The 120,326-nt window shown below is 39.5% G+C and overlaps 1 protein-coding gene across 1 annotated transcript; it reads right to left on the bottom strand.

The window, feature by feature from the left end:
• Positions 1-15,657: 15,657 nt before the first annotated feature.
• Positions 15,658-75,120, bottom strand: TMC1 (transmembrane channel like 1). The gene is made up of 20 exons (XM_074569757.1): positions 75,081-75,120; positions 68,326-68,391; positions 67,825-68,197; positions 62,833-62,973; positions 51,088-51,178; positions 49,745-49,826; positions 45,915-46,021; positions 44,690-44,788; positions 40,317-40,459; positions 35,861-36,005; positions 33,603-33,797; positions 30,350-30,529; positions 29,961-30,113; positions 28,423-28,551; positions 24,539-24,606; positions 21,574-21,813; positions 18,832-18,957; positions 17,093-17,171; positions 16,865-16,994; positions 15,658-15,923 (listed from the first exon to the last, which is right to left on the bottom strand). Exons 1-20 carry the CDS (start codon positions 75,118-75,120, stop codon positions 15,658-15,660), a joined length of 2,853 nt encoding a protein of 950 aa, XP_074425858.1.
• Between the last annotated feature and the right edge of the window lie 45,206 nt (positions 75,121-120,326).

Genomic DNA, 120,326 nt, shown 5'->3' with positions numbered 1-120,326 from the left:
AATAAAGCTCTGTATTACACATAGGAACGTGCAGGACTGAGGAGCACACCGTGTGGTGACAGCAGGAGTGAAACTGGCAAAATTTGAGCAAGGTTAGAGATTTATTGCCTTTGGAAGAGAAGAATGTCTGACAGGAAAACAAGTGAACCAAGTGAGAACAAACACCACTGTCCACAGTTAGCTATATTCAAGAACCAAGAAAGATTTTGTATGTGTGAAGGAAGAAATGTGTCGTGTGAACATTGTATTTGGACTATAAATATATCCCATGCACAGATACAGCAACACATATTTTAGAACTCTTATTATGGACAAACAGCATATATTGCTAAGAACAGTGCCTATTAGAAAGATTACTCTTATATAAAGAATCTTTGACCCTCCTTATCCACTGTGTTGATGGCAATCTTTAAAAGACAGGAGATTCTGTGGTCTTCTCCATCTCCAGAAATCCTCAAGGAAAAGAATCTATGCAAGTTATGTCCTACAAGCCCTCATCACCAATCAATGGAGCACTTATTTTCAGCACAATCCATGGGCCATCATACAGCACATTGGTCAAGTTCAAATTAGAGGGAAAAATGCCAACGCATATATTTGGGTGATGTATGAACACAAGAAAATCATAATCTGTCTACAGACATTTATCTGGATGAGGAGCATGATGCATATATATTCAGTAAACACTCAGTGCAAATTACTCATTCAAAATTAATGTACTAATTAGTATTCAATATTCTTAACCTATCATTTTCTCCTAGTGGGGAATTTCGGTCTTCTATTTCTTCTATGTGTACTAAGTCAAATTTCTATAAAATAAAATAAATGTAAGTATTTAATTTTGAATGTCCTGAGCAATAAAGGGATTCTGTTTGTTGAATATGGGAGGCCGTGGGCACAGGTTAACTAAAGCTAGCAGAAGGAACCTGAAACCAGCTCCACATATCCACCTGTCATGAGGGAGATTCAGTCTGAAGGAGGAATGAGATCCAAGCACTCACCATTAATGCTGTTGTGGCTGTAGGAGTCTAAAGGCAAAACAACATGATTAGAAAGAGGTGAAATCTCATACGTGACCAAGTTAAACAGCAGAACAACAAGGAAGCTCTTGGGTACAAAGTGCTTTCTCCATAGCACGTGCTGGCTGCCTGTTCTCAGGCTTGAGGGGGAACAATCACAGAAACGTAGAATGGTTTAGGTTGGAAGGTACCTTAAAAATCATCCTAGTTCCAACCCCCCTGCCATGGGCAGGGACACCTCCCACTAGACCAGGCTGCTCAAAGCCCCATCCAGCCTGGCCTTGAACACTTCCAGGGATGGGGCCTCAACAACTTCTCTGGGCAACCTGTTCCAGTGCCTCACCACCCTCAGAGTGAAAACTTTCTTCTTGATATGTAATCCAAATCTACCCTCTTCCAGTTTGAAGGCATTACCTCTCATCCTATCATTACATGTCCTTGTAAATAGTCCCTCTCCAGCTTTCTTGCAGGCCCCCTTGAGATACTAGAAGGTTGCTGTAAAGTCTCCCCAGAGCCTTCTCTTCTCCAGGCTGAACAACCCCAACTCTCTCAGCCTGTCCTCATAGCACAGGTGCTCCAGCCCTCGGATCATCTTCATGGTCCTCCACTGCACCTGCCACGTCCTTTTTGTGCTGAGGACTCTAGAGCTGGACGCAGTACTCCAGGTGGGGTCTCATGAGAGCAGAGTAGAGGGGCAGAATCACCTCCCTCGACCTGCTGGCCACGCTTCTTTTTATGCAGCCCAGGATACAGTTGGCTTTCTGAGCTGCTTCAGCCAAAGTAACTCTAAGGAGGTAGAGGAGGGGAGTGCTTCCAGCTCACATACTCAGATTTCATCTCAGCAAAAAAAATCCTGTATAGCTTTTTTTGTTAGTCTCCCCTTATGACATCTAATGTGCAATGGGAAAAGCAGTAAGGTTTCTACTACTTCTTACTTTTCCCTGCCTCCGTGAATGTGTAGGCTGAACTTCCACTGGCTTATCACTGCTAGAAATAGGGCTACTTAAGTAGGTGTCTTTATGGACACTAGAAGACACGTTTTAAACTTTATTTAGCCAAATGATTATTTTTTAATGAGATGTATTTGTTGCACATGTTTACTGCCTATTTTCTTTATTCTTATTTCTTTCTGTAAATATTTTGCTTATAAAAAACTACATTTAAATACTGATCCTGTGCAATTGATATACAAATATGAGCTTATATGTAAGTCATTGTATTATGGACAAGATGTATTGTGGACAATACGCATTATTACAAGAACAGAACATGGCAGGATTTTATTTCATAAAAGGAGACTATGAAAAATAAAAATTTTGACATATTGGACATATAGGAAGAAAAATGCTTATGCCTTCTCCTTCACACCAAACATACCTGTCGAGATCAAGGTCATAGCAGTTTCACCGTCTCCTTCCACGCCTACTACCCTAGCACAGAAGCAGCTGCCTGGTAGGAGAGTGGAGTTAGTCAGTTTGACTCAGATTTTTGTGTGGTTTTATGTTACTATTGCAGCTGGAAAGAAGAGATTCACAGCTCGTTAGGAGCTCCTTCGTGTCATATGAAGAATAGTATGGGAGAAGCTAGCTGTGTATTGAAGTGATCGGTTCCTAACAGACTGAAACTTTCCATAACCACCAAATCTAGCATAAAGTGAAATCATTTTTGACTTTAAATCAAGCATTTAGCACTGTCCATGCTGGCACTGACTTGTCAACAACAGAGACCAGCGTGAACACTCCATAGCCTATACAAAAATTTCAGTTTCAACCATGAAGAGACTTCTTAAACTGAAGATTTCTAGGGATGTCAGCTGTCACTAGCATTAGTTTTGACAGCTCCAGATATTCATGTTATTCAGGTAAACATCTCCTGTGAGCATTGCTATGCTCTGAATAGAAGAACCAGTTATTCACCGTGGTCTCATGCTTTACTGCCTCAGGGCTGCTTGCATGATGTTACTGCTTCAACTTCCAAAAGCCTGTTTTATCTGAAAGATGCATTTTAGTTCTTTAATTTTTAAACAAACCAAATGGACATCTTTAAAACTAATATTTCTCTTGAATGCTGAATAAAATAAATTATTTTGAAGGTGAGACTTTAATAATGGTATTCAACCAGGGCAATGTATAACAAATGCGAGGACAGAAAAAAGAGCACACCAGTTGACAGAATCCAGAAACAAGTTAAATATTTAAAACTAAAATTCGTATTGTATAAATAAGACATTACACGATTAAACAGAAAATATCTGTTTACTTTTTAGTCATTGTGGTGTCTGTGAGAAAACTTGCTTCTGTAAAGTACTGATGCGCAAGTCTGAGAGAGTGGCAGTGTATGCTTACACATGCACTACAACCACCTAGCTAAATCCATAATGCCAAGGTCAAATCTTGTTCATAGTAATCAAATGAAGGCAGAGGGACTCCAGTGAATAAAGTGGACAAGATTTTATCTCCCCAAACCTTTATGCGCTTAAAAAGTAAAGCTCGAAAAAACAATCAGTAAATTAAGAATCTTTACTGAGAAGGGAGAAGACATATATACCCACAGAAGAGATATGCTAGCAGAAAAGTCAATAGGGATTTGATGTAGAAAAGCACACTGTACCTTTTATAGAGACAGAAAGAAAATGTCTCATATTACATAATAGACTGGAAGATTCAGGCAATTAGGATATTTTAGCATTTCTAAGAATGAACTTTTGTTTACAACATTTGAAAGTGATAATAAATTAAACATTCCACCCCATGGCATTTTTTGGTCATCTTCTGAAAATTCCAGCTCCTAAGCCTTATAGCTCTTCCTTATGTATTTCCTTAAGTAATACGTATCCCAGAAGGCCAGAGATCAGCACATATATGAAGAATTGAGAATTGAGAAAAAAAACTACATACAACAAACTCGACACAATGGGCAGACTCAGAGAATTCATAGTCAAGATTAGACTCAAAAGAAATGCAAGTACACAAGGCAGAAAAAAACACAATGTGACCCTCAGACATCAATAATATTTATAGCGAAACTCTGTAGTTAGCACAGGAGAAGAATGTAGCCTATGTAGCCAGGTTAGAACAATTAATTTCTACAAATTAATTTATGTTTCAGCTTTTTATATTTTCTCCTTTCTTGTCAATACTTAAGAAATAGCTGTGTAAAAGAGTGGAGTCATCCACAGATAACCTGTTAATGGGTATGTTGCCATTCAGCTCAATCTTTGATGTAGTTATTAATGTGGATCTCAAAAAGGCTTTGAACAATGGCTTATCTGTGAAATCTGATTCTACTCTATGACAGTTTTGACAGATGGGTCTTGTTTTCTCTTCACAGTAAATACATTTTTCCTTTGCCATAATGCAATACAAACACTTCCTCAATAAAAAAAAATATATCTATATATGAAGAAAAATCATCTGTCAAAAGAATACCTGCAGAAGGATTTATATAAAGGAAATGTTCCTAGCCTCAAGGAGGTGATGGCACAAGATTACTTTAACTCGCCTCGTCTGTCAGTGAAATAAGAAACACGTGAATGAACAATGATGTAGTTACTGCAGAACAAGGAAGGATCCTATTTTAACCTAGGACTGAAATATTCTTTATTTCATTATATGCCTGGGCAAAGAAATCACACTTTTTATGCCACAATCCCATATAAATTATGTGTAGAGCTACAGTACAATTGAGCTGAATAATAATAAAAAAAAGTTAATCTTTTAATTGATTAAAAAAAAAAAAGCCTCCTAGAACACACCTGTGAACTCCTAGGAGACTGAAAAAATAGCATAAAAGTTACCCTGCTTGGGGCTGCAGTCTAGCTGTAAGGCCCCCTGCTGTACATGAACATTTCCAGGAGGTGCCCTGAGCTCTCAGTATCCGCTTGGCAGATGAAGAACATTGAAATTAGGTCTGCAAAATCTCGTATGATAAGCACTGAGCTAACAATTTCAAAATAGTCAAGAGTAATGGGGCAATGAAACATAGCACGGACTAGGGGACAGCTTCCTACATTTGCAGGAAATAGCCCCTGTAATCACTAGGCTCTGGAGTTACTCTGGCTCAGCCTCTGGCACAAGGATGCTTTGTTGCAAGTGGATCAGTAGAAAAGGAGAAAGTGCCATCTCCAGAGCAGACTGCTGTATCGGCATTTTCTGGAGAGACAAAAGACACTGGGAAAAGTTTGGTACCAGAGATTTCAAACTGGAGTCCTGCACAACAAAATCCATTAACTAGCAGGATCCCAGGACAGAAAAAGGGGAGCACTGGCCTGACTGTTCACACAGTGTTAGTGTTAGCCATGCTCTGCAACACTTACATGCTTGAAGCTTCTAGGGTTTAAGCCTGGATCCGAGTTTGTTACGCTCAGTGTAATTTAGGCATATACTAGGTGACCTGGCTTTTGGCACTTGTAACAATCAAGTCTCAATCAGGTCTATGCATGCCCTAGTAGACATTTGGGTACCAGGGTAATTTTGCTAATGGAAAGATGTTTTCACAGAAATTTCAGATAAGTTCAAGCAAGGAAGCAAAAAAGGGAAAATTTTTATTCTGTGATTCTGAATACGCACAACGGAAGTGGAAGCTAAATGCCTAGATTGTGCATTCTGCTACTGCTCCTTACTTTGTACTTCTCAGACAGATGCAGCTGACATGGGAAAAGTATCCACTAATTCCTTGATCATCCAGCAGAAAGGTCTTAAATGAGCCACCTTGGATGGCCATGAATTTGTTTCTAGACTAACCCTAGAAAGAGAATACAAGCTAAAAGAGCAGTTTCAAGCAGCAAGCTCTCCTGCAGCCTTGCTGGGATATAACCAAAGTCCACCACATGTGCAGAGACGGTGCCATCATTTGAAATGTAGCATGAGTGATTCTGTTATTTATCCTTGGCACATCATAAAACACCACAGAAAAATAACCCTACATAAGTAGTAAAATATTGCTAGAAATGCATACAGTGAAGAAAATTATCCTCATGATGCTGGGTTTTGTATTCATACTTTCATGAAGTTAGCTTTCCTTGTTTCTTTATGAGAGATTCCTGTACTATTTTAGTTTGCCTGTGACTCTTAGGAGGCAGAAAGAACTTACTCCCCATTGCAGAGTGGTAGCTGGAGTTAAGGTGATACTTGTCCTTTCTAGTGCAACACCCGAGGTTGTCTAGGGTGAGTGCTGTTTGTTGCTGTACATTTATTTGTTGTAGTTAACACTACGCTGTTGTTGAACTGCGAAGTGGAGACTGGATATATCACTGCTGTGCATACAACCTAGCTGCCTCTCTGCCTTACAGTGCATTGGAAATAAGATCCTTTGTTGACCTTCATTCCTGTTTTGTGTTAGGGAAGCAAAAAGTGTAGTCTATGGCAATCTTGATCTTGTTCATCCATGATGTGTAAAAGAAGGGATAGGTACCTGTAACTTCCTGCAATAGACATTGCAGCTTTCAGCTTTTGAAATTGCACAGCCTATTAAATTTTTTGTCTCTGTTCCTTTTCGATAGCAACAGCACAGAAAAGCTTGCTTTGCACTACTGGCATTAGTCCAAACATTGCATCAGCAAACTTCTGGAATTCCTATGAATTCCCAGATGATCTGAAACTCTACTAGCAGTCTTAGTTCTGTCAGATTTTATGGGATCAAATAGTAAGAGTTTATCCTTTCCTAAGGCAATTGTCACATGAATGTAGGGCAATATCTTATGTTGTTGTGACCTCTGCTGGAGAAAAGACCAAGGAACACGTAATATTCTTTTTCTTTTTTTTTTTTTTTTTGGAGGGGGCAAGTGGAAAGGAAGGAAAAAAGGGCACTTTTTACTTCCCTGTAAGCTTTAAAACCATTTATTATTATATAGTCAGGTAATAGATTAATTCATATTTGATGGCACATATCAGTGTGAAACTAATGGTTAAGTACTCACACACCTAGATGTTCACTTTAGTAGTAGCACTCAAAGATCCTGATCAGATTTGCGGCAGATCTGCAGTGGGAGCCTCACAAACAGATGAAAAGGCTAAGCTACCCCAAAGAGTTTACATATAGCTTAGACATGATGTAGTCAGTAAGTTCGACAAAGAAAAATATCTGAAAAGGAAGTGGCTAGGCAGATGAAGGCAATATTTTTTTTTTTCGTAAGTTAACTTAAACTCAGCAGTTATTAAAGTGATTATACAAGGCATCCTTTTCCAATCAGCGAACTATTTACTAAATTCACACTTAAATGCTGGATTATGACATCTATAGATATATGTTCTAGTGATAGAGTGAATAGGGTAGGAGCTAAACTACAAGCGAGGTTCATAGTTAGCAAGAAGGAAAGGCAAAGAGCAGGATTTCAGGAAGGGGTTGAAGGTTGAGACAAAGACGAGGAATTCAGGGACAAAATTTCATTAAGTTCAGATACTGACAAGAAAAATGTGACTGGTCTTTCATCAGTTAAAACTGATGAATTACTGAGATAAACTATCCCCTAGTTCAAACACTCTGGAATATAAAAACACACAAGGGATTTTACCAACCTAATTTAGTCTTAGGGGTACCTTCTAATAAAGAAACAGGCTAAAGGTGGGATTCAAAGAGTTAACGAGTGCCTTTCAGAAAACATAAAAGTCACGTCAGAGATACCATATAATCTTTACAAGTAAATCTATGCAGCCTGAGTTTGCTCAGATAAAGGCCTAAATAACTGTGTGTAACCCGTGACTTTTAATTCTGCAAAATTACAGCATGCAAGCGAGTACAGAAAGTATAAGGCAGCAAGGTAAACTCCTACGTTAAGTGTGCAAATATAATGTTAGCCTCTGACTCAATTAAATTCTGCTTTGAACTGTAAAGTGAAACAGTAGAAAAAGAGCAAGAACAAGAGCACTGGGGCTTCTCTCTGCTGTTCATCAAAACGGGAATGAAACGTTCGATTGTCCCATGTGGGAATGACTTAGAGAAGATCTCAGGCAAAGAAACCACTGCCTAGATGTGGGGGAAAAAAAGAAAAAAGTAATTGGAATTGTCAGGGATTCTTCATTAAAATGCAGTCCAAAAGAAACTTCCTTTGTTGATTAAATCATACACATTGCATACAGAAAAAGGAAATAAAAAAAAAAAGAGAGACCTACAAGAAATTATGTAAACAAGACACTGAGCCCTGAGAGCTGATCCCATGTGTAAAAGAAGGAGCACTTCTGACGTCAGAAACAAGTCTGTCTGGGAGGGCTGCCCTTCCAACACCATTGGTTAAACACAGGACACCTCCCCTCTTGCCTCAGCTGCAGGGTGACCACCCCAGCCCAGTGCCACTAGTGCAGTATGCATTGCCTAAAACACAGGGATCGCCAGTCTCGTGACAGAGAGCAGATGGGTACGCAGCATGAAGAGAAGGGAAACATGAATGTGCTTTCCCTGTCCCAGGGATGGGGCTGACTTGTGGCATAAGGGAGTAGCAGCTACAGGGCTGGGAGGGGCTGGGAGGGGCTGGGAACCCTCTCTCCATGCTGCAAGTAGATGGTGTCCCAATCTCAGAAAAAACATATCCTGCTTCTGCTGGGTCAGGGCGGTCCCCATAGTGCATGGACGGACAACCTCATCACTCGGGCGGTGGGACTACAACCAGGGCTGTTGCTAAAGCTGCAACAAGGCAATGCTGCACAGAGAAGGGAAAGGAAGTTACTTCCCTGGCCTTGCTAGTATCTGTCTGCTCTTTGTTATGCCTGCTGCGTTCTTCCACTAAATTGTTGTTAAAAGCCCGGCGGAACGTGAAACCAAACCGGTGACCAAGCAAAGGTTAGAGGCAGCTCTGTACTGACAGTGATTTCACTGAAAAAAATCTGCCAGGTGACAGTCCAGCAATAAACAAAAGAAAGTTTCTTGTGGCGTAGTGTGTTTTAATTTAACTCATCATTCTTCCACAGATTACTGCACAAAGCAGGAGAGAGAGGGCTTTCCTATCTTGACACTAAGTTTGCTGAATCAGATCAGGCTCCCTCTCTGATTTAAGGCAATATTTAGAAGAAGGGGGCCCCACAAGGTGATGACCAGGATTCCCAGCGCCATCAGCACGCTGAAGTGGAAGGTATGCCTGGGGTAGGGAGCAACTGCCTTTAGAACCTGCCTTAATCACAGGTGATTTGGAAAACCCCTAGGAGATAATAGGGGAGCAGGAGAGGAAATCTGATATTAACATGTATTGTGCTTTGTGTTCTTTATTATAGCTCATGTGCTATTTTCTAAGCTGTCACAGAACCTAGAATACAGACTGTTTATAGGTAGGTAGATAGATAAATAGGTAGATAGATTTATTCTTAGTCTCGCCTGGTGATGAAAGTAACTTCATATTATACAGGCAATCAGTTTCTCTGAGAAATGCTGTTTATAGTAATTTGTCACGATGCCCTGAAGTATCTTGCTTCCAATCCGTGTTATGCCACTTTCCTTTTTGTGTGGAAATGACAGAATATTAGCTTTCCACTGTGCAGCAAAGTTCATTTGTGGAGAGGAAATGCCAAGTGCCAAGGAGCTTGTTTTAGCAGACAAAATTAATGAAACCACAGTTTATGATCTAAGAACACCCATCTGCACGACACTAATCCAGCACATGAGAGCAGCAGTGCCACAGACAGAGCCACCAGTCTGCTTTTGCATGCTAGGTGGGACTGAGGCTGATCTTGACATAAAGAAAATGGTTATTTTAAAAAAAAAAAAAAAAATCCTTCCATATTTTAATCTGGTTGCGGCTGGAACATAAACCGATTTATGGTCCACCGGCATTATTGCTATGTGTGGTCGTCAGAGATACTTGAAGGTGCCAGACTGGTGCTATACACTGGGGACAAGAATATGCCTTTAGAATGGCTTTTCAAGGCTTTCAGCCTTAGTTGTTTACAAGCAATAACAAGGTTTACAAGGTGTTTGGAAAAATGTCCTCAATGTTTTAAATATTATTCCTTTAAACAAATGAATTTATCTTGCAAGTTTTCTAAAACTGTGCTTTATGCACAGTTATTAAATTAAATAACCAATATTTTCCAAAATGTATATAACTGTGACATTAACTGCACAGAGTACAATATACAAACACACAAAACGTCTTCCAACAAAAACTCAAAGAGAAAAAAAGTATCGAATAAAGTGTGCAATAATCTTTTTTCCAAAATTATTTTGCTGTTAGCAAACCTCAGCAGATGTGGTTCACAGCTTTCTATGACTATGCACCGCAGCTGAAATGTTATGTCTCAAAGTAAAGAAAAGAATTCTGATGTGGAATACAAGCTTCTTTCTTTAGATCTTCATGCCAAGCAGAATAAAAGAATCAGACCCCTGAACCGCAGGTCAGTATATTCAGGTGTTCCCAAGACATGAAGGGAGGTAAAATATATTCCTACTTTGAATTATTATTAAGGCCAAACACCTTTCATCCCTTTACACTAAACTAAAATCTTCTAATAGTGGTGGCTGCATGTGGTGCAGTACCAACATGGAGAGCCAGCTTCCTGCTTGCGGTACTGAGTGAAAGAAGCTAAACTAAAAGGGGACAGGAAAAAGGCGGGCAAGGCTGTGACTCGTTTCCTTTGCTGAGACCAAGGGAGAACAGCTGGCTGGGACCAAGAAGTAGCAGACCTCATTCAGAGCCCTTGCTGCTTTTCAAGGCAGTTACTGCAGCAGCCAAAGCCCTGCAGTTTCACACAGTCCAGTTTCACCCGGGGAAATATTTCAGTGAGCATCTGACAAGCAACCATGCTGGCATTTGAGTCTCACAAACCATTCCCACGGCATCCTAGTGATTCCAACCTGGTCTCCTTTCCCTTGCGCTCAGCCTTCGCATCACTGCGTGAATCAGCCGTGTGAGACAGAGCTCATCCGCAAGCAGCTGCGGCCCAAGGACCCAGATCTCCCACCCCAGTGCTGCAGGGCAGCGTCGCTGAGCTGTCAGAGGAAGCTCTCTGAGTCTCCTCTGCGCTATGCCCCTCTGGAAAAAGCCTGATGCTGAAATCACCTCCATGCTGTCTTGAGCCAGAAGGCTGAGCCACAGCTGGGCTACCAGGGAGCTGCGCCCTTCTGCCTCACCGTTTCCTCTGACACAACCCCCTGGAAACATCTTTATTTGCACCCAGCAGGCAGAGCAATAAAAACTGAAAAAGTTTCTCCCAGTGGTAGCTGAGGCACCAAAGGGGAGTAGCAGTGCCTCCAGGGGCTACCACAGCCCTCCCCCCGGAGGAGAACTGCAGCCTTTCCCTCCCACTTACAGGGTAGGCAGTGGGTGCTTATGTGCTTTGCGTCTCCAAACTATGCTATAGTTAGGTCCCACATCCGCAATGCGAAAGACCTTAATGGTGAACGCTGCTTTCCAATTTCTGGGTGATAACTAGGCTCATGAATGCATTAGAGACGCTAGCTGATCAGAAATAGATGGAGAAAACAGAGAACTCACAGAAAAGTGTGTGTTCAATTATGATTCTGACTTTAATAACTTGGAAGCACAGCTACCACTGAGCATGCTTATAAACAGATAGGTAACATGAATTATACAGCGCAATCACACACAGGCATTTTTATAGTACAGTCTTTACAAACAGCAGGTAAAGCAGAGTTTGCCACATCCATACAGATTTTTCTGTCATGACCCCCAGGACGTTCTTTAGTTCAGGAAAATACAGTTCTTCACAGCTTGTTTATAACCACTGAGCATAGGTGCTCCTCAGATAATAATGACCTTTTCTACAGGAGGAAGGGGAATATTGTTTGTGTCACCATATCATTATAATTGATTAATTATTTTTTGTCCATTCAATGTTTTTAAGGAATTAATACAGATTGGTTATACGACATGGGCGGCATAAAGCTCATTGTGAACTCTAACAGCCTCATTTCTCAACAGAGGACAAACAGAGCAGATGTTACCTGCTTTTAAAGTTTATCTCTAGCCATAATGAGTTTAACAGACTGATTTTCCACAGAGAATGGGAAAGTGAAGCAAAAGATTCAGAACAGATAAAAACTGCATTTAATTTTCCAGTGAGCATTTTGTGGGGGTTTTTTTAATCAACGTAGGGTAATAAAATGATTCCTTGGATTTAAACTTCTATCAGCTTTACAACACCTCTAAATTTGTGGATATTATTGTTGCAGGTATCAGACTTGTTATTTTCAGGTCCCAGCTACCACAAATCTAGTGTTGAAAAGAATATGTTATAAAAAGTTACGTCTTTCACTTGCTGTGAATTCAGTCAAGTCTGGACTTTATTTTCATCCTTTTGCTTCCTGCTCATCTGAGAGCATTGCACAGTCCCAGGATAGGACTTTGTCATTGAGTAAAAATATTTAATTCAACAGCAGAAAAAAAAAAAAGACAAATAGGAGGAGGGAGATTTATGCAATAACCATAATTTTACAGTAATTATAATTTTCACAGATCGGTGAGAAATTAAACCTTTGGCAGGGACTTCAAAATATTTTGAAGATCCCTCTGTACCAGAACACAAATATAGTGAAATGCACCTTTATTATGCATAAAATTATATGAAATGCTCAGCCAAATGCTAGGAAGACAGCACGTAAATTGTGCATAGGACAATGTAGGACATGCTAAGATGTGCTGAGCTCTTATTTTCACTAAAAGTAATTACATAATAGAGCTCTGAGGTATCAGTAGCACAATTTGCAAGTCTAACATAGAAAAAAGAAAATGGTATATGTGTCACGAATGAATACAAAATATATTCTGTTTCTATAAGCAAGATTATTCACCATGATTTGAGCCTTTTTTACCTGTTCAGCACAGTACAAAACTCAACAGTACCTGTGTGGTTAAGTGGATGAAGGTTGCTTGAGGTGCTTTTTCAAAAAAAGCAGAGACAACGAATTTTAACTCAAAATATAGAAGAGAGAGAGAAAGGTTTTACAGAAAGGAAATGTGACTTGAAATCTGACCATGCAAAATTATTGTAACCATTTCAAAATTACTTTTTCCAAGTAAGCAGCATGTCTTCTTAAAGGTGGATGTAATATAGAACATGTGAAGGTATAACTTGTCTGCTAAGTCAATGTTATGTTATGAATGAGATGGCAAGCTAGGAAGCATTGAAAACACAGCTTCGTGAAACACATTGATGAAAGACCTTTACTTAGAAGTACCAAAGAATAAGAATAAATATTTAATTTTCAGCCACAGCAGTCTGATGCTGATCACAGGGCATGAGCAACATCTACTTAGTTACTGTTATTCATGTTGGCTATTACCTGTTCCTCCCTGCACCATACAGGTGCACTCTGAGAACACATTTATTGTTGAAAGTCAATACAGCATACGGAGCTAACAGAAAGTTCCTCAGAATAATTTCAGCTGGTGGATTCCTTCCTGTGTCTCTCTCCCATTCATGATGTAAAGTAATCCCACAGAATTAAATACTAAGCTTGCTAACAATGAAAAAGCCCTTAATACACACAGAAAAAAAATCACTCCTAAAGGAACAAGAAATCCTTATTAAGATCTGTGTATGTAGCATAAACATCCCTCTACATTTCAGGGAACAAGACTCCATCAAAACCAGTTTAAAACTCCAATTTATTCCAACACCCTTTGAAAATCTCAGACGGATCACGAAGCATCTTTAAAATCAGTTTCTTCGCTTCTATATACAATCTTCCTTTTTCTAAGGAATATCTAGTGTTTTCTTATTACGAAATGTTAACAAACAGTGAGATGAAACCTCTATGCAAATCAGTGTCTCATGACAGATCAATCCCAACTTGTAGGAAAAAGTTTGTCTTAAAAGAAAGCATGAAAGCCCTAGAGCACTGTGGCCCATGCTGAACTTCAATATGATTCCTGACAATCTTAAAGCTTCTGGTCTAAAAACACAAGTAGTTTAAAAATTAATGACATTAGAAAAAGATCTCAAAATTAAAAGACAGTTTGAATTACTGTACTTTTCCCACATGCCTGAAGTCCATAGATTAGAAATCTTATCTGAGAAAGATGAAACAACTTACATTGCACTCAGCTGTACTTTCTCTAATTTAAAATACTAGTCTTACTGAACCCCAGATGCAGACACATCTTGGGATCCAGTCTTAACTCATTTGTCCTCTCCCTTAGTAACAGTGCATTTCCAGTCTTTTCCTAGAAAAAGACTGTAGTTATTGCAGTACACTTATCTCTTGATTGGGTTATCAGCGCTTAGCGTTTACACGCAGAACAGCCATGCTGGTGCTCACTAAAGGTCTGATTGATGTAACATCTTACCTCCAGCTGATAGCAGATGCTTATGGAAGCAGTACAACAGTCAAGTCAAGTAAAAAGTGAACTTTCCCTTGGTTTTTCCTCCCAAGTTCTGGCAATTGATTTAAAGAGTGCTTGAGCTGGAAATTGCATCTGGATCATTGTGCTTTATGAGGATACATAGCCTATACTGGGTTGTTTTGTAAGCCTTTTTCAGTAAGTTCCACAATTTAATTACATGAATGTTGTTTTGTGATGCCACAGACTTGTTTTATACTGAGATATGGTAAAAGATTTTCTCCTGTACAGAAAGGGCCTGTATTGTATAGAAGGCCCCCAATGGAATTCCATTTATTTTTTAGAAGACAGTAAGTTGACTAATTTTGTCGTTATTAATCTTGTGAGTATTAAAATAATTATCAAAGCCCAAATTCTGGACAAGGAAATAAAATCAGAACATAAAAATAAGGCTGTCTCATTGGATTAAGTAACAACAGCTTGTCCATGGGCTTGCGTCTGTCCTGTGTTTCCACAAGACCTATCAGACTAAGGACCTGCTCAACCCCCTATAGAGTTCAATATACAATTATACAATGATAAATCCACAGAGCAGATTATACAGCACATATTCTTATGCAATAATAAGTATCTCTGTGCCATAATGCAACCCTGGTGAGTATTTGGGAGAAATGATTACATAACTGTCTTACCTCTATTCCTCAAATATGTTTTTCTGCACAGGAGATATTTCTTCACCACTATAATTTTTTAGAATTATTTTTAGTCTTTCAAAATGTGACAAAAATATTATTATCTAAAAATGGTACTGTAGTAGCAGATAAATGTTCCTCATAGCAGCAGACAGGATACTGCTTTTCTTTTACCTTTTTAATACTTTCCCAAAGACGTTAGAGGTAATAATCCAGCTTTTGAAAAGGTACGCATTTTCTCATGTACAAACTGAAATCTTTGGGTACGCAAATCTAACCTGCAGAAAACAAACTATATGCAGTGTTTAAATACAACTGATTCTCATACACTCTGTATGAAGTTATGTTTTCGGTGAACTGTACTTCTGAGAAAAAGGAAAAGATGTTAGGGACATGCTTTCAGGCTTCTAAGAAAATAACTGAATACAAAATATTTTTCATTCTTCTAATAAATATCTTGCGATAAATATCGCTAAGTTTAGTAGCCTATTGACACAGATAATGCATTTTTGTAATGCCTTCAAGTACAAGAAGACATATGCAATGTTTTCTTCTGAAGCCTCCCATCCTGCAAAAACTGAAGGGCGTGGGTAACTTCTATGCACATGAAGATTTACAACGAACACAGTGGGATTCTGCACTTGCAGGAGCGTGTTTGGGGTCAGGACCACTCTTCTGTCCCTCAGCATTCTTCATCGTATCTCAATGTGCTTGAGGCTCCTTATCTGTAGTTGGGAGGGCCCCTGGGCATTCCTGGCTGCGCCCCTGGGAAGTGTGGATTTCCAGACAGATAGCCCGGCATTCCATAGCCCCTGGGCCCTGGTGGCCTCGTCACAGCTATGGATGGGGGAGGAAGGCTTCCTCCTCTACCCCGCGGGGGATAGTGGCCATTTGGGGCAGGACCTGGATGTTGGAGTGCCTGAGAGGAGCTGGCTTCTTGTGGCTGGCCTGTCTTCTTCCCTTCATTGCCATCCTGCCCTTTCTTGTCTGAAAAGTGTTTGGAGAACAGAATTAAAAAATGAACATGCAAACCAGAAATTCCCTGAGAAAAATATCCTGCAGCTGCCTGTCCACTCCAGGGTGTGGTGGAAAGTCTGGGGCCTCCCCTGCCGACAGCCTGAAATCTGTGATAATGCACCTTCACCATCTTTGCACTGTATTTTCCCTCCAGTCTTGTCGGCAAGGCGCCAGTGGAACAAAGTGGAGGCTTTTCCCAAGTAACTAGATGCACTTAAATATCATCCATAAATGACAATGAAGGAAGTAATTTCAAACTTAGGAGGGCAGATTTTGAGGCTGCAGACATGCCTTGCACATGGTTCTTCCAAAGGCCGTCATCTCTAACTTCGGTTTCTCTGCTAGGCTTGAACCTAGCTGTGGGCTGTGTGGCATGTATGCCTGATGGGGAAAGTCTAGCAGTGTCCAGGGGAAAGGAAACAGCCTGCGCAATGCTTCAGGACAGACTGAAACCTGCCTGACCAAGCTAGGCTTTCTGGTAAGGATTACTACCGTTCTGTGTTCTCACTATACCTTCTCCCAGCGAACCTGACAAAAGCTGTCCTGAGCAGTCCTCAGTCAATGAAATATGATAGGAGGGTGCAAGACTTGGACCTGACTGGTTTGTGATAGGTGTCTGTTCATTGATGTTCATACCAGGCTTCAAGTGAGTTTTTTTTTGCAGGGCTGGGGTCTTGCGAGTCATTATAGCACTATTTACTTTGGTGTTGCCTGGTATGGAATAACATTACAGTATTTCTTACACAAACCAAAGAAAGACAAATGGATTGGAGATTACGCTGATACTTGTGAATCAGTATTGTGAATATTTTTCATGAGATTATGGCGAAAGAAGTAGTCAAGGCAGTGAGGAAGACTACGGTCTGGCATACATGAATTCCTCATCTTGAGGAGTTCAAAACAGTGCTTACCTTGGTTTGGAGTGGATTCCTCTTGCTTGCCTTCTTTTTGCTTTGGCTGTGGTGGTTCTGTCTCAAATGGATTTTCCTCATTTGATTTTTGTGCCTTTTGTTTATTTCTTCTTTTATTTTCTTCTGCTTGCTAATAATGGGGGGAGAGAGAGAGGGCATCTTTCAGTGACCTGAGTGGCTTCTTTAGTATTTAATAAAACCAAAAATCAATAATTCGCTATCTCTTACACTCTGTAGCTTCTTTTTAAGTTCCAAGTTAGCTTCCTTGTAGGATTTGGATGTAGCGTTGAGATAATAAATACTGAGGCTAAATTTAAAGAAAAATAATAGTCCTTGTTAGGTAATGATTAAAATATAAAGACTCTTACAACATTCCTATAGCAACAACTGCAGTTTTGCTAATATAAAATCTGTATCTTTTCCTCATTTATTGTGCCTAATCAGTAGTTGTGTTTTGACAAATAACAACATGCTTCCTTACAGTATAAAGAAGGTACTGTTATTTCAGGGAAAATAGCGGCTGAAATAAATTATTCTGTCCATTAATACTCCACATTGAATCTTGTAGTGGTTAAGGAAGACATTCCATAAAGCTATGCCTCGCTATGAAGTGTGTTCTAAAGAATAACTTATATAAGTTAATTTGTATGACATATCTTAAAAATTAGAAAATCATGTTTTTTTCAAAGCTTTTGAACTAATACAAAAGGCAAACTCAAGCAGTGCCACAAAAACAGCCAAAAGCATAGGTTTTCTTTTTTTTTTTAAACTATGACCTCCTTCTTCTACTAAACAAAAACATAACTGCATAATACCATTTCATTTTTCAGTGTATTGTGGAAATTGAGTGATAACTAAGAAATTAGTATTTTTCACCATCCCAATTTAATTAGAGAAATTCCGATATGAAGTCTGTTATTGATATAAGCAGTAAATAATTAATCTGTATATGCTGTTTTCTCTGCTTTGCCTGATTCTGTCTTGTATTTTCATTTTATTTATTTATTTATTTATTTATTATTTATAATATATTTCCTTGCACCATTCTGAGAAAACAATATAGCTCAAAAAAATTCAGCAGGAGTTGACCAGGTATTTCGGCGGACAGTCTGGATTCTTTGTTTTTCTATCCAGGGATTAAAATGGAATATGATGTTAAGTGAATCTTGGCAAAATTTAATCTCAGAATTTCATTTTGTTCATGTAAAATCCTTCACAATTACTATTGCATTATGTAATCTTCTCTGTATTTATTGGCAGTGCTACAGTGCAGGGTTAAATCCCAGCTCATCTCTACTTAGAATTAACTTTTAGTTCAGCAGTATGCTAAATAATCCGATATATGTATACAGCAGTTTAAAATGCCTTTATAAAGAAGGATTCAATACAGTCTCTGAGAAAAACTATTCTACAGTCATTATTCTTTACCAGGTACTGACTTACAAAAATTCTCTACTAGCCCTATTGCATAAAGTGTATGGTACACACTCCTGTACCAAGAGCATAGAGTACATTGCTTATCAAGGACAGGCCAGAGGCGCTGATCTGACTCGCTGAAAGATACTGAGAAATAACTCTGCTTCATTGTGCTCATGTTTCTATTGAACTTGCTAAGGATTTGTGATGTGCTGTTCTGCCTGTTGGACAAGCTGATCAAAATCACAGCACTTCGTATCCCTTATAGACTTCTGTGTTTTAATTGCTTTGCCATTATCATGGCAACAACAACATTTTTGAAAAGCAATAACAAAAGCAAAAAGAAAGCCATTGAACAAAACAGAGATATTATCCTTTGTGCGAAGGCACATTAATTATGATCAAATAAAAGGCTCATAATTCTTCAGGTCCCTCACCATAGGGCAATCATCACTGTGTTTAATTAGATACTCAGGCAGTGAAGATTCAGAGTGAAGGAAACTTAACAGACCTTAGATTAAGCAAGTTTTGAGTTAATATTCCATACATACACCATCAGCAATATAAAAGGTAGGATGAGTCCAGGGTTAGAGGCATAACCAAATACCTTCCCAAACCAAGAAGGGAAGTCATGCTCCAGAGTTTCTGATATGACTTCAAACATTCTAGTCTTCCCACTATTAAACAGAAAAGTTGACAATATATTACATGCAAATATTATGGCAACATCAGTGCAGTAGTATGAATATATAGCTTAATCACATCAAATCAAACCTGGGAAAATGACAATAAACTACATGTTAACATTATTTAAAACCTGACACTCTGAAAGGAATATTATTTAAAATACTATATATGTTTTTTAAGGGGCAAAATAAACCCCAATATTTTTATTGTACGGTAATAGATTTTGCCTGCAGTTACCACCAAGACTACTTCTCAAAGAATCAGCGTACCAAGTTGTGAACTCCATGCCACTAACCAAAGAGTGAAATGCAATTTGTGCTCTATAAAGTCCTGGTGAAAAATTCAAATCCCACTTTTATATGTTTGATAAAATGGTCTGCTTGCAATCGGTTCCTGTTCACTAGTCTTCAGCCTAATTCTCCTCTGTCTTTGCTGTGTACCAGTGCTATAGAAGTCAGTGTCTGTGTTTTAGGAGTTTTTTGTTTTTGTTACAGCAATCTAATAATCTTCATGCACGTGTTCCATGGGCAGCTTATCTAGAAAGTGTTTTTTCCCTAGATCACTAAGTTTATTCTTGCAGAAGCATTTTAATAGATATTCTAAAAGTCCCTTCCTGCTTATTTTGCTTTTGTCTGTGCCTCACAATGTAGTGTTTGAATTTTTTTTATCTGAACAAAACCAGCAAAATTGGTCTTTATGTGTATTGAAACTAATTTCTAGCTTTAGCTGGTTAAAGGAATTGCCACCAAATTGCCACCTGATATTCCAGTCATATGGGTCTCCTGTCACCCTTTTTCAGTTCTTGTAAAGCATTTCTAACTAACAGGTCTGTTTCTTAACTCATTGCTCTCAACCTTTACCCTCTTCCCAGTAATGTAAAAAGGTTGTGGATAGAATTCTTCTTCAGGCCAGCTCTTTCTCTCCACTTCCCCCACTCATCCATGATAAATGAGAAATTCCGCTCTGTGCTCTTATCTTTTCCCAGCATGTACAATGCTTCTTCTGTTGCAACTTTGCTAATTCTGTTATGGCTTTCCTGCTCCTGGCAACTCTCTGTTGAGTTGTATATGTTGCTTTTAATGATGGATTAAAAAAACCAAACTAAACCAAAGCTAAATAAATAAATAAATAAAACAACCAAAGAATCAGAAGTTTCATAATAGATGAGACACTGAGTTACTAACAGGAAAATATTTTCTTTTTTTTAATATAGAGATGCACTATCAGTATTTATCCACTGGCTGCTCAATAGTAGATTACCCATACCCAGGTTTTATGAATGTTAATTAGTTTCAAGTCCTCTCCCATTAAAATTTACATTGAAGGTTTCACTTTTTTTACAAAGAACAAAATATCTCTGTATTCGATAGAAAAATTTGCAGGCACTATTATCTTTCTCACTTTGAACAGTAATCTTACCATTTTCTGTAATATCCAATTCAATAACTGCAGCTACTCAGATCTGACTCCAGATGTCTCCCTCTGTACTTTCTTTGCTATGGCAAATGAGAAATCTTACTTTGCATGACTTGCTTTGTTACCATTACTTCTGAAAATTCAAGCAATTGTCTGTCTCATCAGAATTTTTGGCATGTCATGCAATTCTCCCTCTCGGGTGACTGTGACTATTGCAGGTGGCTGGGAACAATCTCCCATATATTTTGCCTTTGACCAAAGTTAACTGTGGCAAGACTTCTGCTCCTTTACAAAGTGCACTGGGGATTATGCAGATATCATTTTACTCACAACAGTAATGTATTATTCAAACCTGTCATTGCAATCAGGGTGTCTCTTTTACTATTCTCCTGCTCTTGCTTTGCTAATGCTTTGTTCAAAACCAAAGACTAAAGTATTTTAAAAATTTTCATTTCATATATTGATTGCAGTTGTGTACTCATTACAGTTGTATGTCATGCTATCTGGCAAGTAAAGATGATGAAAATGGTCCTGAACTCCTCAGGTAGTGTGTACAGAAGGAGAAAGGGTGGCAACACCTAAGTTAGCTTGAATGCAAGGCACATGTTTGCACAGGCAAGGCAGGCCTAAGTTTTCAGAGGGAATTAATGAACGTGGAGGTCTTGAAGGTTTCAGAAAGAGATTCAGCTTCACAGTGGCAATACAGATGCATGAAACACTGTGTCAGTTTAGGAGAATCACAGCAGTCAAAGACTGTACCACCACGTGTTTGGCACACAACCATACATTCTGATCTGCCTCTTCTACAAGGCATATGTAGATATTTCCTGAAAGCCATCACTCTCAAGACAGCAGACCAGAGATGCCTAACAGGTCACGGCTGTACTCCTTAAGAATAATTTCTGGCTTAATTCCAGCAGTAATGACATTTTTTTTACATTACAACTAACTAAAAGAAAAGGATTTCTCTTCTACACTTCACGTAAAACTTTCTAAAGAATTACTCAGTTTTCTAGTATTCCAATTTCAGGAATTGTCCACAATGAGAAATATGACACAACTAAACACTCAGCCTATCAGGTGCTAACGCGTATTATAGAAGCTCTTTTTCATTACTGGATCATTCACTGTGATGTGATGAGACGGTTCATTACATTAATAACAAAAGATGGATGTAAAATGCAAAACACCTGAAAGGACCACAGTCAAAAGATGGTGGGATGGAAACAATGGTGTACACAGCAGGCAGTGTGGAGAGAAAGAGGATGAAAAGCAGCATGGCCATGTAGAAGTTATTGGATCTGGAAGCCTTGAAGACCCTCTCTTGGGGGACATTGCAACACATCACTGCCCAGCACTGCAGGTACATAGAAGTGTGGAGGCGGAATACATTGATTGCTGGGAGACAAGGAGCATAAAAAGATCCCATCCTAGAAAAGAAGCAAAGAAAAAATAACCACTTCATTGTCATCCTAGATGTGCCACCTATCCCCTATGTCAATGTTCTTTGCAGCCATATACACTGTGCACTGAGAAATCAGGTTCATAAAACCATCTCTGTATTCATTTTTGTTGTCTTGTCTCTTTAGTCTTGCTTTAAGAAGATCTGGATGCACACTACACAAATCTTATGACAGATTCTATTACATTAATATCTCTCCTTCCTCTTTTCATTACTCTTCAATGAAAATATAAGGGGTTTGCTAGTCTATAGTTGAAGGGAGAGAGCGCTTCATGGCCCTGTTCCTTACCGTCATGGAAATCAGTTGCAAAATACTCCTCTGTTTCAACGTGTTCAAGATCTGGGTAACTTACAGACTTTATCGTAGTATTTCAGTATAACACCTATTTTAAATGACAGAAAAACTCTTGCCAAAACTTATTAATATGGAGAAGACTTGCAAATTATTTGCATCCCACCTGCTTTGTGAAAACACAGAGAAAAAGAAGAGAGTTTTCCTAACTGCATGGGCTCTCTCTCATACACAAAAATAGGTGCACACATACATGCCTCTTCTATCCTTCCTAGCTCTGTGATAGCACCAGCTCACAGAGCTGAAACTCTTTTTTCACTCTGCTTCAGGTGAGCACAACCACATGCAGTAGAATTTGAAAAGCTCAGATAGAACAGAAAGAAATTTATCCTATGTATGTATTAAACATGGTTTTGGCAGTGTATGTTTATTATAATTTAGTCAACTTTTTTTACTTTTCTAATGTATTCGGTTCAGTTTAAATAGTCAGAAAACACTTTGAAAAACACTACAGCTCTAATGCTTTACTTGGCCCTGCAAATATCAATTATCATGTAAATGTGGTCACAACTCTGTGATAAGCAATAAGCAGAAGGATGCTGTATCTGAACAGCATCACAAAAATACAGGTCACAGTTTCTGTGCCAGAATGTGTATATTGGGACATGGCAGGTTTACAAGGCACAGAGTCTGTACATGCAATGAAGTAGAAAAGTGATAGGCACGTATAGAAGTTTTGTTAGAGAATAATCAGGAATTGACTCCCTCACCCAGTCCTCAATGTCTCTCAGGTAGAGAATGATTTCCAACCTACCTTCCAAAGTGTTAATTACAGCAGTAGAAAGTATTAATGCCACCAATTGTGTATAAAATTGCAAGCAGAGTTTATGTTGCAGCCTTATAATTTTGACAAACAGCAGCCTTAGAAATGTTTCCTATCAGAAATTAGGCAGATAGCAACATACTGATTGCAAACGTAAGTTGCTTTTCTAAGTTGCGGGACACAATATAGGTGTCTCACATGCCAGCAGCAAGGTTGGGCTCCCTCCAGCCGTACTGTTATGGCATGCCATCACTACAAGGCGGTGCTGTGCTCATATCCAGCAATATACCCTCCTTCTGAGTGAGCCCACAGTGCTGCTGTCGGGGCCCTCGGTGCATCACCCCAACAGGGTTTGGTTGTAGGGGCTGCAAGATATTTGCAGCCTCTTTTGTTGTCGTATTTCTGCAGCATTTATTTGACATGCACACAATGCACAACCTTTGGGCTTTACAGAAGTGAGGGCTTTCACGAAGAAAAAAGACTGATCATCAAAGTCATATTAAAGGTAAAAAATTAGGCCTTAGCAAGAATTAACTTTGAGAATTTAACAGTGCTTATGGAGGACAGTTCCTGAGGAATCATAGAATCATAGAATGGTTTGGGTTGGAAGGGATCTTAAAGATCATATTGTTCCAACCCCCCTGCCATGGAGCAGGGACACCTCCCACTAGACCAGGTTGCTCAAAGCCCCATCCAGCCTGGTCTTGAACACTTCTCTGGGCAACCTGTTCCAGTGCCTCACCACCCTCATAGTGAAAAATTTCTTACTAATATCTAACCTAAATTTCCCCTCTTTCAGTTTAAAACCGTTACCACTCGTCCCATCATTACACTTCCCGATACAGACTCCCTTCCCATTTTTCCTGTAGGCCCCCTTCAGGTACTAGAAGGCCGCTATAAGGTCTCCCTGGAGCCTTCTCTTCTCCAGGCTGAACAACACCAACTCTCTCACCCTGTCTTCTTAAGAGATGTGCTCCAGTCCTCTGATCATCTTCCTGGCCCTCCTCCGTCAGGAAGGCTGGGCATCTTGCATGAGGACTCTACACGCCGGTATACTTTACCACCCATGTAAAGTCCAAAAAGGGGATGAACCATAGACCTCTTCTCCTCTAGAGCTAAGGAATAATACTGAAGCAGTAGCATTTTAGGCACTTTCACATGCCTGCACACATAAGTGTACATACATTTGGTTTAAGTCCTTTTTTCACAGGACTTAAAAAAGTGGTAAGGTATTTTGAAAAGATGAAATTCAAAGCAGAACAGTACACACCAGGTGCTTGCTCTAGCAAGCAGTCAGTCAGAAAAAAAAACCCAAAAGATATGATTCATCTACACAGCTTTTTGCTGGTTGATCTCACCAGGTCATTGCAGCATCCTGATGTGTCTGGTTCCATAATCTTAGCCCGGAACTAGTTTTGAAGCGGTGCCACTAATAGCAGTGTACCAGAGTTTGGTATATATTGCATTATGCTTCCGCGAACTAAAGCCATGGGACAGGATCAGCATTTCAGCATAATCTTTCACAGATACAGCTGAATCCTCCAATCCTGCAGATGCAACATGCTTTGCCACACCTACCAGATCATGCCTTGGTTAAAGATCAGTCCCAGCACATTTCCACTTATATCGAACTCAGAATATGATGGCTGAAAGAAATAATACAGATGCTTTCATTAGGCTTGCACAAAGGGTTTTAAGATGATTTATAGTAGATTAAAACTGTCACTTCCAACAGCAGCAGCATACTGGTATTGTGTTGTAAGGCCTCTTGTTACAACTTATCAGTGAATCATGAAACAAATTAATATGACTCAAGGCCAAGAGGCAGACTTTAATACAGCTTGTGATATTTTACTGGAAATGTTTTTGAGATTTGTTCAGAGGAAGGAGAATTAAAAATAGTTCTGGATATTGGGTAAATTTTAAAACAATAATTCATAAATTTTCCATTGGAGTGGCTAGTGGTGGTCATCTAATGTGTCCTCCAATATAGCACCAGCCATGAAGCTGCTGTGATTTAATTCCTGTGTGAACTATAACTCTATCTTTCGTATTTTAACAGTTACACTGTTGAAGAATTCTTTTTAAGCATTGATAGATGTTGCCAATCCTTGTCTTCCCTGCTTAATGTGAATATCATATTTCTAATTTGAGTGTGTTTGATTCAGCCATAGATTCTCATTATCACTTTGTCTGCTGAAGAAATTTTTTTTTCTCCAGTAGAGACACATAAATCCTGTAAAAAAAAAAAATTCTTTAGTCATATTTCTAAACTATTCATCTGACTCTTTCATTGTTTTTCCAAATCTTTAATCATTTCCACATCTCTTCTTTAACCCTATTTATTAGTCTGTAATTAATGAATGCTCATCTGCAAACATTGAATACACTGCATTTCAGCAGTGATTGGAATACGCACATGCATATTAGTTTGTCTGCATATGCACTAGAAAAAAACTTTCTGGTAAGAAATTGTGGCTGTGAACTTTTGGCTTACACCTAAATGTCTCATTCAAGCATATTATTCATAAGATTTTGCACTGTCACATTTCGTTTAATCAGCTTTCTCATAAAAAAAAATTGCTACACCATAGCTGGTGACTTGCACAATTCACCATCGTGGGTGGATAAAAAGATCAGGTGTTAATTACACAGATGACTGATAGACAGAGGAAGGGGCATGAGATATCAAGACTATTATGCTATTAAAATCACCAATTAAAGTCAAAATTTTTAATTGTACTGTATTATATTGTTGGAATATTTGGAGTCCCTGCACTCTTTCCGTGTATTTTTTCTGTATACATATGCATATATACGTGTATGTTTACAGCAAACTGCTATATTTATGTTGCGTGTATTTGTGAATCTGCTTCCATATGAGGAAAGATTAAATAGACTAGTACTGTTCAACGTGGAGAGCCGTTGACCAAGGAGAGCTGTATAGAGGGATAGAATATCGTAAGTTACACAGAGAGATGAATAGAATCATACAAGACCAAATAACGTGTGACTGTTCTTCATAACATAAGGGCTAGCATTAACAAATAAAATAATTTTAAATTTAATTTTTAAACAAACAAAAGGAAGTGTTTTTTCACACAACATGCAAGTTAGTTTCTGGAATTCTTTGCCAAAGGACATTTTGGTTGTCAAAAATATTTAGGATCTAAAAAAAGTCTAAAAATTAATGGATGACAGGTACACCGTGGCCACTAACCACAAAGACACAGGAATAGCTACTTCGTAGGAAATATTTTAAGCTCAGATATTACCAGAAATTCAATGATTTTCACTTTGCACTTCTACTGATGGATGTTGTTTCAGGCAGTTTACTGGATGTGAGGACCATAATGGAGTAGACCATTATAGCCATTCTTACCTACTGCCAAATAAAAATTTCAATAATAAATTGGCTTCCACATCCCTACCAGCAGATGTGTTGTTGACACTTTGAGAACAATACTATATCATGGAAATAAGATGTCTCCTCATTGCTGGATAAACAAGTCACAGCTTTCATTAACACCATTGAAGCCCTTGTGTGGCGGCTGTGACGTTCATTCTCACTGCTGATTTCGTGTCTTTATGTTCTTTACATTGTATATGCATGAATAGCCAGAAAAACGGGTGCAATCTGTGCAGCACTTTAGTTCAGACCCTTAATTAAAGCTCTTTCTTTTATAGGCTTTGTTGTATTGATTGAATTACTGTATTATATTCTATTACCATCCTGAATGGTAACAAAAACAAAGAGCAAAAATTAAGTCTGAACTGTAAATGGACCAATGTATGCATCTTCACTTGACAACTGGCACTCCCAGTTCAAGCCAAGCTGTCCTACTGTTCACTGTGTGGCTTTCCACACTGGGAGACTGCAGGCATCCCACAAAAAATATATCTAGTAGGCTTATCCACCTGTTCTGGATAGCCGGTGTCATCTCAAATAACACTAGGCTCCTGGGGTTGGGCAGGTCATGCAACAAAAAGTCCCTGCATAAAAGCAGCTGATTCAGAGTAAATAGCAAGACAGAAGAGGCTTCAGGAAGCCCAAATGGAAGCCAGATCATCCTAGCTAAAGAGTCTGTCCAACAGTCTTCAGAATGGCTTTCAGGCTTGTGTTCATTCAGTCTCTTTCATTGATCATGGATATCCTGATAGGAAAAGGTCTGGACTATCACTTCAACATCTTTGGAAAATATGATGTCTGAGCTATTTCCTGTCAGATGTGGGACTGACTACAATGATTCATGTGTTCCCCACATCCAGCCTTTGCTATTGTGATAGCTGTGGAACATCTGAAAATATGAGGAAGCTCCAGATGCAATTTAAGTATATGAAAATACATGGTTCCACAAGTAGTGCTGGCTCTCCACCCATGATGTATTCAAATTCCTGCATTTGATATTGATATTGCAAGGGTTATAACTTGTTTGTTCACAGCCTGGCTGGCTGATAGTCTTTGTCTCCAGCCCTACGCCACTCCTGTTTGAGACATGCTGTAGAATTAACAGGAAGAAACCTGGTCCTTGTAATAAAGTACAGAATTTCATAGGAACCAGACAACAGCAATGAGATTGTTAAGCCAGAGAAATCTTTCTTCTATAGAAAACACAAAAACCTTTTCTTCATCTGGAAAATTACCATTTCCCAAGAGGCCGCTTTTAGTAAAACAAGAAATTTGTACACGTTTGAAGGTAAAATTTTGAGGAAAGGAGGACAAGAGGATGCCAGAACAGCTATGATGGCTGTCCATGCAGATGCACCCAAGATAGCTTTAAATGACTTAGCATTTTTCCATACGTCTCAGTAAGTACAAAAGAAGCTTCAAGAGCTTCACAGTCTTTGCCAGTGAAACAGCAACATCAGAATTTACAGTGTAGGTATCTGAGTTAGCTAATTTACCCTCTCTCAGATCTATGTAAAATAGTAAAATCCCAACTCCCAAGTGAAGAGTTCTACACCCACCTGTGTTGTGGGACTTGCTAACTTCATTTCAGCTAAATTAATTCTACCAAAAATATATATTATAAGATTTCTAGAATAAGTTCTTTCATATTTTTCTCCACAAACACTGGATGTCTCAGTATGTTAGAAGACCCTATCTGAAATCCCATGGAAATCCAGGGAGATTGTGTGCTGTGGAACAGGGAATGGGTCTTCAAATTAGAAATGTGTGAAAAATGTGTACCCAGTTTTCTTACACAATCAAATGAAAAGGAAAAAAAAAAAAAAAACAAAACCAAACATTTCCTAAAGTTACAAACGTCTAAAGAATAAGACAAATATCAAGGCATAAGCAAATTCTGAGGAAAAATAACACAATGCTGTTCAGGGATCCTTAAGGTGATGATTCTAGCCAACTGTTAACTGTGTAGGATAGAAAGCAAAATGTAATTTACTACAAAAATGTGAAGTGATAATCTGACAAAGACATTTAAAATAACAAACCAGATACTTACAAATCCATACTCCAAGTCCCAGCACCAGCAGTAATTGAAAAACCTAACAAAGACAGCTCTCAAGAAATCACCAATTAGAATCGTGATGTAAGTTGTCATTGTGTCAGAGACTGTTAGCCGCACAAATTCCTGTTAGAGCAAAATTTTCTCTTAAGAATATATTTAAGCAAAAAACAATACAATGAAATACTGGACTAGAACCCTAGTTGTTGTTGCCCTGCTTCAACATGGAAAAGGCTCTGCTCCTCCTCTGCATTCACTGATTCTGAAAAATGCAAGGAGAGAAACTGCCCCTCGTTTGCTGGAGGTATTCTTTGTTCTAATTTGTGCGCGTATTATTAGATGACACTTCCAGGATATGATTTGACTTCCAGACAAGAGAAATCTGAGCTGGTACCTTAAACTCTTTTGTTCCTTTTGACTTTGGGAACATTAAAAAAAAAAAAAGAAGTTGAATGGCTTGTTTTCTCAAGGAGCACCAACTCCCAGTGAATATGGAGAGGAAAGAAGAAAATCCTAATGGAAATCCTCATTCCTCTACTTTTGTTTTCATAAGTCCCACTAAACCTTACTGTAACAGGCCTTTCCCCAATATCCCAAAAGCCTATTACTCTCCCTGAGTTCAAATTGAGGAGAAAATTAGCGCAGTGATGAGCTCTTGGTGTTCTTACGTTCAGTGAAAAGAACAGAGGTGATGTTTTTCCTGCCTGTCTGCTCCCTGCTGGTGATTTATTCGGTCAGGAGTGGAGATAACCAGATGGTGAGATTGTCAGAGTGACGGAGCAACAGCAAAAGTTGTGATTCAGTGGTGAATTCATTCTCATGCACAGAACAATAGCAATGAGATAGGATCAAATAGAGGAAAGGGGGGCATTAAAATTTTTTTGGAAATTACATTTTATATTAATAGGTCAATAAGAATAAATTTTCACCTGAATCAAATAAGATGACTGAGCAGATTTAGCATTAAACCACTATTGTTCTTTTGCGTTATGTTACTTAGCTAAAGATAGAGATACCTTCTCAAAAGCACACTGCTGAAAGAGCTATCTTACAGGTAATTCCTTATTGAGCTGCACATTTTTTTTATCTTTTCTATAGGTCTGTTGTAGTCAGAAACTGATTTTACCTGATCAAAATTCTAATCAGAATTACCACATTTGTTAGGGGTTGTGAGAAATCCAGCTTTTCCAAGTTTCTAAACAGGTGTTGCAAGACAAAGATGGGATGATGAAGAGGAAGGTAAATTAGAAGAATAGTGAAAAGGAGCCTGGGGGGGAATGGGTGGGTGGGCTGGGGTGGAATAAATGCTTTCAGTGCTGTCAACTACTGGAAGAAAGAATTCCCTATTAGACAGGGTCCAAGAAACTCAAATAATTTTTTCTCAAATTTTTAGCTCTGAAAAAAGGCCCACATCTGCTTTTCCTCACATTTTCACACCTTAATGCCACTTAGTAGAAATAAAGAGGGTTTAGGTATGATATCCTGCAACAGACTATGATCTATTTTCAAGTATGAGCTCAAAACAGTTACATTACCTGTCCTACCATTGTTTCCCAGCATGGCCCTCTGGGGACATCTGCAGGATCCACCTGTATTGGAGGAGCAGTGGAATTTTCTGGAATAGTACCATTGTACAGACTGGCTTCCCATATTGTCATGTTATACTTGACTATCTTTTCTTCTTCCAACTAAATAAAGAAATAAATAGAGGGGGAGGAGGGGGAGGAAACAACACGAGCTTATTACCAACTACCAACTCTCAACCTTTTCTACTCCGAGACTCCCATTACCAGCTTAGGCATGGATGTGATTTACAGTACAGAAAGGAAAGAACATCTTTCACTGACATGTCTGTGACTGGACGGAAATCCTCATCCTGGCCCACATGCATGTTAAAAATGATGAAGGGAAGTAAATAGCTTGCCTTGAGATTGATTTCATCCATTAGGGCGATAATGAAAGTGTAGAGATTGCCAAGAAAAAGAGCAAAGATTCGTCCCAGCTGCCATCTTAGAGCTATTCGAGGGTGGTAGTTTTCCAGAGAACTAATTACATCAAATAAAGTTGGACAGAACATTCCTAAAAGTGACATAACCATGTTCACCTGAGAGGGGGAAAAAGGAAAAAAAAAAAGATATTTACATTGAAATCTCAGAAGCAAGTTCTTTTATTATTATTAATTTGGGGGGAGGGTGTATTTACATTACTACCTTTTATTGGGTTTTTGATTTAATGAAAACCAAAATCCACTCTGACAGTCACAAGATGTTTTCACAAAAGAAGAAAGGGCTGAAAAGTCAGTTGTAATCTAGTGCCCATGGACATATGAGAAATTATCTGATTATTATCTGAATTATCTGAATTATCTGATTATCTGAATTTCTGATTATCTGAATTTCTGATTATCTGAAATTTAGATTTAATTTCTGATTATCTGAAATTATCTGATCTCACTCAAAGTTAATTATAGATGTCACAGAATCACAGAATTACAGAATGTATCAAGTTGGAAGGGTCCCATAAGGATCATTGAGTCTAACTCCCTGCTACTCACAGGACTACCTAAAACTAAACCATATGACTAAGAACATCGTCCAGATCCTCCTTGAACTCTGACAGGCTTGGTGCTGTGACCACTTCCCTGGAAAGCCTGTTTCAGTGACCAACCACCCACTCAGTGAAGAACCTTTCCTAACGTCCAATCTGAACTTCCTCTGGTGCAGCTTCATTCCATTTCTTCATGTCCTATTGCTGGTCGCTAGAGAGAGATCAGCACCTCCCCCTTCTGCTGCCCCCCTTGAGGAAGCTGTAGACTGTGATGAGGTCACTCCTCAGCCTTCTCACAAATCAAGTGATTGCTGAAAATTATTTTAAGCCTGCTTGAACTTTTTGGTTCTAATTCACCGTGTCAGCTAAAAATGAAAATAATTGAAAAAGTTTAAGAGTGCAGTTATTCAATTTCAATTTAAAATAAATTTCATTACAAAAAGTGTGTCTTTAAGGGAATAAAAACAACAAACAAGAAACAAAAAACATTGTCTTAATCTAAGTCACAAAGACTGTTGGAAAACACAAAAATGTTTATTTGAGATGAGTCATATTAAAACAATTAAGCAAAAATAATTTATTTAGTCACAAAAAGCATAATTGTTCCCAGAACTCTAATCTACTGATTGCTCTGAAACTAGCATTTCTCAGCCATGCTGGAATCTGTTTTGCTAGAAGTATTATAAAATTTAATACAATTTAAATTCCTGCTGCCAAGAGAATGAGAGCTGCTCATGCATCTCAGAAATAATATGGCAGCAGAAAGGTGCTATGTCAATGAATAAATTCACTCACTTACAAATATATACATTCCCACTCTTAAAAAGTTTCATCCATGAGACTGGTGTTCTTAATGAAAAGAAATAAATGTCTCTCCCTTTGCTTTTTTTCTATTCTTGGTTTTTAATGAGTTCTAGATCTAATTACTGGATTTTTGCATTTGTAAGCAATCAGTAGTGCATTCTGCGTATGGCTTGTAGCACCCTGTAAGAAGCATGTGGGATTTTTTTAATTATTGCAGGAATTCACTGATGTTTCCTATATATTTAGATAGCATTATCTATAACTGATATTACTTTGTTAAAAAGAAAATACCAACTAAAAACTTGTATCTACCATCTGTTACAGCACTTGGATTTATAACTGTTATTATATTAACAGCTATATTGGGTTTCATACATTCATGCTTTGAATAAATGTTCTCTTATGAGAATTGTGGTACTTCTTTTGGTACTTCTAGAAAATAAGAAAAAAATTTAAATGGCTGTTACATAAAAGCCAAATATATTTATGTAATTAAATATTAATATCCAATCAAGGGCAATATTTTGTAGCCTTCAAACAAGTTCTTTATTCGTCAATAGGAAAAATTCTTTAGCCAAATAATGGCAATGTTGACTTACCTACTCTCCTTTAGAGATACACCTACTCCAGATCTTAGTTCTGAGATACAGAGTCTTCCTAGCAGTATTTTTTTTAAAGCAAAAGTAAAACAATGAATGTAAACATGCATATGTTTAACTACTTTCCAGTTTGCAGCATAAGCTAATATAACAGCTTTTGGTAGTGCAGTCCTTGTTATTACAAATCTGTTACCGCTCCTTTCAACTGAGAGAAAGTTGAATTCCTTCTGAACTGTCTTCATCTGCTAGTCTGTTGTCACACTTACAGCTCATGTTGCTTGAAGCCAAGCAGTTTTGTACACGACCTTTCTTTCCCATCAGATCCAAATCTAATAACTTTTATCAAGTAACTTAACCCAATATCAACAGCCCCCTTTCTTGGGATTCCAGAGGTGGATTGCTGGAGTTTTTTATGTTACTTTCTTGGTCAGGTTTTGGTGTTGGAAATTAGGAATTGACTTTCCTCATTCCATCGTCACCCATTCCAGCAGCTTTGTGAGGCTGGCATTTTTTTGCCCTACCTTAAATCAGATATCTACTTTGCACTCTAGATGAGCTCTAGGTAACAAACAGCTAGTTTTATGACATCCACAACAGTGTGTTTGCTAAGAAAGTAAGGCCTGTCCAGGTTTTCATATAGCAACACTGACTTCAAGTGCTTACTGTACACTGGTATAGCAAAAAATAACGACTTTCACTATACACCTCTATGAGGCAGGGCTGCATCTGCTCTAGAAGAAAGCAGGTAAAGCACAAAAATCATGTTGGACTCTTGGAACGGGCAGCTGCAACTGGAAGGCATGAGTTTCATCCTGTTGCTACACTGTGGAGTTGTATCCAACTGAAGCCCCAAATAACTTTGGATATGCCTACACTCCAGTCACTTTGCTTGGGCCAGTCTCAGGAGGAACGCAAGAGGAGAGTAGGTTCCTTGAAGAGATCTTGTCCATAGAGTCCATAGAGTGGCTGGAAAACAATGTTGATAGCACAGAGGAGTAAAGGTAAAGGCCTCAAATAAAAACTAAATACAAAGGGGCATTTGAAAGAACCAACCAAGGAATAATCATTTTAATTAAGCAGGAAGCAGAGAGACAAGAACAATTCTTTTGTTAGATATTTACCACCCGCACTCGGAGTATTTAAATTCTCAGGAAAATAAAAGGCAACATGCAGAGTAGAGGAACACAGTTTCAAACCACATCTATTTTAAAATGTGCTAGCACGAACTTCATTTCTTTCCCACCACCCGTAGTTCTCCAGACCTTCCAGGGCAAATTTCTGGGATCTTCTGACAACAAAAAAGATGAGGTAGCCACTCCCAGCAAGCGTGCATAAGGCTAAGAAGTTAGCAAGAACCCTCAGGAATCGAGTCAAGTGAATATTTTCCTCTTTTCGGCTCTCCTGCTCCTCCACGATAGCTTCCTGCACTTGTTAGAAAGAAAGGAATATTATGAGTTCTTTAATGGTCAAGATCCCACGTTGCTTCCCCAGCTGTTAGAAATCAGTTAAATAAATTACAAAAATGTGAATGCACACCTGGACATCATGCACACCGTTTGAGAAGAGCTTATATTGTCTCATAAAATCTGTTTTGGACCCTGGCAGACCCTGGGGTTTTAGTTCTGCAGTGTTCACTTTGCTTCCATTGAGTGTGTCCCCACTGGGTCTTGTTACACCTGCTCTGGTGTGCCAAAAAGAAACGAGCATGTCCTCTCAGCTTGCAAGGTGCTATGAGGCTGAGCGACCCAGCAAAATAAATGTGTGACTAGTTGCCAGAAAAGGAACTGTCACACTTTAAAAATGTGCATTTGTGAGAAAAGAGCAAAAGGTTTTATTCCGCAAGTCAGCAATTCAGAAGGAATGAAAAGACAGCTAGTATTTAGGAATCTCAAAAACAAACAGTGCACAGTTTCAGAGCTCAGAATAAATTGTTTGCCCCACATTTACCCTTGGCTAGGTCTGATAAATGTTAAGACTCCGGTGTAACTCTAATCTCCAGCTCCTGCGTTTGGCAGAAGAAAGAGCTTTTGCGCTGAAGTGTCCTCATGAAAAGAGATTTTGATTAGAGCTTGTCACTTTGGTATAGAGATCAGTTGCCCAGAGGGGAAGCTGAACTCCTGCATTGTAATAATTACTCTGCATGGCTCTGCTTTTTCTTACATCTTGTGTTTATTACATAACGAAAGGAGATTGCAGCAGCTCTTGACCAAAACTCCCATGACCTCACCCACGCCAAGACTTCACCCATTTTCTCTGAGGTTCCTTGCTTATTTGCAAAGAGCGCAGTAAAGCTTCATAATTTTATTTCTCAAAAGCTTCATAAGTTTATTTCTCTGTCTCCACTGATGTGTATTCTTCTCCAAATAGCTTTCAGCAACTGCCCTTAGTGTGCGGGCAGGGAAAGCTCACACATTTTCAGTGCTTTCAGTCGTTATTTCTTCAATATTTGTTTTCCTGGGACCTTTTCTTTCAACTGACTTTGAGCGCAGTTATCTTTTGTGCCTGCAGTTGGTAGGGTGGGTGGGTTGAGGTGGTATATTGGCAATATCACCCATGCAGAGAGGAATCCCTGAGTGTGATTGGACTGTGCAGCTAATGCTTGGTCCTCCATCTCCCATCCTGTATGTTGTCAGTGTGACTGCAAGCCTAGCGTCTTGTTCATAACCTGGCAACGCCTTGCTGATGTATTCCCTGTACATTATTTAATTGAAAATTAAATTTTCCTTTACATGCTGCACTGGTGTGTCCCAGTGACCCCAGTGTACAAACACATTCTTTAGCATTCAACAGACAGAATATGTCCCCTTCACTGTTTTCACAGCGGTGCATTTTACATCCTGTAGATTCCTCACACAGTGACTCTTGAAATCAACATACCCTATACACTGAAAAGAGGCCTAAGAACACCTTGTATTGCCTTGCAAACTGAGCTATATTTCATAATTAATTTGAAAATAAAACCTTTACATTATACAAGGAAAGTAACCTTTTTTTCTTACTGAAAAGCAAGCATAGACTCAAAATTCTGAGGCCAGTTCTTCTGACATGATTAATCTCCCTTAACAGATGATCCTATTGCTTTATCGTATGATATCTTTTCAGTGTAGCAAGAGAAGATGATAACGTGACGCTGGCAAAATGTCACCAGCATTTTAAAAAAAAGTTTTTCAGACAAGCACCATAGAAACAAAAAATGACAAAAAGAAAAAGATTATTTTTATAGTAGAATCATTTTTCTAAAACTGGTACTGCAGTCTCAGAGAACACAAAAGTTGCCATTAATGCTTTTTTTTCCACAATCAAAAGGAAAAAATCAGGATGGTAAAACACAAAGACCCAGACTCAGAAGGGCAGTATAGAGCTGCCCAATTCTAGTTTAAGCTTCTAGGCCCCAAGTACAGCTAATACTTGACCTTAGTTCCATGTGATTCACATCAGTGCGAAGAACAAATCAAGTTACCTCTCTTTAGTGAGCTCTATTTTACCTTAAAGCTTGTTGTGATGGAGGCAAACTTATTATCCGCTGTCTCAGGATTGCCAATCAGGTAGTCCCAGCTTGTAAACATCTTCCAGCTGAAATTAAAACTAGTGTCATCCCCACCACCTTCTTCATTTGCATTCCTTGCCATTCTACAAAAGCAAGAAAGACAGAGGAAGACCTTGTTAGAAGTAGTTCTGCTATGTGAGCATGATTTTTAAATTGCTCCTAAATTTAAATTCTAACATTGTTCTGAAAAAAGCTATATTATTGCAGTTAATCATGTTATACTAAATCTGGAAAGTTCAGTTTGAGAACTGAGAGAGTTGGATGGAGATTTTGATATATAAATTTATGAGCTCATAACACACATTTTGATGAGAAAGAATGAGTTTATTTCATTAACAACTCAGAGAAACTCCGCTGGATAAGAAACTCAATAGGAAAACAATATCAAGAAAATCTCTCAAATAGAAAGCTGAAGAGCATTCTGAACTGCAATAGATTTGATTAGAGACTTCATAAAGAGAAAAAAAGGAATTCTAAAATAACAACCCAGAACAAAACCTGGTTATACCATACAAAAGAGAGACAGAGAGACCACTTGGCCAAACTGGACATCCATAAGCCCATGGGCCCTGACAAGATGCACCCACGAGTGCTGAGAGAGATCACAGATGTTATTGCTAGACCACTCTCCATCATCTTTGAAAGGTCATGGAGAACAGGAGAGGTGCCTGAGGACTGGAGGAAGGCCAATATCACTCCAGTCTTCAAAAAGGGCAGGAAGGAGGACCCAGGGAACTACAGACCGGTTAGTCTCACCTCCATCCCTGGGAAGGTAATGAAGCGACTCGTTCTGGATGTCATATCCAAGCATGTTCAAGAGCAGAAGGTTATTGGAAGTGGTCAACATGGATTTACCAAGGGTAAATAATGCTTGACCAATCTCATAGCCTTCTGTGGTGTTACAGGTTGGCTAGATGACAGCAGAGCAGCAGATGTCATCTACCTTGACTTCAGCAAGGCTTTTGACACTGTCTCTCATAACATCCTCCTTAGGAAACTGAGGAAGTGTGGACTAGACGAGGGGACAGTGAGGTGGATTGAGAGCTGGCTGTGTGACAGGACTCAGAGGGTTGTGATTAATGGAGCAGGGTTGAGTTGGAGGCCTGTAACCAGACCCCCAGGGGTCAATACTTGGACCAGTATTGTTTAACGTATTCATCAATGACCTGGATGAGGGGACAGAGTGTATGTTCAGCAAGTTCACTGATGATACCAAACTGGGAGGGGTGGCTGACACCCCAGAGGGCCGTGCTGCCATCCAGCGTGACACGGACATGCTGGAGAGCTGGGCAGAGAAGAACCTAATGAGGTTCAACAAGGACAAGTGTAGGGTCCTGCACCTGGGGAGGAAGAATGTCAGGCACCAGTATAGGTTAGAGATGGACCTGCTGGAAAGCAGCTCTGAAGAAAAAGATCTGGGGGTCTTGGTAGACAGTAAATTATCCATCAGCCAGCAATGTGCCCTTGTTGCCAAGAAGGCCAACAGAATTCTGGGCTGCACAGGGAAGAGTGTGGCCAGTAGGTCAAGGGAGGTCATTCTCCCCCTCTACTCTGCACTGGTGAGGCCACAACTGGAATATTGTGTCCACTTTTGGGCTCCCCAGTTCAAGAGGGACAGGGAACTACTGGAGAGAGACCAGCGAAGGGCAACTAAGATGATTGAGGGATTGGAGCACCTCCCTTACGAGGAAAGGCTGAGAGAGCTGTCACTCTTTAGCCTGGAGAAGAGAAGGCTGAGGGGAGACCTTATTAATGTTTACAAGTATCTAAAGGGTGGGATTAAGGAGGATGGAGCCAGACTCTTTTCAGTGGTTCCCAGCGACAGGACAAGAGGCAATGGGCACAAGCTGGAACATAGGAAGTTCTGATCAAATATGAGAAAAAAATTCTTTACAGTGAGGGTGCCAGAGCACTGGAGCAGGCTGACCAGGAAGGTTGTAGAGTCTCCTTCTTTGGAGACTTTCAAGACCTGTCTGGATGCAGTCCTGAGTAATGTGCTCTAGGCAATCCTGCTTTTGCAGGGGAGTTGGACTAGATGATCTCTAGAGGTCCCTTCCAAGTCTGAAAAATTCCGTGATTCCACGAAAAGTATCCCTAATACAGCTTTCTATTTTTCCTTTCATCTTTGATGCCCTTATAAACAAGATTTATAACAGTATCCACAAACATCATATTATTTCTTCGGTGATTTGACTTAATCTTCACTACTAACTTCTCTATTTCAAAGTGTTGTCATTCATGTAATAATAGTGGTCTTGTTTATCCCTAAGATTATCCCTTAATTCAAACCATTAAGCACAAGGATGGAGTATATTAGTAGGGTACAAACCATTTAGCCTTCAATATTGTATTGATTTCTTGGTCAGGAAAAGCTATTTTAAAGCTCAGTAATGCAGCAGAGTTATGTTATTAATGTCAATACAGTCTACAAACCACATTTTTAACAGTCCAGTAAAACACATACTCTCAAATCTAGAAGAGAATAGTAAGTAAATAATACAGAAAATCCTTCTGAGCTGTCATAAACCAATAATAGGGTTGGGTTTTTGTTTTACTGGTCATCTACAGAAGGGACAGAGATCATGAAAGGTTCTTGGTAGGGTCTGTCTCGCTGCTTGTTTCTAGACTAAGATAATTCCTCTCAAGAGTTCCTAATGAAATAGTGAACAGTCTTCTGGTTGGGATATCATTTCTTGGAGATCAGAAATGTTTCCGTTTTATGTTATGCACTGGAAGAGCTGCAGAGAGAAGCCCTAAATCTAATTTTTTCCCCTAAATAGAATAATAGTAGTTACAATCCTCACTACCGCTTTCACCTAGACATTCCCTTTCCCAGATCTCAGTCAATAGCAGAAAAATGGTAGCACCTCCCATTACACTGCTTTTAGTTACTGTGCCCACTGTATTGTATTCTGAAGAAACAGCAAAAAGCAGAAGACTGCAAGAAGTGCTGATAACATTACTTAAATAGTGATCAGCATTAGTGTCAAGTGACCAGATGGGAAGTTAGCATGTACAATGTATTTTTTTCTTCAAAGATATTTGTTTGTTTAGGAAATGGGATCTCCTGCTAGAAGGAATTTTTTTATGCTCTGGGTGACAATCATTGAAATACAGTTGTCTGACACTACGATTTTCCTAATCTTCCTAGCTACATTATCAAAAAATATTTTAAAATATCTTTTAGAGCTAAACCAATTATTTTTTTATCATAGTAGTTTCTTCCTCCTCCAAAAATATGTATATATAACTGAAGAAATGTTTTTCTTTTCTTCTGAAATGCTTCTTGCCCAATGCAGGAAACCATGTAATATTTGAAAAGCAGAACATGAATTAATCTAGTGCTTATGCAAGAGAAAAATACTGGCTTCAGCACAGAACAGTGGAAATAGATTAATTGCAGTTTTCTCTATATTCACAAGTGTCCTTGAATCTTGACCTGCAATGCTCTGATTTTTTTCACCCTTGGGATCTTCTGAAGCCACCACTGTAGCTAACTGTGTTATTGCGGTAGCTAATCACCTTGCTTGAATTAAGAATATTAAACATTATATTAATTAACAGCCTACTCTTTAGAAACTATCAGAATTATCAGAGTTTATTCTAATAGTGAAGTTGGCTATAAACAATAATTTTATTTCATTTAAATTTTTATCCTAAGACAAAATTCAAGTCCAGAATTTGAGAATCAAAAGGCTACTGTATCACCAGTTATACTGCCTAAGCCCTGTTTCACTTACAGCTGTGCTTCCTACCATTTTAACATCATGATATTAACATTATATTAAGGATAGTTTTAACACTGCTGGATATTATTTTGTGTTCCACAGGACATTAAACCCTTACTATGGCATTAGCATTAATTTTTCTACACCACTGTGCAAATATGACTTAACTACTGTAGTCTTGCTGAGAATCATTTACTACTGACTGTGAGTTACAAACAGAATTATTTGCCATATGTTTCTTTCTTTCTTGTCTTCTTCCTTCTTAAAAGAATTTAACTCACATAAGGTATGATTAAAGGTAGAACAATTGAATTTTTTGGATATCAACTGACATTCTACTAGACAGTATTATGAAAAGATGGGCTGGCAGCTCTTTTCCTTACTTTATATGTTCATTTTTCACTTTGAAATTGCAAGAGGGAAGTGTAATTTTGTTTCAGTAAAGATTTTTCCCACTTCCACAATACTGCAACACAGCTGCTAGTGCAGAACAATAGAGAAACAAGTACAGGCTGAAGAAATCTTAAATGACTTTGACCTTGCACTTGATCTTGCACTGTTCTGCCTCTACAATTATCATATTTTTTAAAAGATAGTCTCGGTGGTCAACAGTCAAGTTATGTGTCTTTTTGAATGTATTTTATTCAAGAACCAAGGAGAACTTACGTTCGAATGACAATCATAAAGCTGTAGCCAATAGTCCCAACTCCAACAAGGAAATACGAAAGCGGCATCCTGAATTTGAGCCATCCAATTGTCCTCTGGTTATTGTAATAACCATAAAAGAGTACAGAATACTGTGCAAAGCCCTGAAAAGTCAGCAAAAATTGTAATGTCATATCTGTTATATATGCACATAGTCAGAAGTCATACCAATAGCAAAGTACTGAAACATTCATTTCAATGCATACAAAACAGTTATAAGCATCACTATAAGAAATTTCACAGGATGAAAATCTCTCCTTTCATTTAGAAAGACAGAATATTCCATGTCAACTTTCAAGTCTTTTATCTTTAAAACTCTTCATGGACACTCCATCTACGATGTAATGACTCAAAACTTTTTGGTTTGCATACTTCTTGTTGTAAAGACAAAAACATTTTGGTTTACAAAATTTGGCTTAAAAATTACTTGCAGACAAAATACAAGATTTTGAACTTAATTTTTACATTTCTAGAATTTACTTGTATGTCCTATTTGATATAAAATTCTTATATGCCTTCTCTGTCTAGCAATGCTGTCTGCTGTTCATCGGGTGATCATTCAATATATATTAACCAATAGTTAGCTGTATTTTATAGATGATTATTCAGTATGCAGGGGTTTTAACACGTAGGCTCCAAAGCTGTAAAAAGTGCAATGTAAGTGTACATTCTTTCTCAGCATTCAAAGTGTACCTCCTTTTCTAAAAATCTCCGTGAGGATTACACTCTCTTCTACGGGTCAGATTGCTGATTTCTCAAAATAATTTACCAGTACATGATAACTGTAAGCAATCGCTGGTATCTAAAATGATCCAAATAGCCAAAGCTTCCTGATAATCCTCAGGTTAGAGCAAGAACTTGCCTCCTAGAAGACGACTGTATCCAGAGCCTTTACAAGGACAGCTCAGCACATACACAGCAGCAGCAAAGCTCCAGCTGGATGTAATGATTGAGTATTTGACCATGTAATTGGTGGATAAGCCTTACATTATTTTGACACTTACACAGTAAGCTGAGGGTTTTGTGAATTAAAAAAGCCATTTGCTTCCCTTCTGATTTTCAGTTGCTCATTTAACTTAAATAACATGTTTCGCTTTTATGTTATTGCAAAACAAGCATTTAATTTATGGTAGCTCTTAATATATATGAAATGAGTCACAGTGCTATCTGGAAAACATAGTTTGCAATTATAAGATGAGAATGAAATATTAATATATGGTAAATAGAAATATAATTCAAAATGCCCTGATTTGGTAATCAACATATCTAATTTTTCTTCATATCAAACTAGCTTTGAGAGATGTACCTGCACGTAACAGATAAATAGTATGTTCCTTGATAAGGGAAATAATGTTATAGAACACATTTATTACTAATTACTAGTAAAACGTCCACACTAGACAGGACACATTCAAATTCAATAGTATGCCTGTGCATCTTTTTGCTCATTAAAACATCCTATAATTCCATTTTAGCCCAGATTTCAATACAACCTAATGTGGCTTGGAGAGCCTTTTGGATCCCTCAGAGTATTAAAATGCTTTTTAAGCCACTGTGTTTTGCAAAGTCAGAGATAATTCCTGCACTGCATGCCATTCAGTATCTTGTTTCCTGGGCTTTGCCTACTGCATTTCACCATGGGACTTGGAATATCTTTAGCTGTGTAAAGGTAGGCATGCGTGGAAGATCTCTTTCACTCCTTTCTGAGCCTAACATAAAGCAGAGGTGAGATAAGAATATTGATCAAATGATTTATTGAAATGAGCCTTGAGAGTCTATTTTTTTAAGGTTTGGATTATTAGCTGAAATGTAAAATATACAATGTTAAAACTGAATTCCAAGTAAAATATATCAAAATCAAGAACTGTTTCTCTTTGCCATGTCAGTAAAATGAGTACAATTTCAAGTGCAAAAAAAAGCAAAAGGTATGTTAAGCTCATCTTTTCTTTACTATCTTAAAGATTGGTGGGGCTTGGGGTTTTTTTTAGGTGCTGATGCGCGTTCATTTCTTTGTAACTTTCTTTGTAGCATACAAGTACTGCTAGAAGATGAAAGGTACTATTTCCTTTGCTGTTTAATTAAAGATGTCACTGTCTTTGGCGAGTATTTGTTGATCTGACATGCCTCAAGAAAATTCCTTTTGCCTCTCATTATTTCAGGAGATCCGCCTCTTTCCCTGCCCTATTCTGTGTTTATTACCTTTGCATTTGCTCCTTGTGTTAACTGCTACTCTGTTATTTACTATATTTTCTTCTTCAGAGCTGTCAGATCCTGTTTCTGTCAGACATTATAAACTTTCTCACTCTTTCCACCATCTGTCTGCATCCATCTTTTCTCAAATACTTTTCTTTTAAAAACTTTGTTCCCATTTGCTGAATAAAGCTCTTCTAGTCTCTATTCTCTTTACAAAATCTCCAAGTTACTATGATTCCTTTTTCTCCAGTATCTCCCTGATGTTTTCTCATTTTATAATGTCGTCATTATTATTTAACTTCCCAGCCACATGTCTAGATATGTTCTTCCCATCGCTCAAATATACGACTGCTGATGAACCAGATGCAATGCGATTTTATGCAGCAATCATGGCAAAATGTTACAAGTGGCTTTTAGAAAGTTCTTTCTATCCTTTTCTATCCTAAGAGGGTCCACCACTTTATGTGGCAAAATAAAACAGAAGTAATCTGTTCACTTTACATGCCTTTATAGTCAAAAGACAGACAAACACTGTAATTTCTACCTGCTAGTATATTATTTTCTATAAATTCAGTTTTCTACAGTTAATAACTCTGAAAGATTTGTTTGTAAATGAGAAAATGGCTATATCCAGTTAAGATTTTTCTGAAGTTCTGTTATCTTACAACCTGATTCTGCCTTTACTGATAGCTGAAGATTGAAAATAGAGCCAAGGAAGCTAAATGAAAGCCCAAAATCTGGCATCATCTGAGTCTCCACATGAAGGTATTGAGCCACAAACCAAGGGATCCTGTCTGAGATATGCGTGTCACAAGATTAGGGATCTCTCCACACCTCAACCATACTAAAAAATGACAATATTAATGAGAAGCATAGGCACCATACCCTTTTTATGTTTTTCCAGGAGATATCAGAGCTGATCTCCTGTTGGAAAGGGGACAAGTATGAAAAATCTGCCTGTGCCCCTCCCAGGATTACCTGTGTAAACCTCCACGGCCTCCACAGTCCTCCCCACCAGCACGTGTGGAATGGGACCTCACATGGACAAAACCTACATGGAGAGGCCACTTTTATATGAGTCCTTGTGTAGACAGCTGGAGAGACTGAGCTGTAAACTGGAGGAACCTGTGCCTGAGTTCATTTTTCCAAGAAATGGGTCTGCTTCCAACATCATACTCATGCTTACTGTTGCTAAAGCAACTCAAGTGTTAAAAGATATGTATATGCATAACTCTTTAAAAGTCTTGGTACTTCTTACAGAAGGGAAAGACTGCAGCAGATTGAGGGAGAAATCACACTTAGTTAATGGATGGTGCGTCCATTAGTCTGAAGGAAAACCTTATCTAGGTGTTTGCACCCTTTCACAGGTGAAGAGTACCTTTTGATGACATTAACTGTATGCCATAGAGAAACCTGACAACATTCTAAGCAACATGTTGTAATACCAAATTTATCATCAGCTGACTTTATGCAAAGTTGTATCATCTTTATATAAAGAGGCCAGCTATAGATACATGCCATGTGCAAAATTAGATAAAACTGTTGTTTTCAGGAAGAGAAAGTGGTATGACATACTTAGGAATATACTGACTCTTGTCAGTAGAGGAGGAATAGCTCCTCAGGCTAGACTAGGCATCACATCAACAGTAAAGAACTAAGACATGCTTCTCAATTCAGCTAATCTGCATATTCTGTAAAACTAAGAAAAAGTAAAAATAGCATTCTTTGGTTTAGAAAAACCTACAGAGCATATTATTGGAATTTCTTTTTTCTAATTCACACTCCATCCTCAAATTCGGAAGCTTAATCATATGAAAACAGAGGACCAAATTCACTCATAAGAAATGGAAATTCAGTACCCAGGGATGCGAAACCAGCTTTGAGACTTTTTCCCGTGTGTCTTTGTATTGCTGCATACACCGAAATGTGTGTGCGGACGTTGAGATTCATTATATGTTTTGTCTGAAGGAAACAGTTATATTCAGAACTCATGAGAAAAAACCCCACATGTAAATTAATTCTAATGCCATTTTCTCCTGAAATATTTCATATTATATCTCTGAATATTAAATAATGAAGGAAAAGCCCATAATAATCAGAGAGTCATGTGAATTTACAGTATTGCAAGTTTATGCACTTACACTAAAATCCCATAGAGTAGCAAAGTTCATAGCACTTGCTTCTTCAGCTCTTGGGACAGTTTTTCTAGGCAAAGAGCCATATGGCTTACCCATCAAAGCCTGGAATTAAAAAAATGAGAGCAATTTACATTTTAAAGCAAAATACCAACAAAGGGAATGAACACTGATCTGTCATTTCTTAGGAAGACTTGTTTTATGCTCCTAAACTCCTTAGTGAGGATGACCTACTTCTCCAATTCCTTTCATTGCTCCTCACACTAGTGATTGAAACTATGTTTAAAGTTAAAGTATTAATGGTGTTTTCTAAATTTAAAGGGACGTTCCAATAGTATCAATGGATTGTCAAGTTGTGCCTCTTACGTTCAAATGCATCACAGAAGTCCAGATTCCTCTGATGAATGGTGTTTGTCTCACAGACAAGACCAGAAGATTCCTTTTTCTTGCATTATGGATTTTGTTGTTTTTCTAACTGAAATGTATGGTAAGATGCTAGGGATTCAGTTTTTGGATTCTGATAGTCCCACTCTCGCTGGCGAGATGCTTGCTGAACCACAGTATATGTCCTCACAGAGTCCTTTCCAGGGTCCTTTACCCTCAAAACTGTTGGGCATTTTTTCTGTTTTGGCTTCAGTGGAAGATGGATCATGATATTGAAATGTTTTACTAGGAAACTGTTTGAAATTCCCAACTCTTTCTCATCTGCTGGAGAGGAGACGAGACGAGAGGAGAGAATGTCAAACAGTGAAAGCAGGGAGATGGTACAATAGTTTTAATTCCATATAAGTCCATTTTTAGGAAGAACTTCTGGTGGCTCAAAGGAACTAGAAAAATATTACATTTTCCATAATTGATTTCTGCCTGAATTATATTTGCTCTGAGCTGCACTATTAAGAGTGGTGCGGCACACAGCACAAAACATGAGAGGTCTCTCTTGTGACTCTACAGCCCTGTTGGGCCTTATCAGCACGTGAGTTTTAAGGCAACTGAAAAGCATCCATAGTGCCTTAGAGTCAAGATACTGCACTTGGCTGTTTCTTAGTCCCAGTTCCTCTCCTTAGCTCCCCACAGCAAAAAAAAAAAAAAAAAAAAAAAAAGAACACCTTAATAATTTTAAATGGAGCACAAAGAGTTTACAAATTTATTTAAAGATCCATTCTTATGAAATCTTACTGCAAAGACAGAAAATCACATAACAGTTCTCAATGATAATTTAAAATATTCCCACCTCAGGCACCATTACAAGTCCAAAGGTCAGTCCAAAGAGAATCATGTTTATCCCATACATCCAGCGCAAAAATATGAAATAAGATGCCACTGATGAGCCAAAGTGACCTGTAAAAACATGAGACGTGAAAAAAAGGGCAGATAAGTTAGTTCTCATGTTATTTTACCTTAAGATAAAGTTGTTCAAAATTTAAAAATCAAGGGAGGTTTTTCATTTTCTTTATTACTGTAATTCTAATAACTTTTTTTTTCCAGATTGCACACTAGCATTCACTGACCTGACAGAGAAAACAGAAGCAAAAAATATAATACAGAGTATTTAAGGTCATGTAAAAGCTGTGATATTTACTAATATTAAATCCTCTAGCAGCAGGATTGATTCAAAGCAAATCACACTTTTTTTCTTTTAATTTTTGTCTGATGTGGGTTATAAGCATTCTTGACATGTTAAACCAGCACCAGCCCAGTTTTAACAGGAAGCAGCACAGAATTAGCCAGTGGGGATAGTCTTTCCAAGGGCACAAAGTACTTGCAAGTGCTGCTATTGGATTGCTTACCAGAGCTGTTCACCAGGGAAGACCAAAAAGATCTGCAAGTGTTTGTACCCTTTCTTTCCCTTACTTTCCTGTTTATGTGTTCCACCTGCACCCAGGTGTGGAGGCAGTTCCACCACCAGGTGGACAGATGAAGCCTGGGGTCCACCTGCTCTGGACCCCCGACCAGACCTGTGCAAAGAAGAGGCTGTAGGAGAAGGAGTGACCGCTAAGTGCCTGATTTGACTGACACTCTGCAAGTCAGGCCAAACAGAAATAACGCTTCATATTCAACCCCAGCTTGCTGCAGCACCACTCTGCTGAGTATAGGACAGCTGGCAGTTGGGTTCATCCATCTGTCAGATTTAGCAAAATACCAGATTACAGTTCCATTACCAGTGCTTCACAGGAAAAAAAGTGACCTTTCAACAGGTTTGTTTCACACATAGTCTAGTTAAGGACCCTTTTACACGCTGATGACAAACAATGATCGCAAACAAAGAGGAGTTTACATTGATACTTCCACACCATTTCACAAGCCTTGTAACAGATCCTTCCATTCTGTAAAATGAGGTTAACATGACTGGTATAATTTGGGGCATATATAGGCACATTTTGCTATAACAACACAATCAGTAGAAAAATTACCACAAAAGAAACACTAGTTTAAAAATCCTAAAATGCATAGTGACAGGTAAAGCAGTTGTACAGGCCGAACTCTGTGGTGGTGAACTGAGCCAATGCATTTTACATCATTAGATTTCCAAGAGTGATCCTAACAGCCTACTTCATCTGTGATAATCTGATGTCATTTGCTGCTTGTTTCACTGTACTGTCTCCTCCAAAAATGAGCTGCTATGTAGACAATGCTCCTTCTGATTTCCTCTGTGCAAGCATATTTTGCCACACGAGACTGCAGCCCATAGGAACTAAAATGACTAAGGACTTGCCACAAACAATACTGTCCAACAATAGTATCTTTTTAACTATTGATCCTGGTGTCCAAGTCTAGTGTTTAACCATTTTCTTCAACCACTCCCCAGTGTTTTGGATGGACTGAAGAATCCAGTGGTTACATGCAAGGTGTTGCAGATGTCAACAAGATTTTCTAAAGGGTTCAGTGTGCTGCATTTAACAAGTCTTATGTAAAGTCTTAAGCAACCAAAGATATTTTTTCTGCCAAATTCTTTATAAGCAGTATCAGGCACATCCAGTTCCTTGTCTGACGTCATGTGTTTAAGTCAGTAGTGTTACTGTCATTTTACAAGGGGCTGAACTGAGCCCCAAAAGACAAAGCCATTGGTGCTAGAAGTCAAAGGGGACTCAGGTCCTTGCTCAGTTTAGAGCCATGTAGAAACATGCCTCCCTCCCCTTGCAGAGTTGCTTCTGCTGTTTCTTTAACACAACTGTACGTCTGAAGACAGCAATTGTTAAGAGCATTTCATTCCGTGGATTTCATGACAGTTTGTTTAATGCCAAGAGATAGAGGAGAACTCTTACCCTTTTACTAAATTTGATACAATGTGACCAGTGTAGTACATGTCCTGCATACATATAAATTCAGAAGACAACTAAGTTTTTAGAAAAAAGTTGAAGTGGCAGTTTTTTGGTCTCAGTGACTCAGTGTATCTTAATCTCTACTCTTCCCTTATACAAAAAATAGCTTTTTTCCGTTTCAGTTTCCCTCACTTTTCCTTTTTTAATATCTAAACCCCCCTTTTTTCCTGGAATGTGGCAGCTTTATCAGTGTCATCACTAAGAGGACCTTGATGTTAGTACTACAAATTTGCTGATATGGGGTACACACTGAGAGCTACTGCTTGGATTAACCAGAATCAAATAAATTGTGACTTAAAATTCTTTTCCTCAGCAATATTTCAGAGCTGTTCCCTTGAAATCAAGATTTATTCTATGCTATAGAGTTTTGGACCAAACTGTGGTTTAACTCTACTTCTTAAATTACTAATATTCAGATAGAGGATTGTTTGTGCACGTAAAAGCAATTGCAGCTTGCCTTAGCAATACACTGAACAAAAATTAATAGAAAAAGAGAAACTTCACAGTATTACCCCCTGAGGTTATGAAAAGGTACTATCCCAATGTGATTTTTGGGCCTTCCAGGTGACAGCAAAAATGTAACTCATTTCAAAAGAAAAAATACATAGATATAAAAAGCAGGACTGGAAAAATGACCCTGTTCTATTTTTGCATTCTGATTTTACAAGGAAAGAAATGTGTCTATTGAAGCTATTACTAGTGGAACAGCTTGTACGAGCACTAGTCCTTTACAGAAATTTGCAGAAACATTGCTCTCACAAGTCCTCAAGATGTCTATCATGTGTCCAGACCAGCAAGAGACCACATGCATCTTGCTGCTGAGTTTGATTTTAACTACACATATGCAGCAACTTCTTTCTAAACCCCACCACAAATGAGTAGATAATCTGTTCAGCAGTCTGTAGACTGTATGTTTAAGGACTTTACATAAATTCTCCTCAAGGGCTATTTTGCTGTCCAAAACTCCACAGAATTCACAATTTTTCCATTTTTCATTTTTCTGTTCTGCTGCTGTTCTGGTTATTGCCTTTTGATGCAACCCACAGCTTCTTCCAAAGGCAACTTCTCTAAAATCAGTTTTGATTGCACTTTCATCTGCATTGCATCAGTGGCAGAGCCTTACTCGGGTACCCATGCAGTTAAGCTAAATTTCCTTCAAAGAGAGGGGTGCAGTTTAAATTCATCGCTGGAACTAAAGCACAAAACTGACTTGTTCTAAAAACCTACTTTCAGACATACCCATAGGACTAACTACATTGTGTTGCTTATGCCTAATATACAGGGATATCTAGGACCACTATTGTTTTTTCTATATTGTATTATATGGTTGAATATGAGAGAAATAACACCAAAATACCTCTTACGTAAGGCTCCAGATGATGAAAAAACATCACAGAAATAATTATAGTATAAATAAAGACAAAATAAAATGAAGGAAGGCAATAGCTAAATGCCAGCTCCACTTTTTCAGGATTAACTTCAACACTGGCTCCTAAACTGTTACCTGTAGATTAAGGATTTTTATCTGTAAGGTGACTAACACTCTCACAAGGAAATTTTCAACTAGCTATACTATCAAACTCAATAAATATTAATGAAAAATAAATACTCATTGATTTTATACTAAACATTGAATAGAGACATGTATTTCTAAAGTATCAAAAAAGCAATTTACCATTTTGGTACACATCAGGGATATAATACTAGATACTATACTTCATTACCTTCCATAAATACTTACTTTCAATCTCCTTAATTTTCATTTCCCAGGGTATGCAGGCTGTCTTAAAATTCTCAAAATCCCTTTGAAATTTCATCCATTTCTGAAAAGGGTCACAGACAGAAAAAAACACCATCATCTTAGTGCTCCGATGCTCAGTTTCCCCTTGAGGTACTGTAACCCCTTAATCACCCACAGTATCCTTTGGCAGAGACCACTGCAACAGAAGCACTAGCTTATGAAGAACCATCTCATTTTGCTTGTTCTGAATGTCTCCTACTGGCTTTGTGCGAAGTCCCTATTTCTTCCACAAGAAGAATGATTAAATAATCCCTTCCTTTCATGCCATTCATCTTTTTAGAATTGTTTCTGAGAATCTAATTTGTTATTTTCTTTGCTATACAAAATTCAGATCTGGAGCTCAAGCTGTGTCATTTAATTGCAATTACTTTACCCAGCAGTTTTTCTACTGCATAAAAATAACTTCTGTAATTGAGCTTCCTGTGACCAGCTGAGTTTGAAATCCTAATAATCTTTTGTGAGTATTAATGCTTATGAGGTGTGACTACACAACTGCTCACAGAAAATCCAGTCTAACTTAGGGTAAATCTCGCCACAGCAAGTAGTCCTGTGAAATATCCTTAGCATCATTCTGCACTGGCATTTTAGTTTGGGGCAAGTGTGCTTTTGAAGTAAAACTCCCAAACCGTCCCCATTTACCACACTTAGATTTGCATTGTAAAGGAATATCAGCATAAAACTAAGTCCAAAAATGTACTTGAGGAGTGTACTTGAGCAGTATGCTAATCCACATCCACAGGTACTGGGTATTTAGTCCTTGGGACCACACAGGATTTAGCCCAGAGAAAGACCTGCCAGAACACATACTGTGTGGACCCTGGGTCCTCAGCAACCACTGTTCAGCCTTTTGGTCACAATCCTACAGAGCCATCCTGCTTCCTAGGATATATGTGGCCCTAGAGCCTTGGCTTACTGGAGATGCCTACAGTATTTTTTGCTGTGGGGCAAAAAGACACTTTTTGATCCTTCACAGAGGGCTGTCTCAAAGGAAGGACTGAGCTTTTAACTCAGTCCACAGAAAAGCCTAATCTACACCAAGAGAAAATAACTTTCACAAGATATTAAACTCTGGCAAACTCGTAAAGATTTTTGCCTTGATGACAACCCTCAAACAAACTGTGAGCTTGCATTAAAAATCTTTTCATGCAAAAGCAGTGGAAATAAAAGTGTTAAAATGCAAAGAAAGACAAGGAATTCTATTTTGGAAGATGGATACGTATGACAACAATCTTCAAAAAGCTCCCCATTTACATTACATGAAATTAGTGAAATAATACATTTACCTTGGTCATCATCACTTTGTATGCATAGAATTTTTTTCCTTTTCCTTTTCCAAGAGCACCTTCAAACTTCTCCACAAAAAGCTGGGCTTCCCTGGAAAAGAGAGATGTAGATGATGCTACGGTAAACATTATATTGTCTCTACCTTAGCAATGTAATTTTTTATGTGTTCTAACTCCTCATAGAGTTTTGTATAATCTTGTTCCCTTAGTAATGTTTAGAAAGAAAAGCTCTGAGATTTTGTATTTCACAGAAGACTAGTCATATGTACTGCAAACAGAACAGGCAACTTCAGTCATCTGTTCTAATCCAAATGCATTTGGAGCTCTGCAACCTGCCTGCATCTAGTTGATGTCATCAAATATTTTCAGTCACAGTGACTTTCTTTTGCAGTTCAGCTGCTGCCCATTTGTGCCACTTACAAACTGTTATTTCTTCTGGTTCTACCTAATAAAAATTTTTGTCCAGATACCTAAGGGAATTTTTATTATTTTTTTTTTTTAGAGAGATATGTCTACTCTAGAGCCTTGGTTCCCCTCTGTCTACCCTTCTCAAGACTAGATTTAATTCAACTCTTTGGAATTTCTGCATGTATCTGTAACCATTCTCAGAAACATTTCTAACCGTACCATTCTCGGAAACATTTCTTAGAAGTATAGCTTCAGCGGTCCCCAAAACACTAAAATTTTGCTTACAAACATATGGAAGTTAAACAACAACCTGGTGATACAAATATGAAAGAAAGATTTTTAAATTTCTTTAAAAAGGCATAATGAACATGGATTAAAAGAATAAATAGATGAGATCAAAAGCATATTAATATTTCTTCCATTTCATCTCATTTTCATTTATAACTATGACTTTCATGTGTGTCTCTATTAAGAAAATGTACCCTAAAGGCTAAATGTCCTGATCTAAACCACTGGAAAATAGAGTAAGAATTCCTAGCTGTCAGTGTATGCACAAGACTGTATAACTATTTTATCATCACACTAGAGGACTGCAAAGCATAGTATATTCTATTAGGTATTACACTAAGCACTTGGGAAAAGGTAGACTTTTGGGAAAATGTTAATTGTGATACATGTCTCTCCAGAAGGACTACAGGTAAGTTCACTGAGTGAAATTAATTATCATGCTTATATCTTTCACTCACATATTTTATGTAAGCAAGCAAAAAGGTTGTGTTAAACTGCAAAATCTGATGATAGCATTGGCAGAATGGTGGTGTAGCTGTGATAAAGGAGAATTAATATTATGTGAGAAGGCGGCTATTAGCTGTATCATAATTTATCTTAACTCATGGTTAAAAATCTCAATATCTTTAAAAATACTGTGCATTTGTAGTAACTGCAAATCCTTAGTTTTACTATCATTTGAAGACCTTTCAAAACCTTTCCCACTAGACACCCACCACACCAGCCTCTTTAGCTCGCAGTACCAAGGCTGTGAACAACGTTTTGTTTCTACACTTCCCAAAAGGGCGCAAAGTTGAGCTACTGAGTTTAGCTTTCACTCTTTGAGAGCTTTCCTTCTTCAGGAGCTCTCTGAGGGCACCTTCCGAGAGCTGACACCTAAACCCAGCTGGTGAAGGATCAGGACCAGTGCTAGTTCACCTGACAGCCCAAGAGTTCAGCATGCCTTTTTTCCTACCATCTGAGATCCTGTTTTCTCCTTCAAAGATGCGGGTTGCCAGAAGCAAAAAGCTACACACAATGACATGAATCTCAATCCAATCCCTATTCTCCCCCTGCCCCAGCCCCAGCACAAGGCATGCACAGGTTCAGATTAAAAAAAGATAAAATACCGAGCCACCACCCCAGCCATACATCCCACCTATTCACCACTTCAAAGTACTCCTTGGGGATCAAGTCAGTGTCTTTATAAGGCTCCAGATCCCTTATTTTCAATTCAGCTCTTCTGGATCACATTTATATTCTGGATTTTGGAGTCTGATCTTTCTGTACTTTAATTAACTTTGACACTGATTGGGCCTTCTTTATTTTCCAAGCCACTTTGACTCTTTCAAAGATTTTCTAGCTCAGCACTTACATCTCATTCTTTCATTTTGATTTTCAAAAAATTCTACTCTTGAATTTTGTACTCTCAAATAAGTCAGAGAAAACAGAATCTTTCACCTTCAGGAAAGTAGTATCTGAGAGTACCTTTTAAATCCATGCCCTCAGGATTTAGAATCTCATTGCACTGTCAGGAGATATAAGGCAGTCTTAACAGCAGATGGCAGCTTCCTCATAAACTCAGCAGTCAGTGCTGGAGCAGTACCATAAAAGCAGCCAGAATCAATAAACTGGACATGTACCAATCTCACAACTCAGGATATCATATTCTGGACTTAAGAGAAAAACTTTCTACAGCCACTTCCATCCCCAGGTACTTCATGCAATGGAGCGTGCTCATGAAAAATTACCGAAATTAAAACCTACAGAGCTGTAGAAAACCTGTGTTTTCAGTCACTAATTACGTGCAGTTATGTTGCAGAATATGAAGACTTCAAATATTAAGTTGGTTTTTTTACAGTGAAGCAGTAAGTTAGAAATTTAAGGGGATAATATGAAAACAACCATTAACACATAAAAAGTCCTACATAAAAGATATGAACATATTTTGCATCTGTAGCTGAACACAAAAGTTCTCCACAACGTGTTCTGCTATAAAATTAAACTAAGTCAAAACAATAAGGAATTTTCCACAATGAAAGTCATAAAAAGGTTTATTTTAAACTCTTAATCCAACCCTTCTGTTCACTTGTTTGAAATGTCTTTTTACTAGGTTTTCTACAAAAAAAAATAGTATTTTCTATCCCTGTATGCTTCCTGGTCTCTCCATCAAGCAATCTTTCAAGTTAGTGTTAGCAGTATTTGTGCTTTTTTCCAGGACAAACCAAAACATTGCTTTTTGAAGGTGGTGATCGGCATCTCCAGGTTCAATGCTGCTGACCCTTCTGAATGCTTCCCTGGGTGTTACTTTGCCAGTGGCTGAGGTTTCATTTCTTCCTGCACCCCTTCTTCCCCACACATGTCAACTAAGTCACACATGCAAGACCAGTTGGATTCATGCATGCACGATATCTGTGAAGCTACTTTAGTGTTTCATGAAAGAAATATGAAGCAACCCCTTTCATTTTTTATATATTGCTTTCCTGTACTTAAAAATTTGTTATATAAATCTTGGAAAAAATCAACTAACTCCAATTGGTAAGCTTAGAGTATTATTTTAGTTTTCCATTTACACTGTATTTGCATTGTAGTCTAGTTACGATACACTGACTTTTGGAATTAAGAGGACTTTGGGCATTAATGCATCTTTCAGACTAACTATGACAAGAACATATATCAAATATGCATTAAAAACTGTGGCTATTAATATTTCCCTTTCTTGTGAAGTAATAGCCAAAATTGGCCCATAGTTAATACTCATCGCATAGTTAATAGAAAAGTAGCAAAAGCTATATGGTCCAAAGCTATGGTCCACTAGAGTTGTGGTGAATGGAGTTAAATCCAGTTGGCGGCTGGTCACAAGTGGTCTTCCCCAGGGCTCGATACTGGGGCCAGTTCTCTTTAATATCTTTATCAATGGTCTAGACGAGGGGATCGAGTGCACCATCAGTAAATTTTCAGATGACACCAAGTTAGGTGGGAGTGTTGACCTCCTTGAGGGTAGAAGGGCATTGCAGAGGGATCTGGACAGGCTGGGGGGGTTGGTGGGCCAAGGCCAATGGTACAAGGTTCAACAAGGCCAAGTTTCCTGGTCCTGCACTTCGGTCACAACAACCCCATGCAGCTCTACAGGCCTGGGGAAGAGTGGCTGGAAAGCTGCCCAATGGAAAGGGACACGGTGGTGTTGGTCAACTGCCAGCTGAATGCGAGCCAACAGTGTGTTCAGATGGCCAAGAAGGCCAATAGTGTCCTGGCTTGTATCAGAAACAGTGTGGCCAGCAGGACCAGGAAAGCGATTGTACCTCTGTACTCAGCACTGGTGAGGCCGCACCTCAAATACAGTGTTCAGTTTTGGTCCCCTAACTACAAGAAAGACAATGAGGTCCTGGAGTAGGTCCAAAGAAGGGCAATGAAGCTGGTAAAGGGTCTAGAGAACAAGTCTTATAAGAAGTGGCTGAGGGAACTGGGGTTGTTTAGCCTGAAGAAAAGGAGGCTGAGGGGAGACCTTATAATTTTCTACAACTACCTGAAAGAAGGTTATAACAAGGTGGGTGTCTGTCTCTTCTCCCAAGTAAGAAGTGAGAGGATGAGAGGAAACAGCATCAAGTTGCACTAGGAGAGATTTAGACTGGATATTAGGAAAAATTTCTTCACTGAAAGGGTTGTCAAGCATTGGAACAGGCTGCCCAGTGAAGTGGTTGACTCACCTGGAGTCAGCTCCCTGGAGGTATTTAAAAGAGGTGTAGATGTAGCGCTAGAGACACGGTTTAATGGTGGACTTGGCAGTGTTAGGTTAACTTGTAGACTCAATGATCTTAAGGGTCTTTTCCAACCTAAGTGATTCTATTATTCAATGATTCTATGATTATTATGCAGTTGAAAGAAATGAAATATCCTTTTTTTAAAAAAAAAAGAAAGAAATTATTTTGTGAAAGAAAAGAGTGAGATTCTTCTTTCATTTTTGGAATAAAAGAAATCAAGTTACCTTTGATGTTCTACAAGCATCTCTTACCTTTTGGTGTGTGGTGAATTTTACCAATCACATTCTAAATAGCATTTTCATAGTGCTCACTTAGAGACTCTAAGTATTCCAAGGGAACGCCACTACATGCAAATATACAAAGGAATTATTAAGTGCCTCACAGCAGCCTATCTGCTGCATCCATGAATATAAATGCAAATCTCAACAACGACTTGATCCTATGAAAAATTCCCACCAGAGTTTTAATGAAATATCTGAAAAGCAAATTCAGTGCAGAAACAGAGCTTGAAAGAGGGCCTCTGGGTAATGAGGGAGAACTGTGTGCAGTTATGTATACAGAAACTCTAACTACCAGACAATGCTGGGGCCATCAAACAGAACTTATTTTCCTTCTCCCCCTCACCTTTTCTTCCCTTAGCAGCTCTGCAGCAGATTAGTCCTGTTGACCTCTGTGATTTGTAGTTTAAGGAGACCTTTCCCTGACTTCTACTTAAGCTTCCTGGATTTCAAAGTTCAGCAGTGACTTGGTAGCAGTCAGTCAAAGAACAGGCTTGCAATGTCCTTTCCATGTCTGTGACAAATGATCTTTTTTATTAAACATAATCCAGTATGTTACTTAATTCATCTTTCTACCTTGATGTCTACACTCTCTCACTGACAGATCTCTGCCCGTACCGCCTGCAGACTTTCTCCTTTCCTCCATTTCTTTTGTGCTAATTATAAAATGTGAGGACAGAAAGAAGATCAAGCAATAAAAAGTATTCATAAACCCATAAAACTCTTTTAGAAACCACAACAAGAACCAAAACCACATATATATGTATACACATCTACTTGGAAGTAATGCAACTTCATTAACATGAGGACGTGTCAAAAACAACGCAGAGCGACAAAACTGAGCTTTGTAATCACTGGTATCATGTGTTATAGGTAAATTACCTATATCACAAGATACGCCAAAGTGTGCCCCGTTAGCTAACTGTGAATTTAAAGAAGCTTCAGAGAAACCTTATTAATTGAATTACAGACACAAGGAACTAATAAATGTTGCATGGGCCTGGGCATTATTGTCCCAGAGAAGACCAAGTTAATTATTAATACTAGGTGTGGAGTTACAGCTTCCAAAGTGGTAGGTGTACGGTACTTTGGGCACTTCAGTGTTACAGAGAGAGGATGAATTACAGCTCTCAGAGGCTGCTGCTAATGAAGAGGATTCAAGTGGATTGCTCACATTTTTCAGTAACAGTTCAGGAAGGTTTCAGTCTCCAAGATGTAAAAACTCATTAAAAAGAAATGTCACATCAATATTGATCACCCAGGACTTCTCCAAGTCTTAAAAAGATTGGCTAAAAACTGACCACAAAACAACTGTTGTCAGGCACAGCTCACTTGAAAAGTAGTTCGGCAGTAATAATGAGCAAATTATAGTGTTATTTAATACCCTGCCGGCCTCCAGGACATCCAGGCTGGCCTCCAGGACTGCCAGTATATTCACAGTAAGAGAGATGAAATACTGATTCATTGGAGTACAAAGAGCACATCCAGAGATGAGGTATTTCCACCATCCCACATGTGCACCTTATGTATCTTTGGGTTTTGTATACTTATAAAATATTCTGGTTCCAATTCATCTGTCTTAATGGGCAATCTAAGTCCTGTAATAAAATAAATGATGCAAAAAAAATACTGAAAAATCATCACATTATATTCTATTCCTGGCAGATGAAGCGGGGACAGCTCTGCTCTGCTCTGTTTTGCTTAGAAAAACCAAGAAGTTCTCACGGCTCTCTTTGTGGTGCATATTTAATTGGAAGTCTTTTAGAAAGCCTGAGCTTGACATTTGACTGCCTTTTTCTTTATATTTTCATTTCACTCGTTTTGATAGTTTCCTAACTGGTTTGTTGTACAGCTTTAAAGTGAGACTATTATTGGCACATTTCTGGATTCTTGTGCTCGATTCTCTGATTATACATACTATAATAGACTTTGTTGGTGGATACAAACGACATAGTTGTTAATAGTCTTTACTATTTTATAACACAGAACTACTATACCAGAGCCAAACACAGTAGCACAGCTTTTAAACCTTCCCCTTCCCCTCATATCTGTGCAAAACCCAGACAGGAGAATGCACAGACAGGGATGTAGTGCCCAAAATCAGACTCTCAGAGGTAAATTGGGATAGCTTTCCCTTGAGTTTTTCCAATTTGCAACATCTGAAGCTGCGGTCTGTGAGTTTTATTTTTTTGTAGCTTTTTCTAATCCAAAAATATCTTCAATAGTTTACCACCCTCTCTAAATCTCAGTCTTGTAAATAATGATTGATGGTCATTATCATCTGATGGGTCTTCAGGTAATTTTGTGTTGGCCTGAGTAGGCAGTGTCAAAGGAAATGTGCACAAATTACCATCTCCCACAGAAAAAGCCCAACAACACTAATCACAAAACATGTAAACCAGCGGCAGAAATACGAAAATAACAAGAAAACTCTTCTGAAGCAGAATATATTGAAAATAAGAAAAAGTCTGGACTCCAGCCACACTCACAGTCTCAGCAGCACAGAGCACTATGTCCCCAGCCCACAGCCTAACGTGTCCATTGATTAGGGCCTGGGAGAGTGGTGATGGTGTTTCCTGCATAACATCTTTTCATTCCTTTCCGTGGTTTCTTCCTCCTCACTTTTTTCACATCTCCAGACCTGCAAATTTCTGACCAGGATGTCTCAAGGTCAGGTTAGAGTCTGACAGTGCTGGTACAGCTTAATTTCAAACTGCAGAGGGACACTGTGCAGCAGAGCAGTATTCTCAGTCACGGTTCCTTGGAGAATAATCAGGGGCTGTTTGAAATGCATCTTTCTAGACACAGGGATGTAAATTAGAAATTACAGCTGATCTAATTTACCAGTGCAGCTCTATTAGGAATGACATTTCAGCCATGAGTATCTCAGCCAGGTTTTGACAGAAGGCATTTTCTACAGAGCACCTAGTTCTGCACCTGTGTTCTAAAGTTATTCTTCATTCAAGAATTTTCAGAAAAAAAGGAATCGAGAGAAAGATTAACTAATTTACAAAGTTACAAATTCACAAAGTAGTCATTAGAGCTAAGTGAAAATCATCTTTCCCAACCTGTATTTTTTAAGCTGTGAAAAAAACACTCCCTTAGGAGAAACTGGTTTTAAATCATCAAAGCGAGGGGGTTGTGTAGTCTTGAAAATGCTTAAACAAAATGTTTCAACAATTTAACATTTCTTATCACTTTTTTAAAACACAAATTTTAGTGGAAAATAAATCTTTCCCCCAAAATATTTTTTTTCTGACAAATAAACACTTCTTTTAAATATTTAGAATGAAAAGTTCTAATCGGCCCTAATATTCACTTTTCAAAATAATATGAAAAAAATGTAATTTTTTGGTTTTATCTTTTCATCAATATGTAAAAAATCCTTGAGTATTCCTGCAGAGCACTTTTTTCCAGTCTTGGAAAAAAATAGGTGCTAATATAGAACAAACATGGAAGTTGTGTTTGGATCACAATAAGAACATTTCTCATAATGCTGAGAAAAAATGTCCAACAAAGTATCTCTCTGTTGTGGAAGCCAGAAGACAAAGAAAAGAGAAATTTCTTCTTCTACTTCTAAGAAGGTAGGCTTCTTTTCTTTTTTTCCCACACATCATATAATAACCCCCTTTAAAGTACTGAAAAGTATTAAAGCCCCTTTTAAGTACTGAAAGACTGCAATAAGGTCTCCCTGGAGCCTTCGTTTCTCCAAGACAAACAACCCCAACTCTCAGCCTCTTCCCACAGGAGAGGTGTTCCATCCCTCTGGTCGTTTTTGTGGCCCTCTTCTGGACCTTCTCCAAGAGGTCCATGTCTTTCCTTTGCTGAGGTCTCCAGAGTTGGAGACTAGTCTCACCAGAGTGGAGCAGAGGGGGAGAATCACCTTCCTCAACCTGCTGGCCATGATTTTTTTGATGCAGCCCAGAATGCAGTTGGCTTTCCAGGCTGCAAGTGCACATTGCTGGCTCATGTCCAGTTTTTCATCCAACAATACACCCAAGTGCTTGTACTTGGCCTTGGTGAATCTCACAAGGTTCACATGGGCCCACTTTTTGAGCTTGTCCAGGTCCTTCTGGATGGCATCCTGTCCCCCAGACATGTCAACCGCACCACTCAGCTTAGTGCCATCTGCAAAATTGCTGAGCATGCTCCCAATCCCATTGTCTACATCACTGATGAAGATATTGAACAGTACCAACCACAGAATGGACCCATGAGGGACACCACTTGTTACCAATCTCCTTCTGGACATTGAGCAAATGACCACTAACTTTCTGGATGTGACCATACAGCCAATTCCTTATCCACTGAATAGTCCACCCACCAAATACATATCTCTCTAATTTAGAGACAGGAATATTGGGGGGGACCATGTCAAAGGCCTTAGAGAAATCCAGATAGATGACATCCATAGTTCTTCCCTTGTCCATTGATGTAGTCAATCTATCGTAGAAGGTCACTAGGTTGGTCAGGCAGGACTTGCCTTTGGTGCAGCCATGCTGGCTGTCTCAAATCACCTCCCTATCCTCCATGTCTCTTATTGTAGCTTCTAGGAAGATCTGTTCCATAATCTTTCGACGCACAGATGTGAGGCTGACACGTCAGTAGTTCCTAGGGTCCTCCTTTCTACCCTTCTAAAAAATGGGTGCAACATTTCCCTTTTTCCAGTCACTGGGGACTTCCCTTGACTGCCATGGCTTTTCAAATAGCATGGAGAGTGGCTTGGCAACTACATCAGCCAGTCCCCTCAGGACTCTAGGATGTATTTCACCAGGGTACGTAGACTTATGTATGTTCATTTTCCTAAGGTGAACCTGATCTTCTCTTGCAGTGAGAGGGACTTTGCTCCCCCTATCCCTGCCCTGAGGTCCCTCAACTCAAGTGGTGTGGCAAGAGGGGTTGCGAGTGAAGACTGAGGCAAAAAATTGTTGGGTACCTCAGCCTTCTCCTCATCCGTTGTTACCAGTTTGCAACTCTTGTTCATCAGGGGGAGTACACTTTCTTTGACCTTCCTTTTCTTGATGACATACCTGTAGAAGCCTTTCCTGTTATTCTTTGCATCCCTTGCCAAGTTTAACTCCAGCTGCGCCTTGGCCTTCCTCATGCTATTACACAATCAGCTAACATCTCCATACCCTTCCCAGGATATCTGTCCCTGCTTCCACTGCCTGTGAATTTCCTTCTTGTCCTTTAGTTTGACCAGCAGGTCTTGACACATCCATGCTGATCTCTTGCTATCCTTTCCTGATTTCTTACACCTGGAGATTTAGCGCACTTGCGCTCTATGGAAAGCATCCTTAAAGACCTGCCAGGCCTGTTCTGTTCCCTTGTTCTGAGGGACAGTTTCCCAAGGTGTTCCGTTCTCTGATTCCTTGAACAGCTGCAAGTTTGCTTTCCTAAAATGTCATCTTTTTAGAGGAACACACATTTCCTTTGAGGTATTTTGCTGGTGTTTCCCTCTTGGCTCCTATTACTTCAGGAGCCCCTTGCTCGTCTCCCTAAGACTTCAAGTGTGCTGCAGTGTAGCCAGCACGTCTCAGAGCTACGGGCTGAGGGCCCTCACTGGCACCCCATCCCTCTAATCTTGGCATGTCATCCCACAGCCTGTTACAGGCACACCTGATGTTATCCCTTTCCCCCTTCAAGCATAGTTTAAAGCTCTGACAATCAGTCCTGATAGCTCGTGGGCAAAGACCGTCTTCCTTCTTTGAGAGAGAAGAATCCCATCCAACTGTCCCAAGGCCTTGAAATCTCTTTTGATTGCCCTTGGACTATGTGTTGTAGCTTCTTTGCCACCCACATGGAAGAGCAATAATGGGTAATAGTGCGAGGGCCATATCAGGCTAGGAAGTTTTCTAGGAACTAGGAATTTCTTGGAATGCTGGGACAGAAAATTTGCTATAAAAATAGAAGCTCCATTCATAGTAAGAATACAACAAATTTTAACTTTATGTACATGGGGATCCTTCTGTTATAGACTATGGAAAATAAAGTAATTGTTATCTGATTATCTAATCTGCTCATCTGTTTTTTATGAAATTTCTCCCAGCTTCACAGTGCTTCTTACACTTTACATCTCCTAGGTACTCTGTTCTCTTTTATTCCCTTCCATGTCGCCTTCTTTCACAACGTATATTCCATTTCCTCTTTGTAACTGTATCCTTCCCAAAATGACCTTACCTTCTAGAAGGAAAAACTTTTAGACCTTCCGCATCATATTTCATATGCTCTCTCCCACCATTATGTCTGTGTTTTCTATCCATATCAAAAACTTCTGCAGGAGAGACCATCTTTTCTCTGTTAGATGTGTCTAACAAAACACAATTTTGTTGATGTTTGAGCAATACTGCAGTGAATGAATTATTCAAAACAGAGGAGCATAACAGTTTTTGGAGAAAGAATAAAATTCTATGAGTTTACCCAGTTTCCTGTGCTTGGTGGAAATTTAACTGAAAATGGAAACTTAATTTTTAGCCTTATTGAAAATGTAGTGATAGGTTTTCTAGGGCAAAATACAGCTTTATATGTGGCATACCTAAAAATGCATGAAAACGTGGGCTCAGTTTCCAAGCAGTTTGCTTTTCTCGTAAGTTAAAAAAAAAAAATCTGCTTTTCTTCCCAAACGTTTAGAATGGAAAGATAAATCTTGTTTTCCTACCCCGGTAATCTTGAGGTATTCCTGAAATTCCATCATTTTTCTTGAATGAGATATTAAACTTACCAAAGGAAGAATTTACCAACATTAACCTAACTGAAGAAAATGAAAGATTTTTCAGGGGGGTGTAATGAAAACTTTAAAAAGAAAAAGATCTGAGTTTTTCATATTTGATTTCAGATCTACAGAGACATGAAAGCACTGATGTGCAATACCATTTACCTCCACTTTCTGTGAAAGCACATCCTGTGAAAAAGAGATTAGAGATGGCTTGAAGTCAATTGTGTCAGTAAGTGTAAAAATAAAGTGAAAGTTCAGAAAAACAGTGCAAAGTGCAGAGCAGGATGGCAGATATTCACTATGGATCAAACCATACTTGAGGACAGACAGCTTCTTTTTCATCTTCCACGGCTTGTTTCGTAGCGTGGCAATTAGTTTCTTTTTTTCTTCTACCTCTTCTTTCAGCTTGGCCAATTCCTCCTCTGTAATGGGCTCCTCCTCAGAGTCAGAATCAGAGCTTCAAACAAAAGTAGGAACAAAAACCATCACCAAAACTCGGAAAGGACAGAAGTTTTCACTGTTGCACATACTTGGTGTCACTTCTTGTTAACTTTGAAACCTAGATAAATGCCTTCACTGTTGCACAGAAGGGAGGACACAGTTCACGTAGAATTCTTACTAGTTTTAGTATGAAAGGCAAAGCCTGCACACAAAGTGCAGATCCACAGCTGAACCAGTACTACACCCAGAGCATCCCATGGAGAGTGGGCAGGGCTCCTGGGGAAGTGTCTCACAGCCACTGATTGTTCCTTCAGGAGTCACCAGCCTCCTAAGAGTCCAACTCAAACTCACAATGGGCAAATAAGGACACTATAACTGCAGCCATGAAAATGAAGTTGCTCACCCCACATCAGTGTGCCACAGGAGACAGAAAAGACACCACAACCACAGCAAAGACCAGTTTAAACACTATATGACAGCCCTAGATGACAGAGATGGGAAAGATTCAAAGCTGGAACCCAGCAAGGTTGTAATGTGTCCTGGCACTCAGAATAAGCAGATGCAATAGTAATGGCATCTCCAGATGTGTTGTGTTTTTAATCTGAACTTCTTATCCATGCACTGATTTGTAGTGATTTTGGAAAGCATTGCTGATTAAGGCAATGTCCACTTTCCTATGAAGGACAAAAGGAGAATATTTATGAAAAGTTTCAAAGCAAACAGATACAATAAAAGCAAAATTATTTTTCCAATACAAATTTCTCATTGGTCATCTACCTTTAGTTTTCTTGAAATATACATCATTATAACAAAAGCTACAGGGGATCAGGTTAAAAATTGCATACACAGAGGAGTTAATTTAGCAAAGGAAAAAAAGAGATTCTCATAGCTATCAGATGCCCTGCTATTAAAGACTCAATGCTGTTTATTGAAAAGACTGTCACATTAGAAAGGTAAATCCATCAGCCATAAAATTTTAGACTTTATGTGTCAAAAAAAAGTGCCACAAAAAATATAAATCTTCAGAAAGAATGATTGCTGCTGAACACCAGACATATTTATTGTTATTCCAGAATTGTGATGAGCAAGTGAAGAACTATATGAAAACTTAAGTTAAATGGATGAAGGTCAATAAAAAGATTTGTGCCTACAATTTTGAGGCATTATAATGCAAAAAATTCATGTCTTTAAGAAGAACAGAAGGATTAAAGGAATCTGGTTTTGAGAGAGCTTTAAATCCTTAGTTGTTACAATCAGCTGTTTTGCATTTTATAAAGTGGGCAACAATGTGCAGAATATTGAAGATTTCCTTTGACAGAAGATTGCTGTGTTAAGCAAAAATTGAGGCATGTGATTTTATGAGACTGCAGTGAGAATAGTGGGAAATAAAAGTGTGGAAGGTGCTAATGCAGTGAGCTTACTGAGGAAGGGAATCTCAGCAGAACACAAGAGGTAAAGTAGGGACAATATTGACTCTTGTGCCCATTGCCCACTACTGCTTTATTTGTCTTTGCAAACACATCTCATCTTTCATTCTTCACTTTCCTTTGGAACCAGGAAAATAATAAAAAATCCAAATTTCTAAACGTCTTTAAGAAAGCAGTATTTTCAGGAGTGTTTACACTGTGCAGTGAAACTTTCTGCAGTTACAGCAGGTTTTTCCTTTAGCTCAAGTGGTTGAACACTATGAGATTCAAGCCAGGAAATCAGAATTCTGTCTTCTGCAACTGAAAGTCTCAGCCTTTCATGAAAGGTTGTGATTCATATATTTGAAGGCCAGAAGGTTTCACCACGACCTTCAGGCTAACACAGAGCATAAAGCATCACTAAATAATTTCACATCAAGCCATCATCCTCCTTGGCTTCAATTCAGTGCACACAAAGCATCTTTTCCTAAGCCAATAGAGCTCTTGAAAGCAATGGTGCTTCCTTAAATCACACACGTAATGAACTTGCTCATGCTGTTCATCAGTGTTTTGGTTTATGCCCATATGAGGCATCTGTGTTTTTGTTTTAGTATCATCTCGTTTTTATGGACATAATCTACATTTCTCATTTTTTTTGCCAAAATTAGGTGAGCTAAAAATTAAGCTAAATTTAGAGCTTGAGCTCTAAAATTAAGATGAAAATCTTTTCTTGGAGCTCGGGTCTTTTCAGGGAAATATTGGTAGTGCTTTAATAGTCCAGAGTGGTGAGTGAATAAATTTGACTACATTTCTTCCTACTTTTTTGTGAAAATTCTATTGTTTATTGATAATTCCCGTAATATCCCCTGACACTTAGGCCCCTTCAGCAATCTTCCTGCTAGCATGTGTCACTGGACTTTTGCATAAGCTTTATACTCTTGAGTATTCTTACTAAAAATCAGTCGATGTGCTTACATATAAGCCTATACAGTAAAAACAGAAATTGCACAGGTGAGGCAGAATATAAGTCTCGTTCTCTGAGGATCTGTAGCTGAAGTGACTGCATATGGTTACTATCTAAGACCAATCAGTCACAATTAGACAAGCCAGTAAAGAACAAAGTAGCATTACAATCTAGGAATATCAAAGATCTTCACAGTGAAACTATAAGGAGCAATTTATCAGGAATATTTTGGGGATGATGGTTATGAACAGTGTAGAGCAGGCCTTCCTCACACCCTCATTTGAGGAAGCAGTCAGCCACATCAACAAGCAATAGCATCTAAGAGCAAAAGATTTAAAACTCACACAGAAATAACTCCTTTCGCCATGGAATTACCCTGTGAAACTCACTGCCACAAATTAGCAGAGATCAAAATAATCAGGTTAAAAAAAAAATAGAATCCACACAGAGTTCATCTAGCATTCTTTTGCATCCTTTATGAAAAATAATTAGGGCATAAAGGGCATAGAGAGGTTTTCCTGATTTAGGTGAAAAGTAGGGGGGAGGATGTGGGTAACAGCACCAGATTCTACTGACTTGTACTGTGACCTAGCCAAAAAGGGCAGTGTTTGTAGAGTTTAGCAAAATCCACAATGACAGCAGACAATACAATATTATCTCCCTGTGGAATAGTATCACATTTAATTTTACTTTTCTTTTTGTTTCAGGGTTTTTTGTTTTTTTCTTTGTCAACTTCTTATTTTACTCTTTATCATGATTTTTCATGCTGAAATATCTTGGCAATTAAAAAAACTACATCAGCAAGATGTACTTTTAAACAGTATGTAGCATTTGTTGTGATAGGTACTCATAGACTTGCCAGACAGGCTATATTTCTATGCTGCCACCCTTCTCTTTTGTCCTGAAGGTCTGCAAATCCTTTTTATCTGAATCACAGATGAACTGATTACCAGCCTATTTTCCTTTGTTCGTACATTATTTTTGCTTTTCTTTTAAAAGTCTTTTAAAATATTCTCATATTTATTACTCTTTAATCTTGTCAGCTGGTCCTCTAAAAGTCTAAAAATATAAGGCTCTTGAGGTATCTTCCAGAGCATCCTCAGTTTCTCCTCAAATGTTATGCTTACTACTTCAAGAATAAAATTTTGTTCCAGGTAGCAATTTCTAAATCTTTAACCCAAACACATGTATTTTAATTCTAAGAACTTTGGAAGACAAACATTGTGGCTTCATTCAATTTTATATTTTCAGTGGTCTTTTTCTATTTAATGTTCAATAAATGTCTACATTGGAAGAGAATAATAAAGAAGCATGGATTGACACATTCAGGACTATTGCTATATGAGAACAGAAAATTGCACAAAGGGGTATAATTGGGACCACAATGAAGACAGCACAAAGAAAGATTTTAGGCATTCTTCTAGGGAAAGGAAATGAAGTAGAAGTATATTGAAATGGGATCATGGGCAAATTCATGCAACAGTATGTCTCACTGTATTTTTTTCTTTTCTTTGACTCCTGCTGTGCTCTCCAGTGATGCATTTGGGAACACAAACAGCTGTAGCAAGTGCTGAATGGGGGAAGGGGAATGTCTCTCCCTATCCACTGAGATAAGCACGCCTAGCTCCATTTGCTCTATTATACACCATTCCCAGGGGTCGTTTCCTTTCAATAGCATGAGAAGGGACAGGGAGCAAGACAACTGCAGGATGGCAGAAAAATACAAAATAATTTTCTGAAGTGCTCAGTGGCAGTGGGGTCTTTCCAAGACCCCAGGTTGCATTACATGCTTTGGAAAAGTGAATGGTAATATTTTAGAGGGAGTGAATGAGAAACAGACTGGAAAATGCCCTCTCAGTCCTTGTTCTGGGTTCTTGAAACTTTGGCACTGATCATTTATAAAAAGCTGGCTCAAACATAAATTGGAAACAAGAACTCGGTCTTGTGAAAAGTGTCAAGATTTTAGTTCTGCACTGGAAATAAAACTAGATCTTGGGTTTTTGGAAGGTTATCAGCTCAGGGTTTGGAGGATTTCAGTTTTGGGGAAAGGAAAAGCAGGAGAGATCTCACCTGTTGTCACCTCTCTCTGTCATTTGCTCCGCTTCTCTGTCACTTTCACTCCCTTTCTCCAGAAACTTAGGGTGTTTCACTACAATATGGGTGACCGTGGCTTGAGTTTCTGTTCTGCCTGACCAGATTTGGCCTAATCCTCAGGATATTGGCAGTCCCAAAAGGGACTGGTCATTTCCCAATGTCCCACCCTGGACCTGTGACAAACTCATGCCTTGGTTTCACCAAAGTGGATATCGCTTTGTGGAAAGTTTCCATTTCAGTTAGCCAGCATTTCCTCACTGCAGGAAAAAAATATCTGTGCAGTTTTAATTGGGCTGTAATGAGTAAGGGAGTCATAATGACTTTTAGCATTTCACAGCTATAAATGAAAGCAGGCTTTATGCAAGATAACCGTGGGTCTATATTAAAAATATAATTTAATTACCCAGATCCTGATTTCTTTTTGTCTTTTTTCTTCTTGTTGGCCTTCTCTTTTTTCCCTTTCTTATCAGGCTTTTTGTCCTGTTTCTTCTCATTTTTGCCTTTCCCACTTTTACCCCCTTTCTCATCTTCCTCTTCTTCATCGTCTTCCTTGGACTTCTGATCTGCCTGGTTCTTCCTGGCTTTTGAAGGGTCTCCCTCAGAATCACTGCCCTCATTTCCAGCTCCTCGTCCCCGTCCTCTACGGTTTCTATGCCTGCGATGCCCAGCTCTCCTTGTCCCATCTTCATCATCCTCATCCTCCTCACCACCATGCCTGGCTCTCCCTCTGGCATGTCCCCTTCTAGTTCTCGGTGTTGCTCTCTTCCCACCTTTATCTGTGATGGAGAAAAAAAAGCACACGAGAGAAGGCAGTATGTTAGAGGGAGACCTTTCCTCCTCCTTCATTCATACAGGTAATCAGAAAACATTTGAGTGTGGCCTCAAAATAATCCACGCTACTGACCTGTTCCTTTGATATTTTCTTCATTCTCAGCTGCACTGCCTTCTTCATTGTCAACATCACTGCCCTCTGTGGAGTGAAAACAAAGGTCAGCGCATGTGAAGTGTGTACCAGTCATTAGGAATGCAGGGGTTTTAAGAAATTCTTGACAATTACTGCATTGTACTCCCTTACACCATTTCACAAACCCAGCTTTTTGGAACGTGGCAAATAGATTTCAAGAAATAAGACGAAGGCAGAAAAAGTTAACACTTTCAGCACTCAAATAAGTAAGCCCTAAAGTGATGCCATGAAGAGCTCCCTCTCATGGAGCAAATATGTAGGACAGGAGGACCCTCAAAAAGGAACACGACAGCAATATCCTACAATTTGGGGAAAAGAACAAGGAAGATGAAAATGCTTCTCAGAGATTTTCTTACACATGTGAAAGATAAGCACTGGCTGAGATTAAAAAAGATTATCATTTTCTGATTTGACTGATTAGAGGGCACGAAGGTTCTTAGCTGCAGCACAGCAGAAGAACATGGTCCCAGAAGAAAGAGGAGACTTACTCTCAGTTCCAGCAAACAAATTTTCAAGCATAGTGACAAAAGTTGACCCAGATCGCTCATATGCTGTACCACACTCCTCTTCTTATCACTCAGGAGATGATAAAAACATTGGAGACTCTAGAGAGAAAGCCTATTTACAGAAGCAAGTAGTATTTCCACTCAGAAACATCTTTGGATTTGGGTGGATCTCTTGCTTAAGTTTTTCAGTCTCAATAAGTTCAATGCTGTCTCTGCTACCCATCAATAATCAGGAAAGTATCCAACTCATTTGCCTGGTACACCTTGAAACTGGGGTCATGTACATATTGAGAGAAAGAAAAATGCCACTCTTTCATACACATTATATCCCTCATAATATTTAATTATATCCTCACTGCAAATATTTGTATGAGCATATTATTTAAGAGGAACTCTTGAAACTGCTAGTGGTATTCACCAGAAATGTTTCTTCAGAAGAAATCCAACTAATACCTGAGAAGCTAGGAGGTAATAGGCTCTCTTGAGGTATCTTTGAGATTGTACATGTGGGACAGCACTTGAGACACATCAGTGAAATAACTAGAAATATATAGTAGGAGGAGATTAATGAGAAGACTAAGAATATTACCATAAGTAGAAATAGGCAGCTGTCATTCCACTCCTATATACCATGTATGTTCCGGATGTATGTTGTCTAATTCCCCTCTGTACAGACAGGACAGGTGGTGTCATCGTGATGATGTCATAGTTGTATTTTTCAGGCAAGAAGAAATTACGGTTATCTTCCTTCTTTGCTCATCTGTAATACTTTTGAATTTATTTTTTTTTATATTTTGTTTTTCTCCACCCATTCACGATCTCCCTAGTTCCTTTTATGAACTTTATTAAGTCACTAGTGATTCATCGAAAATATACAAACAAATTGATTTGTCTAGGGACTACTGTAGCTAGCTATCAGGCACAATTTCTTACCTTTACCCAGTATCAAAGAAAAGGAGTACAATATGTAACTGTTCAAACAAGAAGGAATTTAGGGTTTTGTTTCACTATGTGCAATAATGGGCAAAGGGTTATTATCCAAAATTTGGCAGGCATTTTAAAACTGGAATATATGTAGGGAGTCTAAGTTCCCTCCACAAAACATTTCATTGTAATTACTTTTTCTAGCATTTCCACAGCATCTGTACAGTAATTTTTTAAGACTATGCAAAAATGTTATCATTCAGTATTATCAGTGGAATGTGAAAATGAGTGCTCCTTTGTTCTGTTTGGACATATCCCTTCTGCTGCTGACGGTAACAAGATCTCCATTTGACAAAGATCATTACATTGCTATTGAAAGCTTGCAAAGATGAAGACAGACACTTCTAAAGAGATACTTTGCATGCAACAATAGGGCACAGTCTTTTATTGCAACTAATGCTTTTGCTGATCTCCTCCAGCCAAACAGAAATTGCCAGGGAAGCATTTTTATGATACAAGATTGGCCTCACTGAAGATTCTCATAAGCACATACAAGAAGCAAACAGCTGGAAATTTATCCTATTTACTGAAACATGTATTAGCAGTGAAAGTGCATTGTGCTTGAGTTGACATCATAATGACATAATAGCAAAACTGACAATGGACTATGCAGCACAGAGATTTAAGCAGGGTGGAATGTAGCTATTGGCGTTTAATTAACTCTAATAGCATAAGGGTAACAAATGCGCTAGGCTGAATCCAACATTTCAGGTTAAATAAAATGTTGGTGTATGATACAAAAAGCATTGTACTATAATTTATTTTTAAAAGAAGCTAAAAGCCAAGGATGACTTTCCAATCCTCCAGTGTGCTCACACTCCGTGTCATGAGCTGTGTCACTGGCATAAAAGATGAAGCTCAGGGAAGAACTAAACGGTGTTCACCTGCGTCAGCTGTGATAGCAGTTGGTGCTGTTTAGGAGTAACAAAATCACCGAGGAGGGGACTGAGGAGGGGGGAGGAAGGAGGTTTACCACTCCTGAGGTCTGTCCTGAACAGTGTATATGCATGCATTCATGTAAGCTGCATAGTCACCCTACACCGCATCCACACTACAGCTATCCCTGGAGACTTATAATTCTGACAATCTGTATTAATAATTGTCTTTTTGTGTTTGATGGTTTTGCACATGCCATTAAAAGGCCAATGTTGTTAGTTCATTGGGTATTTGAGCAATAAGAGAGAAAAATAGTCATTACTGTGTTTAACGTTATTGTTATTAGAAAGCTATTTCAGGTCATTAACTCTGTATTACTTTTCAAAGAGGAAAGCAAGAGGCTAGGCAGCTCATAACTCAGCACTCCAGCTGCTTGTGGCAAATCCTGTCTTACTGAATTATTGGAGAAGCATTTCAACAATACACAAATTACATTTCACAGTGACACTAATTCTAAATGCAGTTTAGCACTAAATTTGAATGTTCTATGAACTACAACATAGAGAAACAGCAGAGTGCGTTCCTCAGGCACTGTATTATCATCCTAAAGGAAAACTGAAGACTGTTTTTGATGCTCTGGTTTGTTAAAATAGAAAGGTATAGTCTTTGATGTAGGAACAAAATCATCACTATGTGGGAAACTTTTAGGTCGATATACTGGACTTCTGCTTTTTTAAACACATCTTCATGTGATCCCACTTACCAAAAGTTCAGGGAATCCTCCACTAAAATCCAACTAAGTCTCTCTAAAGCACTGTCTAGAATTACTCACTGTTCCAGAAAAGGGTTGATAGGACCTCATTTCTTGACGGCATTAATATTCATAGGGCTAATACCAGGTTAATAGGCTTTGAGTCAGCTAACTTGAGTTTATTGACCCAGAGCAAACTATTGCTCAGCTGTTGCATTTTCCCAGATACATCATCCTGCCCTAATGAAACATATATAATTAGGTATATTTGGAGCTATAACTCCTTAGGCTCCAGGAAACCCAATCACTTTCTGATTTTTTTTTCCCCCATAGTTTAAGGGAAACTTTCTCATCTTTCTACACTAAGGGCAGAGAAGGTGAAATGTGAGTAAGCTATCATTTTACTTGAAGTCTTATTTATGTTTTAGACTGTAGCCACAAATGAGCCAACAAGACTAAAGGAAGGCATCCTGAATATGAGCACAGACTAACCTGCAAGTCTGTGACTGCAGTGAAGATGGAACATCAGACAGCTCAGGAGAGAGCTCACGATGTTGACATGTTTGCTGATAAGGAATATAAGGACAGAAAAAAATGTATAAAACATAGGAGTCTGCTATATGAAGTGGCCATTTAGCAGATTGTGGGGGTTGTTGTATCTTTATCTTATTCTCCCAAGTTGTTTGTACACCACTTACCAGAGGATACTACTCAGATTCCATGTTTAAACTTGTTTTAAACTTGTTTTATACTGAAAAAGTTTCTTAGATTTTTTCACTGTGAGTGGGATAATGATTCTTGGAACTGCTGTGTAAAATATGGCCCACTGTTGTAATATTACTGATCACATTACTACTACATACTGGTGCTAAGCAGTTCTGGCAGTGCTGCTGCCATAAAAAAAAAAAAAAAAAAAACTATCATCAGTGGTATGCAAAGTAATCCGTAATTCAAAAAAGGCTATCAGACATTTTGTATATGTTACCAAAAAAAAAATCTTATTTATTAATTAATTTGCAAGCCAATGAAATGGATCATATGCAGATAGAGCCTTGCAAACAATTATTATGTCTTCCTCTGAACTGGACCATGCTGGACTTTTTTTCAGTGCCAGAAAGACACCAGCCTAGATAGCTAATAAACTGAGTGCCCAACACGTAGAACTGTCAGTAGTACAAGATCATAGTAGACAACAAATGTATGTGTAATATTAGTCAAAAATAATAGGAAGAGTTGTATAATATGCAATTCTAGCTGTTTACATATGTTTCAGTTCTATTCTTTCTAATCATAGAAATATGATAGTGTCTCAAAACACTTTCGTAAGGATAAATATCGCTAGAAATAACAGCTGTGAAACACACCAGAAATAATATACCAAGATCTCACAGAAAGTCTCAATGTGTCCAATTAAGTGTCTGATGCATTCCGCGAAGTAAATCATCTGACCTTTTAAGGGTCTGAAATGTGATTTACTTAGCTTATTGTCATTTATTCATAGTACTGTTAAGATGTTAATGTGGAAAAAACAGTTTATGCTCAAGTTCCAAATGTAGTATTCTTAGTGGATCTGAAGGCAATTGTATTTTTCACTACCTTGTGAGAAGACAGCTCTTTTAAGGTTGATACCTACAGCTCACCACAGATTCTCTCCATTATTTTTAGAGGATAATAGGCACTTTCCATCTGATCTCTTTTAAACATTCACTCTGAACATTTGTGCCCTAAGTCTTGGGCATGAGACTTAGGGCACTTAGGTATGAGAAGCCTAGAGCAACGAATTCACATTCATGAAGTTAGCGTAATGAACCATGCCTCTCCTACTACCATAGATTTTGCAGAAGACATTATGAAACAAGAAGAATGCGCAAACCGGGGCTTCAATACAGCTGAAGATATCAAAAAGCAAAAATATAAGGCCCTAGACTGCATTTTTGAAACTGTTGAGGTGGTCCATTCTTTGCAAGAATATTCCTCAGGACAGTCACCAATGATAAAGCAAAACCTCCTCTGAAGAAACTGCAACTAGATTAGCATCTGAGCTCTGTGCTGACTAACTCCAGCCCTTGGAACATTTTCAGTCAAAAGCGGACTCAGAACAACATTCTAAAAGTGTCTTGTAGTTACTTATGGTGGAGCTCCAGCTTTTTAGGTCTTCTTAAATCAAGACTGAGTCTTGAATTCACTCACACGACTTCATCTCCAAATATACTCATAACTGTCATTAAGGCTGTTAGATTTTATTGTGAATTATGTACAGGATAAATTTTCATGCACACCGTGTCAAAGAGTGATCATGATTCTGCGACCAAAAGATCTCAACCTTCTCCACTTAAAATATGTGTCCTTTTTGTTCACTGCCCAAATGCTAACGTCTGTACTTTGAGTGAACAATAAAGTCACTGAATCAGAAGATAAGTCAATTCAGTTAGATATCTGGAAGTAGAAGGCAGGTTTTATGGTAAACTTAGAACCTTGATATTCTAATAATTTATTCATTAGAAATGCTTATAAAATGTGCATGTTCTATGGTTATGCGCATTTTGTTTCTTATTCAGATAAAAATTCTGTTGCAACTGGTAAGTATTATGCCTATGCTACTTTAAATTCTGTATTTCTCTCATGTTAAAATGAGCTCTATTAGCATGTAATGCTTGGAAATTAAATTGATCAGTAAAGGAAAAAAATGGACGAAAAAAAATGAATTAAGGTGCTCAGACAACAAAAGGAAAGAAAACAGGATGGCCTCTTAAAATGAACTACATGTTATATTCCACTGAAATGCTAAGCTGTCCCTTCTGATGTTTTCTATGGAAGCAGAAACCATTTTATCAGTATTGTAGGTTACAAGTGTGGATTAAAAACATAAAAAGTACTGTTTAGTAGCACCAGCCCTGGTACTTAGCAAGACCTAATAAATTCATTCAGAAACTAGTCATAATTAGGTCCCTGGCAATTTTCTTCCATGCTGAAGATCAGAAATATCATCCCTGTTCCATATGAAAAGATCCATATTTTGGAAAGAGCAGTATTGACCATAACTACTGAAAGCATTTCCCATATCAAATAATTGCCTTGCACTTTGCCAGAGTAAGCCATTAGTCATTATCATCCTACAAAAACATTTCTTGCATCCTAAACAGTGCAGTATCAGCATAGAAATATTGTTAATCTTACTATGAATAATGTTTGCCATTTCATTCCAAATACTGAAAGCAATAAGAAAAGGAGGCATTGCTTTTGTGCACTTTACAGAAGCCACAAAATACCCTTGTTTTCTTAATCTTCCCTATAAAATACGTATAAATGTAAGAAAAGTGACTGGGCTGTGGTTGCACTCTTTTGGTTTACTAACCAGTGGAAAGCCAAACTGCCATGCTACAACTAGCCAACTTGCACAGCAAAGCTGCCTTCAAAAGCCAAGTAAAATACATTTCTGAAAAAAAAAAAAGACAAAGAACTGTGACAAAGAAGAAATTCTATTAGAAATAACAAGAAGAAAACAAAACTCGCACACTGTTGAGCTACATGCAGAAAATGAATAAGTGCTTAAAATGCATCATTATAGTTGTAGTTACCGTCTCCTTCAATGGTGGTTGGCTTTTCATGTTTAGGCATTGTGACTGTATTTCACAGGGCTGCTCCAGCTGCTACCTATATAAGAGATCGTCTGAAGGTTGCGTGGTTCAAGATGAAGAGTACCACATCAACGTCGTCCTGTCTGTCACTGAATGGATGGCGCTGGTGAAGTTTCACTGACTGAAATATAAGAAGATACTAATTTCCCAAGTGATTAATCTTTCATGAATGTTTAGTTTACTATTTAGGGTTGGCATGCTAGGGTCAAAGGAATGGAAGAAGTTGTTCATCTTCTTTATTATTATTACTGAAAAAAGAAAAATTCTCCTGCAATGTACTTACTTACGACTAACGGTAATGTTTAAATGCTTAAGTGCCTTGCTGAGCAAAGAGGTTGCACGCTATCCAAATAGGCACACTCTGATGCCATATACAGATCTACACTTCAGCATGTGGAGGATGTTACATGGATATATTTTTTTCTCATAAAAGACAGCTTTTACCTTAGAGATATTTAAATTGCAAGGCTTTAACATCCTGACACTAACTTAAAACAACTTAGCAAAAGGAGCTGGATGCTGGTATATCTACGGGTTTATATTTGCATCTCCTTGCAGTTCCATTAAGACTCCTTGCTTCTGCCTTTATGCAGATATTACATCCTAAGTTTACCAGTTTTACCCTGATTCACCTTGTATCTGCAACACCAGACAAGCTTAATGGTCAAACAAAGGAAAAATTTAATTAACAAGATGGGTCAGACTTGGAAGTAAAAAGTTTGAAACAACTTGTTACAAATAAAATAACATGTTCCAAATAGAACAGCATAAAACACAGTTCTCAATCTGTATTTAACTAGGTAATTCCTTCACAGCTTCCCCAGTATTCCTCATATGGAATTCTTTCAGTGTGACGCAGTTGGAAAAAAGGAGTAAGCATCTGCAGAATACTCCACATTCTCAGACGCTTCTGAGTAGTTTCTGGATCCTCTTACCCTCATGACTATGAAAGCCGTTTGTTTTTCTCTGGAGTTGTCAGTCAGATGTCTGAAGGAAGTTTATCTGGAAGTTTATCCAGTGATGCTGGCTACCTTACCTTTTCATTTTGAAATTTTAGCATTGAGGTTTTTTTGGAAATGCTGAAATTGTTTGTGGGTGTTGTTTGGACTCACTTGAAACTCAGTTTACAGACAAAACGCATCCAGGTGTTTAGTCCTATTTCTGTTAGAACATTAACATTCTATATTTCAAATATTAACGAAGGGATTACATACACAATTATAAAAGGCCCTATGCCTTTGTCAATAAAACATGTTTTGTGAACTATTATAATTTCTTTTACTGCATTCTCATATTAGTCATTATATAACAGCCTAGCTCCTGTGCTTTTATATACTTGGGAAAGACTTCTAATAATTAAAAATAAATAAATAAATAAAACCACAACCAAACAAAAAACCAACATTCAAGTCATCTTTGAAAGTTCATAGTTAGACCATGTCTAATAAGCCATGGTTTTAAGAACTCAGAAAAAAGAATAATCATGTTCTAAAAATTCAGTTGGTAGGCTTCGGTATTTCTTCAATAACAGAAAGAAGAATGTCTTGGGAGGAATAATTAGCCTGGCATTCAAGTTAATGATTCTGCAACTACTCACAAAAAGAAGCAGTGAAAGCATTGTAATGAGGTGTTTTGCAGTTGCAGGCAGATCAGAACCATAGTCTTGATAGAACTGTATAAATCTTCATCAAAAATTTAAGTTAATAATCACTTTCATTTATTAGCCACATTGGAAAAGATTTGACTGGATATATGAAAAGGAAAGGCACCTACATTGAGGGGAGATTTATTAATCTTACCACCAAAAATGACATCATATGACTATCAGAGATGCAAGGGCAATATTAAATATTATAGATAAATAAAAGAATTAAGATCATATATGCAGTCTGAATGTGGTCTCTGGGTGAATATTTGCTATGATATATCTGAATTGCACACTCCATTTTATTATTTTGGTTCTCAGGGTCTGATGACTCAGACAATGATCAGATTTAGTTAAATGCTTTTACCACGGTGCAACATTTTAACGTAGACAAGCCAGATCCTGTCTGGTTTGTGGTTTATTTTTGTGGCTGCAGGAATTAACTGTCTCCATGAGTTCCACCACCTGCTGCTCTTGCCAGTGTACCACTAAAACTGTCCATGGGGCTGCCCTGTAAACTGGGTCACTAATCAAAGCAAATAATAATTTTTCTTAAGTCAGCTTAGTGCAGTGATCCCATCCACAGCACGGTCCCACAAACAATCGTATTAGCACAGAAGAGGGAGTCAAATTGTGACATGATGTGGGAAAGGGCAGCCAGGGTCAGGAGGCAAAAAGAGGATGCAAACCTTTGAAGACAGACCTGCCACTGGAGATAACATAGCACGGAGCTACATCCTATGTTTCTATTTGCCCTTGGAGACCAAATACTAAGCACAGATTGAGGACAAACCAATTTAACTTCGTAGTATCCTACAGCTTCTCCAGCACAAATATAAGTAAATGACTGCATAGAGACCATGAACAGTTTTCATTTACACAAGGTTCTCTTTATAGCACAACAGTCTTGGGGGGAAAAAAAGAAGAAAAAAAAAAAAAAGCCTTTCAGTAATTTAGCTCTATTTAATAGCAATAAAATCAGAACAAGACAAAGCGGTTTTAGTATATAATAAATTATGAAGATTGCCCCAGTACAGACTGGTTTGGAGAACTGGGCTCATTCATAAATGAGTTTGTTGAACACTGCAAATATTTCTGTTATCAGCAAATATGCCACACTTTTGTTTCTGTGTTCAAATCTGTATCTCCTTGTCAGAGACGCTTACTATATATTAAAGGTGCTGAATCATGAGTGGTACACAAAAGTTGAGGATGGAAATACACAATTATTCCTTCACCACAGCTGAAACTCGTGGAAAAGCCTGTAATGAAGAAGTGGGAAGCATTGGTCCACATACCCTTCCTCATATTGCTAAACTGGTAACCTGTTTGATAGCCACCTCCCAACCAGATGAATCCATCCAAGAGAAATAAAGATGACACCAAAGAACAATAACATAACTACGTTTGGTACAAACATCAGTGCCTCAGTAAATCTGCAAGCATCAATTTTGCTTATAATCGGCATTTAAGTTACAGTGCCACAACCTATTCATGAAAAAATAACCGCTCTAATTTCTTTCCTGCCACTTCTGCAGGAAGTTTCGGCTGTGAACCCTTTCTACCACAATGAAATGCCCTCAATGTTGGTTTTTCCATGTTCAAGGTGCATTTTCTACAAGTTTCTAAACATAGTACAAAACTTAGGGCAATAAATGATTTTCTGACAGCATTTGTTGCTAAAGGTGACTCTTTTCAGGATGGGATATTTTTGAGGGACACAAAATGTATATTCTGCCCTGTTGAAGCACGTGGTAAAATCAGACGGTTCTGGAAGCAGATATGAAAACAAGCTGAAGTCATGGCACTGTAGCTGTGCCAGTGAAAACTCCTTTTTCTATGTAATGTAATACTTAAGTCGATCTTTCCCTAACCTGCTGCATCCAAATGAGTCAGATGAGCCTGAACAACATTAACTGGTCAGTCTGTGCCTACCATCCTCATTATCCCACATCTTTCCACAGCTGAGTGGATGACGATGCTGATCATGCCTGGTAGCAGCGGGAGGCTGCATCAGGAGGGGGACGAGGAGGGACGGGGGTCAAAACCTCCCTGAGAGGCACCATCCCGCAGCAGTGCAAACAGAGCAGGGTGGTGACAGTGACACTGGAGGGACCCTGGCAAGGATGGGCAGGCACAGTCAGAAAACAAATCGGGTTGATTAATTTAATGCAAGAAACTTTCAAAAGCCAACTCGCTTCCTTTTCAAATAGTAACTCCCAAATCGACATGTTCAGCTCTTGAACACTGATTAGGGAATTCCGTTCAAGAGAAACACAAGTAACCTTGCTCTGATGCCACGCTGGTATTCACAGAGAAAAGAGCTACAGCCTAAATCTACTTGCAGGCAAAACCTTATTTGGGTCAAGGTCTCTGAGCAGCTCATGAAAAGGAAAACTAACAGCTAAGTCAAAAAACTACGTTAAACTCCAACAGACTTCTGCCATTATTGTTTCTGAAGACATTTGTAGCTTTTCTGACATTTCTGAAATACTGTATTTCAAGTTTCTCTGAAAAACTGGAAGTTAAGCCAAAAGTACAGTGTGATGTATTTTTTGTTATACTTCAGTGCTTTACACTCTCCTGGTAGACATGATCACCAGGTTCAGAGTTAAAACATCAGAAGTCTTATGAAGAATCCTTTTTTTTTTTTTAAATTTTCTAGTCAACCAATGTGGATCACAAGAAATGAGGGTGATATATAAGATTTAGAGAAATTTATCCAAATTTCTCTTGATCACTGAATATATCTTGCTCCATCGTTAATCAGAATGTTTTATTAAAAGCCCAAAACCAGCTTTAAATTCCTAAACATTCATTAAAATTCTCCAAAATGAATTTTTTATTAGAAAGCAAAACATTTGGCTGTGTTTCTACATATCCATATGCTGTGTTCTTTAGACCACTTCTGAATATTTGTAGCCACAAGCATTTGGGAAGTGCGTCTGAAGATACGTATATATATATTTCCTCTAACAATAATGCTACTTATAAATTAGATAATTCTACTTAGTGTCATATTCTTGTCTTTATCCTAGCCAAAATGAATGGCTGACAGAATGGTTGTTCATACATCTCCTTTTTTAACAACACCCAATAACGCACGCTGCCGCCTATGCCTGACTGCTTCAGCGCCTGCTTTGCTGACGAATGGGCACACGGCTCAGATAATTGCATCTGCTGCTTAGCTGTGATTGCACTCAATGGAGGGACTCCAGATTTACTTCTCGGTGCAATCCTTTATTGCTTATGTGTTAAAAAATGAGATAAAAAAAAAAAACAACACTAATTGTTAAATGTCTTGAAGAACTTATTTGTATAGCAAGTGCAGCTGGAGTAGCCAAAAAACAATGAACAGAAGTCTTAGCCTGCACAGGCTGGTTGAGGCAGGGTGTACTCGGGAGCACTAAAATCCTGAGATTTTATGGCTTCACAGCCATCAATGCCTCACGTAAACCACAGATCAGGTCCTCCTAAATACCACGTCCACTTTAGTGTACTCTACTACACCAGATAACACTTGCACAAGCCATTATCACCCAGAGAACATATTCAACAGTGATAACTTTCCACTCCAAGATTTCATTGTATTTTTCAGGCAGCCTGTCTGCAAAAGACTTAGCAGGCATGCGTAGCACAGCTCGAAACTCTCCTTACCACTGCGTATGCCAGAGGAAGTAGAAAGGTTGTAATCCTCTCTTTGGACTTAGACCATTGCATGTTCTTGAGGTAGACCTGTCTATATCTCATGAAGGCACTAGGATCATAACAAGCTCCACATATTCTCTAGCTAGCATTTGTACCCAACTCTTATTCCTCTGCTGTCATGGCAAGTGGCAAATGCTGTAAAACCAATTACCCCTCTTTTTTTTTCTTATTTTTTTCAGGGAAATCGTAGGCCAAAGAGCAGCAGAACCATGTTCCATCGTGGTTAGGAGTTAGAAAGTAAAATCTTGAATGTGAAGTTTCAGCAAAATAACAAAACCCTGAGGTAAAAAAACAAATTGTGTAGAATGACCGAGGGCATGGTGCCTTTAGATAGAGGAGTCAGTCTATTCATACCTCTATGTTTCACATTGCCTGTAAAATCAAGTGAATACAATACAAATGAAAGACAGGAGTCCAGGGAAGAACAGTGCAACAGGTAGTTGATTCAATGACAAATTCTTCAGCCACTGAATGAAAATTATTAATAACACTGCCCATAGTCCTCCAATGCACTCAATCAGTGCCTGCTCCTAGGAGATAGCAAGTATCCTGAGAGGACAAGGTCAAACAAGCTAAGCCCATCAGCAGTCTTTATTGTTGTACTGGGAAAAGCCTAGAACTAGTAGAATAGAAAGAAAATTGATTTCATGAAGGGGGGAAAAAAAAAACATACTACTTAGAGCCTTTTCAACTACGTCAAACTTCCCACTAAACCCATTTGCCTCAGTGTTATTATAAGAATGTGAACATATGAGTGAAAAGTTATTTTTTAACTTCCATACACATTCAACCTTAGTTTTGTGAGCTGATGTGCCACAATGGGTGCCAATCAGTGTCATGTGAAAATATCAGTCTTTAATATGTGGACATGCCTTCATTAGGAAACATTTTGAAACTTAACTCAATTTCTACTAACCTCTTGAACGACTGCTGAACAGTGATAAGTTTTATTATTTGGCAACCCTGAACAAACTCACACAATTGGTTAAAGTTTTAAAAAGTTTACTGCAGGCTAAGTGTTTCCTAGAGTATTAATGATCTCTTGAGACACAAATCCAGCAATTCAACTGATGAGGGAAATAAATGTGCTTGTATCAAGTGAATACAGAACAAAACAAGGATAAAATAAGATAAAATGTTTTGAAAGCAAAACATGAAGGCCTGAAAAAATACACACATATGTCCAAGCAACAATGGCTGGAAAAATAATAGTATGTTCCAACCTTGGACCACAAACTGAGGCTTGAAATATAGGCTTGAAACCATAAAATCACATTTTCATTAAAACCAAAGCTGTAAAGTTAAGCACCCTTGAAAGAATGATTTGAAACCTCAAACATCCTTTGAAAAAATATCAGTAAATGTAGCAGAGACTAAAGCTTGTCTTAAAATTGCTATGATTTTGGTAAAATGCAGATCATCATCTACAGAAATTTCAGCAAACTACACCATTATGGTTTCCAAGTGAGTTTTTTTTTCATATAAGATTTGGTAGTTGCTGAAAGACAAAGGCAATTTTGCAAGGGCTTTTTCAGCATACCCTTGTCCTTATTCCTGAACACGGCAGCATTGTGTCATGATTTTTTGAGGGAAGACCCTTGGGAAAAACACAGTCTTGCATTCCTAAGCAGACATGACTACATCACCATTGTGATGTCACAATCAAAGGTTTAATACTGGTGATGGTCCCGGTACTCCAAACGCTGGGTCAGCTTTCCAGCCATCCCCAAGAGGACATGAGGCAGCTGAGCACGTGGCATGGAAAGGGCTTTCTTTTCTTTTCCTCCTAGTGTTTCTTAATGCCTTGGACGTTTCAGCATCCACTTAGTGTGCCTAACATGCTGTGTCGCACAGTCCTGGCCAAGGCCACTGTGACAAATTCTGGGAAAGAATACAACAGTTTTATTAGCATATACTTGTTCTTATTATGTGATGCAACACTCACCCATTAATTTCAGCTCTCTAAATACACACATGCACAAGTCTGTCAAATTATATTAATTGACTTAATTATTACTCCTAACTTCTACAGATACAGAGAAAGATTATTAGTTTATTATTTCTATCATTCTTTGACTATCACAATAATGAAAAGTGTCAGGAAAGAGCCTTCATACATCTTCAAAACATATCACAGTGTGTAAAAATATGCAAAGCTAGAAACATAGGCAGTGTTGATGAATGAGATATCATATCTCTAGCTTCTAGATTGATAGACATAGATAGATAGATAGACAGATAGACAGATAGATAGATAGATAGATAGATAGATAGATAGATAGATAGATGGATGGATGGATGGATGGATGGATGGATGGATGGATGGATGTTTTGTTAAACTATTTGGATTACAATTTGCTGTGAGAAAGTCCAGGCCATGAAGACCTCTCAGAGAAGCTGCAGTTTCAGCTGCTATCAGCAGATGGCAATGCATGTGAGTCAGTCTCACCTTAAAGCAAGGGCTCCATTCACAGCAACACCTGCAGTCAAAGAAAAATCACGGTCTCATTCCTGAAAAAGCAGAGGCCCATCCAACAGATGTTTTACTTGGAAGCAGCAAAAGACAGCGCACAAAATTAAACCACATTAATCTTGCACCATATCAGTTATATTCCTACTTTCCATGACCTGTTAGATTTAAATTGATCAACCATTTGGATGGCAAAGATAAAATAAGATTCTTGGTCAATTTGTCAGTGACATAAACAATGTTTCTTCTTTTTCAGTGTGTGTGTATGGCTTAAGCAAAAGAATTTGAGAATGACACCCAGACTGCAACTAACTACAGTAGATAAAGGCTCTGAAGAAATCCACTTTTGGATTTATACACAAACCTCATTTCTTTCACTGTTGTTTCTAACAGTAAAGGGATGCTGACGTGCACAAAATGCATCCCTTGGCAATGTGAACTAGAAAGAAAAGCGAGAAGATATATATGTTTTATACCATCTCTTCTTCCATCTGGGAGAAAAAGCAGGTTCAGAAACATAATTCTGTCTCCGCATATTCAGAAGGCACATGAATCAAAAACCTAAATGTGGCCGTAAGACTCAAGCATCAACAAATAATTTTGTGAATCTATCCTTACGGGAACAATATGTACCAACAATCTGATGCAGAGAAGACAGACATAAATACAGATACAGACAGGTGGACAGGAGTAAATAAGTATTTTCAAGTATAGTGACCTTGCCATTCCCCTGCCCCCCTATCTTAAATAAAGTCCAATTTTCCTCTAATAACCAGTCACAGAAATTTACCTACCTGTGCCATTCCTCCAAATCTATGACTATTACTTCCACCCTCATCATCACATTTGAAGATTTCTACTCAAGTAGATACAGATACTTAAGGAATAACCAAGAGGAGCTGGAAGCTTTGCCTCAGTCCCAGAGTTAGGACATTATTGTCAGAAGAGAAACCTAGTGGGATGAGTCCTGTGACTGGGGTGCCATGATGGACGGCTATAGGCTCTGCAGGAGGGATAGGCAGGGCAGGCAAGGTGGGGGGGTGGCACTGTATGTAAGGGAGGGGCTGGATTGTATGGCACTTGCAGCTGGCGACAACACGGTTGAGAGCCCCTGGGTAAGGATGAAGGGGAAAGCAAATATGGTGAACGTTGTTGTGGGATTTACTATTGTCTATCCAGCCAGGACGACGGCACCAATTAATTCTTCTACAAGGAATTAAGGGATATCTCTAGATCAACTGCCCTTGTCCTTATGGGTGATTTTAACTTCCCAGACATCAACTGGGAATATCATACAGTGGACATAAATAGGTCCAGGAAATTTCTGAAGCATGTTGAAGATAACTTCTTTGTGCAGGTACTAAGGGACCTAACTAGGAAAGGTGCCCTCCTAGATTTATTTTTTGTAAACAGAGAGGGACTCATGGGTAAAGTGGTGATTGGTGGCTGTCTTGATCACAGCAACCACAAAATAGTTGTGTTTCAAATCATTGGTGATAGGAGAAAAACCGCAAGCAAAACTTTGACCCTGTATATGGGGAGAGAAGACTTTGGGCTGCTGAAGGAGCTAATTAGTATTGTCCCCTGGGAATACGGTTTTGAAGGTATTGGGGTCCATAAATGCTGGTCACTTTTTTAAAGCTATAACTTAAAAGTGCAGGAGAAGGCAATTCCAAAGTGTCAGAAGTCAAGCAAGCTGGGCAGTCAGCAAGCTTGGCTGAACAGGGATCTTCTTCTAGAACTTAGGCAGAAAAGGAAGATGTACGGACATTGGAAGCAAGGACAGGTAACATGGGAGGACTACAGAGATGCTGTTCACAGCTGTAGAGAGAAAATGCCTGTGGACAAAGCTCAGTTACAGTTCAAGCTGGTCAGCACTGTGAAGGACAACAAAAAGGGCTATTTAAATATGTTAATAGCAAAAGTTGAATCAGAGATAACATTTATCCATTGCTTGACAAGGTCGGTCACCTCACAAGTAGGGACATAGACAAAGCAGAGACATCTAATGCCTTCTTTGCCTCTGTCTTCAACACCAATGATGGGCCCCAGGACTGCTGGAGCTCTGTGTAGGAAGACTGTGATCAAGGCGACCCTGAACTTGTTCATGACTGGCTGCTCCAGGTGAATGCACATAAATCTATGGGGCTCAATGGGATTCATCCCAGGGTATGGAAAGTGTTGGCCAATGTCATTGTGAGACCTCTCTCCATTATTTTTCAATCGTCTTGGGAGTCTGGAGAGGTCTCAATGGACTGGAAGCTGGAAATGTTGTCCCAGTTTCCAAGAAGGGAAGGAAGAAAAACACTGGTAATTACAGGATCATCAGTCTCACTTCAGTGCCTGGTAAAGTTATGGAGAAGATTATTCTGGGAGTTATTGAAAAATACTTGAGAGACAACACAGTCATTGGTCATAGCCAGCATGGGTTCATGATGGGAAAGTCCTGCTTAACCAACTTAATTTCCCTTTATGATAAATTCACCCATTTAGTTGACCAAGGGAAGCCAGTAGATGTGAGGCTTTTTTGATTTTAGCTAAGCTTTTGATACTATCTCCCACAGTATCCTTCTGGACAAAATGCCCAGCACACAGCTAGACAAGTCCATAATATGTTGGGTGAACAACTTCGGGGTTCTTCAGGGCTTGATCTTAGGGACAGTTCTCTTCAGGGTTTTATAAATTTTCTGGACACAGGAATCAAATATACATTAAGTTTGCTGATGATACTAAGTTAGGAGGAGCTGTGGACTCCTTCAGGGTAGAGAGGCCTTACAGAGAGATCTGAGACAGACTAGAGAGCTGGGAAATCACTAACGATATGAAATTTAACAAGAGCAAGTGCCAGATTCTCCACCTGGGACACAGCAATCCTGGTTATACATACAAACTGGGAAATGAGAGCAGCCCAGCAGAAAGAGATCTGGGGGTTTGGGTTGATGGCAAGTTGAATATTAGTCAACAGTGTGCCCTGGCAGCCAAAAAGGCCAACGGTGTCCTGGGATGCATCAAGTACAGCATGGCTGGCTGGTCAAGGGAGGTGATTGTCCCACTCTGCGCTGCACTGGTGAGGCACTGCCTCAGGTACTGTGTGCAGTTTTGGGTGCCTCAATATAAGAAGGATATCAGATTATTCGAGTGTGTCCAGAAGAGGGCGACCAGGATGGTGAAAGGCCTCAAGGGCAAGACTTCCAAGGAGCAGCTGAGATCACCTGGTTTGTTCAGCTTGGAGAAGAGAAGGCTGAGGGGTGACCTCATCACAGTCTAAGCTTCCTCAAAGCGGGCAGTGGAGGGAGAGATGCTGATCTCCTCTCTCTGGTGACCAGCAATAGGACACCAGGAAATGTAATGAAGCTGCGTCAGAAGTTCAGATTGGACATTGGGAAAGTGTTCTTCACTGAGAAGGTAGTCGATCACTGGAACAGGCTTCCCAGGAAAGTGATCATGGCACCAAGCTTGCCAGAGTTCAAGAAGAGTCTGGACAATGCTTTCAGTCATACAGTTTAATTTTAGGTACTCTTACAAGGAGCAGGGAGTTAGACTCAATGATCCTTATGGATACCTTCCAACTTTAGCTATTCTAGGATTCTATGTTTAGCTGTTTTACCATTAGCTATCTGTACATTGTTTATATGCCTCAATGGAGGTATTTAAGCTTCTGTCCCAAGATACCTTCAAAGTCAGCAGAAAGGATAAGGAGAGGGAAAAAACATTACGAATTAAGAACTAGGATGCTGAGATATGTACAGTGTTTGTCTGAGGACCAGCGATGCTGAGATATGTACGGTGTTTGTCTGAGGACCAGCATGAAGACTTTATATATCTAGGAGCTGGGTGCAGTATCTCTGGGCGTTGGGTCCTGGATGCAGTGGGAGATGTGTGGTGAAGATGCGTGGTGAAGAACTTGCCCTACAGTCCTGGGTAAAGTAACCCCCACCACTGAAGCTGGCAACAAAAGCTATTATGAAGGAACTAATATAAAAGTGCTTGTAAGAAAAGACTATACCTATGATGTAGGAAAAGTGCCAGTAGTTGGCACTCAAGTATACATGGCACTCTTGCTGGGATTCTCCAGGACAGATAAAACTTGCTATTACACGTGCCTACGGGTTGCTGTGCGCTGCTTTTAATATGCAGGGTGAAATCTGAATCTCTTACGGATGTTACAATGCAGGCACAAGAACGAGGCATCTCAATATAGTCCATATGAGTCTTTTCCTGGAGGCCTCCCCAGTCACCAAGGTGCTGGAAGGACCTTGTGTCCTATACCCTGAATTACCAAAGTTCTGCCACTCAACTGGGCAAGCTGCAAAAGTCAGTTAGTCAAAGTCAACGTGCAAATCAGAGTAGGTGTTAACAGAAGAAATTGTTCTAGAAAAAATAACCAGCAGAAGATAGCTGTGCTTTGAATGCACAGACACTTGTCTTCTGACAGGATCCAAGTTTTTCTTGCGCTTCTTTATAGGGTGTTTTTTTACCAACGGCAATGAGTTCAGAATTACAGCTGACCGTGGGTTTTTTTTTTCCCTTGGAGCAGCTGTGGTCAGGCTGTACCAAAATAGCTCAATGGGCAGAAGTGAGGCACTGAGGATGCAACCTGCAGTGTCGGGCCACATACCTACCTGGATGTGGAGAGGTAGCACTGGAGCAGCCGCAGGCTTCACTGAATCCTTCCAATGAGCTCTGAAACCTTCAATGAAGAACCTGACACTAAAATGCTTGAAAATCCAAGTATTTCTTCAATTTTGTGCTTCGTAGCAACTAAATATAAAAAATGGGAAGAGGATCAGTTTTCCTGTCGAGTATCATGTTTCTTCTTTATAAAGGAGCAAGTATCATGCTCCTTTACAAAACATTTCATGTCTTGTCATTTTTATTTTTTTTAAGCAACGAGGTCTTGCTGAAGGCTTAAATTTCCTTTAAATTTTCACCTTGTTCAAATTGTGAAGAATATTTTTCACTCTCTTCATGTAAACACAATACATGAATTTAAGATAGAGAAGCTGAGCAGTGGTGTGGAGACAAAGCTTTTTTCTGGAGCTTTCTGGAAAGGTTCTGCAAGTACAGCAGACTTAAATTGTCCTCTCTCCTCTCTGCTGTCTCAGAGCAGAATATAAGTCATTTAAATGACTCTGTGTTTGAAACACGGTTGAAATCTTTCAGAGATTCAAGGTACTAGATCTAGGGAACTTAGTTTCATTTTCACTGGTGTAAAACCTACATACCCTAAACAACACACCTAGTAAACTGTGTAAATGAGATCAGACTTTTGTCACAAGAAGGAAAGACATGAAGTTCATTACCACATTGGAGCATCACTAAAATTTTTATGATGTTCAAATTCAGGATTTTTATTTAAGTCTGTCTCGGGGATATGCATGTATATTTGTGGGCCACGTTCTGCCCTCTGCAATATCATCCATGTACAATTTCAGTACTGTAAATGAAAGCACACTTAACCCAGATGATGCTCTCATAGATCCTTTAATATAGACCCTAACAGCAACCAGTAACCACAAAACACAGCTGATTCAAGTCAATCTGCCAAACACAACCTTTTTCACAGCCATGTTGGCAACAGTCATGGTCAGTTGCAGGTGCTTCCAATTCACTTAGTGATTACTATTTAAGGATATTATCCTTCTAAATCACAAAGAACCTTTTCATTGTGGGATTTCAGCACATTTCTGTTTCAAACAGATCATGGCCAAGTTCTTTAAAAGTTGTTTTGAAAATTTAAAAAAATGTGGGTTTCACTTGCCCCTTCTGCAAAACAGAAATGCAGACCGAAGGGAGACAACCAAAAGGCTCTGTCTCATGTTTTATGATGTCCCAGAGTCTTTCCCTTGCCATATTTTAATTGCTACTGTAAATGGGGTTACATGTTCCTCATTGCACACAAACCTAAAGACTCATAACACTATGAAAAAGTGCAATTGCCAGAAAAAATGAATTTTGCCCACAGCATTAATGTATTACACCTATCCCTGCATGTGGTGGAACTGACTTGTACAACTGATGTAGAAAAAGGGGTCAGTTTCATATGTCTAGCTCTGTGGAGCAGTTGCATTCCAAATTGTACATCCTCCATAAGCTGACATAATATCTGTAAACTTTTAAGTCACTTAGGTTCACTATTCAAATTCAAACTTCAAGTTATAGTGAAGGACAAAACTCCTGAACTACTGCCTTTTTTTAACTAAACAAGCCCCTTGCATCATCACAGAAACCATAGATATTATAAGACTAGATAAATTTGTAAGATCTCGAAATCTTCAAGCTAGGCCAGAAAAATTGTGTTTTTTACTTGTACTATATTAGCATTTCTTTATCCTGATCATGCCAAATTGGCAATGCAAATAAAACTGAAGAGCAATTATACATTTTGGAACTCCGAAGATATATATGTTTGATTCAACTTCATCACAGACACAAATTATTTTGTATTTTATTCCTCTTCTTTCTTCCATCCCTGTTTTTTAACTAGTAGTGAACAATAAAATTACTACACTGGCAAGATATTTTGAAGTTTCACAATATTCAGTGTTTCTTCTTAAAAGTCATTGATCTTCAGTCATCTGAAAACAGGCTCTCTTTCAAAAGAATAGCCCTCATAAGCTTACAAATATGTTCTTAAAACTGCAAGTGCTAGAAGGTATATGTAAACATTCTGTATGCTGTTATTTAGACTCATGATTTCAGAATGGTTGTGGCTGGCATGCATTAATGAGATTATGATGCTTATTTTTAATTGAGAAATGTTGTGGCTTAACCCTAGCCAGCAACTAGGACCACATAGCCGCCATCTCACTGTCCCCCACCCCAAGTAAGGTAGGGAGGGGAGGGAGAAAATGGGGGAGGGGGGAGGGGAAAAAGGAGGACAAAGAAACAAATGAACGAAAGCTCGTGCATTGAGATAAAGACAGTTTAATAGAACAGTAGCAGAAGAGAGTTAATAATAATAATAGTAATAATAATAATTATGGTAAAAGAATATACAAAATAAAGTGGTACAACACAAGTCTCTCTCACCACCCAATGACCAGTTGCCCATCCCATCCCGAGCAGTGATTGTGCATTCTTGCCTCCTGGCCAACATCCATTTATATACTGAGCATGACATCTATGGTATGGAATATTCCTTTGGCCAGCTTGTCCTGTCTATGCTCCCTCTCAGTTTTTATGGGAAGCTGAAATAGTCCTTGACTAATATAAACATCACTTAACAGCAACTAAACAATATGTTATCAGCATTATTCTCATACTAAATACAAAGCACATAAGGTACTAGAAAGAAAATTAACTATCCCAGCTGAAGCCAGGACAAGATCGCATCAGACTCTGAGATTCCAAGAATTCTAGGTGTGTCTAAATTATCACTTCTGCTTTTTTTTAAACTTCCTACCATTCAATTCTTTTCACCGTTCTTATTCTTTTTCTTACCGAGACAGAAATCCTGCTAGATTATCTATTTGTCTCTTCAGACCCCTGAATGTATTTGGGAGTCACTCTAGCCTGCTGCATGGAGAAGGGACTGCTACTGTTTGGAAAACTTGAATCTAATATTGAAATGCTGGGTGACTTTAGGCAGAACATCTCACCTCTCTGTGCTCTTGCTTCCTCATCTGATAAAGGGGATATCACCCCCTTGAGACCTAGCAATAGAAAACTGCATCTGTTCAAACTAGGTTGTAGTACACAAGCTATAGTCAGCATTCCTCCTCCAGAGTATTTGCAGCCTGGCTACACTGGTGCAGGGTGAGGAAGAAAATACTGCGACCCTTTTGTTTTTTCTTTTATTTCTGCTTCTGCATCTTCTATTTATATTTCACAGTGTTTTTTTAGGAATTAACTGACGTGTACAGTAATGTGATTTTTTTTTTCCTGAGAGTCTGTAAGCAGGAAATCAAACCTTCAGAAAGTGTAGCCACCTTCTCATGGGCTACAAAGAGCCATTGTCAACCAGAGCCAGCAGACTGCAGTAGAGGTTGCCCAAACGGCTAGTGGAAACCCTGGTTCAGGTGAACGTCGAAGCACATGCTCATCCTGAAGCACGTGAGCAGTCTCATACAGGAAAACAATTAGCCATTAGATGTTTAAGTGACTAATCTTGTTCCTACTTATCAAATGGCATAAGCATTAAGTGTTTGATTCTCAGTGCAGCCAATGGCAGACCCCTTGTGAAGAACAGGTCATTCCAAGGTCAGTGGCTAGGGATCAGCCCAAAACAACAAGCTCCAAAGAGTGCCCAAATCAGACTGTGGAGGTCTGTGGGAGTCTTCCCACAGACGGAAGGGCATTGTTGCAATTCACCATTTCATTATTCTGGTTTTAGTCATGTAATTCCATTGAAAACTGGTTTCAAATCCATAAAAGTGATGTAATTCAGCAGCGAGAAAATCTCAACTCTTTTGTTGGAATTATTTTTTCCTTATCTTAACATTTTATTCAGAATTAGTGATGAACCTAATATAAATTTCTCTCTTACCTTCTTTCCAGCTTATTCTCTTATAAGAGAGCAGTCTCTCTTTTGCTCCTTTTGTTTTCACTCCTTTTTATAGAATCATAGAAGTATTCAGGTTGGAAAAGACCCTTAGGATCATCGAGTCCAACCATCAACCCCACTCTACAGAGCTCTCCCCTACACCATATCCCCCAACACCACATCTAAGCGACTCTTAAACACATTCAGGGATGGTGACTCCACCACCTCCCCGGGCAGCCTATTCCAGTGTCTGACCACTCTTTCTGTGAGGAATTTTTTCCCAATGTCCAGTCTAAACCTACCCTGCTGCAGCTTGAAGCCATTCCCTCTTGTTCTATCACTAATTACCTGTGAGAAGAGACCAGCACCAACCTCTCTACAATGTCCTTTCAAGTAGTTGTAGAGAGTGATGAGGTCTCCCCTCAGCCTCTTCTTCCTCAAACTAAACAGTCCCAGCTCCTTCAATCGCTCCTCATAAGATTTATTCTCCAGGCCCTTCACCAGCTTCGTTGCCCTCCTCTGCACTCGCTCCAGCACCTCGATATCTCTCTCGTATTGAGGTGCCCAGAACTGGACACAATACTCAAGGTGTGGCTTCACCAGTGCTGAGTCCAGGGGGACAATCACCTCCCTACTTCTGCTGGTCACACTATTTCTAATACAAGCCAGGTTGCCATTGGCCCTCTTGGCCACCTGGGCACACTGCTGGCTCATGTTCAGCCGCTTGTCAATTAGAACCCCCAGGTCCTTTTCCGCCAGGCAGCTCTCCAGCCACGCTTCCCCAAGCCTGCAGCGATGCATGGGGTTGTTGTAGCCACAGTGCAGGACCTCGCACTTGGCCTTGTTGAAGGTCATACCATTAGCATTGTCCCATTGGTCCAATCTATCCAAGTCTCTCTGTAGAGCCTCCCTATCCTCATGTAGATCTACACTCCCACTTAGCTTCATGTCATCTGCAAACTTACTGATGATACACTCTATGTCCTTATTAAGATCATTAATAAAGATGTTAAACAGAAATGGTCCCAACACTGAGCCCTGAGGGACACCACTTGTGACCGGCCGCCAGCTGGATTTAACTCCATTGACCACCACTCTTTGGGACCAGCCAGCCAGCCAGTGCTTGATCCAGCAGATCGTATGCTCATCCAGGCCATGAGCAGCCAGTTTTTCCATGAGAATTCTATGGGGAGCAGTGTCAAATGCTTTTTGAAAATCTAGATAGATGATTTAATTTAAAACAATACTACACAGATCCTGTATTTTCAACCAAAAAGATTGATTTTTGATAAGATGAAATATGAATAGATTTTGTTATTGAAAAATCTGAAGAAGCTGCACAGTAGAACTTGTTCAATCATAAAATGCAATAGGGGAATCTTGCAGATTTTTAGTCCTGTGTTTTATGTATAAGGCCTACCGCAATTGCTCAACCAGGACAATGGACATGGACAGGCAAATAACTAAAAAAGAATATCAGTATATCAGATTATTTACACAGCTAAAATTTTAAACTGAGCCAGACTGATACAAAAGATACTCTTGTACTAATATGCTACTTTTTCATTGGATGTCATTTTTAAGTGAAAATTTCATTGACATAACTCTATAATGCAGAAGAGAAAAAAAATCATACAAAATCCCATTTTTGTGGATGACACTGTTTATATACTATGGGTATATACTTCATTCAAATTTCAGTATCCATATTAATGAATTGACATGATCAGTTTATGTCCCTAAATTCTTACTGAAGGAGATAGAACAGAGAAGGTCCTCCATAAGCAGAAACTTAATTGGTGTGCTGTGAATTGGTCAGATTTAGTATAACTATTGGTCATGGTTTCTCTATTAGTCTGTTTTACACTAATCATTTGTATTGGGTTTGCATGGGAAGGTTTTGGTAGCAGGGTGGGCTACAGGGGTGGGTTCTGTGAGAGGCTGCTAGAAGCTTCCCCCATGTCTGTTAGAGCCAATGCCAGATGACTCCAAGACAGACCCGCCACTGGCCAAGGCCGAGCCCATCAGTGATGGTGGTAGCACTTCTGGGATAACATATTTAAGAAGGGGGAAAAACTGCAACAGCAGCCAGAGGAGAAGAGTAAGAATATGTGAGAGGAACAACTCTGCAGACACCAAGGTCACTGAAGGAGGGGGAGGAGGTGCTCCAGGTGCCAGAGCAGACATTCCCCTGTAGCCTGTGGTGAAGACCACTGTGAGGCGGGCTGTCCCCCTGCAGCCCATGGAGGTTAACTGTGGACCCACATTGGAGCAGTCTGTTTCTCGACTGCAGCCCATGGAAGGCACTTATGCAGTTTGTGAAGAACTGCAACCTGTGGGAAGGACCCATGTTGGAGAAGTTCATGGAGGACTCTGCCATGGGAAGGACCCCACACTGGAGCAGGGGAAGGGTGTGAGGAGTCCTCCCCCTGAGGAGGAAGGGGCAGCAGAGACAACATGTGATGAACTGACCACAACCCCATTCCCTGTCACCCTGCACTGCCTGAGGGGAGGAGGTAGAGAAATCAAGAGTGAAGTTGAGCCCAGGAAGAAGGGAGGGGTGGGGGGAAGGTGTTTTTAAGATTTGGTTTTATTTCTTGTTATTCTACTCTGATTTGATTTGTAATAAATTAAATTAATTTTGCTCAAGTCGAGTCTGTTTTGCCTATGATGGTAACTGCTGAGTGATCTCCTTGTCCTCATCTTGACCCACTAGTCTTTTGTTATGTTTTCTCTCCCCGTCCAGCTGAGGAGGGGAGTGTTAGAGTGGCTTTGGTGGGCACCTGGCGTCCAGCCATGGTCAAACCACCACACTGTTAAAAAAGAACTTGTTCATATACACACACTGTTTGCAAGGGTTTGCACCTGGATTTTGTGCACCTTGGAGCACCTAACTCACTATTCTCAGTCAAACCAGTGCAGGGCACACAGATAGTGTAATATTGCCAGTGATGACATTATACCAACTCTCCATTGCTTTTATACCGGGCATGCTTAAGAAAAAGCAATGTTTTCCTAATTGGCAGAAAGCCCCCGAACAAAAGTGTAACCAGGAGTTATCATTCGTTCTCCACCTCCAGTTTCTTATGATTTAGACAGCAAACAATCCAGCACGTGAGTTTTGTTTTGTTGCAACAAAAAATATGAATTTTATGCCATGGATCTCTCATTATTTGTGCTGATTTATTATGAGTCAATGTAAAGAGCACAAGCGTGGTAAAACATGTTTCAGGCTAATTACCAGCTTGTGACATTATGCCAGTTATATTAATTAACTGCACTGATCAGTGCTAGCTATAAAAAGCTCTTGTGTGCTACTGTTTATACAGTACCCCATGATTTAAAAATGGAAGTAGTTCTTCCTGGTTTTCATCACACTGATCTGTCATGTGAGAATTGTGCCACTCTTGTAGATGATGACAAGACTATCTAGGTTACTCATTGCCTCATGAGCTAAGAAAACATTGTGCTGGACTATCAATGCCCTCCCAAAGACCGCAGCTAAATCAATTTTTCGTGAGCAAAGGTCATGGGGGTCTTCTAAGGACAGCTTCCACAGCAGAGGCAGGTGAGAGGGCAACTAAATTCCTCTAGACACCTTTCTTTGTCCCTGGGACAGGACACAAAGCACAAAGGAAGATATTCACTAAAATGCAGAATAGCCAGTGAGATTCACAAAGGATGTTAACATAGTTGGGCACTTAACACAGGCTGAAGCTAGTGGGAATTAGTCAGAGGCAGTTCCCGATGACATCTTCATGTGAGCACCCAAACACTGAGCCACGCTAAATCAGTGGGTTCTCATGAAAGCACTGGCACTAACAATTAATATCAGCCTCCGTGATGAGTCACAGGTACTAAAATGTGTGTGGGAACGCTTGTTGCAAAGACAAAGACTGCCTCCGGAAACCATTCCGCCTACGTTTTGTATTGTAATTTCCTTCTAATTCATGGAATTCCTAAAAAATGTATGACTTTACGTTTATGAGTTAAGCTAAAAGCCTATACAAAAATTCTGAGTTAAAATATTCCCCCATCACAAAGGTCAATCCTTATTCATGAGAGATCACTGCCAGCAATGTCATTATTCCTCCTCTACATATGAACATTTTAGAAATATTTAAGAAGAGTGAGGAAGAAAAAATTATTTTTAAGTATCATAAGGAAAATCAAGATCTTCTGTCTTTTTTGTCAGCTTCAAAAATATTCCTATTTCAAAGTATCTCTCCCATCTTTTAGTGGCTTGTTATGTCGTTTTTGTGTATTTATAAATAAGGTCATGCTTTTCTGGACCAGACCAGAGGTCCATCCTGCCTGCAACAGTGGCCATAAGCACAAGCTGTGGAAGACAGGCATCTCTGACTCTTCCCTCTAGTGCCCTCCTCGCAACCTCTAACCCTCTTCAGTCCACAGACCCGCCCAAGCCTGCTGTGTTTCCTGTGCATGAACTAGTTCTCAGGGGACTTCTCTTCCATGAATCTGCCCCTCAGCCCCTTCGTTATTTTTGCTCCCTTCCACTCCCTGACCCCTGTCAGCCCGATGAACCAGCGCCTCAGCTCGTTCCAAATCCAGCCCTGCTTTGGCCCCTCCTCAGCACTCACACTGGAAGAGACCGCAAACGAATGACCCTGCCTGATGCATTGCACTCACGATTTGACAGATCCCCGAGGACAAGCCACGCAGGCCTGGTATCTCAGACGTGGCCAAGTCCTGCCATGTGCCGTGCTATGCATGGGCCAGCTGACGGTTTGCCATCAAGTTGCCCTGGAGTTCAGCAGCAGCACCGGTATGGCAGGGTGGTTTTCTGTCCTCTTCACAAACATTAGCTTTCCAAAAGTCTTTTATTTTCTAAGCAGCTTATTTAATTTTCATGTAGAACTGGTAAGAGATAGATAATAGCTGTCAGCATAGATGTGAAAAAATATTAAACGCTTTATTTTTGGAAGATCGAATTTCAGCTAATTTTGTGTCCTGGATTCACTGATCAACAAAATCATTTCATACCCATAGAAGAAATATTCTGAATACAGATCTTTGATGGGTCTGATACCACTAACATAGTGGCATGGTATGAGGAGAAAGGAGCTACTGCTAGTTTTCCTGAGGCAGTAACAGTGAGATCCTGTGGATCTCACTAGGATAAGTCACCACGAGTTACAGTCAGAAATGCCTAATGAAAAGTGGAGCAAGGGCGATTTGGACCCTTGGGATCTCTGCACGGAAGCAAGCATGATTCCCAGAGTAAAAGCCACACGTTGCCACTGGGAATTAAGAGGCTGGCTCTTGTTTATTTGTTTGTTTATGTAGTCATTCTTGCTGCCATTTTCTTTCACTGATTACTAAAAAGAGAAGGAAAAATTCCCAACTTCTACTGAGCCTAATGAACAATGTTCTTTTCTTCTGCAAGGGGCGAGGGGGAGTTTGGCTTTTTACATGCCAAAAAAATGAATAAAGCAATCTGCTTCACACTGTGACGTCCCTGTGTGCTGGCAATGTGATCTTTCAAAGCTCACATCTAACACCCTGAGTCGGAGCGTGCATGCTGGAAAAGCTGCTGCTGCCGGGCCCTCTGTCTGCAGTCCCACGCAGTTTCTCCCTGTCCCATTCCTGTCCCTCTCTCTCAGCCCTGGGCGGTCTCCCTGGCTGAGACTCTGTTATGGCCTTTAGGGCTCAGGGGTAAGGCTAAGGGCCTTTTGTGAAGTCTCATTGACTCCAAGGAGTTGGACAGGTGTCCTCAGCTGAGACTCATTGGATGGGGATGGGGCCGAGCATGTCCCAGCCCTGCCAGGCCATATCCCAACACTCCTGAGTATGGTGTAACAGTGCTCACGCCATGCATGCTGCAGCATGGGGATGGAAATTAATGTCCTTACACAAGTACTTTCACTGAAACATGGCCTCACTCTGTATCTCCACTTGGTCTTGGCTGTGTCCCTTCTTCAACTACCCTGTACCACTCGGCTAAATCTTTACCTACCCTTTTCCTGGTCACCACACCCTCTTCAGTACTTTTCTTACGTTGTAGTAAGCGATTCCTCTGTCACAGAGCTCTGATCTGCACATGTCTCTCCTCCAAGTCCAGCAAGTCTTTGTCACTCTTTTGTGTTCACCTGGCCAGCGATTTTTGTGTAACAGGCACAGGTCCAGTCGGGGAAAGAGGCAGGAGACACTGGAGTTGCTCGGTACACTCAGGGAACATCTGCAATCACTCATGTTAGGCAGCCCTTATGGGACAGCTTGATTCTTCAGTCCAGGGCTGTATTCCACAAAATTTAATCACTCTCTGTTTGCAGATCATGAAACCTTTCAAGACACAGTCCTACAAGCAGAGAGAAGAATGGCGCAGTTTTAAACAGGGTTCCTATGTCCTTTAAGCACATGCACCCATCCAAGATAAGTGTAGCTTGGAGCAGTAAAGCCCATGATTCACGATGCTGCAGCATGCACCAGATTGGTTTGCCTTCCTAAAGGAAGCTATAGCTACTGATTGGGGTAATTAGAAAGTACCAATTCAAATACAAGTGAAACCACACTGGTGACTACTTTTTCCTTGTGGGATCAGACAGATTTTGCTGACAGGGTAGAAACTGTATTACCACATGAGCCTCCATGCCCTTCAGGGGCAGTTTTAGGAAACCACAGACTTTGCCTCAGCTGTCCTGAACAGCCACCCTCCAGCAGGAAGAAATAGGCCCAGCAAGTTTAACAACACAACAAACCCTATTGTGTTATTAATGGTCACAGACACCTGCCTTCCCTCTAATCCCCTTCCCTCGGGCTGCCAGGACTTGCTACAGAGCACTGAAAAGAGGTTGGTGGCAGCTGTCCCCGATCCCTACTCCTCAGGTCCTCACAGGGCAGCATGTCACAGACGCCAAACAGCTGCAAGAGTTGTCCAGAGCTGGACAAGTCAGCTGCTAGCATCCTGTGACTTTCACATCCGTCATCTCGTATTACCTGCTTGTAGTGCAGGCAGCGGGGAGAGAGAGGGGAAATGATCTGAGATGGAGCAGTCAGCTCAGAGAAAGCTCAGAAGAGAGAGAGAAAAAGGCTGGCCCTAATCTGTGGACTTTCAAACCATCTTTAGGTGGGTGCAGCTCCATTTTCATTATGACCTTTGCACACAGTCAGTTGAACTCTGCTCCTTTTTCTGCCATGTAGAAGATAGGTGGGTAGCCCAGGGGACTTGGGTTTTGAAACTTTGCAAGCCTTCCAAAATCACTTGCTGATGCCTAAGTATTTTAAGAAAGCACTTTTGTATGCCTGAATACTGTAGCTCAGTGTGCCTGGAGGCCACAAAACTCTTCTTTTTGAGACTCCAGCCAGAGCATCACTCCAGTGTATGCTGCACCACACGCAAAAAATCCTTGAGCCGTCCCAGAGACTAACCCTACTCTCAAATACACAGAAGCGTCTTCCTGTTTGATCAGAGCTGTTGCCTGTTGTAACTCCTTAAACCAAATGTTCAACAACTCTGCATTTATTTTTAAAAACAAGTCATCATGGAAGAAGGAGCAGCCTGCTGCTCAAATCTGCATCATCATTGCAAAACAAATATTGAGCAATGTAAGAAATGACTCATTCATGTTATTACAGGGTGTTTCACTGGTGCAGTTGGATGAAGTGAACAAAAATAGAAAGAGAAGCACCAGCTGCTTTTGAACAACTTTTTCAACCCAACAACAATAGGAGCGTCTGCTGAGTCACCCCTGAAGCTGTCATCAAAGCCACACCTCTCTGTATCTCACCAGCCAGTAACAAACGGTCCTCTCCAACCAGAGACTTCCCCTCTCTGCTCTGGATTACCCAAGAAATTAATCAGATGTTTACAACACTGCATATGCAAAGCCTGAGAGTCACTTGTTCTTGGGGGAAAAAAGAGCAGAAAGCTGAAACTGGTAAATGAATTTGGCCAAATAAGGACTCCCAGCCCCTTTGACACTTTTTTTTTATTTCTCATTCCTAGAAGATATCTTGAGTCAGGCTGCCTGATCTGGCAAGCATAGCAATCGGGTAGTCAAGGAAAACTCAGTTTTCCTCCTGACCTATTTTCAAACAAGGGAAATATCTTTCCCCGGAGCTGGTAGCAGATGATGCTCCCAATTAGTTTGCATATTAAGGAAACATGGCGGGGCAGGGCGCACTCAAAGTGTCTACTTTCCATGCTGCTGCTCTGGCTTTAAATATATTGCCTAACAGCCAAAGTATTCCTATTTACGAAGGACTGCAAAAGCAACACGCCAGTGCTCCCCACAAAAGCAGCTATATACCTATTTAAAGAGTGGGCCTGATTCTCCTTTCCATTACACCTGCTTTACAACCATGTATTTTTTGCTGATTTCAGTTGAGGCAATGCAAGGATTCTCCATTTCAACAAGAAAATCAGCTCTGCGGTTGGGATGAACAGTGCTAAAATCACGAGCCATTTGCATTATTTTGTTACCTGTTAAGCCTTAGCTAGCAAAATAGGTCTTCTCATGTTCTAAATCACAAAAGCTGAGCTCAGTATTAACCTGAGGAAAAGCGTGGCGACCGCTGTCATCCTTCATTCTCTCCGCTCTACACCACTTTGGGCTTGCTGCCGGCACTCTGGGAGCATTGAAAGGAGGCAGTGCTGCCGGGCAGGGAAAGGCAAAGGCACCAGCCGGGTCTCCCCACTTTGTATCAGGGGACGAGAGGGAAGAAAAGCTGAATGACGCATGCAGAGCTCCCTCCAAAACAGCTAATTGGTTAGTAGCTGGAATAAGAGGAAAGGCTGAGACACTGTACACGACATGGACATGTAGAGGGCTCTGCTGAAGTCAATAATCTTGGAGAGATTTAGATGAGCTGAAAAATGAGTCCGGCTGAATTCAGCAAAACTGTGCCATTTTCCCGGAGCTGAAGATGCTGTGTGTACAGTTATATGTCACTTATTCCACCAAGCCTTGTCCTACAGGACAGGACACCACAGGCAACCAGGGCTCAGGCACTAGCTGTCTGTCTCAATACAGCTGTACCTGAAAAGTCTGCACTGCAAAAATCCTGTTTTCGGTTCCCTCCTTTTTAAATATTCACACTGAATATGGCTAATACAGCTGTGGTCATACGATGCATTTTTTCGTTCTGGTGTCCTGTTCAGTGTGACCTTTTTAGACTAGCAATTTTGATTTGGAAGCCATTTAATTGCTCCATCCATTAATTCAGATATCACAGGCAAAAGTTGTTTCTTTGTTTTCTTGTTTTTACCAAGTCTGAGTTAATGCAGGAGAAATTATCCCCAAATTGTAAGCCTAATTTAAAACTGGTTATAGCTGCAGCTCACATAAACCTCCAGTGAGTGAAAATATTCATACAAACAACTTGTCAAATTTCCCCAAAGTGGATTTCACTGAAATCACAGTAATCATTAAAGCTTTTTCTATTTGATAATGCCATCCACAGAAGGTGCACTTTGTGAGGACACTAGCAGAGTAGAGAAGTGGTGCGCAGCTGACTGTACAGCGCACTTAAGGAATACTGCATGACAATTCCAACTCACTGTGCAACAAATGCACAACACAAGCAAGGAAGCCTTTCACACCCTCACAGTATGATTAGGTAGTATCAAAGCACCTCATCTCATTGGTATCATAGTCCCATTGCCAAAGCAGTCAAATCAGATGGGACACAAAACTATGCATTTCACTTAATGGCACTTAGAAAATGAAACTTGTACAGAATAAAAAAGGAACAGATTATAACCAGTGCTGGATGAAGATTATACACCCAGCTATTCTTTCAAGCCAGCAGAGGAGAATAGCTAGAAACAAAAAGGTATGCTAGTGAATTGGAAGATGAGATTTGCCATCTTCCAAGAGCCATCTGAAACACCATTTTATGAATATATGAATATAGCTTACAGAAATAACACCTTTGGAAAGCTTTTGTTTCAAGAATGGGATCAACTCAGTCAGCAAACTGGTTTTCAACTACTCTGAGGGCTTTAGAATTGCTACACAATTGTAAGGCTAAGAATCTGTTCACAGTTCCCCGAACGAGGAGACAGACTGTGATTCAGACTCCTTGTACCCCTTGTATTGCTAGATGTTTACAAACCTTCATCTTACAAAAGGTTTTCTCACTTATATGTTTGGAAACACTGGACCTCACATTCATGATTGATTTTCTTTTCATCAAAAAGGAACATCTGATGAGAGGTGAAGGAAAACTCATTTAAAGTAGACAGAAATATTTGATAAATATTGTCCAAGCAGGTCATAGAAAGAAAACCACAGAAGCAAGTGAACTATTACAAGACAGAGTTGCAACTTCTGAATATTAAATATTGACTGGATATTAGCTACCAAAAAAACCCACAAATCCTCTCAAAAGCCTGTTCGTTTGGGTTTATCCACAAAAACACTGGTGATTCCCACCACTCCTTTCTCACCCCTAGACATCTGGTTGGGGGTTTTAGTATAGGCAGTTCCCACATTTCGTGAATGCTGCCCAAAATCTAGAGTAGTCAAGCCAGGGACAGAAGAGATGCCTTTGCAACCCAGGCGGAAATCTGTCTCTAATAACTTTGCATGCTGAGTTGCAAACAGTTATGTGTTATGTGTCTCTCTTTTAGCTAACAGAAACTCCATACTCTGATTTGCAACCTGAGGGAAGAGGTGGGCACCACTCGCTGAAGTGCCTGCTCAGAAAGGAGGGATTGCTGTCCACTTGTAGGAACACAACTTTCTGGACTCTGTTATTCCTATAAGATTGAAGGCAGAGCTACAAACTGGTTCAACACTTCATCCCCACATCCTCCTCCCTGTAATTTCTGTACAGTAGTCAAGGTGAAAATCAATATGACTCTGAGCTCAATTAATGCCTTCAAAACCTGTGCTGAGCAGATGCAGAGATGCTAACTGATGTCCAAAGCCGTGTTGCCATGGTGGGTAGAGCATAGGCAGATGGGAAGCAGAGTACGAAGCTTTTCATTTCAACCTAGGAGGTCTTACTCAGTAAATCCTTAGTTCCTGCTGTGTTTGGAGGTTTCACCATCTGCCAATGCGGTGTGACTCTCAGATGGCAGTTTAAGGCAACTTCCCTCAGTAGACCCCCTGAAGACTTTCTCTGGACCTCAGAATGATTTCTGGTTATAATGGCTGGAATCACTTAGCAATCCCAGTGATTAAAAACATGGATACAGATTTGTGTGTCTCTCTCAGCATGCAGGAAAATGAGCAAAAGGTTTTCTCAAGGAGTTGTACGCTGTGTCTGTGATGTGCAATGATCTCACAATCAAATCTGAATAAACCCAGTTTAAATGCAATGCTGCATGACATCGTATGCCTGCCAAAATAGACTTACTAATCATGGAACAGAAGAATTCCTGGCAGACTTTCAAAGGTACTTCGGAAGTTTATTAGAACGAGGCATTAAGTCATGGAAAGGGGAAAAAGTCAGAGACAACAACAGCACTACTCAGCTACGTTAATCGTTCTTTTAGTATGTTACATTGCAGACCGAAACAGCAAAGAGGACAGGGTAGAATGAATGTGCTACAGGACTTTTGTCAGAACAGGTCCCATTTTGTAGCTTGCTGAGCATATATTACAGTGGATGCAACTTTTTTAGGCTTTTTTTTTCCCTTGGAAAGGGAAAAGCGAGTTGTGGACACACATTGCAGAATGCTAACATTTAACTGGCAACAATAGTCTGCATTAATAGATGGAGAATAGATACATTTTCTCCATATTTCTTTAGTATCTTACATCCAAGGATCACAAAAAAAAATAAAATTAGTATATTGAGATAGATATGGATATATAGATATATATATAAAAAATTACAATGATTGAAGTACATCAGTATAATATCCCTGTCTCCATCACGCTAGTTTGGCACACTATTTGCCTATGCTTATGGCAACGAGGAGTAACGCCATTTTTCTTTGCCTAAATCAGCTTCAGGAGGACACAAATCACAAGCGAACCTGCGAGAAAGGAAAGAATAGGGGCTTCCTGTGCAGGCAGGGCTCTGTGCTCTCCCTGTCCTGTTCTCATGGACACAGAAGTACTGGGGCTCCTGTGAAGGATACCTTTCAAAGACAGCATGGAGCCAGTGGAACACTCTGGGACAGAATTTGGACAAGGTCGCATTCACTCCTGCTCACACCAGAATGGTTTGCTGAAATCTTGCTAAGTGTGTGTTGTCTACTACCTTCACTGGGTAGACAAAAAAAACGCTGGCAAGGAAATTACATGGCCATGTATGTCAAAACTTTGGCAATTACTATTCCAACGGAAGCATGTTGATCCTCCAGGTGGTGTGTGATACCCATTGGGTAATCTTACCATACTTCAACGGGGAAGCAGAAATTATCCCAAACATTTTATGAAATGCGTTAGTAATGCACTTAAACCCCCTTACTAAATATTAAGGAGGCAAAATTCAGCCACAGAGAAATTAACCTGCTGAAAGAACTTAACAATTTCATTTGAAGCACCCTTGCTTCAGTTCTTCAGTTTTTACAGCTCACAGAGCTGATTTGCCTGTAAAATATTTTTTTTCTTTCTTCAAGTTTTTGTCCCTCATGAGCTCTCTAATCCAACCCACTGTATGGCCTCACAAATCGTTTGTATCTTTACAACTGAAACTGTATGTAACTATCTTGAACTAATCCCATTCATAAAGGTGAATTTGGGTTGGGTATTCATTTCATTTGTGACAACTAAGGTCAGAATTAATGTTATTCAAGTATAGCAGGATAAGAATAAATGCAGGGGGTTAGAGCCTCTAACAACAGTACCACTGCTAAAAGAAATGTTCATCAAGTCACAGTTTGAATTTCCTTATGAAAATTACCTTTCATTAAATGATATTTTTTCTTTCCGTTCCAAAGACTATTTATGAAAAGTTTTTTTTCTATGCAAATGTAGTCATGAGCAACTGGCTGAAGAACTACATTATTTTTCCTATTGTTTACCTGGGGTCCATAACTGGTAGTATAAAAAATCAGTACAAAACTTGAAATATATTGCATACCACAAAACAGCTGCAATTATAATCATTCCAATCAACAATACTGAAAATTGTTCTGCATGTCTTCTGTACATGTTTTTTGAAGTGTCAAAAATGAATATCCTCAAGGATTTCAAGGAAACTACTTTCTGAAAACCCAGATTATTTTTTAAATTGAAAAAAATTGTAAAGTTATTGAGATGTTTAAGCTTCTTCTAAATATTACACACAGGACACAGAGGGAAAACATAATCTCCAGATGATCTATTATTTATTCACTCTGCAGGAAAGAGAACTGTTAAAGCAAAAAAGTTGAAGATCACAGCAGAAAAGCAATAAAGCAATGAGTAGCACCTTAAAGAGGAAAAAAGCCACACAAACTGGTGCTAGAAATTGAGGGTCTGACCTCAATTACTGTCTATCTACTGTTCAGAAACTGAACCTTATGCCATACGGCAGAGAAAATGGGTGCTTCTTATAGCTAATAACCCAGAAAATGTAACAGTGTAAATGAATTGTTTTTCTATTTCTATTGTCTGGCATCCAGTGAAATTATCTACAGCAGTTAAAAATGTCCTTGTGCCTTACACCTATTTTTGCCCAAGATGTTATCAAATAAAGAGTTTTTCCAAGATAAACCTCTCTAACCATGATTGGCTTCTGAGAGACAAACTTCTGAGAGAAGTTTAACATGGAACAATGAGAGATCTAACAACTATCCCTCTTTCTCCTCCATGAGGTAATGTCTTTGTGTCATACTGGATTGTGACAGTTATGATTATGGGACCTTTTTATTCCCAATGTTTTAAGAAATATTTTAAAGTCATAAGAAAAATGTGCAGCAAAGCAAAAAAATCCCAACAGGCCGAAGCAGAATGAAACAGGCTAATATTGGTAACAAAAGGCCATGCTTTGCCCAGAGCAATATGCTGTACAGTGGAAGTGCACTCATGACAGTCACCAGCCACATTGCCCTTCCTGTTCTAGATGAATCACCTTTATCTCCCTTGTCTTCACTTTTTGACACCCGCTCCTTCTGATGGTAGCCTATTTATCAGAGCTCTTGGGCAATGCATCTGCTTACTAACACTGACAAGAAAAGCAATGGTAATAGAAAAGGCCCCAAGTCAAACTCAGAATGGCTGGTTTCGGTGCATACTGAAACTATCACTTCTGCTATTTGTTGCCATGTCCAGACTCTCAGCAAACCCACCCTTGAGTATGATGGACTTTTGGTAAGTGGGTGCTTGATAAAAATATGTTTGGCTTCACGTGGACTTCAGCTCTTACATCACTCTTTCCATCATTCTTCTAAGATTTCAAGGACACAAATTATTAGCCTGCATTCAATTTATGCATGCATTGTGTTGGTAACCAAATCCATCATGAGCTACTTGAGCATTTTACCTCAGGTTTCATTCTCAGCTTGGCTGAATATGGAAAATGCAATTAAGTATGAATAAGCTGTCATGAAGACTGCAGAAATACAGCATATGGGGATAGTTCACATACGGAAGGCTCTTGTTTGGTATACTTGACTCACAGAACTGTCAGGGAAAGCAAAAAACCACAAATAAACTAAATATTCTGTGCGGTTAGATAGACCTTAGCTGGAAAATGGGTGTTCTGGTCAACAATTGGTTGTTACCATCCTCTGCCAGCCGTAACCAGTGTTGGGAAAGGGATTACAGGAGCACTCCCTTGTCCATTTCAAAATTGGTTTATCCGGTCAGGTGGTTTGAGTTGACCTACTTGACTTTTTCTGATGTGGATAACTCACAGTTCATGGGATCCCTTCTACTGGCACAAGCCTTTGGATGGTAACCTTTGCTAGGCAGACGGTAGCAAAAGCTGGTAACAAAAACCTCCTCATCTGGCAGAGAAACATACAGAAGTGGTCAGTCCCCATTTTAGATGACCCATAGCTTCTGTGGACGATGGACCCCAGGAGGTGTTGGCCAAAGCACTCTACCTACCACAAATGTCAAGAGAAAGCACTGAGAGAAAAAAGATCCTCCCCAATAATATAAAACCATTTCTTTCAGATCTTTATAGATTAGCCATGTCCTTGAACAAGCATCTTAAAATTAAGAGGACATTTTACCGCAGGCACCTCCAAAGACTCACTCACTATCAAGTGAATCCGGTCAGAGAGCTACCATAAAATACAACAATGTAAAAATACAAGAAGGTAGGGTTAACAACTATCGTTTTCCATTATCCATTATTCTGTGGGAGATAAAATAGTTGCAGTCCTCAAGGCTGTGAATCCTGAACAATGAATTCACTACAGAAAAGAAAAAGTCCTCCCCAGAGTAGGGTATATTTATAAGGAAACTCAGTCATTTAAGAGTCAGAAGTCTTTGATGAAAAAAGCTATAAAGAGATGATTATTTGTAAGCATTTCAGTATCACCACAGGCTTATCATATGGTGTGATTTATGCTGTTTGCTTTGCTTTACTTAGCATGAGTACCTAGATTTGCTGAAGCCTTTAGGCCACAATCATAGAATCATAGAATGTGTTGGGTTCGAAAAGACCTTTAAAGGTCATCTAGTCCAACCCCCCTGCAGTAAGCAGGGACATCTTCAACTAGATCAGGTTGCTCAGAGCCTCATCAAGTCTGGCCTTGAATGTCTCCAGGGATGGGGGCCTCCACCACCTCTCTGGGCAACCTGTTCCAGTGTCTCACCACCCTCATTGTAAAGAACTTCTTCCTAATGTCTAATCTAAACCTACCCTGCTCTAGTTTAAAGCCATTGCCCCTTGTCCTATCATTACATGCCCTTGCAAACAGCCCCTCCCCAGCTTTCCTGTAGGCCCCCTTCAGGTACTGGAAGGGGCTATAAGGTCTCCTGGGAGCCTTCTCTTCTCCAGGCTGAACAACCCCAACTCTCTCAGCCTGTCTTCATAGGAGAGGTGCTTCAGCCCTCAGATCATCTTCGTGGCCCTCCTCTGGACCCACTCCAACAGGTCCATGTCCTTGTGCTGAGGGCTCCAGAGCTGGACACAGTACTCCAGATGCGGTCTCAGAAGAGCAGAGCAGAAGGGGAGAATCACCTCTCTGGATCTGCTGGCCACAGTTCTTTTGATGCAGCCTTCTGGGTTGAATGCAGATTGTTGGCTCATGTCCAGCTTTTCATCCACCAGTACCCCCAAGTCCTTTTCCGCAGGGCTGCTCCCTATCACATCGTCCCACAGCCTGTTTTGATAACAAGGATTGTCCCACCCCAAGTGTAGGACCTTGCGCTTGGCCTTGTTGAACTTCATGAGGTTTGCTCAGGCCCACCTCCCTAGCATCCAGGTCCCTCTGGATGACATCCTGTCCCTCTGGCACACCAACTGCACCACTCAGCTTAGTGTTGTCAGCAAACTTGCTGAAGGTGCGCTTGATCCTACTGTCTATGTCATTGAGCTATGTCAATGGAGCTAATTTTCTTAGTAATTTTCCTAGCAGCCAGTACAGTGCTTGAATGATGTCTGAATGCTCAGGCAGTGTCTTCTCCTTTAACACTTACCTGGTATATCTGTGCAATATGCTTTTCCCTTTGAGGGTTTGCAACCAGCCATGAAATCCATCTGGCTTCTCATACCTTACATAGTTTAACCAGGAAAGACAAGACTTTTTGAGAAAGGGAATCCTCAAACAATAAAAAATCTGCACTCATCCCTTTTCACTTAAACTCCTACTGGCGGTGACCTCACAGGAACATGTCGTAAAGCTCTGGGAAAGGTCACTGGACTGCAATTTGAGAAACCTTTGGTCAAAATACAGATGCTCTCTTCTGACACACTGCCATTCTCTAAAACCAGATCAAGCTTCTTAAGAAACCCAGTAAGAGCTTCTCACCAGCTGAGCAACTTCCCAGAAACTTACTCCTAACAAGAATAGGAGTCCCTTTACTGCTCATGTCCCCTGCTGCTGCCAGTTCCCCAACTATTACCTCTTGGACTGAAATGGCCCCAAGTACTCAGCAAGAGGTCAAGCCGGACTCCTTGCAGAAAGCAGCTCTGGAGCAGACCACAATGCCCACCCTGTGCTCCCTATCATGACATTTAGATTTTTTGAGTTATTTTCTGAGCAGCTCAAATAGTTTAACTTTAGTTGGAAAATACTGAGGGGATTGTGTGAGAGTCCCACGGGGAAGTCCCTGTCTACCTGGAGGTCTCTCACTCATACACACGCTGCTGAAGATTGACTCAAGAGTTCAGCAAAAGGCTACTCACAGATGATTCCAATTTGTCCATACTCATATTTGATGGGATTTTTTAACTGTTTGCAGGAAGAAAACATCATCTTTCCATGATCAAATGTGTGCTAATTGGAGGAAGAATGAGCTGGAGAAGTCCATGGGACCTGTCCCTTAGCCCCTGAGAAACACATGGGTGCATGTGACAGCGGTCCTGGAGAACAGCCTGAACATCCCCCTCAGGTCATGTTTACTCACCGGACATTTGGTACGGCCCAGGAGTAACACAAGGAGAGGAGAGTGGGACAGGGTTTTGGAGTCTCTCATTTATTTATTTATTTCCTGCTCTAACTGATGAGCACACTGAATCCAGTGCAGGTACACGAACCTAAAAAGCCAAGGTGACTGATTAAGTCATTTTTTATCCTCTTTTTTTTTTTTTTTTAAGCAATGCTTGTCAATGTAAAAGGCAAAAATTCACTGAACAATTTGTTCCTTCTCCAAGTACCATACAGGCCTACAGCAGCAGCATGTACCAGTTTTACTTTAGCACATTACATGGCAGAATATGTACTTCTTTTGCTGTTAAGCATGTGCAATTTAATGGAGGAAGTCTTCAAAACAGATGAGATTTTAAATGACAGTTGAAACACACAAACAAGCTGCAAAATTCTTTCCCCTGACAAAGGAAATGCTACAAAAACAGCTACCTCCAAATTAATCTAAAACAGAGGACTATCAAAAGCAGTGGACAGGTTTGAAAATATCTGTGGGTAGGTTTTCAAATATAAAATGTCACGTAATCAATATCAATCAAAGTATGTAGTTTACTTTTTTTTTAAGGGGATATAACACTGCTATCAGCATATGAAGTACAATTTAGGTTAGCTGTGGCAGAGACTTCACTATAGTTCCTTTTTTGGAAAACACTATTTGGCTTTCAATATGGTTTTTTTTCGAGAAAGAAACTGAAGCTTCGCTTGCTCGTACTAGTGTTCTTTACTTCTCAGCTCTGTGATGTCTGCAAAGCAACAACTGAGAAGTTTAGCCGAACAGGGCTTGCAGCGTGAAAACTGGAAGGAATTTACCTGCTCATATTTGGGAATGACAATTGATTAAAGAGCAGCTGCAATAAGGGAAGTGGAATGGTAAACATTCTTGGTGTAACTACTTTCTGATCTTTCCAGATCTCAGCAGGAGCAAAAGAGTGCTTTTTGTTAATTACATAGATTAGTGTAGTTTTTAAAACAGGTTAGAACTTCGAAAACTGTGTGAGAACAGCTCTTGCACAAAACCGATCTTTGCCTGGTAATACAGCAAAGGCTTAGTACCTTCCTAAATAACTGCCATGTTGTCATCACCAGCCCGCACGCACTAGGCTGTGAGGCTCTTATTCCATCTTGCTCTATGGGCAATGGCACACCTTCCTCCCAGCTGAGGTTCCAGACTCAATTGCTTTCTCTCCTGTGCTCATTGGGTCATCCCTAGAGTATTGCATCTCCCTATACTGTGAGATTAAAGAGAAGCAACACAAAGGTCCTGTTAGTACACTATGCCCACCTGCTTTTTCAGTGGGATAGATGGCTTTCAACACATTATTCATTTGTGTTGAAATTAATTAATTTTTCCACTAGTTTTTGGTTTGCCTGTATTGCCAGCACAATAGTTTGATCATGACATTGTGGACCATTAATCATGGTAATGATTGCGTCTCTGTGAACAACTGAGGAAGATCGGAATGTCTTTTGGAGTGACAGAGCGCAGAAAGAATACAAATATTCATGCACATACTGGATGGGGAAAGATTCTCACTTCAGCCTAGTACAAGAGAGTACAGGTAGAAGAACATAAAGTGTCCCAGTGACCTTTCCAGACCCTGATCCTGAACTCCAGCTTAGATCACACTCAAAGTCATACCCATCACCCCATACCCACAGGAACCTCCCCAAGGATTAGAAGGAGCTCAAGGCCTCCTTTGCATTTCCCCAGATGCCTCCTACCAGCAACTAAGCCCTGCCAGATCCCCATCTGCCCTTTCTGTTGGACATAGATGGGAGACACATAGCTGGCCATTTTCAGCTTCTCTTCTGTGTCTCTTTAGGGTAGCTTTCTTGCACTGCCTGCTGCCCAGTTTACCAGACAGGATTTAATGGTATTTAAACCAGGGCTAGGGTTGACTAAATAACATCATTTCTCCTGCACTGTAAAACTTGAATCTCAAAACTGTAACAGTGGTAGATCTCTTGATAAATGCTGGCTTAGACAAGTCAAAATGAAACAACAGAAAGAGTCTCTGACTGTTCTGACAACCAATTTGCATTCACTGGCAGAAGGGTAGGGTCTTCTGTTTTAATACTTAATACCACCATTCTTTAATCTCATTCACTGTTTATGTAGTTGAGCTCCTATCTTGATGCCCATCACCAAGGCACCTGATGTCTCACAAGGATTAAATTAACAATAATAAATCTCTTATCTTTCCCATCAGGTAGGAGTTAGAACTTGATTAGGAATAATTTAAGCCATTGTTACTCCTGCGTTCCCCCCAGGCAGCAAACAACTCTTGTTGACTGAAACACTAGTAAACAGGAATATGATGAAACAAATCATCAAAGTAAAAGAATTGGGGTGTGAAGCCCGAAGCATTTATAGAAACACATTAGTCATACCTTGGAAATCAATCAAGAATTTGAGAAAGGAGGGGCAGAAGACTAGAGAGGCCAAGAGGCAGGCATAGCCAGCTGTAAATAACTTCCCTCAAGACAGCTGACTAACATATAGTGCATGAGCTGAAACTTGTTTATTTGAACCCTGCGAACCCCGTACAGGTTTCTACTGGTCAAATGTTTTGGAGCTGGAGGCAGATGCAAGTGGCAACGGCTACTCCCCAGTCACCACCGCCAACAAACAACATGCTGTCCCGCACCTTTCCACCTGGGGCTAGCACAGGGACAGTCAAGCAGAGAGACAAGTCCCTTAATCCCCGGGAAACACAGGGGTGGCAGGTGACAATGGTCCTGGAGAACAGCCTGCACATCCCCCTCCGGTCACATTTACGCACCAGACATTTGGTACAGCCCAGGAGTAAAACAAGGACAGGAGGGTGAGACCGGCAACTTTGGGGTTTCTCATTTATTTACTTATTCCCTGCAAATTGATAGTTACTGAAAGGGAAAGAAACAAAGGGAATTGGAAGGATGATTATCTCCCTCAGCATCTCTCCTCCCTCCCTCGTTTTTCTTCTCTGCCCATGTCACTTTATCACCTCGTCACTGATGTCTTTGTTGCTGGAAAAGAGTATTTTTGTGAAAACTGCAGAAAAACTAGCACTGCGCCCAGTGAAACTGCCCTGCATAAGTGCAGAAAAAAAATTCCTGTTAAAACTTCTCGGAAGGAATGCTTTAAACAGTTTCTAAAACTGTAGGATTTTTTTTTTTTCTTTTTTTTTTTTGTCAGTTGACTGCTGGGTAGTGGGGATTCAAACATCTCACCAATGAGATTCATTCCTCTGGAGATATTATCTCTCTTTTAACATGTCTTCATTATGAATTTTAAGTAGGGAAACACTAGAAGTAGGCACGGGCAGAAAATTATTTCACAGCATTAATAAACATCGCATCTCCCGGTACTGAAGGTGAGCTGTGATGAACATGTCAAATTACTTAAAATCCCTGTAGTGTTCTAAGCCCACCTCGTGGTCTGCTCCTGCTGCAGCACAGGTCACCTAGAATCAGTCTGATGATGTCTGCCCCACTTCACAACTGAACTCAGAAGCTAATTCAAGTTAAAAGCTCAATGAATTTCATTCCATCTACCTGAGACCCATCTCTCTTCCTGAGACTAGAACATCTCGAGATATCCCAGTTCCACTATTAGGGAGGAAATGTTTATTCATGTAGGCAATATCACGACACAAATTTTAAGAGGAGAAGGACGAAGGCTGTACCTAATTGCCAGCTGAAGTGAGAGTAGTTTTTTAGCTTGGTGCACAGCAAGGTCAATGCAAAACCATCTTTTCATGCAAATGCTCCTATCTCTATCGTACTGCTTTCTTTCCTTTACTCTCATAGTACATATATCACTGGAAGGGAATAAATGCTCCCTGATCCCCATTCCTTACTGGAAGGGAAGGGGAAAAATAATAATTTTGTTATTTTTACAGCTTGTCCAAATTTCCTGCTGAAAACCTTCCTGATTAAGTATGCAAATTAAATTAAAATGCTATTTTTTCTAAATAAAAATATTAACGCCTGATTTTTCCCGAAGAAATGACAAAATGACATTATTCTGTTCTAACTGCTATTTTGTTTTATATTATTACTATTACTATTATATATATTACATATATATATAATATTTTTTTATATATATATATATTATATATTACTATTTTTATACTCAAATGTCATTTGAGTATATCCGAATAGCAACTCACGGGAGATTCAGTACAGCAAAAGCAATAAAGCCAACTATGAAAAAAGAAGATGTTTGGACAGTGAACTAGTTCTTCAACAACATTGATTACAAATTAACATTCATCACAAGACTGGAACTTTGTTATTGTTATTTCAAGGGATGATATGAGCGTTAGAGAAATAACAGGTTAATATCCATAATGTGTAAATCAATGGGCAGGAGGAGTATGATAAGGCATAAACAAGTTTTGACTAATTATTAACTAGGTTAATTTGATTGTGTGTGTGCGTTGGATGGAGATACTCTTATGAAGTGTTATGAGTGTGTCATATCTGCAATACTGATTACTCATCTCCGTTTGCAGACAGACTGAAAGTACTTACTGTTAAGTGTATGTACCAATCTAATCAGTGCATCCTAATGGATTAGATGGAGAATATTGTCATGTAGGGCACTGGTGATTCAAATATTGCAGCTCCGTGAATGAATTCTGATTGGGTTTTTTTAATCATCTTCTGTTCCCTTGTGTTACAGTAACGTCACCATCTTAAGAAGCTAGACCATGAGCTAGAAAACCACGTCCACAATTTAGCTAGTACTAGCCCAGCATTATACCACAGGACTGCTGAGTTTCTCCCCACTGCCCTTTGTGCAAAGTTCACAGAACAAATGGCCTTGACAGCTCTCTGAGCCCAGAATAGTTCCTCCATTCACACTTGCTGGTGTTTATCCCACAGAGGTCAAGTGATGTCATGCGGCTGTGCTCGCCCTTGCTCATTGTGTAGCCTGTGTCATCCTCTGCCGCAGTCACTAAGCTAAACCTAAGACTCACATGCAGCACCACCCTGCTCCCCCCATTCCTACCTTGGTGATAGGCCAGATCTAATTCCTTGCCTTGCACCATTATCAGTCAGGAGCTACAACTGGATGCAGACCATAACACAATTTTAAAAATGCTTTCCATTCATCTTCTACTAACAGTGTGAGGAACCACAGCAGGTAGGTCGTTTTTATATTTCCTGTGTCAGGGAAAACATCCACATTTCTATAATATTCTTTCAAAACAACTGGAATACTTTGTTTAGAGGAATTGGGCACAAATTGAAGGTAGCAACCCTCAGGATCCTCACACTTGTGGGTGCCAGAGTCTCTTGCCCTTCCTAAATCCTGACACCCTGAGAGCCAGATTTTTAAAAATACTGGTAGCTATGGATGAATCTAAAAGTTTTGAGAGCCTCAAATTTATACCTGCAAGCCAAGAGTCTGAGGGCTCAGCCAAAAACACCATTCTAAGGGATTCCACTTCTCCCACAAAGAGTTTCTAAGTCCAAAGGGCTGCCAGAATCAGGTTTCAGGAAAAGAATTTCCCTTCCTGCCAGTGATGCCTTGCACTTGGCTGAGGCAAGGCAGGGCAAGAAGCTGAGGTGTCCTGACTCCAGAGGCACATCCCAGGAAACAGCTGTCCGGTGCCTTGGGGTTCCCAGCCCTTAGACCACCTGCACACATGGTCAGCCTACAATCTAGTTCATCACTTTTGCTACATCTATTTAAATAGGAAAACTGACGGTCTAACTACCTGAAGGTGGCAAATAGTTGCTACCAAGCAGTGAGCTCTGTTGATGGTTCACAAAGTTGTTTTAAAGGGGTACAACCTTGCTTTTAATTTCAATAGAAAAGCTTTGGATTTGAGCAGACTTCCAAAATATTTAGGACTTTAAGGAGTACTTACACTGCTTGAAAATGACCTCTGAAAACACAAGATTTTGTTGTGGATGTATTACAAAATAAAGGTTCCAAAGAAGAGGTTTTCTTGCAAATTTTATAATCCTTTTCAAGGTAGGCAAAATTTTACAAAAAAAAAGATTGCTGACCTAATGTTTTTCTTTTCCACATGCTATTATGTCAGGGCCCAGTAAAGGTCAGGAAAAATCAAAAAAACCTCTGTCCAATTTTCAAACCTCAAAGGGATACAGCTGAAGTTTTATTGTAATTAAATTGGGTTTTGCTTTGTTCTAACCAGAACCTGTTCAGAGCAGGACTTCAGACTGCATCTCTGCAAAACCCATGCCATAGAGCACGGTCTGTAGACAGTATCATGAGCCTGCTTTATTCATGCGAGTTATCCCATTAATTTCGATGGGACAACTTGTTTTCTAGGTTGATCTATATTCTCAAATGTTTTCAGAGTTTGTGTTAGAAATAGCTATCAAGGGAGAAATAAATTATTAATGAATAATGTGCCCTCTATGTTCCACAAGGAGAGCTGGGCTTAAAGATTTGGCCTACCGCTCTGTGGACAAAGTATATCCAGGACTGTAACATGCAGAAGGACAGCCTTACGCAGAAGAAGGATATAAGGGGGAGAAAAAAAAATCCACTTCCTTGCAAAAACAGAACTAAATTAAGAGAGATCTTAGCTAGTGATTCAATGAGATGTTTTGTCCCCTGCGTAGTAAAGTTTCCTTGTGTGATTATTTTCTATTAACGTCTTTCTCCAGATTAATTTAATGATGAGATTACATTTTAAATGCCTGGAAGGTATACCTAACATCCAGACCAGTTCAGCCTGGAATAAGTATGCGCAGGAAACTGGAAAATTTTGACACATGTACCTGCTCCAAGATTAATTGAAGACATAATCCCCAGACATTGGGGCTTTCAAAAGAATTGGTAAACAAATTTATTTCAAAACCTGAAAAACTGGCAGCTCGATGGAAGGGTAGGACAGGAGTCATCTCCACCTTAGTGATCCAGATGGTTTTGCTTACTTCCTTGCCTGCTATTTGTCAATTTAAACACCTTGTCATTGCAAGATTATTTTGCAGTAGTGGAACTTTGGACGTACAACACTGCTCAAACATGCACATTTCCTGAATATTAAAAGACCGGAACTTTTGGACATGAGTGAGCAGCATCTCACAGGAGACAATAAATTATTATAACGCACTTGCGCATGTCTTCTTTTGTCTCAAAAGACGCAGCACTACCTGTCTGTCTGGCATCTCATGCTAACAGACTGAAAAACAAGCTGTTGATGCTCAGGACAGGATTTAGACACCCAGGCAGACACTATCCAAGCCATGTCGGGCAGTGCCTATTACAACAGGACCGCATACCCCCTGGCCCTGAGGACTCTTTCTAACAGGTCGTTTGTGAGTTGTGGTTACACTCCCAGTCCCACAAGGCATCATACTGTAGGGTGACAACGCTTCTCTTCTTTGAAGTGTAGGTGCCAGATGTGCAAATGCCAACCAACTCTGCACACCCCCACAGACTCTCATCCCATCTTATGACTTAATTTTTTCTTCCCCATCCCCGTATTGGTTTCAGCGACCCAGAATAACGCTGTCCCTTGCCATCAGAACAGCTTAAAATACAGGGACTGAAGTGCTTGCTAAGCAGTCCATGCTCAAAAGTACAGCTCTTATTCTGCATTTCCAAATCATGTAAGATTCTACACCAGGGCTTAGTTTGGCCTCTATGTATCACTTTTGTGCATGCAGGTACGTGAATCATACACCCAGAACCATGTCCGATTTTACAATGGATATTTGGTTCCCGGGGTATGCATTTATTATGGGGATCGTTGCTACTGATAAAAGAGTTTAGCCTTTGTTGTTCCTGAAGAAGAAAATAATAATACTACTGTGAACACTGAAAGTTTAAAACTAGAATGAACATTCCAAAAAGACAAAGTATGTTACAGTTGCGCAACTGCTTAGAGGTCCTGTGATTTTGCAGTGCATGGAGTCAACACTACAGGACTGGTACAATCACCTTGCTTACAAAGAGCAGCACCACCCTTCAGGAAGGAGAATGACAAGTTCTTGAAAAGGTGGATTGTTCTTTCCTTCATTGATAAATGAGGCCCTGCATGCTGAGATGTCCCCTTGTTTGACGGGTTAAGGACTTTATGCAAGTGGTTCTTGGCAGACGTGAACCAACTGCTGAAAACAACTCCATCTGTAAAACTGCACCAATTTGGCAGGCACCGAGCTTCCTCTCCTGATACCATGTGCTGACTCATGGAATATGAATCATGAGAATTAAAGACAGAAAAGATCTATTAGCTCATCTGTCCTTCTACTGCCAGGCCAGTCTTATTCCCTCTTATATATTCCGCAATGCTTGCAAGTCCTTTTATAAAAGTTGCACAGGGACTTGTATCAATTCTTTGGCAATGCACAAGCCTAAGGGCTCTCAAATTAGAAAACCTTTCTTAATGTGTAGCTTTTGCCTAATTTCATGGCATTACCTCCTTGCCATGCCCCTGGCAACTTCTCTATATGTTTAAGTCTCCTTCCTCTTGTTTCCACTTCGGCCACGTCATTCCTGTCAAATGCCACAACAAAGGAGCAGATTCGTAAAGGTGGCAGTTTTTAGTATCCTCAAAAATATTCAAAGCAGCTCTACATAGAACAGCGTGGCTGCTGGGGTGGATGGTGAGCAGCTATTAAAAGCAAAGGCAGAATTACACAGAAGTACAGGGACAGACTTCTGCTAGTGGAGGCATGACTGAACCGTTAGGGAGGAACAAAAGGCTTTCCTGAGTGTTGCTACATCTCATGCAGTCTGTTTATGAAACGCTAACAAGAATCTACAAAGAAAATACTGCAAGTCAACATTTGAGGTTTCTGCTTGCTGTTTAAAGCTTCCTGTAATGGAAACTGACAGATTTCTCTAGCTAGGCAGTTTTTCTGCGTGCTTAAAATGTCACATTCATCCACGTATAATTGTACATGTTGGTTACAAATACATGGGTAGCTTCCTGATGTAGCCTTTCTGTATAATGTATTTCCTATTACGATTTCTATATATTCTTCAGACCGAAGTTGCAGGTCCTGCAATAAATATCCCATTTCAGAACATGCCAGTTGCTCAGTATGCCAGAAGCCCAGTTTAAAAGACCAGACTCCAGGCAGCGTACTTGTATTCACTAGCTTCCTACCTGCATTCCTTTCCTCCCACTACAAAGGTGATAATGTCATAGAAATTAGAAGCACTTGTGTGGCTTATCATTTGCCCTGAGGTGATTCAGCATTTGATTTACCCGAAATCTTCACTTGCCTCCACCCTCTTTCTTCGTGGAAAATGTTGCCCTACCTGGCACACAGGAAGATGAGAAAAAGAAAATCTTACTACTCTAGTAGTTATCTCCTAAATTACGTGGTGGCCTTGGGGGGAAGGCTCAGAATGGTGCCTTATCATCTTCTGGCGGTGTCAGACCGCAGCACACCCACTAGTGCCAGGCAGCAGTCTGAGCATGAGCAATACACCTCGTTTTGCTGTTACTGACTGTGAGGCTGGAAATGGATGGGGAGCTCTCAAAACTTATTTTAATGGGTTAGCAGCACATAGTATAGGGTCAAAGAATCAGAGAAGTAAAAGATAGGAAACCCATTTTAGTTCATCTAGTCTTGTGTTAGCTTGTTCCCTAAAACATGTTTTCTGGGCTGTGGCTGTCTCAAATCAGTTTCTTCCACTTTCTTTGAGGTGTTATATCCAGTCTATTATCACCACCAAAGCTCTGTCAATACAGAAGTCATCACCTAGTACTGCCAGGAATTAAGTTTTATGAAGGATTTTAACTTTTTATCCCTTTGTATGGCCAACAACACAAAATTTCAACATTCGTCAGAAAGGAAATTCCAGGACCTGGGGAGAAAAGGGAAGTGTTGGAATGGTCAAAATATTTTAAAATAATCGTGGTTTAATGTCAAATTTTCAACTGTTACATTGCATTATATATATATTATGAGGTATATTGTACACATACTTAAAATGAAAAGTCATTTATTAAACACTGTAGATTTTCAGCTTAAATATTGATTGGGAAATACTCATATGGCTCAAACATTTTCCTGTAAACTTTTTTTAAGATAAATTCCAGCCAGCAAAATAGGCTTGATTTCTTCGGAATTTTCATATTTACATACTTCTACTGTGCAGTTTCAAACAGAAAGCTTGTCAGAAATGTAGTCTCACACATTTTATTTTTGTTTTGTTCAGTCACAGTAAATGCCAGTCTAGATATATGTTAAATAAATTCCTATTTTGTTCCTTTCATGTATACCAAAGTACATATAGTGTATGCCCCTGAGTGAACTCCAGCATGTTCTGAATATAAGTATGAATATTTTCAAATTCAGCATATGCATAAACTTGTTGCGCACACCTCCTTAAAATAAATTTTATTCAGAATAGAGAAAACCCATCGTGTTCCGGTTTAAAAGCAGGGAGGAAGTGTGGGAGGAAGTTTCTAATCAATTCTGAATGGAAGAAAGAGAGATGCTCTGCTGCCATTTAAAAGACACTTGTGCAAAACTGCCTGTAATTTTATAGTTCCACGGAGACTTATCACGGTTCTAAGTATTAAGCAATGCTTACATTTTAGTGACAATTCCCCAGGGGACTGTGACAACTGCTACGGTTCACAGAAGAACTGCACTATCAGCCATAAGAAAAGTTCAGCATTAGCACAAACCGTGCTGATGTGGTAGGTTAGGCTCCGCCTTTAACTGTTTATACTTACGATATTATTTTTTAAAAAATCCAAGGAAATCATATGATCCTGAGAGAGCAGACAGAGGGTATAGTAGGCTTGAAGAAAGAAAATTGCCCAGGGTTTTTTTTTTCTCATGTTGTTAGTTCAAGTGAAGGGCCCTGAACTTTGAAAATGTGTTCAGATTTAAAGAAATTAATAAGTATTTTCAGAACTAGGGCTAAGATTGAATACTAAGCAGATGCTGCAAGTTTCTAATTGCTGTATTTATCTCCACCCCTACAATGGAGCCACTCACTACTGCAAGATCCTAATTGTTATATGTGCTCCCTCTTACCCACGGAGATACATGGGGAAGATACATGGTGTCTTTATATTTTGCAAAATTAAATAACAAGGCATCAGCATACAACATAGCTTACAGAAAGCTTTGTGTCAAGACACTGCAGAACAAAGCTTTAAAGCTTGGGCTGCTAAGCTGCACCAATACAATCTGCATGCACACCCCATGCACATGTAAAATAGATTATTGCATATTGTGTTATTTTTACTCATTTGTGTTTTGGTAATGATGACAATGTGCTTGGTATGCTCTCACCACACACAGAGAAAAGACAGTTTGAACACACACATGCACACACATGTAGACTTCTTTCATGCAGTTTGGGAGTGGACTGAAATTGTGGCCCTATGTAATGTGTAGCAAATAAGTAAGCAGCAGCTAACTGTAAGACAAAAAGTAATTCTATCTCACAATAGTCAAACTTAGCAAATGTGGCTTGTCTTTATTAA

The sequence above is a fragment of the Larus michahellis genome, chromosome Z (genome assembly GCF_964199755.1).
Source record: "Larus michahellis chromosome Z, bLarMic1.1, whole genome shotgun sequence".
Lineage (NCBI taxonomy): Eukaryota > Metazoa > Chordata > Aves > Charadriiformes > Laridae > Larus > Larus michahellis.
Note: the sequence above shows the minus strand (reverse complement) of the source record. Positions and strands in the feature narration are given on the sequence as shown.

Excerpts from the sequence above, each read along its gene's own strand:
- TMC1 (XM_074569757.1), bottom strand. The coding sequence starts at position 75,120 with ATGCCTAAACATGAAAAGCCAACCACCATTGAAGGAGACG. Across the intron at positions 44,789-45,914 it reads GACTTGTAATGGTGCCTGAG|GCTTTGATGGGTAAGCCATA; the intron begins GTGGGAATATTT and ends TTTTAATTCCAG. Across the intron at positions 40,460-44,689 it reads CTACTCTATGGGATTTTAGT|GGCTTTGCACAGTATTCTGT; the intron begins GTAAGTGCATAA and ends CTGACTTTTCAG.